The sequence below is a fragment of the Cervus elaphus genome, chromosome 12, assembly GCF_910594005.1.
Source record: "Cervus elaphus chromosome 12, mCerEla1.1, whole genome shotgun sequence".
Taxonomy (NCBI): Eukaryota; Metazoa; Chordata; class Mammalia; order Artiodactyla; family Cervidae; genus Cervus; species Cervus elaphus.
The window spans coordinates 65018729-65131612 of record NC_057826.1 but is presented as its reverse complement, the minus strand read 5'-3'; the positions used below and the strand labels follow the sequence as shown (position 1 = coordinate 65131612).

General features: G+C 40.7%; 2 protein-coding genes and 2 non-coding genes across 5 annotated transcripts; 2 read left to right on the top strand and 2 right to left on the bottom strand.

Annotated features, from left to right (window-relative positions):
• Positions 1-7399: 7399 nt before the first annotated feature.
• On the top strand, positions 7400-108730 carry EIF2AK4 (eukaryotic translation initiation factor 2 alpha kinase 4). 2 transcript variants are annotated; one of them, XM_043919238.1, is made up of 39 exons: positions 7400-7619; positions 21438-21550; positions 24685-24787; positions 32441-32593; positions 34586-34666; positions 36129-36277; positions 41938-42053; positions 45144-45301; positions 46188-46723; positions 51637-51743; positions 52340-52497; positions 56110-56537; positions 57079-57148; positions 59253-59336; positions 61507-61629; positions 63441-63545; positions 65673-65730; positions 66451-66530; positions 70275-70376; positions 71577-71630; positions 74407-74643; positions 76493-76568; positions 77111-77232; positions 80598-80647; positions 81579-81747; positions 83037-83153; positions 84899-84964; positions 88576-88746; positions 89154-89288; positions 92313-92420; positions 92989-93117; positions 94681-94767; positions 100444-100556; positions 103501-103559; positions 104442-104539; positions 105744-105812; positions 106495-106539; positions 107910-108028; positions 108506-108730. In XM_043919238.1, exons 1-39 carry the CDS (start codon positions 7476-7478, stop codon positions 108561-108563), a joined length of 4950 nt encoding a protein of 1649 aa, XP_043775173.1. In that variant the 5' UTR covers positions 7400-7475; the 3' UTR covers positions 108564-108730. The 2 variants fall into 2 exon arrangements, with proteins under 2 accessions (XP_043775173.1, XP_043775174.1); XM_043919239.1 differs by having other exon boundaries at positions 107910-108032.
• LOC122705979 lies at positions 27340-27444 on the bottom strand. The gene has a single exon (XR_006344247.1). It is a non-coding gene; the product is annotated as a U6 spliceosomal RNA (small nuclear RNA).
• LOC122706069 lies at positions 60966-61156 on the top strand. The gene has a single exon (XR_006344319.1). It is a non-coding gene; the product is annotated as a U2 spliceosomal RNA (small nuclear RNA).
• A 140-nt stretch (positions 108731-108870) lies between the features above and the next one.
• On the bottom strand, positions 108871-112250 carry SRP14 (signal recognition particle 14). The gene is made up of 5 exons (XM_043919244.1): positions 112142-112250; positions 111920-111992; positions 111310-111422; positions 110071-110103; positions 108871-109569 (listed from the first exon to the last, which is right to left on the bottom strand). The coding sequence occupies exons 1-5, from the start codon at positions 112163-112165 to the stop codon at positions 109480-109482; spliced, it is 333 nt and encodes a 110-aa protein (XP_043775179.1). The 5' UTR covers positions 112166-112250; the 3' UTR covers positions 108871-109479.
• Positions 112251-112884: the final 634 nt, after the last annotated feature.

The following is a 112884-nucleotide window of genomic DNA, read 5'->3' as shown; positions in this document are numbered from 1 at the left end:
CTATTTTTCTCATCTGCCCCTGGAAATGGGCAAGGTCATGTGACTACAATAACTAATGATATGTAAGCAGAAGTGACAAATCATTTCCTGCCTATGGTAGTGAAAAGCTGGTTGTGATTCTCAAGTCTCTCTGCTGCCTTCCATTGTGATTGTGGAAGGGGATTTGTGTTGAACTGGAAGAGCTGAAATACTGAAGCAGCCTGTGCTTCTGAGTCACCATATTGGGAGGGCGGGTGTTGCAGATGCCCTCAAGATCCACCCAGACATAACATAAAATTTTGTATAAGCAAGAAATAAATACTTATTATACTAAACAACTAAGATTTTTGGAGCTGCTCATTATCAGGGCATAAACCAGGCTATCCTGGCAGATAGAATCCTGAAAACTGGGGCCTGCATATTTAAGGGAGCATAGGCTTTATTTCTGGAGAATAGAAGGCGAGTCAGGGCTTTTAAAAAAAAATCTGTGTATATTGGTGGCAATAAGGATATCCTAGGTGCTTGTAAGATGAAAGTGGTAGCTCATAATAAAGCCCCTGGGCATCTCTGAATTAAATTATTGGATTTTTCATGTCCAAAAACCTACTGGTCTCTGATATATTTGTCATTTAAATAGCTTCTTTGGGGAGTATTTAAGCTTAGCATACTCAGATTGTCTCTTTACACAGGCAAACCTACCAACTCCCTCAAGGTAAAGAGTATATGGGGGAGGGGGCAAGGAGGAGAGACATAATGGTGTCAGTTGGACCTGGGTTTTAATGCCTATTGTCCCATTTCTACCTGTGACACTGGGCAGTTACATGACCTCTCTAAGTTCAGCTTCCTCCTCTATCAAATAGGGATAAAAAAATGCCTATTTTGCAAGGCTGTTTAGAGGACAATAAAATACTAAATTAATGAAAATCTCTTAACAGTACCTTGCACATCATAGGAAATCAATAAAGTATAACTATGTAAGATTGACTCCTGTTTGTTGATGTTTAAAGATGACAAATATCAAAAGAAAAAAAGCATTATCTGTCAACATTTTAAACAATTCTCTCTTTGCAGATATGAATAAAATACTGCTGAACAATTCTTGTATTTTAAAATAATGTAAGAACCACTTACTTTGTTACTAACGAAGGACACAATTGGCTTTCAGAGAAATTTTGTTTGAAGATTTAGAAGTCCAGAATTTAGCTTTTACACTATTGGGTCAAATACATTTACTTTATGGTTTTTAGTCTGGGGTAAGTTAAATTATCATCAAAGCAATTATTTGTTTAAAAGATCCTAAGACAATCCTTTTCGTATTCCAAATTATCAATATGTGGACTAGGAAATGGTTTTCTACTGATATGCATCTATAATTCCTAATGCAATTTCTCAATCTGTAATAGTCATTGTACCTATAGATTGCTATTAAATTCATCCAGAATACCTAGAAAGTGAAGGACTGAATACCTCTTCCCCCAGAAAGCCTCCGTAATTTCACACACACATATACACTTAGTGATTATAAAGCAACCTAATTTTTTAATAGCAAGTATGCCAAAAATAAAATATCCATAAATATTATCTATCACCTTTAAAAAAGTCACCTTGGGAAACTGTTTAACTGTTGAAGAACAGTATGATTTCTCAATACTTTGGGGGACTCTCTTTTATAATTAACTTCAGAAGCTGGACTATTCTTTCACGTATCATAAAAAGAAACATTTTTTCACTGATGGTGACAAATATGCTCTTTAAGAATAAATTTGAAATTTTTTGAAAGAGCCAAAAATTATCAAAGATCGATTCTGGTAAATTAAAAGGAGATATGATTATAAAATAGTATGACTGGGAAGTAGTGGCACAGTTTTGGATTAAAAATATATAGTTAATTTATTCCATAATTTAAAGGACAAGATTCATTTGGGTATATAAATATGTAGCTGCATACAAATACCCACAAAGTGATGCCAAAAAAGGGCAGTTTTTATTTCACACTTTCTTGAGCAGCAGGAGCCACATTGCCTCTCCTACTCCTGCCAGGCCAGAGACAGCTATGAGAACAGGTAAATACTTTTACTTCCTGTAAGGAGAACCTAAAGAGAACAGGGCAGAAAAAGTATTCAAAGAGGTGATTTGAATATGAAGATTTCCCATATTTGGCAAAAATCATAAGCCTACAGATTCAAGAAGCTAAGTGAGCTCTAAGCAGGATAAACTCAAAGAAATCTATACCAAGACACATTATAATCAAACTTCTGGACACAAAAACAAAGAAAAAAATCTTTAAAAGTACCCATAGTGAAATGCCACTTTATCTATAGGGAAAAACAATGTGAATGATAGTAGAGTGGCTGACTTTATTTTTCTGGGCTCCAAAATCACTGCAGATGGTGATTGCAGCCATGAAATTAAAAGACGCTTACTCCTTGGAAGGAAGGTTATAACCAACTTAGACAGCATATTAAAAAGCAGAGACATTACTTTGTCAACAAAGGTCCGTCTAGTCAAGGCTATGGTTTTTCCAGTGGTCATGTATGCATGTGAGAGTTGGACTACAAAGAAAGCTGAGCTCCGAAGAATTGATGCTTTTAAACTGTGGTATTGGAGAAGACTCTTGGGAGTCCCTTGGACCGCAAGGAGATCCAACCAGTCCATCCTAAAGGAGATAAGTCCTGGGTGTTCATTGGAAGGACTGATGTTGAAGCTGAAACTCCAATACTTTGGCCACCTGATGCAAAGAGCTGAATCATAGGAAAAGACCCTGATGCTGGGAAAGATTGAGGGCAGGAGGAGAAGGGGACGACAGAGGATGAGATGGCTGGATGGCATCACCGACTCAATGGACGTGGGTGGACTCTGGGCGTTGGTGATGGACAGGGAGGCCTGGCGTGCTGTGGTTCATGGGGTCACAAAGAGTCGGACACAACTGAGCAACTGAACTGAACTGAATTCAAACTACATAGGCCAGAAAGAAGTGGCATAACACTTTACAGTGCTGAAAGAAAAGAACCACTGACCCCAAATTCTATATATATCCAGTGAAAATATCCTTTAGGAATGAATGAGATTATAATTTTAAAATTTGGGACAATGACCAATAATCTGGGAGTTTTCCCTTGGAAAACTGAGGGTAAACAGCAAGTCCAGGAGATGTATTGATACTTTGGAGAAACAAGGAGGGCACAGGTAAATAGAGACTCTTCCTTGGAGAACTGATCTAAGGATTTAAGGAAGGGCTAGAGAATAAGGAAATCTTGGGGTGTCCTGAAAATTGTATGTGAAGGCCACTCTTAGCAGGCTGAATGCTCCAAGAGTTTAGAGGTTATTTGCTGGAAGCCAGGCAAAGGGGCAGTCTTTACTTTTGAATGATCCAAAGCCTGCTGATATTTCACGCAAGGCAACCAAATACAATGTGTGGACCTTGTTTGGAATCTAATACAAAGCACTGTAAAACAAAACAAAACAGAACAAATCTCTTCAACAGACTATTAGGGTATAACTGACATACAATAGTTTTAGTTGTTCAGTTGTGTCTGACTCTTTGTGATCCCTTGGACTGTACCCCACCAGGTTCCTCTGTCCATGGGAGTCTCCAGGCATGAATACTGGAGTGAGTTGCCATGCCGTCTCCAGGGGATCTTCCCAACCCAGGGATCGAACCCGAGTCTCTTGCATCTCCTGAACTGGGAGGTGGGTTCTTTACCACTAACACTCCTGGGAAGGGTATAACTGACATACAATAAATTGCACATTTTGTACAGTTTGATCAGTTTTGATATATGCAAACACCTGTGAAATTATCATCATAATTAAGATAATGAATATATCCATTACTCCATTCTTCTGGAATCCCTTCCTGTGGCTCATCTCTGTCATCCTAACCCCGGGCAATCGCTTACCTTCTTTCTATCTCTAAGTTTATTTGTTCTTAGAATTTTGTGTAAGTGGGATCATACAGTATGTACTCTTTTGTCTGGATTCTCTCAGCAAAATTATTTTGAGATTCATCCATGTTATTACTATACATAGCATATTTCTTTTTATTGCTGAATAGTGTTCTGTTGATTTTATTGATACATCTCAGTTTGTTTTTACCTCAATTTGTCCATCACTTTTTGTTTTCAGTTTGGTGATTAAGGGCTATGAACATTCAATTACAAGTCTTTATATGGACATGTGCTCTCATTTCTCTTTGATAAATAAATCCCTAGTCATATGGTCGGTATATGTTTAACACTTTAACTAAAACTCATGATAGGCCTAAATGAAAAACCAAGAACAACAAAAGTTCTAGATGAATACATGGAGGAAAATCTTTGTGACTTCAAGTTAGGCAAAAATGTCTTGGATAGGACGATAAAACATGATTCATGAAAGATAAAAACTGACAAACCGAACTCCCTCAAAACTAAGAACTATTCTCTTTGTAAAACATTGTTAAGAAAATAAAAAGGCAAGCCACAGACTGGAAGAAAATCTTTGCAAATTACATATCTGATAATGGACTTACTTCAGAATATATAAAGGATTCTCAAAACTCAATAACAAGAAAACAAACAACCTAATTTGTAAAATGAGCAAAAGGTGTGAACAGGCAAGATATATGAATGACAAATAAGCACATGAAAAGCTGACAAACATTATTTATCATCAGGAAAATGTAAATTAAGGCACAATGAGATATTACCACACACCAATTACAATTTTTTAAATTTAACAATTATTGGCAAAGATGTAGACTAACAAGAATTCTCATAAACTGGTGGGAATGCCCACTTTGGAAAACAGCTTGCCAAGTTTTTTGTTGTTGCTGTTGTTGTGAAATTTTGACTTTGAAATAATTTCAGACTTACATAAAAGATAAGAATTATTTGAAGAATTCTCATATATCCTCCACCTAAATCCCCCAGTGGTTGACAGCTACGCTTGATTTATCATGCCTCTATTTTCTATCACTTGGGAGATAATTGGAAATGTAATAACCCCTTAAGGTTTGAGTGGAAATTTCCTAATAACAAGGACATTTTCTATTTGACCACAGGACAACCATTAAAGTCAGGAAATTAACACTGATATAATACTGCTGTCTAATCCACAAGACCCTCTTCAAATTTTGCTGATTGTTCTGAAAATATGTTTATAGGTCCAGCATCCAGTACAGATTCTAATTTTAGACAGATGGAGAATTTTGAACATAAATTGGATATTAAATTATGCTAAGCAATTTTTATTTTTTAGGGTGTAAGGATAGTATTATGTTATCTTTGTAAAATATCCTTATCTGTTAGAGATATGTACCTAAGTGTTTATAGAAAGAATGATATCTGAAATTTTCTTTGAGATTCATTCCTAGGAAGGTGTGTGTGTGTGTGTGTGTGTGTGTGTGTGTGTTAGGGGCTGAGAAGAGGGGAGAAATTAAATAAGATTGGCAAGATATCGAAATTTGTTGAAACTGGGTGACGAGTACAGGCAGGTGATAATATTTCCTCTGCTTTTAATGTATGTGTGAAAATTTCCGTAATTAAGAGTACTGTAATTTTTTTAAATGGAAGGATTTTAGGGATTGGAGTGATGTGACCATATTTTTTACTTAGAAACATTACTTTGGCTGCAATAGGAAGAATGGCTTAAAGTGGGGCAAGAATGAAAGCACTGACTAGTTTCCCAACTGCTGAAGTCATCCAGAGAAGAGATTATGATGACCGAACCAAGTTAGTGTCATTGGGATAGAGTGAAGTGGATGAATGAAAGAAATGGCAACTCTCTCGATGTCCAGGATTACTCTTACTTGGGTTGGGTTGGGGAGGCGGTGGTGCTCTTTACCTAGACAGGCATCACTGGAAGAAAAACAAACAGGTCCCCCAGGGAGGGAAGATTTGAAGGGGCCTTCGGTCAGACTAGTGCCTTGTATTATCTGGCCCAAATTGAGTATATAGATGACAGCAAGAAAATTAAATAATCATTATTTAGCAAACAGTATATGGAGAAGGAAATGGCAACCCACTCCGGTATCCTTGCTTGGAAAGTCCCATAGACAGAGGAGCCTGGTGGGCTTCAGTCCGTGGGGTTGCAAAGGGTCGGGCACGACAACAACAACAACAGAAACATAGTGGTAAGCCCAGGTAGCGCTACCCTTAAAAAACGCGCCTGCCAATGCAAGAGCCCTAAGAGACGTGGGTTCAATCCCTGGATAGGGAAGATTCCCTGGAGGAGTAAATGGCCACCCACTTCAATATTCTTGCCTGGAGATTCCCATGGACAGAGGAGCCTGGTGGGCTACAGCCCATAGGGTCACAAAGAGTCGGACAGGACTGAAGCGCCTTAATACAACACACATATGGGTAAGCAAGGTAGACAGAAGGAAATGTCACTTAACTCTAACTTGAGGTAATGATATGATTATTCTAAATCAATATGCAGCATTAGTAGCCAACTGAAGATGAAATGCAATGACAAGTCCAGGTAGATAGGTTATTTTATAAACTTGAAAAAATATGATTGGAGACAGGACACAGCAGAGAGACCTCTTAAATTTACATCAAGCAAACTGGGCAAGCAATGGAATTCTCTTCCTGGGAATGTTGCTCATAAGATGTCTGAGTAGAACAACATTTTCAGTTGAAACTGCATGGTGGTACAGGGTGGGCAGACAGGGACAAAGAACATGCACTACGATGTTGAATCTATGATTAAGGGGACGAGTGTGAGGTTATAAAACAGGGACGAAGGAGTATTGGTCACAATTTTTACTCGTGGTCGTCTTCTGGGAAGGCTTAAGGTGAGTCAAAGCGGCTGGAAAATCCATCAAAGTCTGACTGTTGTTTCGTCTCTTACCCTTTCAAGAGTAAAGGAGTTCCAACAGCCACTTGTTAGAGACTTATTTCGTGAAAACCATACCCTTTGGCATTATCATTCCATTCTGATTAATCTGATCTCTCTTGTTTCTGCAAGTTCCTCCGCTCAGGTTCCCCCGGAAAAATGTAGGCCAAACTCCCGCAGGTTCGCTCACACACCACAGCTGTTAGCGCGCTAACAGTACTAGCTTGGAGAAGGAGATGGCAACCCGCTCCAGTATTCTTGTCTGGAACGTCCCACGGACAGAGGAGCCTGATGGGCTACAGTCCATGGGGTCGCAAAGAGTCGGACACGACTGAGCACACAGCCGTTCTAGATTAGTCTTCGTGCCGGAGGGACCCACCTCAAATCCGACCGGGCCCCCGACTCAGCGCCCCGCCAACACGCCCACTGCGGGCGTGGCGCTCCTGCTCGGATCCTTCCCACTAGCGTAGAGCCCCTAACCTCATCCCTGACCCCGCCTCCGGTTCGGAGCCTCGCCCCAGGCCCGCCCCGGATAGAAGGCCCGCCCCGGATAGAAGGCCCGCCCCGGCTAGAAGGCCCGCCCCGGCTAGAAGCCCCGCCCGCGATCCCGCCCCCGGAGTGGAGCCTGGGGCCCACCCGCTACCGCCAGGCCGTTCTGCCTGGCTCAGCGCACTGCTATGGCCGGGGGCCGCGGGGCCCCCGGGCGTGGCCGGGACGAGCCGCCGGAGAGCTACCCGCAACGACAGGACCACGAGCTGCAGGCCCTGGAGGCCATCTATGGCGCCGACTTCCAGGACCTGCGGCCGGACGTGCGCGGACGGGTAGGAACTTGGCGTGTCTGGTCGGGGCTGGCGTGCTGCGGCCCAGCCTCCCTTGGCGCGGTCTACCGCGGCTAGGCCCGCCCGGCCTTGCCGGAAGCGAACACCCGACCCCCACTTCGGATTCTGGAGTTCTTTCATCCCTCGCGACCACCCGCTCTCACTTTTTGTCCTTGCACCCGCAACCGCACGGCGGGTCTCCGGAACCCCTGCCTGGGACAAGTTCTCTTACAGCCTTTCCCCTAAATCGGCTCTCGTCTTACCTGGCCTTGCTTCTTATTCCCCCTGACATTCCATAACATACCTGCCTCCTTACTGTCTTGTCTCTTTGGATTTGATACCACAGCGCATTCATGGGGACCCATTGCAACTTTGGGAACGCTTTGAGGGCTCTTGCACAGATCTTACTGATGTCCTTAATCAGAAGTCTCACCCTCCGGTATGTGTTCAGAACTGTTACCCGTGTAATTACCCTGTACTCCTCAGGCATCCTCACTGTGTTTTGCGGTGTGGAGGAACTTTCCTCTGTGCTTTCCTTCAAGAGTATGGAATATATTCTTCTTAGCTGTAATGAAGAGGGAGTGTGCTGAGTCCAAACCTTTTAAAACGGCATTTGGCTAAAATAGTTTCCTTTTTGTCTGGAAATATGACACATTTTAAGCTGCTGATACAGTTTTTCTCTCATCCTTGAAGCATTATCTACCAAACTATTGTTATCTACAGTATTTTTCAAAAAGTAGTACCTTTCTTCATCTGCCTTTAAGTCTTGGCATTTTACCACATGCAGGATTTGCTGAAGATCTGGGATCTCCTGGAGCTGTCAGGGCCAGATATTCTCCCTCTCACCCAATGTGTTCCTTCCTTAACTATTTATTGTTCTAGGTATTTGGAATATAGGCCAGCACAAACCAAACCAAACCCTCATCCTTCAGGGAGCTTACTTTCCTAGTACTTAATTTCAAGAGTTATTTTAAGACTGAAATAGTAGAAACGCTAATAGTCCCCTTATACATACTTAAAATAATAAGGTAACTTTCTGGTGATCTGGTAATTTCTCAGTTCCCTTGAGAACCAGGAAGTGTAACTAAAATATGTGTCACAAAGTGTACATTGGTACTCAATAAAAGCTCCTAAGACTTCATTCAGAGACAGTGTATTTAGTTTACACAGCTTAATTATCTGGTCCTAAGACTGCAAGAAAACAGAAAAGAACAAGGAACTGCTTGTGGGGATACTGATAATCTCAATTTATGGCTGGTGGCCTTTATAACAAGATAGTATAGTAAATAAAAACCAAGACTGTAAGAGGCAGGTAGAAGAATTCAGATAGCTGTACCCTGAGGTACATGGGCAAATATCCTTAACACTTTGCTAGGCCCCACAAGCAGCTAATTGGTAATCATAAGGATGAATCAGAAGGTAGTCATTCAACATAGAGAACAGACTTGTGGTTGCCAAGAGGGAAGGGATGGGGAAGGGGTAAACTAGGAGTCTGGGGTTAGTAGATGCAAACTATTACATATAGAATGGATAAACAACAAAATCCTCCTGTATAGCACAGGGAACTTTATTCAGTATCCTGGGATAAAACATAATGGAAAAGAATATAAAGAGTGTATATATGTGTATAACTGAGTCACTCGGCTGTGCAGCAGAAATTAACACAACATTGTAAATCAACTATACTTCAATTAAAAAAAAAAGTTAATTTTTCCTCCCAGTTAGGTTGCCCTCCAAGATTCGAAAACTTCCCCCACACCCGCCAGTGAGAGGGTTTCCTGGTGTTTGGAAACTTCCTCTATTAAGACTCCCTTCCCTGGACGGATCTCTGTCCCTAACTCTATTGTCTCTCTTTTTATCTTTTATATTTTGTCCTACCTCTTTTCGAAGACAGTGGGCTGCTTTTCTGGGCGCCTGATGTCCTCTGCTAGCGATCAGAAGTTGTTTTGTGGAGTTTGCTCAGCGTTCATATGATCTTTCGATGAATTTGTGGGGGAAAATGTGGTCTCCCCATCTTATTCCTCCGCCATCTTAGCTCCTCCTCCTTCAAAAAAAAAAAAAATGTAATCATTCAACAGGTACTTTTTACTTGCCAGTCTTTAGAGGAAGATTATTCAAGTCCACAATCCTTTATCCAAACCCTGAGGCTTGATAGGTTTCAGAATTCAGAAGTGTTTGTGTTCTTGGCCATGTGTGCACATTCCATACTTATCTAGTACCTCCCTCAATGGCTTCCCTGGTGGTAAAGATGTTAAAACGTCTGCCTGCAATGCGGAAGACCTGGGTTCGATCCCTGGGTTGGGAAGATCCCCTGGGGAAGGAAATGGCAACCCACTCCAGCACTGTTTCCTGGAAAATTCCATGGACGGAGGAGCGTGGTAGGCTACAGTTCATGGGGTTGCAAAGAGTTGGACACGACTGAGCAACTTCACTTTCTTTCCCTCAATGTCTGGAGCAGCATCCAGAATCAAGCGCAGTGAAACTTGTGAATATTCAAGCGTTCACCCTCAGTGGGATGTGTAAAGACTATTAATAGCCTCATGTCAGTTCAGGCCAAATTTGCTGCCAGTAAATTCAGCTCAGGATTATTGACCTGAGTAAACTTTAATTTCTTAAACATCTGAAGTTTTTTAAACTTCTTTTGGTGAGATGTATTATAATGTAGAGTTTGGTAGCACATATATATATATATACACATATATATATGTATATCATTAATAAATAAACACTTTGGGAATACATGCTAAAAATTGTTTTACATACTAAAGTTTGGACACTGCTAGTTTAAAATAGAATATCCTCTGAAGTTATAAATGTATTGTTAACTTAATTATCTTGGCTAATTTTCTGTCAGCCAAAGGCCTGCTCATTTATAATTTGACAGCTATTACAAACCTCCCTCCTAAAACCTTGCTTCTGTTTCTGGGCCCACTTATACAGTGGTGTATAAGTACTTCTTTACCTACATATTCACCAACATTGTAGGTGTCCGACTTTTTCATCTTTGCCAATAAATAGATGAAACATGTTTACTTCTTTAGTTATAAGTTATTAGGACCACCTTTGTCTGTAAGCCATGGTTTTTTTCTGTGAACTTTTTGATGTTGTTTATTTTTACACTCTGTTGTCTATTTTCTCATTCATTTGTCAGAGCTATTTATATCCTGAGGCATACCATTTATATGTTAAGAAAATTAGCATTTTAGGTTATTATATTGAAAATATTTTTCCCTAACGATTATGCATTTTGATATTTAGGTAATTTATGCAGTTTTTAAAAACTTATAGTCAATATAGTCAAAATGATCTTTTTTTCTTTATTGTTGTTACATGGTCCCTGTGGTGGTTTTTTCCCTGCTCCAATGTTACCAAAAATGAATTCTTCAAGGCTTTCTTTTAAATCTTTCATGACTTTTTAAAAAGCTTCCTTCAACTTTTTTTTTTTTTAATTCTTACCTCTGAGTATGAGTCTTTTCCACTAATGTGAAATGCCACCTTTACATTGCATAAGAGTAGACTGGCTTCAAAAGGATCAGTTCAGTTCAGTTCAGTCACTCAGTCGTGTCTGACTCTGTGACCCCCGTGGACTGCAGCACACCAGGCTTCCCTGTCCATCACCAACTCCTGGAGCCTACTCAAACTCATGTCCATCATGTCGGTGATGCCATCCAGCCATCTCATCCTCTGTCCTCCCCTTCTCCTCCTGCTTTCGGTCTTTGCCAGCATCAGGGTCTTTTCCAATGAGTTGGTTCTTTGCATCAGTTGGCCACAGTATTGGAGTTTCAGCTTCAGCATTAGTCCTTCCAGTGAATATTCAGGACTGATTTCCTTTAGGATGGACTGGTTGGATCTCCTTGCAGTCCAAGGGACTCTCAAGAGTCTTCTCCAACACCATAGTTCAAAAGCATCAATTTTTCGGCACTCAGCTTTCTTTATAGTCCAGCTCTCGCATCCGTACATGACTACTGGAAATACCATAGCTTTGACTAGACCGACCTGGGTTGGCAAAGTAATGTCTTTGCCTTTTAATATGCTGTCTAGTTTGGTCATAGTTTTTCTTCCAAGGAGCAAGCGTCTTTTAATTTCATGGCTGCAGTCATCATCTGCAGTGATTTTGGAGCCCAAGAAAATAAAGTCTCTCACTGTTGGTCACACCTACATGCCTACTGCCTGGTAAACAGCTCTCACTTTTTGTTTGGTTGTTTGCTTGATATGCGCTTCCCTAGTTGCTCAGCTGGTAAAGAGTCTGCCTGCAATGCAGGGGACGCCGCTTCCACTCCCAACTGTATTTGGGTGTATTTCTTGACACTCTATCCCAGAAATCTGTTTAGGTTCTGTGACCATATTACTTTCATTACTGTAGATTTATAACCAACTTTAGTATTTAATGTAGTCATCATTTACAGAATATTCCTGACTAATTTTACTTTGATTTTTCATTATGAACTTTAGAGTCAACTTGCCTGGTTAAAAAATTACACTGGCATTTTTACTGTAATAATGTTGTTATTGTTGTGCAGTCATTAAGTCCTGTCCGACTCTTTGAGACTCCATGAACTGCAGCATGCCAGGCTTCTCTGTCCTTCGCTGTTTCCCTGAGTTTGCTCAAACTCATGTCCGTTGAGTCAGTGATGTCTTCCAACCATCTCGTCCTCTGTCGCCCCCCTTCTCCTCCAGCCTTCATTCTTTCCCAGCATCAGGGTCTTTTCTGGTGAGTCAGTTTTTTGCATCAGGTGGCCAAAGTATTGGAGCTTCAGCTTCAGCATCAGTCCTTTCAATGAATATTCAGGGTTGATTTCCTTAAGGATTGACTGGTTTAATCTCCTTGCGGTTCAAGGGACTCTCAAGAGTCTTCTCCAGCACCACAGTTAGAAAGCAACAATTGTTAGGTGATCAGCCTTTTTTATTGTCTAGCACTCACATCCATACATGACTGCTAGAAAAACCATAGTCTTGACTAGACGGAACTTTGTTGGCAAAGTGATGTCTCTGCTTTTTAATACACTGTCTAGGTTTGTCATAGCTATTCTTCCAAGGAGCCTGCGTCTTTTAATTTCATGGCTGCAGTCACCATCTGCAGTGATTTTGGAGCCCAAGAAAATGAAATCTGACACTGTTTCCACATTTTCCTCATCTATTTGCCATGAAGAGATAGGACCAAATGGCATGATCTTGGTTTTGTGGATGTTGAGTTTTAAGCCAGATTTTTCAGTCTCCTTTTTCACCTTCATCAAGAGGCTCTGTAGTTCCTCTTCACTTTCTGCCATTAAAGGGGTGTCATATGCATATGTGAGGTTGTTGGTATTTCTGCCTCTGCCGGCAGTCTTGATTCCAGCTTGTGCTTCATCCATCCTGGCATTTTGCATGATGTACTCTGCATATAAGTTAAATAAGCAGGGTAACAATATACAGCCTTGATGTTCTTCTTTCCCAATTTTGAACCAGTCTGTTGTTCCACATCCAGTTCTAACTCTTGCTTTTTGTCCTACAGACAGGTTCCTCAGGGATATTCCCATCTCGTTAAGAATATTCCACAGTTTGTTGTGATCCACACAGTCAGAGGCTTTAGCATAGTCAGTGAAGCAGAAGTACATGTTTATTTGGAATTCTCTTGCTTCTTCTATGTCCAGCATATGTTGGTAATTTGACCTCTGGTTCTTCTGCCTTTTCCAAATCCACTTGTATATCTGGAAGTTCCCGGTTCATGTACTGCTGAAGCCTAGCTTGAAGGATTTTTGAGCATGATCTTGCTGGGATGTGAAATGAGTGCAGTTGTACGGTAATTTGAACATTCTTCGGCAGTCTCTTTCTTTGGGATTGGAATGAAAACTGACCTTTTCCGGTCCTGTGGCCACTGCTGAATTTCCCAAGTTTGTTGGCATAATGAGTGCAGCACTTTAACAGCATCATCTTTTAGGATTTGAAATAGCTCAGCTGGAATTCTGTCGCTTCCAGTAGCTTTGTTTGTAGCAATGCTTCCTAAGGCCCACTTGACTTCACACTCCAGGATGTCTGGCCCTAGGTGAGTGAACACACCATCATAGTTATCTGGGTCATGAAGATCTTTTTCGTACAGTTCTTCTGTGTATTCTTGCCACCTTTTCTTAATCTCTTCTGCTTCTGTTACGTTCTTACCATTTTTATCCTTTTTGTGCCTATCTTTGCGTGAAGTGTTCCCTTGGTATCTCCAATTTTCTCAGAGATCTCTAGTCTTTCCCATTCTATTGTTTTCCTCTATTTTTTTGCATTAGTCAGTTAAGAAGGCTTTCGTATCTCTCTCTCTTTGCTGTTCTCTGGAACTCTGCTTCAGTTGGGAATATCTTTCCCTTTCTCCTTTGCCTTTCACTTTCTTCTTTTCTCAGCAACTTGTAAGGCCTTCTCAGACAACCACTTTGCCTTCTTGCATTTCTTTATCTTGGGGATGATTTTGGCCATCATCTCCTATACAACTTTACAAACCTCTGTCTGTAGTTCTTCAGGCACTCTCTCTACCAGATCTAGTCCCTTGAATCTATTCATCACCTCCGCTTATATTACTTGTATTTAATTTGGGGAGAACTCAGATTTGAATATTTTAATGTTTATTTAAAATGGAGTCATAATTATTAAACTTTAAGGAATCTAGCAGTTTGCTGGTTTTTTTTTGTTCTTGGCCATTTGACAAATAGGCGGATGCTTGAGAACAGAAGATGAATGAATGAGCTTGGTGATTTTTATAAGGTCAGTTACAGAAAGTAACTGAGAGCTTTTACTATCATTATTGTTTTGTTTGGGGCATCTTTACAGACTTAAAACTAAAGACTTGCCCAGATTATCTAGCTTTCACATGTTACTTTATTTCTAGATTTGTTGTTTTTTTACACAGACTAATTTCTTTCCCACATTACGGGATATGAGAACAGAAGCAAGTAATAAACATGGGGCCATGCTGAACGGAGTCTTGTCATCAAAATTTAAGGGGGATTTGACTAGCAGAGTCTAGATAACAATTCTAGACCAAACACCTGAAAGTGGTTTGAATTGTGTAGCTTGTTTTATATGCTTGTGGATGAAAATACATAACATAAAATACGCTAACGTAATTTTTAAGTGTATAGTCTAGTGTGTTTACGTGGTTAATTGCAGATTGTGTTAGGTTTTCTTTTTTTAACTATCGTTGGTTTATAATGTTGTGTCAGTCTCTGCTGTGCACCAGAGTGACTCAGTTTTACACGTAGATACATTCTTCTTTCAATATTCTTTGCCATTATGCTTTATCCTAGGAAATTGGATATAGTTCATTGTGCTAGACAGTAGGACCTTGTTGTTTACGTAATAGTTGGTATCTGCTAACCCCAAATTCTCAGTCCATCCTTCTCCCTCTTGTGTTAGTATTTTTAATTAATTTCCCAAACCTTGTCTTCACTCTGCTACTCATCTTGTAAACCAGTGACTTTTAATCACAGGCTGTCATTAACCCTCATGCCTTGGAACCAAAAGTTGTGCTCCTATGTGGAATGGCCGATAAAATTCTTTTTAACAGTCTTATGGCTCAGCAGGTAAAGCATCTACCAGCAATGCAGGAGACCCAGAAGACGAGGGTTTGATCCCTGGGTCAGGAATATCCCTTAGAGGAAGAAATGGCAACTCTCTCCAGTATTCTTGCTTAAAAAATCCCATGGACAGAGGAACCTGGTGGGCTATAGTCCATGGGGTCACCAAGAGTCGGACACAACTGAGCACACACTCATCCTTCATTTCAGTACTTTTAGCAGAAATAGACACATGCTTATACCAGTTTATTTTGGGGTGAGTGTGAGGAGGTACCCAAGAGAAGCGTATTGAGACTGAGAAGCTGGTGTTTCTGCTGGCGCTGGCTCAGCACTCCTCCAGGTGGTGTGTAGTCTGCTGAAAAGAGGGTCCCCCGGTCAGCGTTGCTAGTCCTGTGGGTGTAATAATGTACTTGGGGTTTATTTCTTGAAGAGCTAATGTCTTTTTTTTTTAACTCTGGTGGGAATTAGTCTAGAGTATTACATTTCATATTTTAGGACTGAGTTTGTATTACTCATTCACATTTTGTACCTCGAGGATTTTTTTTTTTTTTTTTTACTGTTTTGTAGTATTAAAGGGCTTCCCATGTGGCCCAGTGGTAAAGAATCTGCCTGCCAGTGCAGGAGATGTGTATTTGATCCCTGGGTCAAGAAGAGCTCCTGGAGAAGGAAATGGCAACCCACTCAAGTATTCTTGCCTGGAAAATTCCATCAACAGAAGAACCTGGTGGACTACAGTACCAGGAGTTGCAAAGAATCAGACACAACTGAGCAACTGAGTACATGTATAGTAGTATACTTCAGACGAGATCGGGCACATTCAGGGTGGTATGGCCGTAGACAGTATTATACTTCAGACGAGTATCCAACTTCATGATCTCATTGAAAAGCGTTTTTCTCATATTTCATTATAGTGTGGCCTTCTTTCCATGACTGCTTCTTGTCACTTATATTTTCAATCTTCAAAACAAATCTTTTTCCTCATGTAGAATTTTGTATATTTTGTAACAATACGTTCTGCATTGCTTTCCTCTCATTACGTGCTCTCAAAAAATTTTGTTTATCCCTTACTATGTATTTTTCAGTCTACAAATATTTTTTCCAGGAATTCATTATCTCCTTGTGCAGGTTAGATCAAAGATTTTATCAATATTAAATTCTAATGACAGTTTATCTTCTAAAGGCATGGAAGATGCCCTACCCAGTCTTAATCTTTAATATATCTTGGTTTTTGAACTTTTTAATGAAATCCTGTTCAGTTCCAGGAATCTCTGAATGTCCTAATATGAGCTAATGCTTGGTATCCTAAACATGTTTTGCATAAGAGCCTCTTTACATGTAGGGGAGCCTCTCAGGTTGCTTGAGAAAAGCTTGCTGAATTTTCTGTTCTTACCTCTGAAAGCACTGTTCCCTGACTGTCATTTTTTTTTTCCCAGTGAGCCTATGCTGGTTAAAATTAAGTTTAGCTATATATGACAGAAAACTTTAAATAACAAAGTCTATTTTTTTATATGTAAAAGTCGAGCTGAGGGCTTTTTCTGAATTATTGTTCTACCAACCTTACTGCCCCCTACATGGTCTGAAATGGCTGTCTAGCTTCCAGTCATCATGTCTGCAATCCAGCCAGCTGGAAGGAGAGAGGGATGAAAAAGCTTCATGCCTTTCTTTTAATAAAGGTCACTTCCTGAAAATTGTATCTTACCGTTCTTTCATATTCAGTTCGTTCAGTCACTCAGGCGTATCCCACTCTTTGTGATCCCATGGACTGCAGCACGCCAGGCCTCCCTGTCCATCACCAACTCCCAGAGTTCACCCAAACTCATGTCCATTGAGTCAGTGATGCCATCCAACCATCTCATCCTCTGTCGTCCCCTTCTCCTCCTGCCTTCAATCCTTCCCAGCATCAGGGTCTTTTCAAATGAGTCTTTCATATTACTTGCTTTAAATTAATCCAGTAGCTACACTGAGCTGCAGACGAGTTGGGGAAATGTATTCAGCTAAAAAAATTGAGGATTATATTACAAAGAAATAAAAGGAGAGTGGATATTGGGAAAACAGTACACCAAAGTCTATGCTTCATGAGGAGGAATATCATTCTGGCCCAGTCAAGCTGTCAGCCAAAGACGAAAGCTTTAGAAGTAGCTAGTCACCTGGTAGCTTCAATGTCCTGCTGTTTGGGTTGGTCTCACTTGGTACTCAGAACCAGACAAGTTGTTAGATTTTTGTCCAACATAAGTCGTTCATCAGCATCCCTGGGTCTGTTCCTTCATCCAAACCACCATAACTGGACTCATACATTTCCTAAAGCTGAAACCTTTAGGCATCCAGGAGTGTCTTCACTTTGTATCCGAACGCTTTCCTCAGAGTTTGCTTTGGCATTATCTGAGCTCACCACTATTATCACCGTGGTCCTGCTAGTGTTGCTGGGTGGTAGAAGTAACTAGAACACTAGACTTGCATTTGTCCTAAGGCTGGGTCAGCCCAGGAATGTTTGCAGGATCCTAACCACTTTTTTTGGAGAAGGAAATGGCAACCCACTCCAGTGTTCTTGCCTGGAGAATCCCAGGGACAGGGGAGCCTGGTGTGCTGCCGTCTATGGGGTCGCACAGAGTTGGACACAACTGAAGCGACTTAGCAGCAGCAACCACTTTTTTAGGCCATTGTTTTATATACTGATGTTCTGCCTGGTGATCCCCTGGTGACTGAGAGAGACCTCCTTCCCTGATGCTTTCCAGTCTTTACCTTGATTCATTGTTCCTTCTTAAGCATCACCTTAAGCATCCCCTTTAGTAAAGAATGGTATGGGCTTCCCTGATAGCTCAGTTGGTAAAGAATCCGCCTGCAATGCAGGAGACCCTGGTTCAATTCCTGGATCCTGAAGATCCCCTAGAAAGAGATAGGCTACCCACTGCCGTATTCTTGGGCTTCCCTTGTGGCCCAGCTGGTAAAGAATCCACCCGCAGTGTGGGAGACCTGGGTTGGGAGGATCCCCTGGAGAAGGGAAAGGCTACCCACTCTAGTATTCTGGCCTGGAGAATCCATATACTGTATGGTCCATGGGATCACAAAGAGTCAGACACGACTGAGCGACTTTGACTTTCACTTTGTAAAGAATATCCTCAAAATGTGTAGTCTCCCAATGGCCTCTCTTTTCTGAAGCTGGCTTCTGTTCTAGTGACTTCAGACATGAAATGGGGGCCTCCCTGTACTGTTTGCTGAGAAGGTCAGTTACTTTCAGGTACACACTGCACTTCCTGCATAAAGAGAAAAGGGAATGCTAAACCAAATTTGTTATCTTATGTGTGCGGAGATAACCCCCTTCCTGTGGCACATGTTGTCTGTTACAAGTTTATCTCTATACCGAGCCCAGGAAAGTCCATCCCTTGGTTGCATTCGTAGTTTCTACTTACACAACTTGCTTATATATTAGTAGTTAGTGACTCTTGCTCCTTTCATTTATAGAAGACTACTGCAATGTTGTTGCTTCAAAACAGAAAATCTGCTATTGCTCCTAGATACTGTGCTTGTGTTTTAACACCTTGGCTTCCACCTCTTTCTCCTTGGGCCTGCAGGGTCTTGGATATTTTACTTCAAGAAGATTATCTCTATGGCATTTCCCATTTTTTTTTTAATTTATTAAAGTATAGTTGATTAGCAACATTGTGTTAATTTCTGCCCTACAGCAACTGACTCAGTTACAGATATGTATATATGTGTGTGTGTGTATATATTCTTACTTTCATATTTATTTTGACTCTTTAAGCTATGTGGGTCAGTATGGACTTACAGCAGTATCCCCATCTGCATTCTAAAATATAGTTTTCGTTGGTCTTCAGCCAAATTAGAAAATGAAAGGCAGAATAATTTATATGTGAAGATATAGTAATATAAGCTAAATTTACTACACTTTATTCTGTTTTTGTACTTTTCTCCTACTTTTGGTACTAAAATATTCTCTATTTGCTAAAGTGATATCTACAGTACAGAGGGAGCAAAAAAGGATTTTCTTGACAAAAGTGTAAGTTGGTGACTGTAGTGTCTCTCTAAAATTTGCAGCCTATGAGATGAGAAATCTCTAAAGATTCGACCTGGTGTAGAAAGCATTGGTGAAATTTTGAGTCTGTCTAATTAGCCTTTCTCTTAGTTTTTACATCTCTAAAATGGAGACATATACCTTTTTCTACTTCATTGGATTGATGTTGGGAAGTGAATAATAATAACACAGGCAAAGACTGGTTGATAGTGTTTACTTCAAAATGACCCAACATGGCACGTGGGGATAGGGCACACATAGATACACAAGATTGGCCGCAATTGGGTCATTATTGAAACTGGCTGGTAAGCACATGGAGTTCATTATATCATTATCAGCTTTGTTTGAAAATTTCCATACTGAAAAGCTTTTCCAGAAGTGAGGCTGTTTAGGAGACTGGTCAAAGTAATTGTTTGTCCTTTCCTTCTTAGCAAGTGAGAATTGGTATTGTTGCTGCTTTTAGCAAATAAATGCTTGCCCTGTTAAATTCTGTCTGAAATGTAAAGCAGATAACAGCCAGCCTGTCTTGATTGAAGAGGAAACAGAAAACTGGGAATCTAACAGGTTCAGTTTCATTCTCACTCCTGTGAAGATCTTCAGAGGAAAGCCGCCTCTACCTGCTTTTTTTTTTCCCCTCACATCTTCCTGTCATTCTAGGAGAGCCCCTCCTCCAGTCAGTCTAGCCTGTTTCTGTTCTGCCCAGGATCCATCAACTTCAGATCCTAATTTGGTCTCCTTCCCACTCTTCCATAATATTTCCATCAACATCCTCATACTCTGTAGTATCTCTCTTCTTTAAAACAGAACAAAATAAAATTATCCCTTGATTTCACCCTGCACCTCCAGTCTATGGCCCCACTTCCTGTCTCCTTTAATTTAACTCAAACCAACACCTCCTTGAAAGAGTTGTCATAGACTTGCTGTGGTCTCATCCTCACCCAACATCCACTCCTCTCATACCAGGGTCTGCTCTTGGCATGGCCACCTGCAGTCCTTGTGTTTCCTCTCAGTGGATGTCCTCTTTCCTCATCCTACTCTGCATCAAGGAGCTAGAGATCTACAAGACACTAGCCTTCTGGTTTCCTCTTTCAGGGCCCAGTCTCTCTGTCAGCTTTATCTCAAATCCACCTTCTTCCCTCTCCTTTGCCACCAACACAGACTGAATTTTTACAGTAGCTTTTTAAAAAAAATCAAGGATTATTATAAATGAAAACCAAGCTTATGTATTTTATATACACAGCTGACTGTATACTTCAGAGTGCCACAAGTAAGGTTCATGTTGTGTCAGAATTTAATGTTTCTCAATACTTTGTCGCTCTTGGAAGAATTTTTATGCTTTCTCTTTTCTGATAAGGCCACATTTCTCTTTTTGCTCTGGCTGCCTGGACATTCCAAGGCAAAGGCAAGCTTCAGCTCCTTTCAGCTCCTTAGTCTAGCAATCCAGCAACTCAGGATTGGTGTTAACAAGGGAGGGCTGATGGGAAAGACACAAGTTTAGTTGTCTTAGTTGGATTTGAAGTCCAGCCTTGCCACTCTGTGTTCGTGGGGGAGAAACTTTGAGCCTGAACCGCCTTGTCTATAAAGTGGAGATGACACCTACCTCACAGAGTTGGTAGGTTTGTATTTATAAATTATCTAAACTGCCTCAAATCCTTTTTGGGAAGAGCATATATAAATAAAGGATAATGGAATATGTAGTTATTTGGGGAAAAACAGTTGGTTGAAAGCATACACAGTTTTAGAAGAGCTATCAGATTTCTGCTTGTCAAGATTTTCACGTGTTGTCTCAGTATTTGAAGTAGCCCCTGTTCAGGAGGCCTTCTCTGACCCACCTGTCTGAGTACCTTCTCCTCCTCCACCAGCCTGCTCCATGACTCAGCTTTGCTTTCTTCACAACACTGGTCACTATTTGAAAATATTTGTATGTCTTCTGCTTTGTGTCAGCTAGTCGGCTCCCTGTCTGTGGAGATTTGCTCCTGCGCTCTCAGTCTCTAGGGCAACACCTGCTTACTTGAATAAATGGAGGCTGCGTGGGACATTTCAGGTCACTCCTTAGAAAACTGAAAAGGAAAATGTACTCTGTCTGGCACAAGTTTTGTTTTTAAACCATGCTTTAGGAAACTGTGACCAAAGCACCTGTGTAAAGTAAAGCTATGTGTAATATTTAAAAAGTAGAACTTTTGAGCTGAAATAATTATTATCTTAATTGTAAATGACTGGCTCTCTAGAGAAAAAAAAGATTTTCTTTTTCTCTTTTAGGTCAAAGAGCCTCCTGAAATCAATTTAGTTCTGTACCCTCGAGGCCTGACTGGTGAAGAAGTGTACGTAAAAGTGGATTTGAGAGTGAAATGCCCACCCACCTATCCAGATGTGTGAGTTCACTTATAAATGTGTGTGTTAGTCTCTCAGTCATGTCCAACTCTTGCAACCCCATGGACTGTAGCCCACCAGGCTCTTCTGTCCGTGGAATTCCCCAGGCAAGAATACTAAAGTGGATAGCCATTCCCTTCTCTAGGGTATCTTCCCAACCCAGGGATCAAACCCAGGTCTCCCGCACTGCAGGCAGATTTTACCGTCTGAGTCACCAGGGAAGTCTGTTTATAAATAGCTTTGATGTGATTTCAGTTCTCGGTTTTGAAAACGTAGAAACAGGTTGAAGTTAATGGTATTTTCTCCTTCTGACCCCCGTTCCATTTAAAATTTTATTTCCTGTCACCTGCAGTTCATCAGAACTACATCAGCAATAGATGTTTTCATGAAGCCTGTCTCCTGTTAGGTTGGCTTCTAGTTAATAGTCTCTATGGGTGGTTATGTTTGCTCCATGAGTAATGTTTGCTTCTTCTGTTGTGTTAACTTCTGTTTGTTTAATTTTTTCACAAACTAGGAAGAGGAACAATTTAGGGGAAAAAAGATAAAGGTGCAGTGACTATAAAAGCCTTGTGTACTTAGTTTTAAAGTACAGTTTACATTAGAACTTAGAGTAGACTTCCGAGCCTAGTGGGACCTTGACTTCCTAAAGTAGAGAAGGATTTACTCGCCCTCTTTCAGGGTCAGGAAGATGAAAGATCATGTAACATCGCTGGCCTCCACCCATTAAATGCCTAAAGAGTTTTCCAGTCAGTGAGACAGCCAAAAACCTCATGTATTTCTAAATACCCCATGAAGGTAACACCCCCTCGGGTTCAGATCCACTAGTAGAACAAAAGCATTAGCTGTCAAGGCTCAAATATTCTTCATTTCAAGTACCGTGCATATTCCATGTAATTTTCCCAGGCATTCCATGCAGAAAAGCAGATTTGGCCTGGATGATGTTTTTTAATTGAGCTTGTTGTGCAGGAAGCCAGTGAAGGAAAGTGACGAGTAAAAGGATGTACTGCCTTACCCAGTGGGTGGTAAATATATGGAATTTGTTACCTTAAGAGGTGATGGAGTTTATGAAAATACAGGTAGGTCAAGATGAGCTCCCTGAAGTTAGTAACTGAATTTTAGCCCAACCTCTGTGCTGAGAGTGGAATATAGTAGACATTCAGAAAGTTAATTTATGCATTAATTGAAAAGTAATTAATTTTATGAAAGAAAAATAAGACAGTGGCTCTCTCGGTCTTATTTTTCCTGACACCAAATAGGTGGTGTCTTTTCTGACACCAACTGGGTGTCTAAACAATTCAGTTCGGTTATGACACTAACTGTCCATAGTTCTTGATAGCTGAGTTGGGGGCTCAGTCCCATGACGAGACGTGGATGCCAGTTGCAAGTCCCAGTACTTCTGATGAACTGGCTATAAATTCGCACGTTCCTATGACACCCCCCCGCCCCCGCCCCAGGTTTGATAATTTGCTAGAACAGTTTACAGAACTCAGGAAAGCACTTCAGTTACTACTACTGGTTTGTTATCAAAGATACAACTCAGGACTGGCCAGATGGAAGAGATGCTTAGGCAAGAAATATGTAGAGGGGGCACAGAGCTTCTTTGCCTTCTTGACATTGACTGATGTCACCTTGGAGGAGGGACATAATTACCCCTGTATGAGAACCACTATGTTAGAGAACTCATCAGGTAAATCTTCATGTGTCCCCTTGATAAAAATATCATTTAAGAAACTGCGTGCAAGTGTTTACAAAAGTTAAAAAGTAAACATTGTAATATCAGCTACATAAACTTATGAATTATGTACCAAGGGCATGAAGAGAACATTGGAAATTTTACAGTGTTTAATTAGTGTTACAGGCAAATTTTTCACTATTCTTAATATTTAATATTGCTTAATAGTTAATATTGCTATATAATAACTGCTTGATTTTTTTTAAAAAAATTGTGTAAGTCTTGACTTGGGAAAACATTCCTATCTTTTGAGATAATATCATGCAGGAAAACTTTCCTTTTCTGCAAAATAGTCCTTTATACCTTTATATGAGTCCTTTATATGAGAAAGAGAATCCTGGATTAAATGGACCTTACATAGACTTTCTCTAAGATTTCCATCTATCCAGGTAGATGATGACTGTAGTAATCTGTCATAATGAAGCATTGAGAGAATGCATAGATAAGTGAATAGTAAAGGCTTCATCAAGGTAAAATGCCATGAATTACTCAGAAATGCTTGGTGGGAAGTGATGAATCATTTTCTTATCTGTAAAATTCAATAAAGCCTACTTAATCTCAAGAGGTTGTTATTGGATGTGTTGTGATTGGAAATAAGAGGAACCCCAAGGGAGAGCTGATGGTATTTTCCTTGGGTAGAAGGTGTTGACTGTTAGTTGTGCCCTATAGAGATGAATTAGAGCATGTGGTAGGCATCCTTGGAATAGCAGAGTTTGCAGAGTGTGCATGACATGAGTGAGTGAGCTCATTTATAGCAGAATGAGTTCCTGGGACACAGCCTGTTGTAGGAGTACTAGATAGAACACTGTGCCTCCATCTCACACATAGTTATTCTTATCCTGCTTTATGCTAGGAGCAGACAGATGATCACAGAGCGCTTAGACCCTTGTGGCTGAGCTGTCAGAGTTCGCTGATGTTAGGGGGCAAGCCAAGATCGAGCATTACCATAAAAGGGAGTGCATGGTGAAGTTACTAGGCTAGAATCACACACAGAGCTGGAGTCATTTGTTAAAAGGCAGTAAATAGTAGTTGATGTTAGAAATTTGAATCATGTTGTAAAGCTGAAACCAGAGACAGAGGAGCTGGAGAGACACCTGATCGAGCCCCACTTAAGTCTGGTCCTCTTGGGGAGCAGGGCACTTGGAAGCCCATCCTGACGCCTGGCCAGCCCCTTTCTGCCCTACAGACTGCCGGCGACTCCATGTTGAGTGCTGTGTCAACAGAGTTGCTGGGGTAAAGTTGAAATCCTTTTGAGATGAAAGGAAATGTTTTTGGGGTACAGAGAAGTCCACAAGTGAGGCCCTTACGGAAACCCCAGGCTCCAAGCTTGAAAATTAGCAAATATTAATGCAAACAATCTGTACTTTTTAGAGTAACTCTTTTTTTTTTTTTTTTCTTTTCCAGAGTCCCTGAAATAGAATTAAAGAATGCCAAAGGTCTGTCAAATGAAAGTGTTAATTTGTTAAAGTCCCGCCTAGAAGAAATGGCCAAAAAACACTGTGGCGAGGTATGATTTGTAAAACTGGGATTATGACAGAATGATAAAAATCTCATCATGTTCACTAGTGTTTGCCTTCCAATCTTTTCTTTGACTTAAAGGCTTTCCCATTGCATCTCAGATCTAACTTTCACCAGAATGTTCTGTTTTTTGTTGGTATCTACAAAGGGGAATATTGCTGTTTGTATTGCTTTAATTAACAGTACTTATGAATTACGAATTGTAGAGTGTATATAGACAGTACTGTTGATACTTAATTCTTCTGGAAACACTCCATATGAAACTGACCAGACTTTTTGCACACTTTGAGCCTGGCATCATGACCTCATCTTGACTTGAACATTTATGTTGGAAAATGTCTACAAACAAGTAATTTCTGACCAAACTATGCCACATCTCCCCTTTTCATATCAGAAGAACTAATTGTTTACTTCTCAATAATTAGGGACTCACTCTGCTCCATCAATGTCCCTTTTATACCTGAGCATTTATACCTAGTTCAGTACTGATGCTTTTTTAATCCTGTGACATTAGGGTTTGCATGAGCTCCTCCTTGGGTAAGAACTCTCTCTGGAAGGCCAGGCTGGGTGACCTCTTAGGGCAAGTATTACAGTCTGTTCCTTAAGCCCACTGAGTATCCTAGGTATAATTGTCTTCTCACTTTTGTGTAAGATTATGCAGTGTTTTTGCTTATGCACATCACTTTTAACTTATCCCATCCTATAAAAACTGAGAAGAGTTAAGTAAGGACTAGCCCTAGGCCTCTATGTCACTAGGAAAGTGACTGGGTAGTTTTTCACTTGCATTCCATTCCACAGTGAGTTACAGTGTGCCCTCTGGAGTGCTTTTTGCCCCTAAAACCTTTGCCCACCTAAGTTGTGTTTCCAAGAACTTCAGTGATTTTTGTGGTAGATAAAGTGATTGTAGAACAGCTTGGACAAAAAAATAGGCCTTGGGAATTACTCCAGAGTTCTTTCTAGTTTTAAGTTCTTTCTAATATAGTCTAATGTCTAATTGAAAAATAATACAGAGTTATATTGAAAATTCAGCTACAGAATCCTCTGGTTTCTTGGATTCATGATTTGTCATTTTTTGTAAAATTCTTTGCTGTGTTTGATTTGATTTTTATAGTGCAGTATTATATAATATAACTGTTACATAATCATCACGAAAACTCCAGGAGATAGTGAAGGACAGGAAAGCCTGGCGTGCTACAGTCTATGGGGTTGTAAAGAGTTGGACATGACTTAGCAACTGAACAACAGCAATGTAATCATCATGCTATACATTAGATCCCCAGAACTTACTTATTTCGTAACTGAAAGTATGTATACTCAGACCTACATATCTCCCTTTTACTGTCACCCACCAGTCCCTTGGTAACCACCATTCTAACCCCTGTTTCAGCTTTTTTAGGTTCTACATGTAAATGATATCATGCAATATTTGTCTTTGATTTATTTCACTTAATATAATGCCTCAAGTTCCATCTGTGTTCCTGCAAGCAGGAGGATGTTCTTTTTCATGGTTGAATATTTCATTGTGTATGTATACTTACATCACATCTTTATTCACTTTTTCATTTACACTTAGCTTGGCTATCGTGAATAATGCTGCAATAACATGGGAGTATAGATATCTTTTCAAGATCCTTTGTTTTCATTCCCTTGAATATATACTCAGAAGTAGGATTGCTAGATCATATGTAGTTCTGTTTTTAATTTTTTGAGGAACCTCCATACTGTTTTCCAGAGTGGCTGGAACAATTTACATTCTCACCAAAAGTGTACTGGGGTTCCCTTTTCTTCACATCCTCACCAACACTTGTTTGCTGTCTTTTTGATGTGTGATGTGATAGCTCATTGTGGTTTTGATTTGTGTTTCCCTCATGATCAGTGATGTTATATATCTTTTCATGTGTCTGTTGGCCATTTGTATGTCTTCTTTGGAAAAATGTCTGTTGTGTTCCTCTGTCCATTTTTTAATTGGATTGTTTGGGGTTTCTTTTTAATTTTTGCTGCTGAGTTGTATTAGTCCTTTATATATTTAAATATTGACCCCTTATCAGATATATGATTTGTAGATATCTTCTCCCATTCTGTAGTTTGACTTTTCATTTTCTTGATGGTTTCCTTTGCTGTGCAGAATCTTTTCTTTTCTTTTTTTTTTTTGCTGTGCAGAAATGTTTGTTTTAGTCCCACTTGTTTATTTCTGCTTTTGTTGTCCCACTCACCCCAGCCCCACCTTTTTTTGACTTTATTTTATTTATTTATTCAAATTTTTATTATGGTATAGTTTATTTGATTTACAATGTTGTACTGATTTCCACTGTATGGCTACTTATATAGTATCCACTATTTGTTGGATTCGTTTTCCCTACAGGTCATTACTGCCTTTTATTTTTTTTATTTTTTTATTTTTTTTACTGCCTTTTAAGAAGAATTCCCTGTGCTGTATGGTCAGTCCTTACTAGTTATCTGCGTTATATGTAATAGTGTGAACCTGTCAATCTCAGCCTCTCTATCCCTCCTTTCCCCCTCTCTTTCTCCCTTAGTAACCAAAAAAACATGGAATGCTTCACAGATTTACATGTCATCCTTGCACAGGGGCCATACTAATCTTCTCTGTATCTCTCCAGTTTTAGCATATGTTCTGCTGAAGAGAGCACATTGGTTTTATTTTAGATTATACTTTTTACAAATGGCCAACAAACACATGAAAAGATGCTCAGCATCACTAATTATTAGTGAAGTGAAAATCAAAACTACAATGAGGTATCACCTCGTACAGGTCAGAAGGGCCATCATCAAAAAATCTATGAACAATAAATTCTGGGAGAAGGTGTAGAGAAAAAGGAACCCTCCTATACTATTGGTGGGAATGTAAATTGGTACAGCCATGATGGAGACCAGTATGGAAGTTCCTTAAAAAACTAAAAATAGAACTACCTATGACACAACAATCCCACTTCTGGGCATATACCTGGAGAAAACCAAAATTCCAAAAGGTACATGCATCCCAGTCCTCATTGTAGAACTGTTTACAATAGCCTTCACATGGAAGCAACCTAAATGTCCATCAGCTGAGGAATGGCTAAAGAAGATATGGTACATATATACAATGGACTATTACTCAGCCATAAAAGGAATAAAGTGTGCCATTTGCAGAGACGTGGATGGACCTAGGGACTGTCATACAGAGTCAAGTAAGTCAGAAAGAGAAAAACAAATAGAGTATATGAATGCATATATATGAAATCTAGAAAAATGTTACAGATGAACTCAGTTGCAAAGCAAAAATAGACACACAAATGCAGAGAATAAACATGGATACCAGGAGGGGAAGGGGAGCGGTGGGATGAATTGTGAGATTGGAGTTGGCATATACACTACTGTGTATAAATGGATAACTAATGAGAACCTACTATATAGCATGGGGAACTCTATTCAATGTTCTCCAGTGACCTAAATGGGAAGGAAGTCCCAAAAAAGAGGGGATACATGTATACATAGAGCTAATTCACTTTGCTGCACAGCAGAAACTTAGCATTGTAAAGAAATGATACTCCAATAAAAATAAATAAATTATACTTCTTTGGTCAGTTCAGTCGCTCAGTCGTGTCCAACTCTTTGCAACCCCATGGACTGCAGCACACCAGGCCTCCCTGTCCATCACCAACTCCCAGAGTTTACTCAAACTCATGTCCTTTGAATCGGAGATGCCATCCAACCATCTCATCCTCTGTTGTCCCCTTCTCCTCCCTTTGCCTCCTTCTCCTAAAACATACTTTTAATATTGAGATAACTGTAGATTCACATGCACTTGTAAGAAATAATACTAAGAGAGGCCATGTACTCTTTACTCAGGTTGCCCCAATGGTAACATTTTGCAAAACTGTATTATAATATCATAAACAGGATATTGACATTGATACAGTCAAGATACAGGATAGTTTCATCACCACAAGATCCCTTTTGTTGCCACCTCCTTTTATCCCCACTTCCCTGATAGCTAAGTTGGTAAAGAATCTGCCTGCAATGCAGGAGACTCCAGTTTGATTCCTGGGTTGGGAAGATCTGCTGGAGAAGGGAAAGGCTACCCACTCCAGTATTCTTGGGCTTCCCTTGTGCCTCATCTGGTAAAGAATCTGCCTGCAATGTGGAAGACCTCAGTTCTTTCCCTGGGTTGGGAAGATCCCCTGGAGAAGGGAAAGGCTACCCACTCCAGTATTCTGGCCTGGAGAATTCCATGGACTATATAGTCTGTGGGCGCAAAGAGTCAGACACAACTGAGTGACTTTCACTTTCTTTCCTTGTATCCCCACGCCCTCCTTGATACCTGGCAACCATTAATCTGGTCTCCATTTCTATAACTTTCTCACTTCAAGAATGTTATATAAGTAGCATCTTAGTATGTAACCTTTGGGATTGGCTCCCTGCTTTCATCATCATTCTCTGGAAGCTCATCCAGATTGTCACATGTGTCAATAGTTGTTACTTTTTATTGCTGAGTAGTATTCCATCTTATGTCTATATAAGATGTTTGTTTTGCAGTGAAAGACATCTGAATTGTTTCCAGTTTGGGTGTGTTAAAAATAAAGCTGCTCTAAACATTTCTGTCAGATTTTTGTGTGAACATGTTTTCATTTCTCTGGAATAAATGCTCAGGTGTGCAGTTGTAGGTGTATGGTACTCTGTGTTCAGTTTTTTAAGAAACCGCTGAGATTTTCCAGATTGACTGACCATTTTCCATTTCTACCAGCAATATATAGGTGATTCAGTTTCTCCACATTCTTGCCAGCATTTAATGTTGTGACTTTTTTATTTTAGCTCTTTTAATAGAAGTTGTGATGGTTAATTTTATGTGTCAGTTGGCTAGGCCATGGTACCCAGATATTTGACCAAACATTCTGTATGTTTCTGTGAAGGTATTTTTTAGATGAAATTAACATTTAAATCAGCAGACTTTTAGTTAAGCAGTTTACATAATGTGGGTGGGCCTCACCCAATCAGTTGAGGGCTTTAAAAGAAAAATACTGGCCTCCTTGGAAGAAGAGGGCATTGCCAGGAGATGGCCTTTGGACTTGAATTGCAACATCAACTCAGCCCTGGGTCACCAGCCTGTTGGCCTACCCTGCAGAATTTGGACTTAGCAGCTTCAATAATCTTGTGAACCAATTCCTTAAAATTAATCTCAATCGATTTTTCCTTCTCCCTTCTCCCTCTCCTCTTCTTCTCTCCTTTTCTCTTCTCTTTTTTTCTCTACAACATGTAATTGGCTCCCTGTATCTGTGGGTGCTCCATCAGCACCCATCAGCAGTTGGATTCAGGCAACCACAGATGGAAAATATTCATGAAAAAAAAAATCCAGGAAGTTCTAAAAAGCAAAACTTGAGTTTGCTGCATGCCAACAACTATTTACATAGCATTTGCATAGTATTTTCATTCTAGAAGGTGTTGTAAGTAGTGTAGAGATGATTTAAAGTATATGGGAGGATGGGTGTAGGGGATATGCAAATGCTGCATCATTTTGTATAAGGGACTTGAGCACCTGTGGATACCAAGGGACGACTTTGTGTGTGCATATACACATACACACACAACACTCACACACACACACATGCACCCCTTATATTTGGTTATGTTTCTCTGGAGAGCCCTGACTAATAGAGATGTGTACTATGCCATGAAGCAGAGTAGCTGCTGTAGATAAGGAGGTCGGGGGCGCCCCTGATAAGGTGACATTTGAGCAGAGGCCTGAGAGAAGCAAGCCAGTGAACTGTGTAGATGTGGGGAAGAGGAGGACAAGAGTCAGTATGGTGAGTAGCTCATATTTACATCCAGTCTTATATGATTTGTCAGATTTGTATAGAAAATGCTAGTGAATTATAAAGATTAGCAAAAGTCCTCCAGTACCTGGCTCCTGGCTTCTTTCTGGTGTAGAAATGGTTTTGTACTAGAGACTGCCTTCTTTCACCAGCTTTCTGTAAGAGAGCTTGTCATACAATAGTTTGCCTCTTAGATTCCAGCCTGGTGTTTCTCAACTGTAAACAGAAATATATCCAATGAAAGCCACAGCTTCTAGTACAATGAAAAAATACAACTTCCTCCAATCATTGCTGTACATATGTGCTGCCAACAATCTCTGTGATTTCTCTCAAAAAGAGAAAGGTGAACAGCAGGAGAACTGTATATTTTTGTGTACAGTGACATCTATTACTTTCGACCACCCTTAAGTCCTTTTAGAAACAAGAACTTTCCATCTGCTTCATTGTCATTGAAGAAAAAGAAATTTCAGAGTGGCAGTCTTCATCTGCAGAAGGCGCTTGGCAGTCTTGACCTCTTTGGGGTTGGGATAGTTGTTCAGTGTGGGTCCAGAAACATGTGTTCTGTTGATTTACCAACCAAGCTACAATTTATGACTCCACGGGGCTGGGGAGAGTGGCTTCCTACATTCACATCTGATGTCTGAGAGGGGAGGCTTTTTCCTTTGATACTGTGAATGCTTCCCTAAGTGGAAATGAAATGCTTCCCAAGTATTGATCCGCCTTCTGCTGACCCATTGCTAGCAGGTAGAGAGTGAGGCCGTTAAATATTCGCATGTGTACTTCACTAGAATGTTTTCAGTAGGCTTCATGAATAGGTGTAAGCACTCATGTTAGCAATGATTATTCTCTTCTCAACTGTCCTTATATAGGCAGGTTTTCCAGTCAGGGAAACCTTTTAAGGAAAACCTTAAGAAGTAAAAACTTTTTACTTTTATGCAATCTTAAAAATCTTAAGTATATTATCAGATTTATTTATATAGAAAATGCCAATAAATTGAACAAGACTACAAAAGAAAAGTGATGCTTTTTATTTATGTAGTGATTTGTCTTGATAGCAACACAATGAGATGAGTGCTGAAACGCTTTTGCCTGCCGTGATTACCTCCTATAACTAATTTAGAATGTGTCGCATCAAAAAGAATATGAGGTTCTTTGGTATCCTTTTGTAGAAGGTGCTTCAGTACAAAGTATTAATACAACCTAACCTGGAGGAAATTGCTAAAATGATTCACATTATGTGGTACCAGTTCATTTGGGACCACTTCAGTGGCTTGCTAAAAGACATTTAATTTCTTTGTTTCGTTTCTGCACCTCACTATTGAGTTTTGGAAATACGTTTCTGTGAAGGATTTCTTAGATTGAACTGACAACTCGAAAAGAGTCTTCCCAGCGCTCCCACTTCTTCCTGGATGTAGCTGTAGTATTCTTCCCCAGTACTATTAGGTACCTATATACAGGAAGTAGTGATTCAGGTTAATGTTTCATATTAAAGAATGTATTTGTAAAATGTAACAAGAGCAGTAGTTAACTTTTTCTAAGCTCTGAAAAAAAAAATAAAGATTATGTGTTAGACTTAAAATTTCGGTGAAATCTGTCTTAATACTACTTTTGTGGCTAACAAAGGTTGTGCATTTATGTAAAAATACTTATCCAGAATGCCCTCAATAAACAATATTAAAGATAGGTTTCGCTTTCAAGTTTTAAAAAAAAAAAAAAAAGAATATCATCATTGTGAATGGTCTCGGATGGTCTGCATGTTTTTCTGTAGTCTCGCCGTTGGACCCTGTCTTCGCATCACTTGATCATTTATGGTTGATTTCCATCCACGTGTTTAGGTGATGATATTTGAACTGGCTTACCATGTGCAGTCATTTCTCTGCGAGCACAACAAGCCCCCTCCCAAGTCTTTTCATGAAGAAATGCTGGAAAGGCGAGCTCAGGAGGAGCAGCGGAGGCAGTTAGAGGCCAAGCGGAAAGAGGAAGAGGAGGTGAGACCCATGTCACCACGGGGCCAGCCAGAGGACTGAGAGCCCCTATAGGTTTTTAATCTCTGTCTCTGCCTACATACTTATCCATATTTATTAAGTTTTGCTTAGCATTTGATTCAAGAACCATGAATTCATGTGAAAGGAGGCCCTAGGAGTAACCAAGAAATAAATACTATGAGTGAGTCCCTCCGAACAAGTATCAGTGCTACCCCTAGAACCCTTAGTTCTGGTCTTTAAATGAAAGAAAAAAGTCAGTTTAAGCAAACTTCTTTGTGTGCTTGTAAAGCTGTGCAGAGTTCAGAGGCTATTACCTTCTTCCCTCTGTGGGACAAGCATCTCATGCCCAAACGAGTCGCCAAAGCCAGAGACTGAACGTTTCTTTTTTTGTTCACTCACCATTTGTATTTTTTCTTTAGTCTGCATAAGGACGTACATTCCTGTGTTATTTTAAAAATCCTTTCATCAAACATAATACATGTATCTAAATTTCCTTCTTGATTTTTGTTCTTTTTCTTCTATTTAGTCTTTTAATAAACTTACATATCTAGAACTTATTTTGGTGTAGGTTGTGAAAATGAGGGTCTGAGTGCCCCCCCAGACATTTTCCTAACACATTTATTGAATAATCATTCTTAGGTGATTTGTAATACTTCCTTTAAAGGGTATTTTACCTACTTATTTGTACTAAGTTCTATTTGTGAATTATCTCTTTCGTTCAATTCAACTGTTTTTTCTCAGGTCTATACCACAATCTTTGAATTATTGTATCTTTTGTAACATTAGACTATCTGAGGAGTCAGGACCCCTGTCCCTTCATCTTTCATTGTTCTTTTTTTTCTCTCAGCTATCCTCACACATTTATTCCTACAGAGAAATTATAGGATTGCTTTCTCAAGATCAAAACAATGCCTCTGGAATTTTCAGTAAAATTGTACTTATATATCCATTTGGTCAGAATTTACATCATGGCAATGATCAGACATCTGATCCAGGAATAGTTTTTCCATATATTTTTATCTCTCAGTGAGGCTTTTTAGTTTTCTCCCCTTAGATGTTACAGTTCACTTCTAGGATTTTGTTATTCCTACTTTTCTTATGTTATATTCCTTGCTCTTTTTTTCCTACTTCATTTTGTTCGTCCTTGGCTTATGTTAGCACTGTCTTTGTGAGTTCCATTCATTTTGTTACTGTTTATCTCCTATTTAATTGCATAGCCTAGTTATCATTTAAAGTTTAAAGTTCTTACCTCTTAGGCAGAGACATTTTAATTAGAAGATAAAGATATTTAATTAACAGTCTTGTTTCAGTGTGCTGCTGGAGCTACCTGTAAGTTTTGGGTATGTTTTTACATTTTATATTATTGCTGTAATTTTTTTTGGTTAGTCTCTCAGTGGTTTTGATATTTATCACCTAGAACTTTAGGAGGCTCATAAAAACACTACTTTATATAAATTCAGAATCATTTGAGTAATAGATACATGGGTCAAATGAATAGATCAAAATGCCACTTTTTATGAGAAAGCTGGTTGGGGAGTGCAGCTGAAGGTCTGTGACTTATGGGTGTGGTGCCGGCTCAATCCACCTCCACCTGGGCAAAGAGTAGGTGCAAGTGCATGTTTTCTGCAGGCAGGCAGATACCAAAAGGGAGGGGTTCAGTCAAGAGTGGAGTGAAGTGAGAGGCCAGTGGTGTTGCCACAGTGAAAATCCCTCCACTTTGGGAATCTCCTGGTGGTCCAGTCGTTAGGACTCTGAACTTCCACAAGTCCCTCCACATAAAAGTGGGGAGGAAGTGTCCCTCTCCACACAGTCTTAACACCCATTTAAGTGGGAAGCCTACTGCATAAGAACTCTGAAAACTGCTGAAACTCTAGTATGTACTAAGCTTTTACATACTCTTAGGACTGAAATTCAAAAGACTTTTTGTGATTTCAGAATTTGTGTGTTGTGTGGGTTTCAGAGATCAGCATTTGATGGCAGTATGATTTATTTCAGCAACGTGAAATCCTTCATGAGATTCAGAAAAGGAAAGAAGAGATAAAAGAGGAGAAAAAAAGGAAAGAAATGGCTAAGCAGGTACTCTAGAATTTCTACCATAGTCAAATAGTTTATATTTTGCTAAATATACAGTGTTTTTCTTTCCATTGATGGTATTCAAATTACTGTATCTTCATAATGTTTGAATATCTCAGAAGTCAGGACCTCTGTCCTTCATTCTTCTTTATTCCTTTTTCCCTCCTTTGTTGCTATCAGTAGTAAAGTTTAAAATGAGGCACTTAAAAGTCTACCAGATATCATTCATTGTGTATTTTATATTCTCCAGATAGTTACCAAACTTTGAGTTGTATATTATCTGTAGAAGACTTAGGCTTATGTAACTAGAGTAGTTTATCAACAGAGTTGAAGGAGAGGGGAGATTGAAGCTTTGATAATCAACCCAGACTGGAATTATTACTTGGAAAACAAAACTATTTGTTCATACTGAAGAGTGAATGGAAACCAGATGGATCTGCCTGAGATTTCATTGAGTGATGGAAAACAGATTTAAAAAGCAGTGGTGGAAAAAGGATATAGTCCTTTGTCCTGTATTTTTCCTGAGTCCAGCTCAATCAGAAAACCAGTTACACATGTTTGCAGAAATCCAGAGAGAATTTTGCTCATTCTCCTTTAAAGAAATGGCATTTCCCCTAAGGGAAACAGTGAGGTGCAGTGGGAGGAGGTACTGATGTACGAGTAAAGAGAACCTGGCTGAAAGCTTTGGCTTTTTACTGCCTTGGCTTGGTGACCTTGACAGGTGACACTCTGAACTTGTTTTCTTCCCCCCTTAATGTGGCACAGATAGTGCTTTCCTGTCTGTCTTATGTAACCATTCCTTCAGAAAAATGTACCACCCTTTGTGAATGTACAAAGCTATATACAAATTTAAGGTGATATGACTGTTCACCTGTCTTACATCTAATCTGCCTTCCTGACAGCCACTCTGCTCTCTGTTTTTTCTTTTTTTTTTTTAAATGGTGTTCAAAATAGTTTAATATTGGAATCAAGATAGATAATAAAACAATACTAGTTCTATCAATAGAAGAGATAATCTAAGCATAGACCCCCACCCCATATATTTATATATAACTGATTTTTTGAGCAAGGTACAAAGATAATTCTGGAGAAAGGATAGCCCTTTTTGCAAATGGTACTAGAACATTTCTTTTCTTTTCCATTATGGTTTATTACAGGATATTGAGTATGCTCTGTTTGAATGCCTCCTTCTGTTCATCTCTTGCTCTTCTCCCTAACTTTTCATGCATATTCCACAATTCTAAGTATTTATAAAATTCACATTCTCTTAAAACTGTAACCTTGACCTTCAGTTCTTGAAACAGTATATATTTGGACACTAATTTTAAAAAGTTGAGTTCAACTTTATTACACTTGAAAATCTTCAGCTTAAATGAAATTTGCATGCTCTACATATTTATGATTACCATGATTGTCTTCCGTTATGACTTAGGTCTAAAGTAGGTTTTACTTTTCTTTTTTTAAGGAACGTTTAGAAATAGCTAGTTTGTCAAACCAAGATCATACCTCTAGAAAAGACCCAGGAGGACTCAGAACAGCTGCCATTCTACATGGAGGCTCTCCTGACTTTGTAGGAAATGGTAAACATCGGACCAACTCCTCTGGAAGGTCTAGGTAAGTCCCTGAGATTTCCAGTCCCTTAAAACAACTTCTAGTGAAATTTGGTTGAGTTGTCACATGACAATTTTAATAACTTTTTCAAAGCCTGTGTATCTTAATATATTAGCAATATAAAATTTTTCATTTGCTTTAATACTTTCCACGTATCTTTCACGAAGCCAGTTTTATTTCCCTTTATATAACAGTTATTAACCTTAACAGTCTTGCCTCCAGTGCAGTTTGATCTGACTTTTGATGATCTAAATATTCAATGTTAGTTGGTCAGTTGTGTCCAACCCTTTGTGACCCCATGAACTGTAGGCCACCAGGCTTCTTTGTCCATGGAATCCTGCAGGCAAGGATACTAGAGTGGGTTGCCATTTCCTTCTCCAGGGGATCTTCCCAACCCAGGGATTGAACCTGGGTCTCCAGCATTGCAGGCAGATTTTTTACCGTCTGAGGCATCAGGGAAGCCCAATTATTCAGTAAGTGATTTAAAAGCTTTTCTTCCATCAGAATCATCATCCAGTCAGATTCACACTGTTTTCAGTCTGTAACGCCTTAGGTCTCACCACAGGTGTGGGGAGAGCGCCACCGTGGGCACAGGTGTAGGAGATCCTTTACGCGAGGACGGGAGCCCCAGTTTGCTGCCAGGGCCCCCCTCCCCTTGCTGCTGAGGACACTGGGCTTCCCCGTCTCGACAGGTGGGCTCCTGGGTTGTCCCTGTCACCAAAGGTCACATGAAAGATACTGTCTCTTCCTCCACATCCTTTTCCACTAAAGAATTGAGGCTTCCCTGTGAAGTAAGTCCCCTACATACAAACATTCAAGTTTCAGACTTTGAAAGACGCAGACGTGCACTCCGGCAGTGTCAGGCATGAGCGAAATTGCAGCTTGCCCTCCCTCTCCTGGCGCTGACGATCCTTAGCTGTCCCGTCTCCCGTCTCTACTCCTTCCTCCAGTCGGTAACTCTTCTCGACTGTTCACTCAGTGCCAGCCCCTGTACCAGCTGTTGTATTGTACTTGCTTTTCAAGGTACTGTACTGTAAGATTAAAAATGTTTTTTTATTTTTTTTTTATATATTACTTGTGCAAAAGGTATTATAAATCTACTATAGTATAGCACTGTATAGCCAGTTTTGTTAGTTGGATACCCAGGCTAATTTTGTAGGACTTATGAACAAATTGGACTTAGGAACACTCTATCAGAATGGAACTTGTTTGTATGAAGGGGACTTTCTATGTTTGCTGTGACTCTCACAGTAGACCAGAAAGGAATTTTAGTACAGAATTCCTTTCTGTGATTAGGTGGGTGATTAAATAGAGCAGGTATTATCATTCAGCTTCTATATGTATTTAAACTATCTCTTGTGATAATCTAAGCACCACTTAAAACCAACATTTTAGGTACCAAACTAAAAGCTTATATAATCTTTTGGGTTATAGGTTGTTTATAAGGAGGAGTCATTTCAGTTCTTTCCCTAATTATCTACTTTGAAAAAAAAATCAGCTCAGAAATCATGTTTTGATATTAACATTTAACCACTTACTGTTAAGGTGAATGAAATGTTTTCTTGAATGCAGTTTCTGGTAATGATTTCTTTTTAAGATTATAACTCCTTATACCAATTTAGATTATTTTTTGCAACTGGGCTTCCATTAGGCAACATAGTTTGAAGCTGTCAGAGTATTCCACTAGGAACTATCTAACAAATTCCTACTGTGTTAGAAATGGTGGAAATAAATCAATGCCGTGAATAAGGCTGTATAAAAGGCAATTTTTTTTAGTCTAATTATTTCCATTTTTGTGGCTAACTGTAAACAGTGGGTCCAAGATTAGATTTGCTTTTGAGATCAGTAATTATTAGCAAGTTTATTGAAGGAAGGGTGGGAAATTCTCTGTTTCCTTGACACAGGTAGAACAGATTTTATGTAGCACTTAAAAGGGACATTAATATGTCTTGGATAGAATGACACTTCCACGAGAATCCAAGAAGTCATTTTCATGTATCGTTCACCAAGATTGTTGTACAAACCTGTATGGAACTCTGGCACTGTGTCACCTACAGACTAGAAAAGAATGAATCTTTCTTATAGTTTACTTTGCTTCTTTGGTTAAGAAATAAAAATTCCTTGATATACTGAAGTATCTCATACATACTCTTTATTCTTTTTCTTCCTTGCTATTCACTAGTCTTTAAGTTGGAAAGCCAAAGGAAATGAGCAGTGTTCCATTTTATTCTTTCAACTAGAAGATACTTTCAGTAGAGTTAGTAGACATGACCTTGTCGTGAACATTGTCAGCAGTCAGTATTTGAATTGGCTGTGACTCAAAGCAATACAATCTATAATGAGATACTTGATGAGAACTTATTTGCTAAAGGCCAGACACTGTTCTGAGTCCTAGGGATTCAGTAAATAAGATCAAGATAGACTCTGGTTTTATGGAGCTTGTATTGTAGTTGGAAGAGACTGTCCACAAGCAAACCAGAAGTTGTCAGATAATGACTAGTGCTCTGCAGAGAATTTAATTGGCTGTCTTGAAGAAAGACTGAATTGTTACTTTAGATTGGGTGTTTGGAGGAAAGAGTCCAAGAACTGGATCCTGAGTGACTAAAGGACAGTGGCTTTAAACTGAGGGGCACATATACTGGATCTGGATGAAGGGAAGGAGCCAGCTACTCAGCTGAAAAGAACAGCCGGTATAGAAGACCCCAGGCTGGCCTAGGCTGGTCCTGCCCAGAGCTCATCAACCAGGGCAGCATGGCTAGAATGACCAGTTATGGAGACAGTGGTTCAAGGGGGCAGCAGGAGCAGATCACAAGTGAGGTCCTTGTTGGTTGAATCAGGAGTTCAGGTGTACTGAAAAGCCGTTTGAGGTTTTAAAAAGGAATACGGTATCACCTGATCCATGCTGAGTGAAGTTCTTCCTGGCTGCTAGTGGAGAACGGGGAGCGGGGCGAACAGTAGAGGAACGGCTCATGCGTCTCGTGTCATACCACTCCCTCTCCCTCACCCTCTGCACGGTGGCCACACTCATCACCCAGTCCTTCACACACACCGAGCTCCTTCCCATCTCATGGCCTCTGCCAGTTTCTCTACCTGCGATGCTCTCCTTCAGTTTACTTTGCGTGGCCGACTCCTCATCACTCAGTTCTCCCCTCACACGTGATCTCCGATGCCTTCCCTGAGCACCCCACACTTTAGCTACTTGTTCTCCAATTTCCTGCTTTATTAAATTTCTCCATAGCAGTTACTGCTAGCTGAACTTCATATTCATTTGTTTGCTTTTTAATTGTCTTCTCCTTTTGTGAAAGTATGGGGTTCTTGCCTCTGTGTTTTCTTCAGGGCCTGGCACAGTGCCTGGCAGGGACAGGGTAGGTGCTCAGTAAACATCTGATGAAGGGAGGGAGGGAGGCAGGAAGGATGATAGAAAGGGACAGATTGTCTTTTTGGCCCTGGTAGGGTCTGCAGTCTCTTTAACCAGGGCAGCTCTGCTCTTCTTTTTTGTGTGGGATACATCAAAAACCAGTAAGTCTTTATGTAATGAAAAGTCTCCACTGTGTAAAACAAGAGAAAGAGAGCAGAAAACCCCTGACTATTCTAGTGGAAAGAGCTTAAAGGCTTGATTCTCAAGTACCTGGCCCCTTGGCCCAGCTTTTCACTGATGCACTTTTGCCTTTGTTGGGCAACTTCACTTTCTATGTCCTTAATCATTCCCTGGCCTTAAGAATTTGTGGACACACATGTAGTACAAGAGACTCAAATCATAATAGGTTTTCTCAGCAGTGTGGGAGGGTTTTAGGGGAGGGAATTGAAAGTGGCAAGGCTAGTTAATAATGGGGAGAAATTTGGTGATAACCTGAACAAGGCAGGGAAATTGGAGAAGAAAGGCTCATACTTAGGAATCAGTTAGTTGCAGGAGATTTAGGAGCTCAGGGAGACGTGCACATTTTGACTAGTGAGGCAGAATGGATGACTATGCCACCAACCAAAAAAAGAGCCCAGGAGAAAAATCCAGTTGAGAGTGAGTAGGGGTACGTGGCAGTTTCATTGACTTTGCAGTAGCATGAAGAGTGAATGGAAGGGACAGTCATGGAGACAGCAAGTGTAGAAGTTAGAAAATGAAAAACAAGATGGTGCAGGAGATTGAGGGAGAGGAGGATGGACATGGGAGAGATTTATGGGCTGAAGATAAGGAGCCAATGGAGAGGGACAGATTGAACATAAAGAAGAGAGGACTAACTGATGGATCAGGGTCCCAGAGGAGACTTCAGGGGTGGAACTGAGGACAGGGTAGCTGTCCTTCCTCTGAGTCTGAGAAAAAGAAAAAATGGCTCAGGTGCCAAGTAACTTTCTAGGTGGACCCGCAGAAAGTGTGGGTTTCACTGCTCATTGCTTCATGGTCTCAGTGAACGTGGAGGTCAGAATCACACTCACAATGAGAGGACTGCTTCCTAGAGATTTGTGCCTCATCATAGCATTTCTAACAGGTGTCCTATCCTGACCATCAAGGGCATTCTTCCTTGCCTCGTCCCTGCAGAGCTCTCCCAATTTAGTTGTAATTTTTGCATTGTAATCTGGCTTTCCACTCAGAAAAAAAGGGAAAGAGAAAAAGAAGGGTTAGACTTTGAGTGTGGGGGTTGGGCATTCTGTAGTATGGGGCCCAGTTCGAGTGACTAGGAATCTGTAGTGCTCTTAAGCCCCGATTTTGCAGCTTTCTCCAGATGTGCGTGTACACAGGATGTGGGGTCAACATGGACTTGTGTTAAATCACTTCCGTAGAACTTCTGTGATGATGGAAATGTTCTCGATCAGTGCTGCCCGCTGTGGTAGCCACTAGTCACTTGGGGCTGTTGAGTACCGACATACCTCAGAGATGTTGGAGGAGCAGACCACCACAATGAAATGAGTATCACTGTGTAGTGAGTCACTTGAATGTTTGGATTCCCAGTGCATGTAAAAGTCATGCTTATACTGTGCTGGAGTCTGTTAAGTTTGTGATAGCACTGTATCTTTAAAAAAAAAAAAAAAAAACAGTTCACATACCTTAATTTAAAAGTGTTACTAAAAAAATGCTAAACATCTGAGCCTTCAGTGAGTCATGGTAGTAACTGAGCACAGATCACCGCAACAAATACATAATAATAATGAAAAAGTTTTAACTATTGCAAGAGTTTCAAAAGTGTGACACAGACACATGAAGTGAGCAAATGCTATTGGAAAAATGGTGCTGATAGACTTGCTTATTAATACAAGGTTGACACAAACCTTCAATTTGTTTAAAAAAAAAAAAAAGCAGCCATAGTATCTGTGAAGTTCATTAAAGTGGAGCACAATATCACAATACAATGAGGAATCCCTGCACTTAAATGTGCCTACTCAAGTTGAAGAACTGAATTTTTAATTTAATTTAGTTGTGATTGAATTTAAGTAGCCACATGTGGCTACCATACAGGGCAGCACCCATCTAGAACGGGGTTTGTAGAGTTCACGTGGGGAAGACTCCGTGGCGAGTGGGGGCTTGGACAGCTTTCCCATTAGCACCTCCAGCTCAATTCCCAGCAGAGACTGCTATTGTACAGTGAATTGACTAGTAAGCAGGAGAAAATGGAGGGGCACAAATTTCCTGTGTTAATCTTAAAAAAAAATCATTGTCCAAATTTATTTTGAAGGCGAGAACGTCAGTATTCTATGTGTAGTAGTGAAGATTCTCCTGGCTCTTGTGAAATCCTGTATTTCTCTCTGGGTAGTCCTGATCAGCTCATGGTGCACAAAGGGAAATGCATTGGTGAGTAAACTAGCTAAACTCGTTTGAATTATTCTAATTACGCAAGTTAGTCATGAAGGAACAGGGGAGAATAGACACTACGTCGTCTAGACCAGCGTGGTTGCAGAAAAACTCTGTAAGCTGACAATCATTCTAACTCCTGTTACTGATGACCAAAAGTAGAAGTCACTCAGCTTTCCATTTCTGTAAGATAGAAATAAAACCCCAGGATGTTGGAAATATTGTTAGCAGAAAGACAAAATTTGTCATCATTAGAATTAGCCAAACTTTTCAAAACCAAGTTGGTTGAAATATTATGAATCTGTAATTTTGCATCATGTACATCTGTTACTGAAGAAATATGTCTAGAAAAATGAGTTCTAATGGCTGTGATCTTTGAGGGTTAAGTCTCATTTTCTTAATTTGCTATCCACCTGCTTAGCATTTTCTTGCTTGGCATCCTGTACCAGACCAGGAAATTCACTTTATTTTCTATTTGTTTTATTTATCAGTTTAGCCATCTTATTTAGCAGATGGCTATTTGTAGTGAGTCTTGTTCAAAAATTTATTTGAATTGTTTATATTAAAATCAAGTTTTCCGTGTCTACTTCCTTTGCTCTAAATGTACATCATCTTTTATCAGTCATACAGATACAGCCACTAATTGGTGTAGGGACCACTTGCATATGGTGAATTTGACAGTTAAGTTTCATTTTCAATCCCATGAGTATTCTCACCAGAGCTAATAGGCAGCTAAATTGCCTAAATCAAGTTTGCTTTCTTTTAAAGGTATCTTTTTTTCCTTCCTCTTTGAGGAGATGTACACAGAAAGGGAAGTTGCCAGGGAGAGGGCAGCAGGTAGAGAGAAAAGAAACCAAGCATCTGAAGAGTCTGTGATCTGACCACGTAACCTGGGCTGATGGAGGCGGCGTGGACTGTGCAGGATTCTGCACATAGGCAGAGCCTGTCCTCCTCAGACACAGCCACCGTTTGGGAAGGTTTAAGACCTTGCTAGAGATGATTTGCTTTGGTCTTGAGGCTGTCCTTGACTCTAAGGCATTTCTGACACATGAATTGGCAACATAAAACTCACTACTTTTAATGGTCTGGGGAAATCAGGAAGGCAAATCAATCCAACTGTGTATTACCTTACCTTGGCCTCCTAGTCTCCTTGGTACTCATTAGACGGATTCACCTTTGTTAATACCCTCATTAGGAGACACATTTGCAATCTGAACTTTTTTTAATGTAAAACCACCAAGTAAATTATTTATTTTGTTTTCTCACAATGGGTTTAGTTTCTAAAATGGGTCCTAATTTTTTAAGAAATGGTTTTGTGAAAGATCAACTAATTAACATTTGCTTTTCAATTTAAAGCTGTTGGACCTAGAGGGAATCAAGAATTTCCCCAGATATTATTCCCTGTATATTAATATTAAAGCACTGGAAAGACTTCTATATAAATGATCACACAGTGGAGTATCAGTCTGAGCTCTTATGGTAGCATTTTCCTTCAGACTTGTTTCAGTGTGTTCTTTTGTCCTTTTTATTATCCCCACAACACAGAAGTGGCAAAAGGTGGGTGGCAATAATAGAATTATAATACAAAAAAAAATGCAGCCAGCAATTACAAAATACCCACTTAGTCCCAGCTGGGGATATATATATTGCAAGACATTGTGCCATATAATTCACAAATTTAATTAGGCTTTCTGTACATCACATCACATTCCATCCCGTTAATATTTACTATCCTGTATCTCCAACATGTGCTGCATAGATCCTGCATTCCACAGGTTGCTTACTTTGGTTGACAGATTTTCAGACACTAGGGGTTTTTATTTTTATTTTCCCTTAGCTAAGAATGTCCAGAATTATTTATAACTAGTGTAACAGATCATTTCAATTAAAATTAAAAATCTCTTAAATTGTCCCCATATTTATGAAGGATCACTGCCTCTCTCGGTGAGTTAGTTCAGCCACATTTCTCTAGACTATTTTTGCAAAAACTACTTTGTCTTGTGAATACAGGTTACTTTACTTTTCATTATGAAGATAATGTAGCATCATGGAAAACTATTATTTACATGGTAAGAGAAAAAGAATAGATCAGTAGTTTTCATTTGGGGTGCTTTTGTTCCCTAGGGGACGTTAGTTGATATTTGGATATTTTGATGATTAACACTAGGGTGGAGGTGCTACTGGCATCTCATGGATAGAGGAGAGGGCTGCTGCTAAACGTCTTACAGTACACACAACAGCCCCCTTCAACAAAGGGTTTTCTGGTTCCAAATGTCAGTAGTGTCGAGGGTGAGAAACCCTGTTATATGTGCTACAATTTGGTAAATTAGGGGAAAAAAGGTAGAAGGTTCTAGAAGAAAAAGACAAACTGGTGATATTGTGGGTGATATTTTTCTCCACTTCCAATTTTTTGGTGATTTTTCTATTACAGTCTTTAATAAAAATTTAGATTTTTATAAAAAATTTTGGGGCATTACAAAAATTTAGCTCTCCCAGGCATAGGTGGACACCATATGCCTATCACGAAATAAATGTGTCTCTCTCAAGCACTTCAAATTTAAACTCTCATGACTTGTTCCTTCCCTCAAAGCCAACTTCGTATTTACTGAGCATATTCAGATTTTGTGTTTAGAAGATCATTGATGTATTCAAATTTCTTGAGTTACTAAAAGCTGTTTTCACTATGCATGCTAATCTTCATTGATGGAGCATTCCTGGTTCCAAACTCCTTCTGTCAATGTTAGTTGGTATTTAGCTATATGAAGATTACACTACCACACCAGCAGGCACAGTTGTCAGAGGTGGTTATGAAAATAACATTATGAATACCAGCTAGTGGAAGAAAACATTGATCTGATACTAAGATCTCATTGTCAAATATTGTCCCTTTATAAAATTTAATATTTTAAAGTTCAGAGTATATTGTTAAAACACCAAAAATTGGTTACAAAAGAGCATGTATTACATGAAATCACATTTTTCTTAGTACATAGTATCCATTGTTGAACAAATGACTATTCCCTTTTTTTTTTTTTATGTCCACAGAAAATATACCAATGATACTTAATTATATTTTCTTTCAATGTGCAGGCAGTGATGAGCAGCTTGGAAAATTAGTTTACAATGCTTTGGAAACAGCTACTGGCAACTTTGTCTTGTTGTATGAGTGGGTCCTTCAATGGCACAAAAAAATGGGTCCATTCCTTACCAGTCAAGAAAAAGAGAAGATTGATAAGTGCAAAAAGCAGGTAGGCATCCAGGATGGCTCACTAAACAAAAGGACTAACCTGGAGTTTAAGGCAGCGACAAGACCCAGTAACTCAGCATTTGACTGGCCAGCGAAGAAGACCCAGAATGCGATGAGATCTGTTCAACCAGAGGGGATGGTGGAGGATCATAGGTGTTCCCAGACCCTGCTGCCTCTTTCAGAACTTTCAGAGCATGGTCCAGACTCCTGCAGCTGCTTCTCAACCTCCTTTCTTAGCTCTTATTATTCCATTAATAGCTCTCTGTCTCCAGCAGGGACTAAAGAGCACTTCACAGCTGTGCTATTTGCAATCATTTGCATTTTCTCAGTCTCTTGAAATATTCACAACTGCATTTTAGGGGACTGGAGAATTGTATAATTCATTCATAATACTTAGCTAAAGGAGAACATTTAATATTGCATTGCTACATAATAAATAAAGAGGTTATAAAACAATAGGTGAAGCATCATGTTTGGAAATGTATGTGTATTTATTACAAAAAGAAAAACTGAAAGTAAATACACCAAAATCATAACAGTTGTCTTTGAGTGGTGACCATAAAGATAAATTGTGGGATTTTTCTTTTGTATTAGTACCTATTAAAATTTTGACAGTGAATATTTATAATCAGGAAAACTTATTTTAAAATTAATGTTTCTTTTTTCTGGTGGCCATATTGCAAAAGAAACTGCTTTTGAAACTTGTCCATCTTTAAGAACTATTAAGTTGACCATGTGGTTTAGGGGAGGACTCAGTTCAGGGCATATTCCTTCTCCTTGCTGTCGGAAAGTACATATTCTATTCAGATATTTCACTTTTGTGGTGAAACACTAGTTAATGCTGACCAACCCAGCTATCATCATCTTACTGTTTTTATCCATTCCAGATTCAAGGGGCAGAAACGGAATTCAGCTCCCTGGTGAAACTGAGCCATCCAAACATAGTACGCTACTTTGCGATGAACCTCAAAGAGCAAGACGATTGCATCATGGTGGATATTTTAGTGGAGCACACGAACGGGATCTCCCTCGCAGCCCACCTGGGCCACTCAGGCCCCATCCCGGTACATCAGCTTCGCAAGTATGCAGCTCAGCTCTTGTCAGGCCTCGATTACTTGCATAGTAATTCCGTTGTGCACAAGGTTCTGAGCGCATCGAATGTCCTGGTAGATGCGGAGGGCACCGTCAAGATTACGGACTACAGCATTTCTAAGCGCCTGGCAGACATTTGCAAGGAGGACGTGTTTGAGCAGACCCGGGTTCGTTTCAGTGACAGTGCCCTGCCTTATAAAACCGGGAAGAAAGGGGATATTTGGCGACTCGGCCTTCTTCTGCTCTCCCTCAGCCAAGGACAAGAGTGTGAAGAGTATCCTGTGACCATCCCTAGTGACTTACCAGCTGATTTTCAAGATTTTCTAAAGAAGTGAGTGTCATTTAGATTTTTCTCTTAACTGCATTTTACTCCTTTCCTTTTGATTGTGCTTGAATGTGCTTAACATCTAAGTCATGTGTATAATCTGAAAAGTGAAGAACGGGTTTCAACTTACGTCTTTGTTCTCCCAGTCCTTTCCCAGCCACATATGTTCTATTTTCTCACTTAGGTTTATTGTTCTCATAACTCCTATGTTCTTTTAAATTCAGTTGGACTTAAGAATAGACTTTCAAACTACTTTTTGGGGACTGCCTGGTATACGCTAAGAAGTCAGTAGGGACTGCTGCTAGGGGGAGAAATGCCCCAGGTATTCCAAATGGTAAAGGCCACCTTTACTGCTGGCTCCTAAGGGGTCAAAGACAACACCTCCCATTTATGAAACAGCTTTAGGAGTACGATTCTGCCCCTAGTTTTTCTTAACCATTCTCCTTCATTAGCAGTGTCCCATTCAGCCAAGTTGTAGAAAGCAAATGACTTCCTTGCCCTAGTCAGAGGAGTCTCAACATCCATAAATTACAGGTACAGATTTAATTACAGAGCCAAGTGTTTTTGTTTTTTTTAATTAAGATATAGCTGATTTACAGTGTGTTAGTTTCAGGTATGGTGAGTGAAAGTCGCTCAGTCATGTCTGACTCTCTGTGACCCCACGGACTACACAGTCCACAGAATTCTCCAGGCCAGAATACTGGAGTGGGTAGCCTTTCCCTTCTCCAAGGGATCTTCCACACCCAGGGATCAAACCCAGGTCTCCCGTATGCAGGTAGATTCTTTTCCAGCTGAGCCACCAGGGAAGCTCAACAATACTGGAGTGGGTAGTCTATCCCTTCTCTAGTGGATCTTCCCGACCCAGGAATCGAATCCAGATCTCCTACATTGAGGTGGATTCTTTACCAGCTGAGCCACAAGGGAAGCCCAGTTTCAGGTCTACAGCAGAGTAATTCAAGATGTTTGCAGATTATACTCCATGGTAGGTTATTACAAGAAAATGGCTATAATTCCCTGTGGTACATAGTACGACCTTGTTGCTTATCTGTTTTGTTTATCTGTTGCAAATCTGTTGCTTATCTGTTTTATATATAGTAGTTTGTATCTTTAAAACCATACCTCTAATTTGTCTGTTCTATCTACTTTGAGATAGTCCTTACTGAGGTTTTCCTTTGGCCAAAAGTCTTTGTCCTGGTCCTTCGATTTAGTGATTCCTTATTTTGCCCTGTCTCTGTCTAAGCTACACCTTGGTTCTCTCAGTTTCTCTGTAAAATAAGATCCCTTAGTCTGGGTTTTTCTAGACATTCCCCTGGTCCTGCAGAAGTGAACCTGGACTGGTTTCTTCCCTTTCTGACACTATCATATTTTCCACCTTTTTTTCTCCCCCAACCATTCACTTTTACTCACTTCATCATTCCCTATATTTCTTTTACCCTTTACATTTCTTCTCTTCTCATCTATTCCAGCTGCCATTTGGCCTGATCTATAATATTATTATTTCCTGTCACTCAGTTGTTCTTACCCATTACAGAAGTGAAAGTAGCTGCACTTATATTTAGATAGATAGTTTGTGTGTACCATTAAATAGAAGTAGACGTGCCTCACAGACATAGAGATCAGACTGTGATAGCCAGGGTCAGGGATGGAGTGGGAGTTTGGGGTTGGTAGATGCAAACTATTATGTATAGAGTGGATAAAACCAAGGTCCTACTGTATAGCACAGGGAACAATATCTAATCTCTGAGGATAAACCATAGTGGAAAAGAATATTTTTAAAAAAGATGTATATGTATGCAAAACTGAATTACTTTGCTATATAGCAGAGATTGGCACAACATTGTAAATCACCTGTAATTTAATTAAGAAATAAATAAATAGAAGAGACACAATACACAAAGTTGTAGAAAGTGGCTAACGATTCTTGATGCTGTATTCTCTCAATGTATATAAACATCTAAAATTTCTAAAGAAATCTTTTATGATTTCTCTTTAATGCAGTAGAACTTTTAAACTATTTATAAAAGCACCCTGAGATGAAGTTGACTAAAAGGACATCAGAGGGAAAATGGGGATAGAACCACTCATGGAAAGATTCATTTTTTCCTTCAGAATGTCACCTTTAGCTTTCTGCCCTTCCTCCTTGGTCAAGAATAATTGAGTAAAGGTTAGTAATATAAACAAACACTGGGAAGTTTAAGTAGAACATATCTTTCATATTTAATAGTAAAATGAAGGACTTTATTTTAGAAACTAGGAAAGTAGCCAAAACTTTCCTAGTTCTCCTCTTAGAGAACAGCTCTATGCTCTGTCAGTTTTGAACTTGAGATCAGCACCATTTCTTATTCTATTAATAATATGGTTGTCCTTTAGATTGAGTCATATATTTCTCTGTCTTCCTAAAGTGGTTTGATAGACTGCTTATTTAAGAAGCAGATGTATAGTATTGTTTTACTACCTTTGCTGTCTAACCCCAGTTAACAACAACAAAAAATCATTCCCAGACAAGTGTAGTAGTATTTCATTTGTAGTTACATTTTTACTTATTGGTGAACATCTTTTGAAGAAAGGTTTTGTTTCACATCAGTCTCTGTGATAGGATAGAGTCCAGAGTCGAAGCCAGACAGCTCAGTTCATATTCTACCTTTATCCCTCACTGGTTGAGTGACTTAAACTCCCTACTCTGAGTCTTTTCCTCCAAAAGACAGGGATAATAGCAAATAACATAACAAGACACCTAAGGATGGAAAGCACCTAAGGATGGGGACTGGTTGCCAGGAGAACCAACCATTTGATTTAGGGTTTGAAAGTTTCAGTCCTACCCCCACCCTCCATGGAGAGGGAAGGGACTAGAGGTTGAATGGATCACCAATGGCCAGTGATTTAATTGTTCACACCTATGTAGTGATGCCTTTGTTAAAAACCAAAAAGACAGGATTCAGAGAGCTTCCAGGTTGGTGAACACATGGAGGTGATGGGTGGGTGGTGGCCCAGAGAGGGCAGGGAAGTTCCAAGCCCCTTCCCATGTACCTTGCTCTCTGCATCTCTTCCAGCTGACTGGTCCTGAGTTATATAGCCTTTTACATTAAGCTATTAAACTAGTAAGTAAAATGTTTCTGAGTTCTGTGAGCTGCTCTAGCAAGTTAATTGAACCCAAGGAGGAGGTCATTGGAATCTCCATTCCATCGGTAGCCCATTGGTCAGAAGCACAGGTGACAACATGGACTTGTTATCGGTGTCTCTAGTCAGGGTAGGGAGGGAAGTCTCATTGGACTGAGCCCCTAACCTCTGGGATCTGATGCTGTCTCCAGGTAGATAGTGTCAGAATTGAGTTGAGCTGTATGACACTCAACTGGTATTGGGAAATTGCTTCTTGGTGTGGGGATACATCCTCGCCTCAGTAAAATTGGGTGCAGAACATTTTATGTAGTCAAATGAAGAAAGCAGTTGATGAAAAATATGTACAGGATGATGTCTTTTTTAACTCTTTGTTCACAAATTAAAACTATATCTTTTGCTTGAGTGGTTGTCCAAGACTTTATCCTTATCAGTAATGTTTTAATATTTGCAAGGAGAAAGTATTCACATGTTAGTGATGTAATTAAAAGTTAATTTTTAATTTAGGGGACAATACAATATCTTTTACAAATGCTTTTATTGCAATCTTTTCTTTCCTCTCAAGGTATGAAATTAGGAGTGCTTTACTTTTCAGTACTGTGCCATGAGAAAATTAAATATTACCTTTTATGGTAGTTGCTGTCACCACTTCATAGGTGTAGATTTAAGTCCATAATTCACAATGATGATTGATTGTTTTAAATACCTTTTTATAATTAGGGCCACGTGCTACCAAGCGGTGCTACTTGGGTCATTGTTATGAAAGCCAAGCAGCTTATTGGATTAGTTAGAACAGTGATTCTCAGACTTTCTCTTGGATTGAATCCAACTGGAGAGCTTGTTAAAGTGCAGATTACAGCCCAACCCCCCATAGTTGCTGATTTACTAGGACTAGGGTAGAAAATGGGTAGTTCTAACAAATTTCCCAGGTGATACTGATGCTGCTGCTCAAGGGCCCCCACTTTGAAAAACACTAGCTTAAAGGTATGGCTTGTTTTCATTATTAAACAAATTGTTTGTTAGAACATTAAACATTAAACAGAAAGGCTCAAGGAATGATAATTAAAAGAAACTGGGTGGTAATATGGGCTTCCCAGGCGGCTCAGTAGGTAAAGAATCTGCCTGCAATGTAGGAGACACAGTGTAGGGAAGATCCCCTGGAGGAGGGCAGCTCACTCCAGCACTCTTGCCTGGAGAATCCCATGGACAGGGGAGCCTGGCGGGCTGTAGTCAGTAGGGTCGAAAAGAGTCAGACACAACTGAAGTGACTGAACACATACGCAGGTGATAAAATGTGGGACTTTTGAGAAGTTGTTCTTAATTGTTACCAGCATACTTCAAACTATGATGAACAGGCTGCATCTAAAGTTTGTCACCTTGGGCCCCAGCCCTGCATCAGCTAGCTGTCTGATTTGCTTTTCCTTTGGAAACTCTTACGACTGGTCCCCAGAAAGGCTTAGGGTAGCATGGCAGGTCATTAAGCTATTAGTGGAAGTGAAAATTCATGACCTACTTGTGCTATCTTATCCTAGGCTTTTAAAAATATTAAAAAATGAGTCAGTCTTCTGGCCTCTGGAAACTATACTTTTTTTATTCTCCCACTTATGCAGCCTGGTGCTTGGCATATAAATCCTGCAAGAATGTTTATTAAATTAAATTCACTTAGGGGCACATTTTGGTCCGCAAGTAACTTGATTTCTCTAATGTGTATCTTCGAAAGATAAACCCATAATTAAAAGCCTTGGATTACTTTATTTAGCATTTATTTTGTGCATTGCTGAGATTCTTTTTTCCCTCTCACTGAGGTGTGTCTGCTTAGATGACAAGGAAAGATGGAGTCCTCAGCAGTTGTTAAAACACAGCTTTATAAATCCTCAGCCTAAAATACCTTTACTGGAACAAAGTCCGGAAGGTGAGTCTGTTACCATTCTTTTCTGATAGCCTATTTAACATAAATTATTTTGAAAGTCTACATAAACCTAAGACTGCAAAGGACTGCATGGATCATTTATTTTATCTATCTTATGCTGAGCTATACATAAATCCATTCATTGATTGTGTCTTGTGTACATGGAGGTGTTTGGCCATCCTGGTTTTTCATAGCTCCTCTGATGGAATGTCTGGCGGTGCAGCCTCTTCACGTGGATTCACCCTTATCATGTCACCCTCACTGCCTTGGAACTAGTTTTCCCTGCTGTTACTCAAGTAGCAGATGAAGGAGCCTCAGTAGAGACTGGGATGATCAAGAGACCTGGATCTGGCTCCTGGCTCTGTTGCTCAGTCATTTCTTTACCCTCAGTTACCCTCCCTGTAGACTTGGGCTAATTAAATATTTCTACCTACTTTAAGGCATACCAGGTGAGGAAAGTATTAAAGGGTCAGCCAGGTAAGAGGTACTTTTTAAAGCTCCTCGGCTGGGGCCCCTTTCTCCCATGCCTGTATCGTGGTTGGATGTTGCAGCTCTTCTCTATTTTCAATTACTCAGTTGCCTCTCTTGTTTTATCTCAGATTCTGGAGGACAAGATTACGTGGAGACTGTCATTCCTAGCAACCAGCTACCCAGTGCTGCGTTCTTCAGTGAGACCCAGAGACAGTTTTCCCGCTATTTCATTGAGTTTGAAGAATTACAGCTTCTCGGCAAAGGAGCTTTTGGAGCCGTCATCAAGGTGTGATATAGAGTTGTCCCTAGCCCCTTTTAGAGCTCCTTCCCTGTTCCATCTCTGTAAAGGTAGGGATTTATATTTTGAGGGTAGGGAGGAAAGTGAATACAACTATTTGAGACAATGATCATCTTCCCCTTAATGTAGTTAAAGGCTTTATTTAAAGTTACACTAGACACATAAAGAATGCATCGTTCCTCTTCCCTTGCTTGATGCAGTGCATTAACATGATAACCACATGATTATAACAGTCCCTCAAGTGGAGTCAAGACCTCTGCATGAAGAATGTTTTTGTGTGCTTTGCTTCAGAAAGAAGATTGTTCTCTTTTTCTCCCATTTGCTTTTAGAGTCGCTGTAGCTAAGAGAGTTACAAGGTTAGAACTGAGATGGAATTCAAACTGGGAAATGGCCCAGATGGTCTTAATGGCTTTTATTTTCCAGCTCTTACCGAGATGGAAAACTAGTGATACGTTATTAAGGTATGCTGCTGTTAGGTCTTGCCTTCCTCATTCCAGGCTATTTGGGCAACTTTTATTATCATCTTCCCCTTGAGAGAGAGAGTTCAGTTCTTTTTTGTGTAATTTAACTATTTTGTTAGAATTTAACAGGCCCAGATTACCGTTATCAAATCCATATGAGAAATATGTCATCTTACCCATAAGAAGGTAGCCCACCATCAATAGAGCAAATGTCTATTTAGGATTCTGAGAGTATTATTAAAAAGCTTTGCCTGTCTCACTGTGGAAGGCCTTTTACACTGAAAAAAGAAGCAAATGAGTTTTTCTGTAGTAGGGACAGAAAGACAAACTTCAGCAAGTTTTCCAAAAAACAAAGTCATAATATCATGGAAAATTTTCAACTTTTTTGAAAGTGTAGACATTAGATGACTAAATAAATCTGCTTTGGGCAGACATATTCTGATCAGGTAATCACAGTTATCTTTAAAAGGAGTAGATGATTGAAATATATATTACCCCTTTAACTCACATCATAATTTTGATCTACTTCTTTAACTTCTTTATGTTTAGATTCTTCAATGCAAAACACGATCAAACTTCATTTCCTTATAAGTACTTAAAAATGATGATTATTGTTGTTGTTCAATTGGTAAATTTGTGTCCGACTTTTTGCAACCCCATGGACTGTAGCATGCCAGGCTTTCCTGTCCTTCACTGCCTTCTGGAGTGATTAGTAAACTCATATAACAAAAACATCTTAGTAATTTAAGCCCCCGTGTTTTTCCTGTGGTTTCTCACTTTGAGAACTTCGCAGCCCTCACACCCCATCTCTATTTTCATATTAAGGTAGGGCTTTCTGCTCAGAGGTCTGGCATTTCATTAGCAATTGGAACTGTTACTGTTCATGCACCTTTGCATTTTAATAAATGAATTCCTAAGAGTTCCAGTATACCAGGCCCCACACCACAGCCAGTGACTCACAGTTGTTTCCAGACCAAACTTGGGTCAGCTTACCCACTTTCAGTAGAGCCAATCTACTGACACCAGGATTTAGTGAGGGAAAGTGCAGGCGCCAAGCAAAGAGTAAGGGTAGCTAATGCCCAAGAGACCCAAACTCCCCAATCAATTCCAGGGAAGCAGTTTTCTAATGGCAAGGTGAAAGAACCGCAGGGTGAGTGATCAGTTCATGAACAGTTCTCTGATTGGTTGATGACATGGTAACAGGGTAGTGTCACAGGACTTAACATCTTAAGTCCTTGGACTCCACCTGGTCTGGGGGGCTACATGCTTGTGCTCATCATGCAGTTAGTTTCTTCCATCTGGTGGGGGTTTTAGTATCTGTAAAACAATTCAAGAATGTGCTTCAGACACTGTTATCTGTGTCCTTCAGGAAAGAACTAAAGAGTCTGTGACTGCTCTATGGCTGATTCACTTTTTAAATCATCCCAGTTCTCCTGGCCCAACTACTAATTTTTGGTCACTCTGTGTTCACATTCTTTATTGAGCAGCCTTTTGTGACTCAAGCGTTTCTACAAACAAGAGGCAGGCTGGGGACTTCATGGCTGATTTATCCTGGGAAGGCCCTATGGAGCCCTGCTTGGTTATATATGTGATATGTGTGATATATACGGAGACGTAAGGTTGAAAAACAGTGCCAAAACTTCCCACCATCCTCCACTCTATTAACATGGCAGTAAAAGGGCTGTCATTTTTGGAGTGCACATGCCCTATTTGAGGCTTGTGCTAGGTGGCTCACAAACCTTGTCTTTTAATCTTGTGATATTCTTATAGAATAGGTATTATCCCATTTTCCAGATGAGGGAACTGAGGCTCAGAGAAGTTATTTGCCTGAGGTTGCATGCATCACTAAGAAATATCAACAAGCATTCAGACTGACCTGTTTTACTCAAAAACATCTTTTGTACCACTGTTTTTATACCCCCAAAAAAGATAATCTGAAACTCATTTTTATAGTATTCCTTTCTCATTCCTAAAAGTAGTTTTGGTATAGAAATTGAAGCCCATGAGCCAAGCAAGAGAATGATGCTATCTTTTGTAACCAACTGGTTTCTCCCTCTGCTTTGGGCAAGTTGTTAGTTTTTATCACTTCAGTTGACCTGCATGGTTGGGATTGGAATGTTCAGAAAACAAAGTTTTAAATAAAATTCTTCAGTCAATTCAATTGTGTAGTGAAACTGCCCAGGGTAAGGATGCCTCTATGTAATATACGGAGATTTGCCTTTGAAATGTTTTCTTGTATTTTTCTTTTATTCTTAATTGTATTGTTCTAGTTTCCTTACATAACATCAATTGTAAATATTCAATCTTAGTAATAAAAATCAATGGGCAGTAAATGTGTTATTGCCAGTTACTTTTATTAATATTTACTGAGCACTTTTCTCTGTGAGGCCTTGATACAGGTGCTTCACTCACATCACTTCATTTAATCTTCAGTCACCTTTGAGGTAAGGACAGTGGTATAAGTTCCATTTTATAGTTTAAAAAAATGAGTTTCAAGGCAATTGTCATTTGCCCAAGTTCTTTATAAGCTGATGTTTAGAATTTGCATGCAGGTCTGTTAAAACTATTGGAGTTCAGTTTGTGTTTAGTGACTTTAAGTGTAAAAAAAATATTGGAAAGAAACTAAAATCACGTTCTAAAACTTTATACTGAGTTTATAAATAATTTTTTAAAAACAAAGTTGGAAAAGCAACAAGGCTTACTTGGAAATTTAGATAGCAGATGTGATATTGGAAAGGCAGGGATATAATTGTGAGTAAATTAAAATGGAGCTTATGAATCCATGCCTCTGCTGCAGGGGGTTTGTGTTCCATCCCCAGTGCCATGAATCCTGCCTGCCATGGTGTGTGCCACCTCCTCTCCAAAAGGCTTATACAGTAAAATGGATATTATGTTTTTCCTCAGAGTCTCCTAGCAAGCTAAATGTATCTAGCTTGGGGTGAGATGTTTTCTAAGTTTTTGGCAGTCACAACTTTGTTCAGCCTAAGAGCTTCAGATGTGTGGTCCTCGACTGTAGCTGTGGATTCTGGCTAAGGGGTTCCCCTGGGAGGGGCGGGCTGGCGCAGTAGGAATGCCAATCCTTGTGCAGTTCCGAGTGGCTGACCCGCTGGACCCCTCTTCCTTCCCTTTCGCGCGGCAGGTGCAGAACAAGCTGGACGGCTGCTGCTACGCGGTGAAGCGCATCCCCATCAACCCGGCCAGCAGGCACTTCCGCAGGATCAAGGGCGAGGTGACGCTGCTGTCGCGCCTCCACCATGAGAACATCGTGCGTTACTACAATGCCTGGATCGAGAGACATGAGCGGCCGGCGGGCCCGGCGACCCCGCCCCCGAACTCGGGGCCCCAGGCCCAGGACGGGCAAGCCTTAACCCAGCCAGCGGGCGACAGCGACCCGGACGGCCCGGGCAGCGTGGAGGCGGCTGCGCCGCCGCCCATCCTCAGCAGCTCGGTGGAGTGGAGCACGTCCGGGGAGCGCTCGGCCAGCACCCGCTTCCCCGCCGCAGGCCCAGACTCCAGCAGCGACGAGGACGATGACGAGGAGCAGGGCGTCTTCTCACAGTCCTTCCTGTAAGAGCCCCGGGCGCATCCTGCCTCCCTGCCAGGCCCGGGCAGGCGAAGGGGACTAGGTTAGAAATCCAGTCCTGTAGACCGAGTGGGAATACCTGTACATGGAACTTATTTTAGAGAGGAACCAAATTCAGTCCAAAGATTTTTTTTTTACCTCCTGCTATCTTCAAGAGATCTCCAAAATCCAAGTCCTGGAGGAAGGAAAAGTAGAAACTTCTTCCAATTCTTCCTGTTAATACATTTAATAGGATTTTTTAAAGAGTATTCTTTTTAGATAAGAGCTTCTAACTCTGGAAATAAAGGAACTAATTTGAAGTCTTGACATGGGGCCTACTGCAGTTCTAAAAAGGGTTACAGAACCAATAATTAATGGTCCTAAAATAAAGTTTAATTCATCTCAGAATCCATCCTAGTTATTTACATTCATGGTTTTATTTCATTGTATCTGATTGGATGCAGTTTATTATGACCCCTAGCTATTGATTTATATATATAACAGGGAATTTGGTTTCTTTAGTCTTTCACTAATTCTTTTTTTAAGACCTGCTTCAGATTCTGACAGTGATATCATCTTTGACAATGAAGATGAGAACAGTAAAAGCCAGAATCAGGTAAATATATAAATGGAAATGATACCATTTTATTCTTCATGGGATGGGGACATAGCAAATGTTTGAAGTTATACACCTCAGGTAAAATAGTAAAGCCTTAATCTGATATGCAAATATAGAAACTGTCAATTTAAAAAGCATGATTATTTAAAATACACTACCCAGGTGATTACTTATATGTCTTAATTTATCCACAAAATAAAACATGCCTGCTTTTAGAAGAAAGGAATAAATTGACATGCTGGGTTTTTTGTTTTGCTTTGCTTTTAGTGAAAACCATTTCCTAGAGGACTTGGGGAAACATGTGGTTGGGAATGAAGGTTGAATGCAAATTATTTGGGGAGATAAACAGCCTAATTGTGGAGTTAATGTGGGTCTCTCTCACATCAGTTATAATCTTGATGACTTACTCTCATAAACCATCCTCTAGAACAGTGTTTTAACACTGTAGGTCATGATCCTGTAACAGGTTATAAAATCAGTTTCAAGGGTTACAACCAGCTTCATTTTATTTTCAGTGCTATAGAGAGGAGTATAGAATGCAAAATGCCTAACACTACTAAAGGTAAACTGCTCACAGGACTTGTCTCTTATGAGTATGGTATTGTAAAATATAACATGGTCTGAAAGATTTGAAAGCACCGCTTTAAGCCTTGGACCCCACTCAGTTCTGTATCTTCCTTCACCCAGGCCAGCAGAGCCCCTCAGTGCTGATGACCTGGAGTTCAGGGTGAGGCTTTGTGATCTCTAGGGCTGTCGGTAGTTGCTAGAGAAAGCTTCTGTAGCTGGGGACTGGATACATGACTTTATTACCAAAAATAGAGTTACAAGCAGGGTGCATTCACAGTAGATAAAGCTAAGTCTACACATAGACTGTCTTAGATAAGCAGTTAAATTGGTTTGAATGAGGTTTGAATGCATTAGCCAGCATTTTTTGTAAGTACTTCTCTTTTCTATTAAAATCTCCCTTAAACCCCTGAGGAAGTTTAAGGAATAATAGCATAAGTAATCTAAGCTAACTGCTTTGGTTTTAGCATTAGTTATGCATTTAATTATTAAGGGGCACCAAATTTACAATTCTGGCTTTGCTCAAGTAAGTGAGATATCCTATGGGGCACTCTCATTGATGGGTAGAAGCCTCTAAGAGATTAACAATTTTCTACAGATAATCCCTAGAATGAATAAATAATTCAAGAGTAGAATTTGGAGAATTCCCTGGTGATTCAGTGGTTAGGACTCTGAGCTTTCACTGCTGAGGGCCCAGTGTTCGATCACTGGTCAGGAAACTAAGATCCACCTCTACCCACTCCCCCCCCACACACAAAAAAAGTAGAACCTGATTGTTTCCATAATGAGTTATTTTTCCTTTAATAAATAAAACATTGAAAAATGTTTCCACACAAAAAAATGCAAATCAGAAACAGTCAAATACTACCTAATATTTTTTCATACTTGTGGGTAGGAAAGAGTAATGTGTCTTTTAGAAGAAGAAAGAATTTTTTTGAAGGGACATGAGTTAGAAAAATAGCTATAGGGGACAGCCGTGTGGAAAAGTGGTGTGGGGGATTGGTCACTCTAAGTGGCAACTGGGTGATGGTTCTTTAGTGCTGTAGCCAAGGGCAATGTGCCATTTGGTAACATGATCATGTTTAAATTGTTTTAGTTAAAGATGGATTTCTCATCTTCTGTTTCCAAAGGAAGCCCACCATCAAAGGTGACATTCCAGTAAAACTGCAGCCTTAAAATATAAACCTGTATACATTCTAACCCTTCTTACCCGTAGGAAGATATCAGTGGTAAGAAGGAATTGACTTCGAATCTTTCTGTGGATCGTGCACCTTTAATACCTATTTCCTGTTGTCCCTTTCATTGTTCTATACAGTAATAGACCTATAAACTATGCGTTAGATTCTGGTATTGGCAAAGTTGCCTTTTAAGTGCAGTGAGCGTCAAAAAGGACTGGTTGTTCTGCTCACAGACCTACCCTCCAAGGCAGCATGATGGCTGTGTATGCGGTAGGGCGGGCATAAATGACTTGGTGACGGTAATGACCTTGTTTCATTTCAGCCTCATTTTGAGCTCTCTTGTGTTCCTCTTGGGTTAGGATGAAGATTGCAATGGAAAGAACAGTTGTCATGAAAGTGAGCCACCAGCCACCACCGAGGCTGTGCACTACCTGTACATCCAGGTGAGGCCCTAGCACACAGCTCAGTGACTCAGCAACTCCCAGGAGTCGCTGCCGAGTAGGTTTTGAGAGATGAGAGCGAGCAGAAGAGGGCTCAGCAGCACTGCCAGGGATGAATTGGCCAGAGAGGATTGCAGAATGGAGGCCCTTTCCCTCAGCCTTGAACCCGAGCTCCCTGGTACCAGAGCAACAGACAGCATAAGGCAGTGGTTTCCAGTTCTAAGCTCACCTGGATTGTGGAAGTTCACTTCCTGGATCCACCAGTCACAGCTATGTGAGCTCAGGCAAAGTTCTTCAGCATCCTGTGTGCCAGGGTTCTGGGACATTTAATCACCTGTAATTTAATTTAATCACCTGTAAATTAAACAATAGCAGGTACCAAGATCCTCTGGAGAAGGCAATGGCAACCCGCTCCAGTATTCTTGCCTAGAAAATCCAGTGGATGGAGGAGCCTGGTAGGCTACAGTCCATGGGGTCCCAAAGAGTCGGACACGACTGAGCGACTAAACTTTCACTTTCTAAACTTTAATGACTTGTGAGGAATAAACACAGTAATGTGTGTAAAGTAATTAGAACCATACCCGAGGCCACAGGCGCTAGAATGTACATGTACAGAAATTCTGTTTTGTCTAACAAGTTAAATCTGGGCAAGTAAGTTACAAGGCATATAGCATCCTCATGTGCACAGAAGACACACCAGCCTGGCTTTAGGAAAGTGGCTTGTCCTGGAACCCCTGAGGGAGAGGAGAAGCAGCTCCAATGAGGCATTGCTAAAGGGAAGCCTTTGTCCTGCTCCCTCTCCCAAGGGGCACATTCTGGACAGTTGGGAGCCTGTCAGCAGAGGGACAGCCGCAAACCAAAGAGGAAAACGTGCCTCTTGCCCAAGAACACAGGACTATGGGTCATTATTAGTGTTTTCAATCACATCTGCAAGGAGGCAGATCTTTAAATGTGGGATTCAGTACTATGCCAAAGAAGGAACCCTCAGACAAGTGTAATGTTTCAAAAGAGGTTAGTTAGGTGGCTACCTTACAGAAGCTGCAGCTGGTTTTAGGTTTTTCCTGACATAAACCACTCACACTCATGGTAAAGTGTTTGTCCCCCAAACTGCTAACTGTTGAGTAGCTTCTCCATTCCAGGACTCTGAACAGTTACAGTGAGGCGGAAGTACGTAAGGGAGGTGTGTGAAGTGCGGGTACCAGCATGGTGTAGGAGGCAGAGGCCCTCTGGAAGACAAGTCAGAATTTGTAGATGTCATTCTGAGTCTGAGAGGGTATTTCTCTCTTTTAAAATGACATGTTCCTCTCTTTAAAAGCAATAACAAAAAAATCCTCCATGAGAAATCTCAACTTTGATGCTAGTTTGAAACATACAGTCTGGTTTCATAAATCAAATGCTATATGTTGACCTAAGACTTAAATGACATTGCATTGTTTTCTGATAGGTTAATACAGTCAAACAGGATGAGATAGAGCCCTTTCTTGAATATTTTGATATTTACAGCGTTTCACTCTAGACTTGAAGGCCATTGTCATTAATTTAACGTACAGATGAGAGAAGCTAGTGACATCATGTAATTACTAATTAGCCCTTCTTGAAAATGTGGGCTTGGAAATGATCTTATAAAACTAAATCGCTTCTCGGCCTTTTGGCTAAGATCAAGTGTAGTATCTGTTCTTATCAGTTTAATGTCTGATACGTCCTCTATCCGAGGACAATATATTGGATGGATTTTTGGAGCTGGGAGTTGGAATAGGAGCTTGCTCCGTCCACTCCACGCATCGACCTGGTATTGCAGTACTTCCAGGAACGGTGCACCAAAAAACAAAAAAAATAAAAAGAAAAAAGAAAAAAAAAAAACTAAATAAAATTTTATTTAATTCTAACTGTTTTTGTATTACTTGTGACAAGGCTTTTAAAGTCTTATTTTTTAATGAACAATAATAAGAAAAATAAGAATGATTTTGTTGGAGTGCTAAGATTATGCTTCTTCCCCCCAGTTTTTTTTTTTTATACTATTGTTTTCTTTTTTAATTAAAAAAAGATAAGCCTTTCCTGTAAGTACTTAAAATCTGTGGTACATGTTTTAAAATACAGGATTACAGTAATTGCCATTGTTCTCCTTGACTGAAACTCTGTCATCAAATCCTGCCTGGTTTGTTCTTCTCTATAGATGGAGTACTGTGAGAAGAGCACTTTACGAGACACCATTGACCAGGGACTGTATCGAGACACTGTCAGGCTCTGGAGGCTTTTCCGAGAGATTCTGGATGGATTGGCTTATATCCATGAGAAAGTAAGCTTGGCAACATTTCACATCTGAGATATTTCACATAAAATTTGTAACAAAAGTAAATGTGAGACTTGAGAAAAACTGAAATAGAGGGGGAAATTATGGGTATTATGAAATAATCTATTTTTACAGGAAATAGAACATATCAAAAGATAAGAAAATAGCATAAAACCTCACAGTTCAAAGAAAACGTTGAAGGATAGGACAGGGGTCAGCAAACTATGGCATCCACAGGATCCCTACCCACTTCTGTTCAGCCTGTGAGCTAAGGCTGGCTTTTACATTTTTAAGTGGTTGTAAAAAAAATTGAAAGAAGGGTAATATTTCATGACACCTGAAAATTCTGTGAAATTCAAGTGCATGTCCATCAGTCATGTTGTCCTGACAGTTGGTGTGTGGCCCGTGGCTATGCTTGTGCTGCTGCTGTATAGTTAAGTAGTTGTGACAGAGCCTGTGTGGCCCATAAAACCTCAAAGATTTACTATCTGACCCTTTACAGAAAAGGTCTGCCAGCCTGTGGGTTAGGTGGAATAATTGAAGAAGTATGGAAGGTGAGGATGATTCCCTGAGTGGTTTAGATAAAGTGAGAGTATAATTGATTCACGCCAAGGTATGTGATTCTGACTCAGTGCTGCCCTTCCTAGGAACATGGAAAACCAGAAAGTCATCTAGCAAGAGCAGAGATGAGACTGAGTAACATAGCTTGCCATGTGTATCAAATGTCACTTTAAAACTAGAAATTGTCATCATGGTGTAAATGCTGATGGACCTAGCTTCGGGATAAGACGCAGCTTACATTTTAAACATGAGCTTGTCTAATGCATTAGCATAAATATGTTTTTTTTTCCCTGTGCCTCAAGTTTCTTTAACCTTAAAATGTTTATACTGTACTATATTTATACTAAAAGACCAGGACTATAATTCACAGATGTCTAGTTTAGAAAGTTGTGACCAACCTAGATAGCATATTAAAAATCAGAGACATTGCTTTGCCAGCAAAGGTCCGTCTGGTCAAGGCTATAGTTTTTCCAGTGGTCATGTATGGATGTGAGAATTGGACTGTGAAGAAAGCTGAGTGCCGAAAAATTGATGCTTTTGAACTGTGATGTTGGAGGAGACTCTTGAGAGTCCCTTGGATTGCAAGGAGATCCAACCAGTCCATCCTAAAGGAGATCAGTCCTGGGTGTTCATTGGAAGGACTGATGCTGAAGCTGAAACTCCAATACTTTGGCCACCTCATGCAAAGACTTGACTCATTAGAAAAGACCCTTATGCTGGGAGGGATTGGGGGCAGGAGGAGAAGGGGACGACAGAGGATGAGATGGCTGGATGGCATCATCAACTCAATGGACATGAGTTTGCGTAGATTCCGGGAGTTGGTGATGGACAGGGATGCCTGGCATTCTGCGATTCATGGGGTCGCAAAGAGTCGGACACGACTGAGTGACTGAACTGAACTGAACTGAACTGAGTTTATATATAGAGGAAGAAATGAAAATGGTGTTTGTCTCCCTGACCAGAACAGGGAGATATGATGCAGTAGAGAGAAAGATCATTGAAAGTCTGATAGAAGGATGCCAAAGGGAACCGTTTGGATCAGACCTGATCAGGACCACCAGCAGGTCGACTGGGAGAGGGTGGCAAAGGCGGTCAGGAGACATTACAGAGGCCAGACAGCCTAGACTAGCATGGTCTGCAGGATATGGCCTCATCCAATGTTTATCACTAGGTTGTCCTTTTAAACGAGGAAACAGGAATAATATAAGCTGTTCTTAGGAAAAAATATTGTTGGTTTCTTTGCTCTCTTCCATCAGGGAATGATTCACCGAGATTTGAAGCCTGTCAACATTTTTTTGGATTCTGATGACCACGTCAAAATAGGTGATTTTGGTTTGGCGACCGACCATCTAGCCTTTGCTGTGAGTATTTTTTTTATTCAAGTGTGCCTAAAAACGGACACATGTACCTTGATTATCCTGTCTTCTAACATTCTCATGAGTTCCCTGAACTCTGCTGTGTGATCCCCAGGAAGCTGACAAGTGTGAAGGGGTGGCTGCAAATTATCTTGCAGACTTTGAGATTGTGAATATGTTTTAGTGAGTGCATTCCACTTGAGAGACATACAATTATTAGTTTGTGGGTGATGTTTAGGGCAAAGGCATATAATACTTTATGAAATGATTTGGTATTTTTGTCTACCATGCCAGACACTGGGCAAGATGTTTTACACTCTAGGGACTTTTAACTTAAGGAAATAAGATTCAAAAACCATGAAACATCAGGAGAATGAGTTCTAGACAGCATAAGTCAGAAAGTATTAATGTTATTCACAACCTTGTAGTTTAATAAACAAAGCTAAAATAATGTGAGAGAAATAGTCATATAAGATTAAAAGAGTGAAGATTTACATATGGTTATGAGGATAAAGAAAGACTGTATAGAGAAAAGAGCATTTCAGATGGGCCTGAAAGTACAGGTGGGAGTCCAGTAGGCTGGGACCGAGGGCAGGGCCTGGTGACACCGGAGTCAGGGGTTCCAACAGAAATAATAAGCAAAGGCCCTGGGGTAAGCAGACGTGACTGTTGAAGGCCAGCCTGTTGTCTGGTTGGTTGAAACTATGAGTGTGTAGGGGAACCATGAAAGAAGATGGCTTAAGGTTAGGGATTCTTGGAGGTGATTAAATACTAGGGGGAGAATTTTACTTAACATCATGAGCCAGAGCTTAAGGCACCAAAGTCTGTGGTAAACACAGTTAATTCTAAGGGTGGTCAGAGGAAGAAATTAATGGTGAGAAGCACCAAAGGAGCTAAATTAGAAGGTGACATTAGAAGGAACGGAGAGGGAGGGAGTGAAAGGGGGACAGTAAGGACGTGATCCTGACCAGAATGGCGGGGAATTCAGAGTGCTAAGACCAAACGAACAAATTTAATTTGATGTCTTGGCTTTAGTCTATAGCCAGTGTCTGTCAGCTTTAGTCTTTAGTCTATAGACAGTCTATGTCTGTTGGCTTTAGTCTATAAACAGACATTCAGTCTATGTCTGTCGGCCTTTAGTCTATAGGGGCCTCCCCCTATAAGGGGGACTTCCCAGGTGGCACAGTGGTAAAGAATCTGCCTGCCAGTGCAGAAAACGCGGGAGACGCAAGTTCAATCCCTGGGTCGGAAAGATCCCCTGGAGAAGGAGATGGCAACTCACTCCAGTATCTTGCCTGGGAAATTCCATGGGCAAAGGAGCCTGCCAGGCTACAGTTCATGGGGTTGCAAAGAGTCAAACACAGCTGAGCGACTGATCACATGCGCATGAAGTAGATAAGAGCTCAAGTTCTGGATGCCCACTGCCCTGGGTCAGAAACCTTGGGTAAGTTATTTAACTTCGTAGTCTCTTTTCTAAAACATATGACTAATATAAGTACCGAATTCAGAGTTGTCACCACAATAAAATAAGAATTTAGGTGAGCCCTGGAACAGTGCCCAGCTCTGAGAATGTTACAGCTGTTGTTATCTGTGGCAGTGCTTATAACAGGAATCCATGGAGTGATGTCAGAAAAATAGTGATTCGGGTTAATGCAAGACAGCACTGTCACAGATGTGTGGAGGAGGCAAGGCTCCCCAAGAGGTATTAGCAGCTCTGTAGGGATACATTTGGTGACCAGCCTCTGGGAGAGAAGAGTGAAAATTGATCCAGATAAAGTAATAGCAGTGGGAAAGTTAAAAAGTGAGTTTGTTGTTATTAGTCTTCTTTTACTCTTTCCAGTAAATAGATTCTGATTTGAAATATGAAAATAAATTAGTTTTGGTAAACTTTAAGGGGTTGCTGCCATGAAGGAGGTCTGTGGTGAATTGTCCCTCTCCTTGACTTCATTGGGTTTCCAGTGAACCCTACGTTAGTAGGCTAACTGAACTAAAAAAATTTATAGCTCAGAAAAGCATTATTGTAGTTGTCCTGGATTCTTTGTAGTATTTTTTATTCAGTCTTCATTTGGAAGTGATAATCCATTCCTGTGGAATAATATTTTAATTTGATATTTGGCTTACTTACATTTTTAGGCTGACGGCAAACAAGATGATACATCAGGAGATCACTTGATTAAATCAGACCCTTCAGGTAAATCCAGAAGACTGTGTATTTAATTCGTGTGTTAATAAGCAGTCCACAAAATTTCCTTTTTTCTCTTTTATCTTTTTTTTTAAACATACAAAAAGCTGTACGTATGTAATGTATGCAACTTGAGGCCTTTCGAGGTACATACACACTTAAGAAAACATCACCATAATCATATCCATCACCTCCAAGTTTCTCCCTGCCCTCTTACTTAAGAACAGGACAATTTTAAATATGCAATACAGTATAAAATTTCTCAATTTGAAACCTGTTTTTCATTTGTAAAGATTTTATTCTAAAGCAAATTATAATTATTCATTAAGTTAACAAAATTATGAATATTCTTTTAATTTTTTTCCCCTTTTCATTATATTGATTGTTCTTGAGGACTCTTAATAAATTAGATCTTCAATTAGAATAATTTGGTTCTGTGGGCAGGCAGTTATGCTGTGACCCCAGGTGGTAATGGGAGATCGCTTCATGACCTGGCCTGTCTGAGCTCTCCCTGCCTGAGATCTGCTCTTGCCACAGCAGAGCCAAGGTATGTGGCCAGCCAGCCATGATTTAGGGTTGACAGCTTGGTGAAATGTATGCTGCTTCTTCCTGTGAATAGTGTCAACAGACTGTGTCTCACTCTTAAGAAACTTTTTTTTTTTTAATAAAAATTTGCCTTATCTCTAAGTCCTGTTATTAGACACCTTTTCCCTGCCTTCTTCCATGCAGGTCATTTGACTGGGATGGTTGGCACTGCTTTATATGTAAGCCCTGAGGTCCAAGGAAGCACCAAATCTGCATACAACCAGGTAAAAAAGAAGCTGTGGGAGGGGAAGGAAAGATCTCGAGAGATGAAGATCACAGCACTTGGGATTCAGTTACCAGCTGAGATAGCGGGAAACATTCGTTTATGCAGTCTGTCAGTTCAGTTCAGTCACTCAGTCGTGTCCGACTCTTTGCGACCCCATGGACTGCAGCACGCCAGCCTTCCCTGTCCATCACCAACTCCCAGAGCTTGCTCAAACTCATGTCCATTGAGTCCGTGATGCCATCCAACCATCTCATCCTCTGTTGTCCCCTTCTTCTCCTGCCTTCAATCTTTCCCAGCATCAGGGTCTTTTCCAGTGAGTCAGATCTTCGTATCAGGTGGCCAAAGTATTGGAGTTTCAGCTTCAGCATCAGTCCTTCCAGTGAATATCCGGGACTGATTTCCTTTAGGATGGACTCATTTCATCTCCTTGAAGTCCAAGTCTGTATCATGTGTGTATTGAGTGACTGTTCCAGGTAGGACGCATGATGCCCAAAGACAGTGACTGAAGCTGGCACTCTTGCTGCCGAGGAGCTTACAGTCCTTCTGTCCATCTAAAGAAGATTTGAACTAATGGCCCTGGGACCACAGGGAACAAGGCAATCAATTAATAAGACATCTTATTCTAGCCTTCAGGGGGCTTGTCCACTGATGGATGAACCAAACAAGTAAAAATTCTTAAATCACAAACTGTGTAAGAACTAAGAAGAAAAGAAGTGGGATCCAGTGACCAGAGGACAATAAGGAGCATCATCTTTAGGTTGACTGACTATAGAAAGCCTCCCCGAGAGGACGGCTGTCCTGATAAAAGAGGAAAAGAGGGAGAAGTCACAAGAGTTGGGGCCTGGAGCTTGGCTGGGAGGGGAGAGGGGTAAGCAGAGGAAATAGCACCTCAGAGAGAACTGTGTTAGCATGGGTTTAAGCTGGCGTGGCGTGGTGCACTTAGGACAGTCACAAAGGTCAGACTGGCTACAGTGAGGTAAGCCATGGGGGCACGAGGCGCGGAGCAAAACTGGGAGGAATGCCAGGGTCAGTGATGCAGGGCCAGCGTGGCCGTGATGAGGAGTGAGCACCGGCAGCCCCTGAAGGATCTCGAGAGAGAGTTCATTCCACCTGCTGCCGGACGCCTTGGAGAAATCCAAATGGCACAGCTGAGCTGGGACTGGAGTGGTGGCAATAGAGACCGGGTTTGTTTAGTCACTCAGTCGTGTCTGACTTTTTGGGACCCCATGGACTGCAGCACGCCAGGCTTCGCTGTCCTTCACTATCTCTGGAGCTTGCTCAAACTCATGTCAATTGAGTCAATGATGCCATCCAACCCTCTCATCCTCTGTCACCCACTTTTCCTCCTGCCCTCAGTCTTTCTCAGCATCAGTATCTTTTCCAGTGAATAAGCTCTTTGCATCAGGTGGCCAAAGTATTAGAACTTCAGCTTCAGCATCAGTCATTCCAATGAATATTCAGGGTTGATTCCCCTTAGGATTGACTGGTTTGATGTTCTTGCTGTCCAAGGGACTCTCAAGAGTCTATTCGAGCACCACAGTTGGAAAGCATCAATTCTTTGGCACTCAGCCTTCTTTCCGGTCCAACTCTCACATCTGTACCTGACTATAGGAAAAACCATAACTTTGACTATCTGGACCTTTGTCGCCAAGTGATATCTCTGAAGTGTGCAGATATGAGATACACGTTGGAGGGGAAGTGACAAGTTTTCCTAATGGAGTGGGTGTTGGGTGAGGAAAAGGAAGGGAAACGGGATAGTACTCAGCTTTCTGCCTGGAGCGGCTAGGGGAAGGGTGGTTGACTGAGCCAAGGAACCCTGAAGAAAGACCTGGGAGGTGGAGGAGAGGATGGCAAAGAAAACCCTGTCTGGGACATGTTAAGAAGGATATGCCACCTCCAGCTAATAAAAAAAAAAAAAAAGAAGGATATGCCAGATGAGAAATCTGACTGGAGAGGTCCAGTCTGCTGCTAAAGACTCAAGTTCAGAAGAAAGGTCAAAGTCAGAGGTATAAATTTGAGAGTCACCAGCACACAGATGGTGATTTAAAAGCTTGAGCCCAGATGAGATAGATCACTTAGAGCAAGACCCATAGGGGTAGATTTTTAAAATACATGAGACAGGCAGTCTGCATCAAAGCATATTTTCAAGCTTGTGGTGGCAACTCTAGTGTGGGTTTTGATTCTGACAGGGGAGCACCAAGCAGTGACAGAATTGAAGGAGACCCCCAAACACCAGGCGAGGACGCGGTGTAGAGATGGGCATGCCCACCCTGAGGGAGGGGAGGCACCTTTACTGTCACCGTTCCAGTTTAGCTTGCCAGAGGGCAATGGAGTTTCCACCTTTTGAAATGTATCCTAAGGAAACAACCTGGGACATCCAAAAAGGTTGGTGTGAAAGGGGTCTGTCATAGCATTGTTTATAACAGTGCGGAATAATAAGTGTTTAAAAGTAGGGAACTGGTTAAATTATGGGGCTTCCATGTAATTGAATATGTCATTAAAATCACGTTTTAGAAAAATGACATTATAGTATTAAAATATTCTTTTGTGTTAGGAGAGTAAAAGTTACAGATGACACTGTGGTTCTAGTTTTAGTGTGTGTGTGTGTGTAGGTATTTTTTTAAAAGGCACAAAATGGGCATATCTTAGCCATCAGTAGTAAATATCTTTAGGCAGTGGGGTTATGGATGGTTGCTATTTTATTCTTGGTGCTTTTCTCTATATTCCACATTTTTATACAGCTAAGGGGTAGGAAATGACATGATGAATGTTTGTTTTTAAGACTTTGGCGGTCACTAGTTAGAGAGGCTCTCCTACTAATGCTTGAGTCCAAATACATTCAAGTTTTCCTTGCAAACGGCTTCTGTGCCTGTGTGCAGTGTACTATGAGCAGTCTTACCCTTGGCCTGGTTGTGCTCGGCTGCCACAGGCACAGGACCTTCTGAACATCCTCTTCCCCTTGGCAGCTCGCTACCTGAGACTCTGCACTGACTTGCCTTTTACCCTCTTTACTTGTATTTCCATATTTTGTGAGGATTTGTCACACAATCTTTCTGTTGTGCTATGCTTCTGTGCTCATCAGTATGGCTTTGCAATCAGTAGCTGATATTTGCTATCAGATGCAGATTGTGCTGTGTTTCCCTTTTGAGATGATCAGTAAAAATGCAATTTTGTTGTTGTGTTGTTTAGTTGCTCAGTTGTAACTCTTTGTGTCCCCATAGATTGTAGCCCACCAGGCTTCTCTGTCCATGGGATTTTACAGGCAAGAATACTGGAGTGGGTTGCCATTTCCTACTCCAGGGAATCTTCCCGACCCAGGGATCGCATCTGTGTCTCCATATCTGCAGCATTGCAGGTGGATTCTTTATCACTGAACCACTCTGGAAGCCCTGTAAAGATACAAAGCTAACTCTTTTAAAGATCTCAGTTGTCCTTGCTCTGTAATAATTATTCTCAAGTGTATGGCCAAGGGTTATCTATGTCTGTGGGTAGGGCTGAACCAGTTACAATCAATTTTTAAGAAAAATGTTGAAGTCATGCCAAATATTTTATCATCTAAATATAAAAACCTCATCTTTCTTTTATACTTACAGGGTTTTTTTTAGGACAGTGAATCTTTTCTCATGTGGCTTATTTTTCACTTAGGTGAACATTATCCCATCTAACAGTGCTCATCCTCTAATTTCCTTTTGGATTATGCTTTCATATCCAGGCTCTAAATGTAATTCTTTTTCCTCCTCAGAAAGTGGATCTCTTCAGCCTGGGGATTATCTTCTTTGAGATGTCCTATCACCCCATGGTCACAGCCTCAGAAAGAATCTTTGTTCTCAACCAACTCAGAGATGTATGTATCAGATGTTTTAGTGCCTCCATTTCCAATAACCTGAATCTTAGTATGGACATTAGAATTCAGTGCCAGGTATTTATCTGTTATTTATAATGTAGAAAGAGGTGGTCCTGCTGTAATTTTCTATGTTTTCTAGTAAATGGAAATTCATCTCAGCTTATGCACTTACTGTGATAAGAAACTTACCCCAAATTGATTAATTTTTGGAGATACTGCTAGATTATCCTTTTTTAAAATATTTTGAGATTTCCTCTTGATTATAAAACAAAGGAATTTTAAAATTTTGCATAATATCAATACAGTTATAGCAGTGGGAAGGGGTTATAAGGATAGCAAATATTTAGATCTAGAAATTAAAAGGTTCCAGCTGAATGCACCGGATATAGTAATGCCTAAAGAATACCACTATGACCAGAAGGTAAATGGAGTCTGAGGTAAAAATCAGCCACTTGAATTTTTTTCACAATGAAATCTCCTTCAGTCTTCTTGGGTTTGATCCCTGCCTCTTCCCAAACTAAAAAGGACTAGTGTTGGAGTGTGTGAGGTCAAGGGTGCCCATGGGCATCAGCATTAAGATGAGGGGAGAATAAGGTTAGCGTGAGAAAGATTTAGATTCACATATTACTGTGTAAGAGAGATGGAGAATCTTCCTCCTCCTTCCTAGAGCAGAACAAAGTATGCATGTCTGTTGGTGTTAATCACACACAGTGTGACTAAGAATACCCCGTGAGGTATCTCAGGAAGGAGTGTGATAGTTTAACTGCCAGGTTAATGTTATGATTGAGGTCTTATTTACCAGAAAGGTGAGAAATTCGAGGGGGTGGGTAGAGATTTTCATGTTGGTTTTCTCTTACTCTGTGTTGACCATTTTGTGTTTTTACCCTTGTTTGTTTAATAAAGCTACTCTTGTCTTTCTCTGAAGCCATTAGATGTTAAAATACTTGGTTCTCAAACGAGGTGCTTTCTGTCACCTAGGTTGTTATTTGGGTGAAGTTAGTGTTAAAATAATACGTATGTCCTTGAAAGGATGGACATTGGGTTTTAAGATGAGTTTCTTGTCCATCTCCCCTTGTTAGCAAATTTTCATTTCTCTATTTGGTTTTCTTACCTCTGGTGAATAAAATGCTTTCACATTTTATTGTGAAAATGTGGCAGTCTGCCAAGTGCTTGCTGACTTGAATATAATATTTTTTTTAGCCCACTTCGCCTAAGTTTCCAGAAGACTTCGATGATGGAGAGCATGCAAAGCAGGTAATTTTCTGATACTTTAATTACTGTGTTCTCACTCTGGAGTTTTAATTACTATTTTTCTTCTTCAATTAGTAATCTTCTGCCACTCATTCTCTTGTGTCGTGGGAACAACGTGGGGGGAAAATATCAAAAGATGGAGTACTTTAAATGTATTTAGACTTGAAATACACTGTAAAAATGCCAAGGGCTGGCATAGAAAATTAACAAACTACAGGGTTCTTTTTTGTGATTCATCAAGCTTTTGAAGTACTGTTTGGACCTTTGGCTTAGCTATTGAAGAAAGAGAACACTCTTACAGCTCGTTGTTTGAGATAGAGCTTGAAACTTTAAGAAAAAGAAAATACATTTTGAAACTGTAATTTTGTCCTCTCTTATGTTGGTTAAAGTAGCTCATATTGTAAAGGGGAAGACTAGATAGTCAGATGGTACAGTAATTTAAACAAAATAATTTTTTCTCCATACTATAAATACGTGTGTGTGTGTGTGTGTGTGTGTGTGTGTGTGTGTGTGTGTGTACACGTGCATGCCTGCTAAGTTGGCTTCAGCTGTATCTGACTCTTTGCTATGTTATAGACTGTAGCCCGCCAGGCTTCTCTGTGGGTTTTCCAGGCAAGAACACTGGAGTGGATTGCCATGCCCTCCTCCAAGGAATCTTCCCGACCCAGAGATCAAACCTATATCTCTTAGATGTCTTGCATTGGCATTCGGGTTATTTACCACTAGCACAACCTGGGAAACCCCTGTAGTATATGTATGTCATAGTAAATTATTAGCATCTGGCTAATATGAAGGAGTGAATTTATTACAGTGCTTCTGATGTGCCTTTCTTCTTAGTGCTGGCTGTTTGCCTTAGAGGAACCTTCCATGGTTAATACTCTTGACATGCAGAAATTTATTCCTTAAACTGATTTCTTAACAATTATAATCAAGGCAGAATCCCTTATTTAAATTTTAATGTTGAGAAGAGAAACCTAGCTAGAATATTGCATTAACTTGCTATTTTTTGATTATTAGTTTTGTATCTGGATAGACAAGTCACTTAACTTTTTTAGACTCATTTTCCTCCCCTGTAAAATAGAGATATTAAATATCCTTTATTTTATATTAGCACTAATATCCTATAATTTGGTAGCATTTAACATATGACATTTATTTATGGTTCGAGGGACCCATTCTGCCTCAAATGTTGAATTAGTGAAGAACCATTAGAAAGTGGCTTCCCAGGTGGCTCAGTGGTAAAGAAACTGCCTGCCAATGTAGAAGACACAAGTTTTGATTCCTGCATCAAGAAGATCGCCTAGAGTAGGAAGCAGCCACCCACTCCAGTTTTCTTGCCTGGTAAATCAGGACAGAGGAGCCTAGTAGGCTACAGTCCATGGGGTTGCAAAGAGTTGGATATGACTGAGCGACTGAGCATACATTAAAAAATACATTGAGTCGTGTTTCTCCTTCTTTTACTAGCTATTATCATTGATCTGAACTGAGCTGTTCCCTGTGTTTTTTAGGGTGTCATAAGTAAATACTCAAATCACAGCATTTCCCTGTAATGAGGTCAGTCTTATTCAGCATTCCCACATGGTGGCTCCTGTGTGGTGTTGTAGTTAAACTGCAGACACAGCTCAGCTATACAGACCATTTCTCAAGACAGTGATTATCCTCCTAGCACAAGGGCTTACTGGGCACCCCGGAGCATTTGCACTGGGGCTGGATAAACTTAACCATATATAACCATGTATAAACCATGTATAAACTTAACCTTATATAAACTGTATGAACTTAACCACTGCAGCCACTGCCACTGCTGCCTCCCATGTCACATTGTTGCTTTTTATCTGCAAGAAGGCAGCATAGAAAATGCTTATTGACTGAGTATAACAGTTATTGCCACATACAGAAATTAAGTATTACTATTGATTTTGCTGAATAGGATATTATTTTTACCAGTTTAACATATATATTCATAAAGTTATATCATGTCAGTTCCTTTCTTTATTTGAAAAATAATTAATTACCTGTGTTTTTAATTCTAGCCTCAACCAGGATTAAGGATTGTGGGGGAGGTTATTTTAAAGATATGTAATTAAAGGTGCTTAATGAGATTCATCTATATTGAGGTTTTCTGATCTCAACTATTCCTCTAACTCCTTATAAACAAGAGAATTACAGAATCATTCTGGGGCCTTTCAAAGATTTAAGCAGGGAACTATAGTATCTTTAAATAGTTCCCTGCTTAATCAGGTAGTAGCTATGAAGGTTTAATAAATGAGTAACAGAAGAGAATTCAAGGGGATGGTATTGATACAGATAACATAAAAACAAGATGTTTTCTACTGATTTAGGGATTCCAGCAGCTCTTAAGCATTATATTTTCTACTAAAATTAGGCACCTAAAAATAGCTTGTTTTATGTTCTTGTATCTTGTCTGGTTTAAGAACTGTACCAAAAAAGCTGTATTTTAGATACAGTGTTTAGAAAGCCTAACTTTTGCTTCTATGCCGTTGTTGAAGGTTTTTTTGGCCCTTTGTAACAGTGAAGTACAAAATGGGCCTCTACCTTTTATGAAAGATATTATATTAATATTACCTTGTTGCACAGTCCTATGACCATAATGAACTATTGCGGGGAAATGACAAATTCAGAAATTTCAGAAATACCAACTAAAATGCACCATCTACGGGGAAGAAGTGTGTCCTTTGGGACCTGAACCAACCACCAGCTTGCTGGGAGAATTCCTGAGCACCGTCCATCGCATCCCATTCCCAGTATTGTGTTGTAGAAATCTGTCATCTCCTGGCTGTTGAACCACGATCCGGCGAAGCGGCCCACGGCCACGGAACTGCTCAAGAGCGAGCTGCTGCCCCCGCCCCAGATGGAGGAGTCGGAACTACACGAGGTGCTGCACCACACCCTGGCCAACGTGGACGGGAAGGCCTACCGCACCATGATGGGCCAGATCTTCGCCCAGCGCATCTCCCCGGCCATCGACTACACCTACGACAGTGACATACTGAAGGTGGGGTAAGCCGTGGCTTGACAAAAGGATCGAGTCTCATTCCTGAATTTTCCTGGGTTCCTTTAATGCCTCCAACATAAATTCTCTTTTTTTTTTTTGATTGAAGCATAGTTTGATTTACAGTATTGTAATCGTTTCAGGTATACAACAAAGTGATTCAGTTATATATATCTATTCTTTTTCAGATTCTTTTTTATTATAGGTTATTATAGGTTTTATTATAGGTTTTTTCCTAAAGGAAATCAACCCTGAATATTCACTGGAAGGACTGTTGCTGAAGCTGAAGTTCCAGTTCTTTGGCCACCTGATATGCACAGCCAACTTATTGGAAAAGACCCTGATGCTGGGAAAAGATTGAAAGTAAAAGGAGAAGGGGATGGCAGAGGATGAGATAGTTAAATAGCATCACCGACTTAATGGACATGAATTTGAGTAAACTCCAGGAGATGGCACAGGACAAAGGAGCCTGGTGTGCTACAGTCCATGGGATCACAAAGAGTCAGACAGGACTTAGCCACCGATCAACAATAATTACAAGATATTGACTATAGTTCCCTGTGCTATACCATAGGTCCTGGTCCTACATAAGCTCTTAGTTTGAGATCTGTATATGCAAAATGTGTGCATGTGCATTATTCTAGGAAGAGTCACACTTTTAATCACTTACTTGTAGGAGTTCCTGATCCACCCCCTAACCAAAGAGAGTAAGAAGGGGTGCTTTTAGAGACCAAGCCCTGGCCCAGCTGCCCAGTGCTGAAAAAAATCAGTTCAGATCCAGGTCAAATAGCCAGTAGCTCCCAATACTGGCTGCACATTAAAGTCACCTGTGAGGCCCTTTGACAACGCAGAGGCTCAGGCCCTACATCCAATATAGAGACTTGGAGTATAAGTGTGAGGCACTTTAAGAATCTCTTCAGGGACTTCCTTGGTGGTCAGTGTTTAAGACTCCATGCTCCCAGTGCAGGGGCTCCAGGTTCAGTCCCTGGTCAGGGAACTAAGATCCCGAGTGCTGCAACTAAGACCCACTGCAGCCAAATAAATAAATAAACAAAAAGAATCTCAGTTTAAAAGCTCTTCAGGTAGTTTCTGAAGCACAAGCAGGTTTGGGAGACTTCAACGTTTTCTTTCTTAAAAGCAAAAACAGTCTGAAACAGTATAGCAAAATGTTAAAATTTTAGAAAGTTGGGTGAGTTAATAATAGATATTTGTTATATTCTCTATACATTTCCATATGCTTAAAATAGAATTTGAAGAGTAGCAGAGAAAGTCCTGGTAAGGTTTGTGGAAGATCAGTATAGATTTCAGGGGCTAAGTGGTTTTTCTTTACTGGTATATTATATCTACAGGATTGTGGTTGACTTTTTAATTGTTGGTTTTTTGCTTTTCTATTGTCTTTAATAAATTTTCTGTAGTGAAATAGTGCTACTTGTATTACAAGAAAAAATGAAAAAGAAAGTTATTTACAAAATATGTAAATGCCATGTAGCTTTCAAGAGGCCCACTATGAAATATTGTAGTCTGTGGGAGGGGGTTTGATGCTGTTAGATGTTTGACTGCCACAGTATCTCTGAAAGTCCTTTTGGAGAGTTGTGTGTAGGACTAGCTGTCTCTGAAAGGCACACATCACTGTTGCTGAGAGCTTGGACTTTGAACTGAGGAAGCCTTCCCAAAATAGGACATGTTGCAAGACATGTAGTTTTCTCCTTTCCTGAATATGTTCAAAAGAGGTTGAGATCTCTTTTGTGATCTTGGGAATAAGCAATATAATGCATACGACCACCCACAGAAAGATATTTTGGGCAATCCCTTTGATCAGGCTTTAATGACAGTTGAATTGGTCATGTTTTAGGGCAGCTTCTCCATCCGCACAGCCAAGATACAGCAGCACGTGTGTGAAACCATCATCCGCATCTTCAAAAGACACGGTATGTTCTCTTTTAAAAACATGGGCCTTCTCAAAAGACATTTTGTTTCCTCTTCAGAAAGTCATGTTAATGGACTTGGGTGCAGCCATGCTTTACTTTTAAATTCAGTTACACTCACTTGACACCCATGACATTTAAGCTTATTTTCATAATTCAGCTTGTGGAGGGGAGACAGATTTGAGTATTATAACCTTGTTGCTAAAATACAGTTGGTTTGTGGAGTCAGAAATATGACTAGGGAATTTCCTGGCAGTCCAGCGATTAGGACCTAGTACCTTCACTGCCATGGGCCTGGGTTCGATCCCTGGTCAGGGAACTAAGATTCCTCAAGCTGTGTGGTGCAGCCAAAAAAAAGGAAATGTGACTAAATTAACAAACTTAACCTTAGATGAGCTTTCCATTAGTAAACTTAGAGAATTGAAGATAAAGTGATTTCAGCAGTCCCAGTGGCAGATTCTTAACTGTCACATTTGTGTTTGTTTTAATTTGTGTCTGGAAAGCATGAGAAACAGTGACTAGTTATTTTTTCTCATTTGGTGTAGGAGCTGTCCAGTTGTGTACCCCACTGCTGCTTCCCCGAAACAGACAAATATATGAGCACAACGAAGCTGCTTTATTCATGGACCACAGCGGGATGCTGGTGATGCTGCCTTTTGACCTGCGGGTGAGGCTGGGAGGCTTTGCTGACAGTGTGGGTGCCATGCCTGGTCCCAGGGCTGGTATCATATTAAAGGAATACCCCCACCAATCGTTCTTCCCCCAGGCTTATTTTCTTAATGTCACCTCTAGGAAACATAATGTTAAGAGAGTTATCAGGGTGAGAGCATCATGGTAAACCTTTGACCACGTGTGCATCCACCTTAGTGCTTATGTAGAAGCCTGACCCCTGCATTGCAGGTGCCATGTCTGCACATCAGTGTTGAGCTCCGCCAGGTGATCATAGCAGGCCAACTTGGCCAACCCAGACATTTCCCATACGTTAATGTCTAGAACAGTTGAATTCTTGTAACAGCAAGTGTCACTGCTAAGTGTGTGTGCTGAAGTCTGCTCATGCTTGCTTTCTTATCCCCAGGGTTCCCTTTGATGGCAGCAGGCTTACTGGCTGATCACTCACATGGTGCTGGCTGCTAACAAGCCCATCTGTACTGTGCGTGCATGTGACAGACAAGAGGTTAATGTTCCTCTTGTACAGAAAGCACTTACGAGTAGAGAGGAGAGTAAAGGCTGTAACCAGGCAGTTCTCTGGAGAGAAGGTGCATAGGGCTAATAATCTTCTCACGGACACTCAACCTCACTAATAAGGAAACACAAAGCAAAGGTATCCGAACTTCACCTCTCAGACTGCCAAAAAGCTTTAATGCCCACAGATGACTAGGGTTTAGGAAAATAGTACTTTAATATATTGCTGATGACAATGTAAGTTGCTGAACCTTTTGAAAAGTAATCTGAACGTATTTAATAAAGTAAATGCATATACTACACCCTTTGAGCTAGCAATCCCACTTTGAGGGATTTATTTAAAGAAATAACACATTGGTATACAAATATTAAAAAGACATCCATTGCCAATTTATCATGGTGGTCAAAAACTGAAAACTGCATATTCATCAGTAGCAAAATGGTTGAATAAATATTCCATTTATTATGGAATATTAAAGAGGTAAAATATCAAAATGCATATATATTTATATAGATCCATATCTATATTTCATCTGTAGGAATATCCATGGTATGCTATTAGCTGGAAAAAAATGTATGTTTCAAAGGAACTCTAATATGATTCTTTCAGGGGAGGTTGTGATTTCCTCAGTTCTGTCTCACTGCAGCAAAAATTTGAAGTGATGGACAGATCAGTGTTACAGCTCAGTGTTACAACTCAGTTTTATTTGGCAAGGAAAGGAAAATACACCCTCAAGGCATGAGGGCAGGCTGACCCAAAAGACACAAAGAGAAGAGAAGCCAAAGGCTCAATTTTGGCTCCTTTTTTTATATGTTTTTTCTCCTCCCCCTGAGCCTGCCCTATGTAAACTGGGCTAGCCAGGAGGGCTGTTTGTTTCACCTGAGATTCTCACTCCAGTCCTCAGACCTTCCTTTGTTCTATTTTCATGGGCTTTTCCCTTTGTATTTTAGCCACTTCGTTCTGGACTCCTTTTTCCTAATCTAACTACCTAACAATTCCTTATGGCAGAAAGTCAAGAAGAACTAAAGAGCCTCTTGATGAAAGTGAAAGAGGAGAGTGAAAAAGTTGGCTTAAAGCTCACCATTCAGAAAACTAAGATCATGGTATCTGAGCCCATCACTTCATGGCAAATAGATGGGGAGACAGTGGCTGACTTTATTTTTCTGAGCTCCAAAATCACTGCAGGTGGTGATTGCAGTCATGAAATTAGAAGACACTTACTCTTTGGAAGGAAAGTTATGACCAACTTAGGCAGCATATTAAAAAGCAGAGACACTACTTTGTCAACAAAGGTCCGTCTAGTCAAGGCTATGGTTTTTCCAGTGGTCATGTATGAATGTGAGAGTTGGACTGTAAAGAAAGCTGAATGCTGAAGAATTTATGCTTTTGAACTGTGGTGTTGGAGAAGACTCTTGAGAGTCCCTTGGACTGCAAGGAGATCCAACCAGTCCCTCCTAAAAGAGATCAGTCCTTGGTGTTCATTGGAAGGACTGATGCTGAAGCTGAAACTCCAATACTTTTGCCTCCTGATGCAAAGAGCTGACTCATTAGAAAAGACCCTGATGCTGGGAGAGATTGAGGGCAGGAGGAGAAGGGTACAACAGAGGATGAGATGGCTGGATGGCATCACCGACTCGATGGGCATGGGTTTGGGTAGACTCCAGGAGTTGGTGATGGACAGGGAGGCCTGGCGTGCTGCGGTTCATGGGGTTGCAAAGAGTTGGACACGACTGAGTGACTGAACTGAACTGAACAATTCCATTTTTATTATACAGAGAAAGAGAAAAGTTTTAAAAAAGAGCTGAGCATGTGCACAAAAATGTGTGTTTGAATGCACCTGGTATGTTTGAGATATATATAGTGCTCCCACATGCGTGTGAATAATGACACATATCAGCTTGTTTGTATCCCCAGACTGAAGTGTCAAAAACTTGAACTTTTGACTGTATTTTTCTGGAGGGAGGTCTGGAATCAGGATATTGTCTTTTTTTCTTATCTATGTTTTGCAGCATATTGCAAGAACATGTTTTGCTTTTATGGTTTAAGAGGAAATTCCTTCTATGCCCCTGGATTTAGTTTTTCTTTTGCAGTAAGACAGGTGGTTTGGGATTATTTTGAGAGGTGAGTAGGTAGCATATCAGATTTGGGCTCTGTTAGAGAACGTACAGAAGGGCAAACATTTACATAGCTATACTTAAAACTGGCTCCTTATTGTCTAGACATTAGGACACTAAAATGCAGATTGTTAAACATTAGCTTTCTTTCTGTGAGCAAATATATTAAATCCCCCCAAATAAAAAATAATTGCCCTTTGAGAATTTGACCTATTAGTTAGTGATACCATGTCAGATCTCTTGAGGCAATCTGGTAATGGTTTTATAAGCTGTGGTGATTATTAGTGGGTGGTTATTAAGAATTTCTTCTGTAAGATCTATGGGAAAGTCGGGAAATTCGTAAGAGGTAATACCCATTTTGACTGCAGTATTATGTGACACTTAAAAAAAAATTCACAGGTCATCATATAACTTGCACAGAATAAAATTTGGCAGAGTATATTTCACTAAAAGTGATTTTTTTTTTCAAACTTAAAAACCTAAGAAATGCCACAGCAAATAAGGTTGGTGTTACATCCAGTAGTGAGATCGGCTGCTAACTGACCAACTCAGAAACATTCCAAGGAGTGTGAGTGGTGAGCAGTGCACAGCTTTGTGAACATTCTCAAAACCACTGAATTGTAAACTTTAAAAGGTGAACTCTGTGGTGTGTGACTTACAACTCAAAGGTTAAAAAAACAAAAGGAGTAGTGGTTGGCACGGCTCGATACTGACCTTTGAAACTTTATTTTTCAGGTTCCTTTTGCAAGATATGTGGCGAGAAATAATATATTGAATTTAAAGCGGTAAGGAAAAATGGGGGTTCATTTGGTACACGTGAGAAAGAAACCCAAAAAGAGCATTTCATCTACTGTGATCGTTACACAGTCAGGTATTTGGAGTTTAAAGTACTGAGCTTGGAAAATGGTCACAAAGCCCAGCCCCAGTACCCCTTTCTATGATTAAGACTGGCATCCTCCTATTTGTAGGAATGTTGCATTTGGATAGCAACCTGAAACTCCCAGTCTTTTCTGTGCCTTCTAAATGTCCCCAAGCCACTTGACTAATTACTTTCACAAATGGTTGCTTGGAAAAACATCTGGCTGTTCTTGATCACAGATGGCCCCTTTTAAAATTTAATTGAAAGGACAAGTGGCCAGTAGTCTCTGTGTGAAAACTGCCTGCACAGGTAACTGAATAAAAACAGCTTGTGGAGAAGTGGAGGAAACCCAGCAGAAGTGCTGAACACCAGGGACTTCCAGGCACTTACCGCTGGGGAAAGGCTTTCATTCAAATACCACAGGGTCAAACACCAAGATCTTCATAAATTGGAGCAATGTCGTTGTCAGCAAGGCACCTGACTTTTCAGCTCCTCTCCTAAACAAAGTCAAAGCTCTTTACATGCCTTTATTCTCAATTCCAAGTAAATAATTCCTAAGCATAAAGTGTGGATATCACTGTGTAGAAAGCAAGCACTTATGATAAAATTATATTTCTGTGTTATTTCATGTCTATTTCAGACTTTAAAAAACAAATAAACCTCATTGCTTAATAGTGGCAACACTGGGAATTGATACCTAGATACAAGTCATGACTATTCTGGGCAAATCTATCTTTACATTCTCTTAATCATACTACTGATTGATTTTTCCATATTATTTCTTTTATTCAACAATCTCTTATACATATGTAATTCCAGCAAGCAATGACCTTAGAAATTCGGGCTTCTCTCCACAGATACTGCATAGAACGTGTGTTTAGACCTCGAAAATTGGACCGATTTCATCCCAAAGAACTTCTGGAGTGTGCATTTGATATTGTCACCTCTACTACCAACAGCTCCCTGCCCACCGCTGAAGTCATCTACACCATCTACGAAATCATCCAGGAGTTTCCAGCACTTCAGGTTCCTTCCCACACCCTAACATCCCAAGGTTATCCCGCTAGACAGAGTCCTTCAGCAGATTCCGTGGGACCACAGAACTGCTCCTCAGATGGTGCTGGCCGTGAATCACGTTGTTACTCAAGTCCCTGGGAAAGTCTGATGTCGCCTTTGAGACGGTCTCATGCTCTTGCCTCTGCCTAGAGAGGAATGAATTTTGTTTTTGTTTCTTTGGTTGGGGGGAAGCTGTAGTTTCTCCATTCATTCTTCCAAAATTTGAGGGATTCAGCTAAGAATCCTAGTATACTTTGAGCATGTTGGGAACCCTTAGCTACCTCCTACACCCAGGTTCTTTTTTAAAAAATATGTACTAATTATTTTATTGCTTTAGATTACATGGAATGCATTTTCTTTTTTTTAATCGAAGTTTAGTTGATTTGCAACAGTTTTTAATTAAAAAAAATTTTAGCCACACTGCATGGCATATGGGATCTTAGTTCCCCAACCAGGGATCAAACCCATGTCTCCACCATTAGAAGCCCAGAGTCTTAACCACTGGACTGCCAGGGAAGTCCCCACCCAGGCTCTTAACGACTGGCCTCAGGTTGTGTGATCTCTGTGGACCCCCCTGCAGCTAGTGGAGGCTCCTGTGCGCACACTGGTTGCTCTCCTCGGCCTTCCCTCCCCATCCCCGCTACACGCCCCTCTTACCTCACCACAGTGACCTCCCATCAGTCACCGTGCGCCCCTGTCCAGACAGACCTCTACCCAGCTGCAGTGGGGGCCCGGGAGCCTGCCTGCAGCCTCCCTGATTGGCCAGCCAGCTTTCCTTCTCAGCTCTCACAGCATGTGAGATGAGAACCCACATGCTAATGGCCAGCTGTTTCCTCCAGGCAGAGCATGCTCTTTCAGGGCACACTGTCTGCAGCCCACTGCGCTTGGCTCAGCGCACAGCTCCACCCTGTGAGTGCTCCTCGATTGTGTGCTTAGACTCCACCAGCTGGGCTTATGGGTCAGGCAGTATCGAACCAGGTCTTCTCCCTCTTCAAAATCTGTGTCACCTTGCTCAGGCTTTTGAACGTAGCTGGAGGTGAAAGTATTTCTGATGTGTATGATAAAGATGAAATTATTAATATATTATACTCTGACCACAACAGTGTAAGAAGAATGTATATGAAAAAGTAAACTAGAAGGCAATGTGCTAAAATTCATTTCTTCCATTGTGTCAGGTTGGTAAACTGGGGATAAGATTCTAGATTTCATCAGGTGCCTGTGTTGCTTTTATAATGAAAATAATAATTTCTCTATCCTAGGAAAGAAATTACAGTATTTACTTGAACCATACCATGTTACTGAAAGCAATACTCTTACACTGTGGGATCCCAGAAGATAAACTCAGCCAAGTCTATGTTATTTTGTATGATGCTGTGGTAAGCCTTTAATTTCTTTGAGTTGATATTGAAGGTTAATAATAATAGCTGATGAGAATTTTCTTAGTGATGTAACCATAAAACTGAATTGGGAATTTTTTTTTTTTTTTTTTTGAATTGGGAATTTTATCTCCTTCCCCTCATTGCTCTAAGGTAAAAGAACTAGTTGGCTTTGATTCTGCCAGCAGTTTTGGTTTTGTTTTTCTATCCATAGTTGACAAGTATCGGTTGAGCTTTTATTCTGTACTAAGCCTTGTGCTGCTAGTGACCTCCATGGTGTGTTTGCAAGGGTAACTTCTGAAGATTGAATTATCTTATTTAATTTATAAGATAATAAACTTCTTCACTCACTTGCTTCTTAAGGCAAAAAAGTCACTAAGTAGTTGGTCCTGATACTTGCCTGTAATAAGTTTAAAAATAGTCAGCCTTTACTGAGCATGCACTGTGCTCAGAAATATGTGCCGAGCATTGTTCTAAACCCTTTATGGAGAGTAACTTGCCTAAGTTAATCTCACAAGCACTGTTATTGTCCTTTAGAGAGGCCAAGAAAGGGAGTATTAGTTTTGATAGTAAAAGACTTATGTCCTGCCCTTAATTCTTCCAGCCTGTCTGAGCTTATCAGTGAAGTCATTTATAGACTGGGAGAGACTGGTTTAGACTTCTCTTGGGGCCTCATTTATCACCTCATTATGTGAGACTGGGGCAGCATCACCTCCCATTGCCCTTCTGAATTTAGCCACATCGTTGTATTTATTACTCTCTGGTATTTGTGCAAAGCCTGAAGGGGGGACAGTGAAGATCTTAAATATTACGGTGCTGGGGTGGAGGTGAATCTTTCCTTATCTTTTCTAATTTCTTTTCATGTTAAATATTATTTTTATAATAAATAAGAACATCAAGAAGATACAGTCACTAGCTGTGCCAGACAGCCTGTGATTAAGACAGGATAAGCTGGGGAAGTTCGTAATGGTTGACTGTTTTTTGTACACTAAAAAGCTCAACTAGCTTTTATTTCATCTGCCAGGGACACATCAAGGGTCCTAACTTTAGTGTTTGCTTCTTCATGTTTCTTTTCTCCTCCCAAAGTGCTGCTGCTGTTTGGCAGGGACAGATAGAACAGAGTGTCAGTGAGAGGCTGGCAGAAAGCCCAGGGATGGTGCAGAGAGCTTCCCATCACTTTTGTTCATATCCTGTCGGCTGCCTGGCAGCATGGGGTGGCACTCGGAGCCTGTCCACAGGTGGCTTTCATTAGGGGATATGGTCAGTTGACTCTAGCATAAGCACCCCTGGGTAAGCCTCTCTGCCTTGGGTCACCTCACCATTCAGCAAGTACAGCTCTCCCCTTGTTAATTCTTTCATGTCAGGAATTGTTGTTCAGTCGCTCAGTCGTGTCCAACTCTTTGCAACCCCATGGACTACACCACACCAGGCTTCCCTGTCCTTCACTATCTCCCAGAGTTTGCTCAAACTCATGTCCATTGAGTCAGTGATGCCATCCAACTATCTCATCCTCTTTGCCCCCTTCTCTTGCCTTCAATCTTTCTCACATTTTAAAACCATGTTAGTTATAGCTTATGTGAATTGTGGAGGGAAAAAAAAGTCTTTTAATCAGTTAATCCATCTTTCATGATGAGAAGCAGTTTGTCCAAAATGAAGGATACGCCCGTCAGAATTAGCCTGGAAACTGTATCTTGTCCACAGCCAAATGTGGTGACTCTCATTGTTACCTTCTTCTTCTCCATTAGACAGAAAAGCTGACGAGGAGAGAAGTGGAAGCTAAATTTTGTAATCTATCCTTGTCGTCAAATAGTGTAAGTATCTTTCAATGGTGTGATTACGGCTCTCTCTGTAATGCTGTAATTCCAGAAAACGCCAAATTCTCACTGCAGTCAGGCAGCGGCGCTTCGCGCCACCTCAGACAGTTTTTCCCTCAAGTGTTAATAGGTGCCATGGCAACGTCTGGAATTAGCGGAAGAGAAATCAGGGCCATGATCAAAGAATGCGTCTCCATGCTATTTTCCTGACACCATATCCTTCTCTTCACACTCCTTGCCAAGGCTGTGCTCGGTGGAGCCTCCTGCCTAGCATACCTCACGCTGCTTGGCCTCTGCTGAAGTAGATTCTGCAGGATCATTTGCGGCCCAGAGCTCCACCTCATGGGCCTCCCCCACCTCCTGGTCTTCCAGCACCTCAGAGCTGCATTATAGCTCTGGCTTTTCTGGGACATTACCTACTCCTAAAATCTCACTGGCAGTGAGGAAATCTCACAGTAAATAGGTTTGTCAGTTCTCTCTTTGAGCATCAGGTTGGGCCCAGATCTTTACCAGTCCACCCACACTTAACTGAGTCCCTGAAAAGCAAAAGACAACAGGGATTTCTTACATTTTCCTGAATATTTATTCAAGAGAAGTTTAAGAGAAGATTTTTTTTTTTTGAACTTTCCCAGAGCCCTTCTAGACCTGGTCTGACACTCAGTTACATAATCCTCTTGTCATTTAGCCACTAAGTCTCCTGCAATCCCATGGACTGTGTCCCACCAGGCTCCTCTGTCCATGGGATTTCCCAGGCAAGAATACTGAAGTGGGTTGCCATTTCCTCTTCCAGGGGATCGTCCCACCCAGGGATAGAACCCGTGTCTCCTGCTTGGCAGGCAGATTCTTTACCACTGAGCCAACCTGGGAACCCTATGGTGATGAGCAAAATTCACCTATGGGATAAAATAAAATATGATCGTACGCTGGCCAGGCGGAGTTACTCAGATTCTAGGACACCTACCGTGTGTCAGGCACGGCATTCAGGATGTAAAGAGATGTCAGTGGGAGAGTCCACAGCGTGCTTTCAACTTCTTCTTTCATACTGGCCGTTAAAAGCCATGAGGGGATCCGTCCAGTACGTGTCTACCCTCAGCTCACAACTTTCACTGGGCGTCACAGTTTAAAGAACTCACTCAAATATTAATAGTTTGCAGGTTGGGAAAGTAAACCAGATACATAGCGCTAGGAACTCTGGAAATTAAATCAGACTACATTTTAAATGTTAACTATTGTAGGAGATATTAATAAAATAAAGTGACTCAATGGAATAATATTCTAGTACAAAGGACAGTGTTTTTATGAAATACCCTAGATATGTACACAGCACATAGCCATGTGAAGAAGTAGTCCCGTGTATTAAAGACACAAAGAATCTGTCCAAGAAACCGCCCAGTTCAGTGACTCCTTAAACTGGTTCAAGCCCAAAAGGTTCTCTGAACTAATACATTTCAAAATACTTCACGCTTGCAGAAGATAGCCACATTGGTTGCTAAAATGTCAGCTTCTTTGCTTTTTGCTAAATTTCTATCCATTAGTCATTTGATGTGTGTATATGCTCAGTTGCTTCAGAAGTGTCTGACTCCACAACCCCATGGACCCTAGCCCACCAGGCTCCTCTGTCCATGGGATTTTCCAGGCAAGAGTACTGGAGTGGGTTGCCATGCCCTCCTCCAGGGGATATTCCCGACCCAGGGATCGAACCTGCATCTCTTACGTCCCTTCATTGGCAGGCAAATTCTTTACTGCTGGCACCACCTGGGAAGCCCAGTCATTTGATATTAAGCATTAATTCAAAGTTGTGTGTTTGATTAGTTCAAAATGGAAAAATTAGTATCTAATATAGGCATTGGTGGGCTTTCCAGGTGGCTCAGTAGTAAAGAACCCACCTGCCAACACAGGAGACATAAGAGATGTGGGTTCAGTCCCTAGGTCGGGAAGATCCCCTGGAGGAGGGCATGGTCACCCACTCCAGTATTCTTACCTAAAGAATTCTCATGGACAGAGGAGCCTGATGGGCTATAGGGTTTCAAAAAGTCGGACACAACTGACTTAGCACACATAGGCATTTAGTACTCTCATTATTTTAAAAGGGAACCCTAAGAGTATTAGAAGAGGGAGTAGAAATGCTGCAGGAAAATTTCAAATATCTGGCCCAGTGTTCATATTTTACAGATGAGGCACCTAAAGCCCAAAGAGATGCATGACTTACCCCAGGTTACATGGAGTTAGTTGGGGATAGGTTGAGGACCAGAATCTGGGGGTGTAAACTCTGATGCTTCTGGCAGTTTATTAATGGGGTGGTGGTGGTGGTTTAGTCACTAAGTCGTGTCCGACTCGTGTGACCCCATGGACTGGGGCCTGCCAGGCTCCTCTGTCCATGGGATTCTCCAGGCAAGAACACTGGAGTGGGTTGCCATTTCCTTCTCCAGTTAATGGGGTAGTATAATGTTTAAAGACTCATTGGAAAAGACCCTGATGCTGGGAGGGATTGGGGGCAGGAGGAGAAGGGGATGACAGAGGATGAGATGGCTGGATGGCATCTCCGACTCAATGGGCATGAGTTTGAGTAAACTCCGGGAGTTGGTGATGGACAGGGAGGCCTGGTGTGCTGCGATTCATGGGGTCGCAAAGAGTCGGACACGACTGAGCGACTGAGCTGAACTGATAATGTTTAAAAGATTTTTTTATTAAGAAAATAAAATCAAAGACATAAAATTTTAAAATGTTATCTTTAAGATACTAAAGAAATTAGTAACACTTTGAGATTTTTTAAAAATACAAGTGATTTATGATTATGAAACTACCTTAAGCTTCATTCATAAGTCTTCATTCAGCTCTTCAATTCCATATGCCTGTTTATAGATGAACCAGGTTGTATCTGCCTATAGTCTCAAAGTAGCTATAGTTCTGTTTCTTAGTTTCCACTCTGGCCCCTGGAGTCTTTTTTCCTGGTTTTATGATCATAGTTATTTCCTCTTCAAGGCGCACTGGGCCAGGGCCTGTGCCGGGTTCACAGATAGATCACTGTTAGCTGCTGCCCCCTCCTGGCGGAGACAGCGAGTACAGCTGCTGAGAGCTGGGATCTGGCACAAGGTCTGAGCCAGAAGAGAAGGCAGCGGGGGCTGCCTGTAGGAGGTGGTATCCAAAATGCATCTCAAGGCTACAAGTAGGAATTATTCAAGGGAGGACAGGGAACTCCTGTCCTGTCTAACTCAGTGTAGTGTTAGAACAAGTCAGACTTTGCCTTCCTGTCCCTCATTGACGTGCCTGTGGTCATGGAAATTCACGAGCATAAGGAAGGCAAAGAGGAACAATACTGGCCGGAAAATATATATAATGGAGGTGCTGCCAGCGTCAGGGTCTGCTCTGCTGTGTGTGGGACTAAAAATGAACTGTGAGTAGGAACCTGGAGCACTTCTGCAAGGTGCCTTAGAGTTGTTGGAAAACAATAATCCTTAGTGGGGACTAAAATTAGCCTTGACCACAAACTCCACCCTCTTGGAGGTGCAAAAGCTCTGCCACTTCCCCCTGTGTATAGGAAACATGCAGCAAAGTAAGTCTTTGCTGCCATGGATTTTGGAAGCTAACTGTGCCTCCTTGCTTTCCAGCTGTGTCGACTCTACAAATTTATTGAGCAGAAGGGAGAGCTACAAGATCTAACCCCAACCATAAATTCATTAATAAAACAGAAAACAGGTGTTGCCCAGTTGGTGAAGTACGGCTTAAAAGATCTGGAGGAGGTCGTTGGACTGTTGAAGAAACTTGGCATAAAGTTACAGGTTTGGCAATTGTTTGATTCTGGCAGCACCAGTTTGTAGCATTAATAATAGCACAAGGAGGAAATGGGTTTTATTTTTCCAGAAGAATGCTGCTTTCTACATTTTGGAACATTTGATACCTAGTAATAATTTTGGCTTGTATCAGAATTTCTTTGCGAGCATCATAATTCCTATTGTGCGATAATTCTTACTATGTCGACCTCAAGAGAGGTGGTTATTCTTGAAGAGAACAGAGCTCCTCTTTCTTGGTGGGCTGTAGTCCAACAGACCATGTACCAAATCTTATTGAATATTTTGTTTATACTAAATAGATTGTTCTCATGCTCATGATGGAAAATGGGGTCTTTAGCATTGCACACTCTACATTTCAAGCCCTTGACACACCCGTGTGGCATTTCCCTTGACAGGTCCTGATCAATTTGGGCTTGGTTTACAAGGTGCAGCAGCACAGCGGAATCATCTTCCAGTTTGTGGCGTTCATCAGACGGAGGCAAAGGGCTATATCTGAAATCCTTGCAGCTGGTGGTAGATATGACCTGCTGGTGAGGGCATTTCTTCCTCAGCTTGTTACTTTAATATTTACTTATTTGGCTGCACCAGGTCTTAGCTGCCACACGCAGGAGCTTTGATCTTCGTTGTGGCATGCAAACTCTTAGCTGTGGCATATGGACTCTAGTTCCCAAACCAGGGATCGAACTCAGACCCTGTACCTTGGGAGCTTTGCATCTCAGCCACTGGACCACCAGGGAAGAAATCGTTTGAAACTACAGAAAAATTGAATCACTGGTATTATTGAGCACCTATATATATTTCAACTAGGAATAGATAATGTCTTATGAAATGCATTTGTACTATTTTTAACTTTTGTGTAAATAGCTAATAGGTTGACAGGCTATTGCCCAGATAGTACAGAGAGGTCTTGTGTACTTTTTACCCAGTTTCTTTCAGTGGTTGAAGCTGGTATTAACTGTAATAGAACACCAAACCCAGGACACGGACCTCCACATACTTTGTGTGTCTGACTCTGGGCCGTTTTTATCATGTGTAGGCTCCTGTAATTGCCACCACAGTTGAGATGCAGTGGGATGTATTAATAGAGCCTTAACTCCTCATGTCCTCTGCCCCATCCCCTGTGTGTGATTGTCGTAAACATTTCCTCAGCGCACACTGAGGCCACGTCAGACGGAGTTGTGCTCTTTGAGTCCAGTGTCGAACTCTGAAAAACTCAAGAAAAGAAGGAAGTTTACTGTATTTACCGAAAACTTCTGGATTCTGATGAGAAATCTGGGTTATTTGAATTATTTTTCCCCTATAGGAAAGATGACTGTCGATGCTTTTAAGATTTTTTGTTTGTTTATTTTTAGTTTGAAGTTCAGTTATGTATCTTGGCAGGACTTTCTTTGCATTTGTCCCGTTATTTGATTTTTCCCAGCTTCTTGAATCTGTAGGTTTGTCTTTTGCTAATGAGCCTCCTACCAGGCACCAGCAGGCCTCGGAGCGGGTTCAGTGGGGAGCCAGGGCTTCCATATCTGCCTCAGGGTAGTGCGCCCCACACCCTCAGAGTCAGTGGAGGCCAGGATCCCTGACTTCCACCCTCACCCAAGCAGGAACAAGGCCCTCCTCCCCTCTGGGGTGTTCCGGAGGAGGCTGAATGGGAAGCCTTGACCACTATCCAGCATAGTATGAGGCATTATTTTTTCCACAATTTTTTCAGCTTTACTTTCTTTTTTCTCTCTTTCTAGAACTCTGATAACACAATGTTACATCTTTTGTTATGCTTCTGTGGTCCTGGGACATCTTTCTTTACAGTCTCGTTTCTCTGTGGTTTACGGTGATTTCATCTTCAGTTTCTCTGATTGTTTATCCTGTCATCTCCATTCGTGCTGTTGGGCCCGTCCAGTGAGTTTTTTGTCTCCCACTTCTTTGCTGAGACTTTACCTTTTTTTATTTGTTTGAAGCCCATTTATGATTCCTGTTGTAGCATTTTTGTTGGTGTCTGTCGATTTGCCTTTTCTCATTCACTTTGAGATCCTGGCTCTTGTTATGATGCCTGATTTTCAGTTGTATCCTGGACATTTTGCGTCTTACGTGACTAGACTCTAGAACTTACCTAGACCTTCCGGTTTAGGCCTCCTCTGATACTGCATAGTGGAGGTGGGGTGGAGCAGGCAGGGGGTACCACTTTCCTGCTGTCAGTTGGGGGTGAAGATCAGGTTCCTTACTCGGCCTCCTTCTACATCCCCAGGGTGGGAGGGGTGCCTTGTTACTGCTTCCCACAGGCCTCCACTGGTAGTATAGTGGAGGGGTGGGGGGCTGGGGAGTTGGCAGGTGGCCTTGTTACTGCCAGAAAGTAGTGAAAGTTCCAGCTTCCATTCAGCGTCCTCTGGCACCCCCCAGGAGGGGAGGGGCACCTTGTTACCACTTGGGTGGGGTGGAAGTTGGGGCTCCTGGTCTCCACGGACACCACTGGGGGAAGCATTACTCCCAGACAGATAGAAAGTCCCGGCTCCCCCCAGTGTTCTCAAATACCACACTCCTGGGGCTTGGTGGGGCCTCTCTGGGTGAGGGGGAATGTCTTGACCCCACTCAGCCATCATGAGTGGGAGTGTCTATGCTGCTTCTGAGACGTTTGGTCGACCAGGGCTAGTATTGTCTACAGATTTTCTGTCTTGCTGGGTTGCCACTTTTTGATTTTTTTTGACCAGCGAGATCAGATTTTCCTTGGGGCGTTTTTGTTTGTTCTCCTTGGCATTTCTGGGATGACAGTTTCTGCAGCACTCAGTCCTGGGTATAAGAGGGAAAAACCAAACCCAGGGAACTCACCACATGTGGTTCCTCGGACCCCATGGTCCATGCCATCTTCTCTCCACTCTCAGGGTCGTCTTATGTTTGTTTTACCCTTAGTGTCCAGGGGTTTTAGCTATACTTAGAGGAACAGGGAGAAGTGTATCTACCCATCTTGGTCCACAACCTATGTATGCCACTTTAAATTATCTAGTAACATAAAGTAAGTAAAAAGAAAAAGGTGGCATTAATTTTAATAATGTATTTTATTTAACCCAATATATCTAAAATAATATGTAAGCATGTAATCAATTTTTTTTAATTATTAAGGAGCTATTTACATTTTTTCTAAGTCTTTACAGTTAGCATTTGTTTAACCCAGTATACCCAAATAGTATTTCAACATGTAATTGAATATCTAAAAGTTATTAAGGAGCTATTTTACATTCTTTTCCATTCTGAGTCTTTGCAGCCAGTGTGTTTTACATATACAGCAAACATCAGTCTGGATTAGACATTTCACGTGCTCAAGCCCCGTGTGGCTAGTGGCTGCCAAATTGAACAGTGCAGGGCTCGGTGCAGCATTCATTAACATACCTGAATTTGCAGGTATGCTTGCTTCTCTCTCTTGCTACACACACACACACACACACTCTTACACACTTTATTTTGTTGAACCCTTTGATAAGTTGCTATTAGAGTGCATGCCCCCAAATCATCGCTTTTCCTATCATCACACTTTCTTCTCCATTTCATAACCAGAGCTGTGTGTCTCTCCACAGATTCCCCAGTTTAGAGGACCACAGGCTCTGGGGCCAGTTCCTACTGCCATCGGGGTCAGCATAGCCATAGACAAGATAACCACAGCTGTCCTCAACATGGAAGAGCCTGTAAGTACTAGCTCTGCTTTCCAGCATGCTCTGAGATGGCTCTCCTTTTGCAGTCATTCACATGGAGCCCCAGATGTGGTAGCTGTAGACTGAGGTTTAGGGAGACTGTCTTTGCTATGAGGGACAAGCCTAAATCTTGGTGTCGATACTTAGCCTCTGCTTTCTAGCTAGGGGACCTTAGTCTAGTAGCCTGACTCTTCTTATCTGTAATATGCTATGTAAATGTGAGAGATTACACTTGTTAACAGACTCATATCAAAGCCCTCTGGTCATAATTCTACAAAGAAATGGTTTTTTCCTCTGTGTTTCAGGCAAGATTAGTTTTCCCAGAGAAAAAGAATATCTTCCTAATGACTTAGAAATAATTTCAAGTCTTTTATCTTAAAAGACTAATATAAAAATTTCCTGTGTCATTTTTTTTACATGTCATTTTGAAGCAAAGACTTGTGCATTTATGTTGCCATATGTGATTTTAAGATGCCTGTTTTCATATGAGTGCTGCCTCCATGGTCTCACATACATGCCTGGAATCTCCCTCCTCTAAATGTAATCAATGTTTCTGATCCAGGTTACAGTAAGCTCTTGTGACCTCCTGGTTGTAAGTGTTGGTCAGATGTCCATGTCCAGGGCCATCAACCTAACCCAGAAACTCTGGTCAGCTGGAATCACAGCAGAAATCATGTATGACTGGTCACAGGTAAGGAGACAAAAAGCACCTGTGAGTGGAGGGCGCCTAGTCATGGCTTCAACAGCAAATCAGCGTCTATGGCTTTAGTTTCTGCCAAACTGTCTCTATGATTTCATTTGCTTCCTGTAGGAGTTTCTCATTGTTGGAGTAACAAATTACCAAACTAAATGGTTTAAAACAACACTTATTTACTGTCTTACACTTCTGGAATTCAGAAGCCTGAAATCAGTTTCACTGGGCTGAAATCATGGTGTCTGGTAAGGCTGGTTCCTTCTGAAGGCTTTAGGAGGAGAATCCACTTCCTTGCCTTTTCCAGCACCTAGAAGCCTCCTGCATGCCTGCTTGTGGCTGTTTCCTCTGTCTTCAGACTCAGTAGGGTAGCATCATCTTTCCTCTGCACTACGTTTCTGTCCTTCCATCTCTAATTGACCCTCCTGTCCCTTTTTACCAGGACCGTTGTGATTATACTGGGCCCATCCTGATAACCCAGGATAATCTCCCCATCTCAAGATCTTTAATCAATCTGCAAAATCCCTTTTACCATATAAGATACCATAGTCATAGGTTCCCAGGGGTGAGGATGTGAACATCTTTGCAGGGCCACTATCCAGCCCAGCACACTTCCCAGAGGCATTCTGTGTCTCGTGTTTTTAGCTCTGTATCCTCGGGCCTCTCACAGCTGGCCTAACACCTGCTCTGGGTGTGGAGATGAGAAGAATGGCACCACTGAGCACCCGGCCTCCCCTTTAGATGGGGGGCCTTCAGATGACTGACTTCTCTACAAGCAGATCAGAAGGGGCTGCAATCCCAGCCGGTCCTCCAAGGTATACACACATTCACCCTCACTCAGGGGGCCCCAGAGCATGAAGAGACGCCCAGGGAAACAGAACCCGACCCTCTCACCTGTTTATGCCACATCACCTGCCAGGAGCTGCTGCCGTCCATTTCTGTGTGTATTATATAAAAATTCATGTCAGAAGTATGCTGAGCAATGAATTATAATCCTTTAACAGAGCAGTATCCTCTTCCATTTACTTGTTTCATAAATTGTTAGAGCAGTGTTCTGTCTTAAAGTAAAATTATAAGCTCAGTTAATGGTGACTTCAGCCCCCACAGGGGTGTCCCCTGCAGGCTTCTCTGGTCTGATACTTCTTTGCTTTATGCTTCAGTTCTGCTTTCCACCTTCTACTGTTTCTTTTGTTGCCTTTGTTTTCCCCGAAGGCCTTTTCCCTGTGTCTGTGTGTGTGTGTGTGTGCGTGTGTGTGTGTGTGTCTGTGTGTGTGTGTGTGTGAATATTTAGCAACAATCAAGATGTGAAGTTTTTGGAAACCTCTTAATATGTCCTGACCACACTGAGTGATATGACCCCTTAGAACAATAGTGAAAACACAGAAAACAGAAGAAATCCTATTCCTCCTTTGAATTCTATACTCGTCTTGCTTAATATTTATTTATATAAACCATTAGATCAACATGTTCAGTTACTCACTTTGAGAACACACTGAACATGGTGTTTTCATTCTCCTTAACTACTTGAAGCTTTTCCAAGTGCTTTGTGTTTATTTGTTTCAGTCCCAAGAGGAATTACAAGAGTACTGCAGACATCATGAAATCACCTATGTGGCCCTGGTCTCGGATAAAGAAGGAAGCCATGTCAAGGTAAAGACCAGAGGAAATCTTTCACAATTCAACAATTAGATTTCCCAAACTGTATTAACCATGGAATGCCCAACCTTCCCACTGAGGTCCTAGCCCTGGGCCTGGGAAACCCATTATTTCATTCTCCTTTTGAATTGCTAGGTCTGTGTTTTGGAGAAAGTGTATGAAATAAAAAAGAGAGAATCTGAATCCGAACACTTTTCTTTGAACTTAGAAAAAAAATTAAAAAGCTATGACTAGGTTTTTTCTCTACTTTTTTCCCCCTTGTTCCCTTTCGCCATCTAAGGAAATAAAAATAATAACTATAGTTAATATCTCCTGGCAGACATATCTCTGGTTAACTTCTTAACCAATTTTACTATGTTGTATTTAACCAAAAAAGTTCATAAATAGATTACCTCATAACCTTTATTTCTGTTTTTAAAGGGAAAAAAATCAATATATTTTCCCTTTGTTTTTTCCTTTTAATATCTTTGTCTGGTTTTGATAGCAGAGTGATTTCATCTTCATAAATGAGTTGGATCCTCTGTTCTCTGGATAATGTTGTAGAATTGGTATTATTTCATTCTTAAATATTTGCTAAAATTCACCAGTAAAAACACTGGGACCTTTACTATCTGTAATGATATTCCCTTTCATTCCTGATATGGTAATTTATATCTCCCCCCTCCCCTTTTTTTTTCCTGATCACCCTAGCTAGAGGTTTATCAGTTTTGTCTATAGAAAACCAGCTTTTTATGTCATTGATTTTTCTCTATTTTTTGTTCAATTGTGTTCTGTTTTATTGATTTCCTTTTTTTTTCTTCATTCTACTAAATTTGGATTTAGAGACAGTCACTAAGTTGAGGTTTGCTTTTCTTATCCATTCTTTGACAGTCCCTGCCTTTTATTGAAATGGTTAAATAATTGATATGTTATGCAGTTATTGAAATGGTTGGGCTTACATCTACCATTTTATTATTTGTTTTGTTTGTTCCATCTGTTCTTTTTTCTCCCATTTTTTTTTTCTCTTTTCATGCTTTGTTTTTAGATCAAATAGTTTTTATTCCATTTATCTCTATCACTGGTTTACTGACTATAACTCTTATTTTTACTGGTATATTTTAGTGACTTCTCTAGGGTCTGTAGTATACAACTTCCACATTCTGCCTTCAAAAACTACTATATGCCTTCACATGTAGTATAACAACCTTACAACAAATACTTGCATTTCCCCCACCATCCTTTGTGCTATTGCTGCCAATTTGTTTTCTAAATATGTTACTAACTTCATAATACATTGTATTTTGGTTTTAATTAATCAATCACCTTTTACAGAGGTTTCTGAAATAAAGAGGGAATGTCCTTTATAGGGCTTCCTCTATAGCTAAGCAGTAAAAAAAAATTCACCTGCAATGCAGGAGATGTGGGTTCAATCCCTGGGTCAGGAAGATTCCCTGGAGGAGGAAATAGCAGCCTACCCTAGTACTGTTGCCTGGAAAATTCATGGACCAAGGAGCCTGGCAGGCTACAGTTCATAGGTCACAAAGAGTCAGACACGACTGAGTATGCGTGCACATCCTTTATGTTTACCCATATATTTACCATTCCTGGAACTGTTTATTCCTTTGTGTTCAGCCAGATAGCATTCTGATTTTATTTTCCTTCTACCTGAAGAATTTCTTATTATTTCTGATTAGTGCAGGTCTGCAAGTGATGAATTCTCTCAACTGTTACTAGTGTGTGAAAGTCTTCACTTCACCTTTGTTTTTGAGAGATATTTTTGCTGGCTATATGATTCGTGATTTATGTTTTTCCTTTTGCACTTTGAACATTGTCTTGTTTTATTGTCTTCTGATCTGATAGTTTCTGTTTAAAAGTCTGCTTTGATCCTCTGTAATTTACCTTTTTATCTTCTGGCACCTTTTTAAGATTTTCTTCTGTCACTAGTTTTCTGCAACTTGAATATGACGTGCCTTGGTGTCGTGCTGTATGTTCTAATGGTTGGTATTCATAGAGCTTCTTTGAACTGTAGACTTACAGTTTTCATAAAATTGGAAATTATTCAGATATTATTTCCTCAAATATCTTTCTGTCCCTTTTCCTTCTGGGACTCTGATTACAGAAGGTTAATCATTTGATACTGTCCCACAGCAATGGCAACCCACTCCAGTACTCTTGCCTGGAAAATCCCATGGACGGAGGAGCCTGACAGGCTGCAGTCCATGGGGTCGCTAAGAGTTGGACACAACCGAGCGACTTCACTTTCACTTTTCACTTTCATGCATTGGAGAAGGAAATGGCAACCCACTCCACTGTTCTTGCCTGGAGAATCCCAGGGACGGGGGAGCCTGGTGGGCTGCCGTCTATGGGGCTGCACAGAGCCGGACACGACTGACGTGACTTGGCGGCAGCAGCAGCACAGCTCATTGAGGCTGTTCTTTTGTGGGTTTTGTTTGCTTTTTCTCTCTGTATGTGCTTTATTCTGGATCATTCACTGATCTTCTCTGCAATATCTTATCTGCTATTAATCCCATCCAGTGCATTTCCTATTTCAGGTACTGAAGTTTTTTCATCTGTATAAGTTACATTTGTGTCTTTTTTAAAAAATGTCTTCCATTTCTTCCCTCATCATAGTTCTTGTTTCCTTTATATTCTTTATAATAGTCATTTTTAATTCCATCATCTTGACATTTTTGGTCTGAATTTTCCCTGGTTACGAATCATATTTTCCTTCCTCTTTTTAGGCCTGTTAACTTGTGAGTAGTTATTAGACATTGTGAAGTTTACATTTTTTTGTACTGTGTTTTATTATGTCCCCATTTTTTTGGCTGTACTGCACAGCTTTCAGGATCTTAGTTCCTGAATGGGGATTGAACCCTGGGCCACGGCAGTGAAAGCTCCCAGTCCTAACCACTAGACAGCCAGGGAATTACCCTTCTGTTCCTTTACATACTGCTGGACTTTGTTCTGGGATGTAGTTAATTTCCTTGACTTTAGGTTCATCCTTTCCAGCCTTTAAGTTTTGTTAGGGCAGCCTTTAGTCTAGATCTAATTTAGCCCCACTCCTAAGGCAATGCCCTTTGGAGGATTCTGCCTTAGGTTCCATGTATTATGAGGTCTCTCCACTCTGTAAGAACAAGAACTATTCCCATCCCTGTGGATTTCAGGAATTATTATGCCCACTCATTTCTGCTGGTTGTCTCCCCAGCCTTGGATAGTTCCCTCTCTCCCATGCACAGATCAGTTCTCTGCCAAAGATGTGAGTGGACTTCTCTGCAGAGCTTTAGAGATCTTTCTTTCTCTGGGTGTAACTGTCTTCTTTTCGGTCCTCTGCCACAGTTTCTAGCTCTCCTGGCCTACCTAAGCTCTAGTCTGTCTCCCCAGCTCAGCAAGACTCCTGGCCTCTGATTAGGCTCCTTCTCCCTGCACTGCAGTCTGCAGACTTCCTCACCACAGTTACCTAGGGCACTCGAAGGCTCACTTCATTCCCCTCCTCTCAGGATAACAGTCCTCCACTGCTTGTTGTCCATTGTCTGAAAAACAGTATTTATATATTTTGTCTGGCTTTCTAGTCGTTTAAGGCAGGAAGGTAGTTCTTACAGAAGTTAATTCTTTATGGGAATGTTTGTAAGTCTCCACTGCTAGCCTGCTTGATAAGTCACAAAATCATAAATGACCCTAGTCCTATTGATCACACCTCTTCCAGAGCGGTGACTGCTCCTGTAATATTACCAAGAGATGACCGTCTAGCCTCTGCTGGATAATTACAGCATCATAACCCACTGCTATAATGATCAGCAAATTTTAAAATCTTGAATAAAAATCTGCTTCCCCAAATTTACATTCATTGGTCCTAGTTCTGCCTCTAGAATGGTCAAAATACCAAGTCTAATTCTTCCTCTTTCTCTTAACTACCTTCGCGTGAATTTTAGGATACCACTGCCATGCAGTGGACCACTTTAAGTGTCCTCTTTTCTGGTTTAATCATTCCAGTCACTTAAGCCATTCCTCATAAAGTGATTTTCCAAATCCTTCTCCCTCCTAGTTAACCTCCTCTAGACACATTTAACTTTGTCAGTGTCTGTCCTTAAATGAGATACTGGAATTCTACAAGTGCTCTAAGCATATTCTGACTAAACAAGAAGGGTCTGTAAACTCCCTCAATCCAGATAACATATTTCTTCTAATATAGCCTACAAGTAAACTAACTTTATCTACCACGTAGTTCTTTTGGTCCTCCTGAATTCATCATCAGCTGAAACCCATTGGCCTTCCCACAGCTGTCACCACATCTGACCAGTCTTCTGCAGTGAGGGCTTGACGACAGGACCTCGTATTTGTCTCTGTTAAATGTGATCTTGTTCACTTCAGTACATTGTTCCAGCTCATCCAGCTCTTTTGACTCTTTTGCCTCTGTTAGTGGCAGCATATATATATATATATGTATATTTATAAATATAAAATAGCATCATCTTTATATTTGAAGGGCAAGACATCACTATGTTCACCCATTCAGCAAGTGCATATTAAGCATTCACAGTGTGGAAGGGATTGAATTTAGGGCCATGAGAGATGCAGGGACATATAAGCCACAGGTCCTGCTGTCAAGGATCCTATAATCTGGTGGGGAACAGAAGACATTCATGCATGATTATGAGCTAGAAAATGCTCAATGCCATGAGAGTCCTATAAGAAAATTCTTTGAGGATTCCTCAACCTGAGATTACTACAGAGGTAGCAGGGAAGTCTTCAGAGTGGAGGTGCAGTTAATGCCGGACCCCCATGGATGGGCAGGATACTAAAAAGGCTTTTTAAGCAAAGGAATAACAACGGTAATGGCAGTTCTTTCAGTAGGTGGTCCCAAAGATAGAGAGGCAGGCCAGCAGAAAACTATTCCGGTATTACCCCAATTAGTCCATTTGGAGTGAAGCAGAATTGTGCAGAGGGGTACTTGAGCAGGAGAGAATGGTTTTAGCTGGATCATACAGAGCCAAAATGCCCAACTAGGGAATTCAAACTTGATTTAGCAGCTAGTGGGGAGCCGGTGGATGTTTTTGGACAGTAGGGAACATCAGAGTATATAAGAAAAATTAACCTGCAGGGAGATGTCACAGAGTGAGGGATAACTGAAGCTGGGGATGGCTGAAGGCAGAGTATCAGACTATCCCAAGCCAAGGCAGGGCACTGGCCATGGGAGTGAAGATGAACAGACGGGCACCGTAAAAGTGAGATGACAGGACTAGGGTTTGGAAAGGAGGGGGAGGAGTTGTAGAAATCTTGGTGACTGACCCGAGGATGTTTAAAGGGGAAAACATGTGAAAGAATCAAATGAAATAGGAGCTGGTTTGTCTTGGCCTTTTTTTTGTTTTTAAATTCTGTTGTCTATAATAAGCTGTTCAAATCTAGACAGGGTTTCTCAGCAGCCACGTTTTGACATTGTTGGCCAGATGCTCCCTTGTGGGGCTGTTGTAGGATGTTGAGCTGCATCCCTAGCGTCCACCCACCAGATGCCAGTGTCACCCCCCACAGCTGTCACAACCACAGATGTCTCTAATCATTGCCGGATGCCCTGTGGGGAGCAAAATCACCCCCGGGTAAGAGCCACCAACCTGAACTGTTGACTGAGGAGTCTTACTATGGTACCCTTCAGCCTGTTGCCTTCAGAAATGATGGATCTGTTTCATTCTTTTTAAGGTTAAGTCTTTTGAGAAGGACAGGCAAACAGAGAAACGTGTGCTGGAGTCTGATCTCGTGGACCACGTTGTACAGAAACTGAGGACTAAAGTCAGTGATGAGAGGACTACCAGGTAACTTAGTAAACAAAGGACCAGAAAGCCAGCTTCAACTGCCTACATAGAATTTTCATACATTTATTTTAAATGTCAATTTGATCCTTTGGGGAGATAAAGACCAGTCAGGATAACTTTTTTTTTTCCAGGGTAACTTTTAATGAACCATAGTACAGCTTCTGAATAACTCAGTAGTTTAATTATATGACTCCATGTAAAACTAGTCATAACTTACTCTCAGCGTTTGTCCTTCATAACACGTCAAAGATTATTTTATCATTTTGAAAAGCCTGAGGAACCACAGTCTAGCTGCCGTTATCTCATTTGGTCTGTTAATCAGTGACCTGCAGTAGTGTTTTGTCACTGGTTTTGAAAGATCTAATATTCTGGGAAATAATAATGTTCTGGGAAAAGTTCTCACTCATCATAGCACTGCAAATTGGTTCAACTGTCTGCATAGGAATTTAACAGTTAAAAGCCTTAAAACTAAAAAAGAAAAAAAAAAAGACCCAGCAATTCCACTTCAGGAATTTACAGTAAAATTATTCCATAGGGATAGTACAAAGATGTCTATCAACACACATTATTTCTAACAGCAGTTCTCAAAAATTTTGGTCTCAGAACCGCTTCATACCCTTAAAAATTATTTGAGGACCCCCTAAGAGCTTTGTTTATGTGGTTTATATCTATCAATATTTCTATGTTAGAAACTAAAATGTAAACATTTTAAAAATGCTTATTCTAAAATAACAATAATAAACTCATGACATGCAAACCTAAATAACATTTTTAATGGAAATAACTATTTTCCAAAACAAAATAAATTTAGTAGGAAAGGTAGCATTGTTTTAAATTTTTGCAGATATTGTTGTTTTAATTTTTGTAATCTCTAATCATAAGTAGAAGAAACTATATTGTTTTATTACTATTACTGTCTTATGTTGTCTGTTTCTGCATTCAGTCTCTTATGATATACATCATGTAGTCTCTGGAAAATTCCATTACACATTAATGAAAGGATACAAATAAAAGGATAATTAACATGTTAGGATTATTGTGAAAATACTCTTGACCTTGCAAATACCCTGTGAAAGGATCTCAGGGACCTCCAGGGTCCCTGGGAACCTCACTTATTTTTTTCTTTTTTTTTGGGGAACCTCACTTATAATATTCACAGTAATTCAATGATAGAAGATTGCTCAAATTATAGTAAATACAGTGAAATACTGTGCAGCCTTTAAAAATTATTTTTCTAATAAAGCTGAGTTTATTATAAGGAAGGATGTCCACAAATAAGATATGATCCCATTTTTGCTGCAACCAAAATATATAGCTCATACACAGAAAAATGTCTGGAATGATGAACCAAATTTTTCATTACAGTTATTTCTGATTAGTGGGATTACAAAGGATCATTTCCCTTGCTTTTCTATATTTTTGTAAGTCTTTTATTTATGCTTAGAAAAAAAGTACTCTACTGGGGGACTTCCCTGGTGGTCCAGTGGTTGAGAATCCTCCTTGCAGTGCAGGGGACACTGGTTCAATCCCTGGTCAGGGAACTAAGAGCCTACATGCCACAGGGCAACTAAGTCCATCTGCCACAACTACAGAGCCCACGTGCTCTAGAGCCTGCAACTAAGATCTAAAGCCATAAATAAATAAATTTTTTTTTTTTAATATTTTTTTTTACTTACATCAGTAAATTCTCAGTCAGCAATTTTTCCCTTCAGGGGACATTTGGCAATATTTGCAGACATTTTTGGTTGTTATCTACTACTGTTATCTAGTAAGCACGAGGCTGGTGGTGGTTTAGTCACTAAGTCATGTCTGACTTGTGTGACCCCATGGACTGTAGCCAGGCTCCTCTGTCCATGGGATTTGCCAGGCAAGAATATTGGAGTGAGTTGCCATTTTCTTCTCCAGGCGATCTCTTCCCAATGCAGGGATTGAACCCCGTCTCCTGCATTGCAGGTGGATTCTTTACCACCTGAGCCACCGGGGAAGCCCAGTAAACACCAGGGCTGCTGTTAAACATCCTATAATTAAGAGGACTGACTCCCCACCTCCACCCCAACAAAGAATCATCTGGCCCAAATGTCAGGCTGAGAAATCCTGACTTATATAAAATCAATGTTCTTGCTTGCATGGCCTTCCCTGGCCCCACCCCCGTCCCCACCCATCTCCACCTAGCTTGAATAAATTCACTGTTAGGCTTTTTCTAAGAGTATATATGTGTGTGTGTATATATATATATAATGTTCTTGAAGTCTCTAGATATTAGGATTAAGAATCCAAATCAAAGGCAGAGCTTTAGAAGAGAAAGCAAAAAATAGTTAACTAATTAATAGCAACTATTAGTAATAGTACAGGCAAACATTATTAAGACACTTAACAGGCCAGATGGGATTTAGTTTAAGCAGGGAAGGGCTTAAAATCTTTCTTCCATGTGAATGATTATTTCCCTGTTTTCCCAAGATAGAGTGCTATTATGTCTCTCAAAGGCTATAAATTAATTCAGTGTTTGAAAGAACATCCATTCACAGCTTCTGAAAGAATCTCATTTACTAAATGTTCTCTTGTGGGTGATCACCAAGGTTGCATCCATAATGAAAGTGGGGCATTGCTAATGTTTCCTTGTATTGTGAGGAGAGCAGAAAGAACACCCATTGTATTTCATTGAAATTAGCTTCTTATGTTGAGCCAGTAATCCAAACCCAGCTGAATAAATCAGAATGTTGTCTCTAAGACTGTTAATTTGAAGTGACATCCTTTATAATTTTTATTTGCTCTTAATCAAAAGCATAATTAAGGGCAAATTTTGTTTTCCTCCGCTAATCAATATTTATTAAATATCAGTATTTTATATTTAATAGAAGCCTCTAAGTGTAGCTCACTATAAATTATGTGTTGCTTTTGTCTTAGTGACTGTTTATTCTAACTGTTTTTGTTTGCTTGTTTTTAGAGACGCTTCCGATAATCTTACAGTACAAAATCTGAAAGGATCATTTTCTAATGCTTCAGGTATAATTACTAATTGTAATTTAAACATAATAATGCTTGTGTGTGTGTGTGTACATGTTTGCTTTAAATACTTAGAACTGTGGCTAACTCACTGCATCAGTAATATCCTCTTAAAGTAACATACGTACAATTAGTTATACCAAAAAGAATTAATCCCTATGAAACTTACATTCTAGAAAAGGATAAAACCACTGGGAGTTTGGTGACTCTTCTGGTCCTGATATGTCTGTCTGATTTTTACAAGTGGTTTAATCTTCCTTTGATTCAGTTTATTATGTAGATCAAATGTGGATAAATTTTTCCCATATAGAAGATTGAAGAAAAGTATTTTTTAGTGCCCTGGAGACATTATGTACATTTGTTTTCATGAAAGCCAAGAGGAAACAGTGGTGATAGTTACACCTTTAGTTTTACTACATTTGTCAACCCAAGTGAAAAAGAAATGTCCCAGTGAAGTCCACGAGAACACATTACTTGACTTTTAACAGAATTAAGCTTTTTGGGTTCATTTCTGTCTGCCACCATCAGATTTCAAATACTTAGAGGAATTTAAAGAATTATAGTTTGGGAAATGTTAAGCTTGCCTTTTTTTCCCTTAGGTTCATGAGGTTTGACTCATATTGCCTTCCTGTGCCTTTGTCACCTCCCACTGAAGGAGGGAAGGCTGGTGATCCTGACAGAAGTGTCAGAACTACTAGGGGAGAAGTGGGGTCCTGGGTTTCTGGTCAAGTGCAGACAGTTGCAGAGACAGAAAACAAGGCTTAGACATAATCCAGTCCACAGAATCACCCCCAAGTGGATCCTAATCATCTCTGCCAACTCTGTGGTATGTGATAGAAAGTGGGACCAGATAAGGCCATAACTGCTAAAACTCTGTTTCAGGTTTGTTTGAAATCCATGGAGCAACGGTTGTTCCCATTGTGAGTGTGGTTGCCCCCGAAAAGCTGTCAGCTAGCACCAGAAGGCGGTATGAGACTCAGGTACATGGTCAGAGTGTTCTCGGCTTTCTAACATGAGCCACAAAGGAGGAAGAAAACAAGAAAGGGAACGAAGGAACAGTTTCCTGGAAATGTTCTTCTTCCCAATTCCTGAACTTGGTGACTTCTGAAAACCTCACCAACACAAAGCATCACAGGTGCCAAGATTCTGCCCCGTTTGTCCTCCAAAGAGGCCTCCGTGTACACTGTGGGCACCCAGAAGCAGCGCTGTCAGAATTACTGAGTCCAAGCAAAAAGTTTCTGATCCCATTTGGTCTTGTTGTACATAACAAAGCAGAAGAGATCTACCACAAGACGTGTAGCAGGTTTCTCACTGCATACATGTTTCTGGTATTCTTATTTGCCTGATTCTGTGCTAAGTGCCAGGTAAAATGGAAAACACGTGACATGGCCCCGTCCTCAAAGACTTTATAACCTTAGAAGCATATATATAGTTGGAGAATAGAAGAAAATCAGTAATAGGATGCTGAATTAAGTATACTGAATAAGGGTTAGAGTATGCTACAGACATGGGGGAGAGAGAAAGATCAGTGTTTGTATGGATGATCAAGATAGGCCTCGTGGAGGTGATCCCTGAAGGATTTCAGTAGGCAGAGAGGGAAGATGAGGGTGTTCCAAATGGAAGGGACAGAGGGAAGGACAGTGTAAACAAAGCTAATGAGCAGAGTTAGGACACAGGCCTCATTTGGGAATAGGGTATGAGAGGGTAGCCATTATTAGGAGTGTAATTAGACTGAAACACAAAAGATCAAGTTACCTCATTTTGTTAGCTTTCCTGACTGTTTCTCAGTGTGTTGGGTGGAAACTCACTTTTCATATCTACGATATTTCAGTTCCATGTTCTCAATGCTGTCACTGTCCCCTTCTTAAATTTAGCTTAATACTAAAATCTCCCTGCTTCCGCATGCACTGTTTTACAGTACTGAGCTTTTATTACATGTCAGTTCAAAATTATAAAGAAATAAGCAGATTAGTAAACAAATGATCAAGGTAGGCTATAAAATCTCATTTTCCCTGAGGTTGTAATACACTAGACACTCATCTTACTGAGGTGGATGAAGAGCAAGTTCTTATATAATATTTGGTTTGTCACCTGTGATTGTTTCCTAGAATAAGAACTGAAATGGCAAGAAAGATGGCTTGATGGGACAGATTCTGAACTCTAACACACTTTCCTTCTTGTTAGGTACAAACCCGACTTCAGGCCTCCCTTGCTAACTTACATCAGAAAAGCAGCGAAATTGAAATTTTGGCTGTAAGTCACTTTCTTTAACTTTCTGAGGATGGCTTTTGTCCACACTGTCAAATTTTTGCTCATTGTCAACAGAATTGGGATACTGGCTTGTTTCTCCTAGTTTCTTCCTCTGAAAGATTGGGAGGAGGGGGACTGAAAATGAAAATCATTTTTCTAAATGTTTCAGGCTTCCCTGATAGTTCAGTTGGTAAAGACTTTGCCTGCAATGGAGACCCTGGTTCGATTCCTGGGTTGGGAAGATCCACTGAAGAAGGGATAGGCTACCCACTCCAGTATTCTTGGGGTTCCCTCATGGCTCAGCTGGTAAAGAACTCACCTGCAATGTGGGAGACCTGAGTTTGATCCTTGGGTTGGGAAGATCCCCTGGAGAAGGGAATGGCTACCCACTCCAGTATTCTGGCCCGGGGAATTCCATGGACTGTATAGTCCATGGGGTTGCAAAGAGTCGGATACGACTGAGCAACTTTCACTCTTCACTTTGCAGGCCTTTGCAGGTAGTGCTGCCAAAGCTTTGCGGTGTGATGTGTTAGTTCTGAGTGCTGAGATCACATCACTGCCAAATTCAATAAGCAGCACGGAAGCATCCCATTCATGCTGCTCCATCCAAAGTGACACCACAGTCACAAGTCAGTGTGTGCTGCTTAGGATCCCTGACATGATGTACATTTTTGTGTATCAACAGGTGGATCTACCCAAAGAAACAATCTTACAGTTTCTGTCATTAGAGGTAAGCAAGATGAACTCTTCTGCACTATTAGTCTTTAAAATCCCAAAGTTTGCTATTGATTTGCTAAAAGAAAGTTGAAAGTGGCATTATTTTCTTTGATATGAGGTATTTTTCTAGCAGTCCCAGGAATTTAGGAGCATTGTTTCTTTAGGAGCATTTAGTAATACATGTGACATGTATTACTAAATCAGATTTTGAGGGAATCACACTTTTCTAGTGTTCTGGGTTTTTTTTTAACGTTTCAGAGATGTTTTTAACAAACATCTAGGGTTTTTAACAAACATCTAGGGTTTTTTCTGTGTGTTGAGCTTTAGCAGGCTTTGTTCTAAGCACTTTAGGAATGTTAACTTGTTTAATCATAACAACCCCAAGGGATACATACTGTTACCTTTTTACAGATCCTTATTTTACATTTTATGGAGAATGGAAGCAGAGAGGTTAAACATCTTACTCAAAGTCACCCAACTAGGGAGTTGCAGAGCCAGGATTTGAACCTAGGCAAACTAGTGGAATCTACACTCTCACCCACCATACTGTGCTGCTTCAAACCTTCATTCCAACCAGGAAAGCTCATCTGCAGAACTAAAACTATATGGAAGCTCTTTCTGTAAAAACTGAATGTAGGTCCTTTTTTATATGCTTTTTTTTTAGTAGATAACATACCTTTATTATCAAATAGCCTAACTGAACTTTTAAAAAAATTTAATATTTACCTTTGCTATAAGAATATTTAACTGTAAGAATAACTACATGTGATTTTTGCAGCATATCTAACCAAAGAATACTTTTGTCTATCCAGAGTGTTTAGTCAGATTAAGTTAGATGAAAAATGAACTCTGCCCCAGAACTGCCATTTCATGCTATATTTTAAGGTTACTCTCCATTTATATAAAATATTGGTTATATTCCTTGTGCTGTACAATATATCTTGTAGCTTCTCTTATAAGCTGACTTCCCCCCCCCGCCCCCGGTCCTCCGTCCCCCACTGGTATTCTCCCATCTGGTAAATAAGCATATAGCATGATACTGGTAATTTACTGCTTCATGAGCCACTCAAACGGGTGCACATCAGAAGTGGCATCTCCACCTCACCTAAAGTCAACAGTTGGCAGAAATAACTGGTGTAGTCACATTAACACACTGGGGCTGCATCATTCTTAGGCAGGATCTAGTAAGCTGGTTTTATAAAGAAATTCAGTTCTTCAGGAAGAACCCTGGCAGTCTCCCCACTAGTTTTCTCCCCCCTGTAACTGATTTCTTCAGTGTACATAGAGGGGGCATGGCGTTGACACCTCATTAGTGACCCAGGAAAAGCCAATTAATAAACCTTAGTACCTGCTGTGTTAAGTTTTATCTATATTTTTTCCTAGTGGGATGCTGATGAACAGGCATTTAACACAACTGTGAAGCAGCTGCTGTCACGCCTGCCAAAGCAGAGATACCTCAAATTAGTCTGTGATGAGATTTATAACATCAAAGTAGAAAAAAAGTAAGTTATCACTTAGGCATTGCAGGTTTCAATATAGGTTAAAACTCAAGCTGGGGTCGGAGGGGTGTTGTTTGTTTTTAGGAGTTTTTCCCCAAGAAGGGGTTTTGGAGTGACAAATATGTTATTGTCTTGTTGAGGTTAGATGACTAAGAAGTTGCTATGTTAGAACTGCAGTTGGTGACCAGTAAATACATGTCAGGACTGTGAATCACAGTCATGATCTTATCAATAACAACACAGTGATCTCAGTAGCAGCTATCCCAGTTATCATTTTAATCACCCAGCTAACTCCTATGTTTTATGTCCCCTTGTCAGAATGCGTTGTTCATGTTTTCAAACACTAAAATGTTTTTAGTGACCAGCCTTCCATCTTGTTTTTGATTACACAGAACTCCTACAGTTAAGTGTTCTAAAAATAAATTATCAGCCCCATTCTCTACCCGTTACACTGATCCTGTCTTCTCCCTCCTCTTGCAGGGTGTCTGTGCTCTTCCTGTACAGCTACAGAGATGACTACTACAGAATCTTATTTTAATCCTAAAGAACTATCAAACAGACAGGAGCTTATATTACAAAATACTGTACATTCATTGTAATTTTAAATTAGCTTTACATTCTAAGCTGTCCTACAAAGCTGAGCTTTGTAGGTTTTTCATGTGTAATATATTATAAATTTATCTTTTGAATAAATGTTTTCATATATTTGTTGCTTTTTAATTGCAAATCTATTAACACTGCAGGGTTTATGGAGCTAGAACACAAGAAAACAGCTTTGTTCTTCTCTTAGACCTATATACCAAGCATATGAAAATGTCCAAAGTAAAGGGCATAAAGAAATCAAGTATCATCATTAACTTGGAATCTTTATTCTTGATGATTCTCTAATAAGCTTATCCTTAGTCTGGTTAAGCAAACTCTTATTTGGCTATGAAACTCATTCAAATTTGCTAAAGGCACTAAGATGATAAAATTATACAGCCAGCTGGGAAATCCATGAAATAACACAACTTTTAATAAAAGTGTCAGGTTTCAGTTCTAGTAAACCAAAAGACAGGGCCTCAAGCCTATTCATAGTCACATCATTCCAGAACGAGGAGCTGTGGCCAGAAACTTTTTATGGGGCAGGAAAAAGAATAAAAGTTGGTCAGTGCTGATAAATACAGGTTAAATAATACACTGCTCTTTACAGATGGCTACAGAGTCTGTAAACTATTATCCAGGAACATACAACCGTCCAATACAAACCACTTAGCCAGATCTAAGATAAACTGGCTTCTTGTAACTACCCTGTAAACACTGCAGCCCTTCTTCCATCCAAAAATGACCCTAATCTCACATGAAAACAGTCATTATAAGGGAGTCAGAAACTCAGCTTTGTGGCCAAAAATAAAAACCAAAGGAAAAATAGCAATTCAGTGGTTAGTTGGTGAAAGCGGGAAAGCTGGTGCCCTTCACTGTGCTGCTTTGCTCTTCTTACTCTTGCTCTTTTTGTCCCTCTTCTTCAGCCCATCCATGTTAGCTCGCAATAGGTTTGAATAAGCCTAGAAGACACAGAGCGTGACCTTAGTGGGAAAAGTTGCAAATTGGTGCAGCATCTGCCGTACTTCCATAATGGATTTAGGGTTGCCAAAATCAGAAAGCCTAACTCATAAAGTGTAGAATACTATGGGACACTTGTGTTCTAAGCAACATGGTGTAAGGGAAACACCCTCACATTATAGCACCTTCTGCAACACCCACTAGTGAGTTGCACATTTTTTACTTTTCTTTTAAGCAAAAATGGAAGACTGCAGGCAACTTACATAACTGTACTGTAAGTATGGCATATATGAAGCCTAAGACAACAAAATTTAGCTGAAAAGACAATGTCAGTGTTGAAGTAAAATTTGTGGCTTGGCAGCTTTTACTTGTAAACGATTGGTTAAAATACAGTATTACAGGAGAGCAGTGAACTTAAATCACAATCTTAACCCAACCCAGTGTTAAACATTAGGCTGACTCTTGCCTCAAGAAATGGGACACAGAGAACACCAGAAACTCACCATCTGAAACTTATTCACTTCTTTGGAGCTCACCTGGAAAATAAGGGGGAAAAGATCACCCCTGTTACCACAAAAAAATCATCTGCCTCACCCAGTAAAACTCAAAAGCCTCATGAAGACATCCTAATCTTTAAAAATATTTCTTCCCCACTGCAGGAATGGGAAAGCTATTTTTCTACTCCACTTTCCTCTGCCTGAGGAACAAGTAAAGTAGCGCTGCACTTTTAGAATTGTACCAAGATGGGAAAGATGGGCTGCTTAAGAAGCTATGCTTCTCGCCTCTGTTGAAATCTCTTAAACACATCGCACTGATTTTTTCTAAGGAGTCTAAGAGATGTCAAAGAACTTAACCTTTTGTGCAAGATACATTTAAATTACACCCTCCCCATCTTATTTTAAACCTACCTTCCATTAATTCAGGCCCATTTAAGCAAACTGCAAGCTACCACAAGAGAAATTTTATGTCTGAAGATTCCTTAGTTTTCCGTATTTCATGACACCCAACTTTATTTTTTTTTTAAGCCACATAAATGCTTGCTTTATTGTAAAAATCTTCTCAAGATACCTAGTAATGGAACATTAATCAACTAATTATGGCCCACATTTTTGTGGATATCCTATACTGATTAGAGGGCAGTCTGGTTCTGTCCCAATAGAATAAAGAAGTATTCATTTGATCCAAGGAGTCTCTTGCTTTGCCATATTCAACTTCCACTTTGAAAGGGAGCTCTTATTCAATGTAGCATATGCTCAGCAGTGTCTGACTCTTTGCAACCCCATGGCCTGTAGCATGCCAGGCTACATACTCAAATTCAAAACCTGATACGATACATGTTTGGTACCTAAACCACAACCATAAAAGAATAATCAGCTTAAAAGCATCTGGTACCAAGAAACTGTTCACTGAAGCCCCAGCACAGTCAGAGAATAAGGAATCAACTGCCAGCTGCTCCTTACAGTGCTACTGTGAGTAAGGACCGATATGCTAATATTTTTTTCTAACAAGTGTTTGACTTCTACCTTCTTCATTTTAATTTTGCTCTTGGCCTTTCTATTACCAAGGTAATAAAAGAAGATCTTGATTTCAAAACAGCTGGGGAACTACACACTAGGCTTTATTCAGTAACTTACAAAAAAAAACCCCAAAAAACCCCACAAAACCGGGTACAAATATAACCCATCCTCAGTTAAGTTCAAGTCTTTAAACTCCAAAACAGATGTATTAGGAATCCAACTTACCACAGTGCTGATCTTCTTTTTCCCATCAGTAGCTCTTAACAGACATTTGTTGTCTGAGGGCTCAAAGCCCTCCACAGAACCCTTCCTTGGAATGGGTTTAGTTCGGCCATCATCTGCATGAAAAACACATCCTGGTGAACACAGTCACAGACTTAACAGGTAGACAAAAAGTTAATAAGTCGGGAAGGCATACAAAGAGGATACCTAATCCACCTCCACTGATCTAGTTCTGTTAACCACATTATCTGCTATCATAGATGGCTTGATCACACCTTGGGAAACCTACCTGCGACTCCCACGATGGGCACATTGTAATATCAAAGCACATTAAATCTCACTAATCATGGCGCGGCTTGGAATCCTTGACAAGGACAGCCCTGACATGACTGGGGCCCACTGGAACCGGAACTGACTTAGGTGGCTAAGTGCTGGGGGCCGCACCAGCCCCAATCCCTAGTACTCTCTGGCCCCTCAGCTCTGAATGGGCCCAGTAGAAGGTAGAGGAAGGCAGGGGAAGCAGAGGATGGGCAGCAGAAAGATTCTGCCTGAGGCTCCCAGTCACTGGGCCTCCCAGCCCCCTTCCGGCCTTGCCGCGTCCACAGCTGCTTACACTTCTTCAGGGTGATGAACACGCTGCCCGACAACCGGCACTTCTGGAAGAGCCTAGTCAGCTCCGTCAGGAACTGGAACACAAGAAGCCCGGCCCCGTTAGGCAACCACAAACCCCCTTCCCGCCTCGTCAAAGTCCCTGTCCCTCCCGAAGAACGAGACAGAGGTCCCGAGCTAAGCCCCAAACAGCATCGGTCCCTCAGCCGGCCAGCTCTGGCTATACCTGTTCACTCTCCAGCAGCACCATCCTGGCGCTGCTGGCTCCGCTCGGTCAGCACAAGCCCCAAGCCGTTGGAGCCGGAAGTTTCACCCAGCCTGGGCGGGACTTCCGCCATTAGGTTTCTTATCTCTTTCACCCAATCCCTGCTTCCACCGTTTCCCCGCCCCACCCACCTCGCGCCCGCGCTCAGGGACGCCCCCTTCTGTTCCGGGAGAGCAACGACCCCGAGGGCCTTTGGAGTGTGCGAGATTTCACATAGAAGCAATCCCCTCATCCAAGCAGCGGAAGGGAGTAAGAGCGCGGAAGGATTTGATGGAAACCTATAGTTGTGGCTCAGCTGGTAGAGAATCCGCCCGCAATGCGTCAGACCTGGGTTCGATCCCTGGGTTGGGAAGATCCCCTGGAGAAGGGAAAAGCTACCCACTCCAGTATTCTGGCCTGGAGAATTCCATGGGCAAGTCCATGGGGTCACGAAGAGTCAGACACGATAGAGCAACTTTCCCTTTATAGCTGTGTACATTGAGCTGTGTGTTGGGCAAGTTACCTAGCAGTTCGGTGCTTCAGTTTCCTCAACCTATAATAATAGTTTCCACTTCACAGTGTGGCTTTGAAGAGTAAATGAGCTAATATTAAACACAATAGTGCACAGCTCATAGAGCCTGCTCAATAAACGTTAGCTCTTGTCGTTCTTATCATTGCCATTGTATTCAGTTCAGTTCAGTTCAGTCGCTCAGTCGTGTCCGACT

What these genes read in the sequence shown, in the direction of transcription:
- EIF2AK4 (XM_043919238.1), top strand. Translation starts at nt 7,476, where the DNA reads ATGGCCGGGGGCCGCGGGGCCCCCGGGCGTGGCCGGGACGAGCCGCCG. An exon ending in AGTGATGAGAGGACTACCAG is followed by an intron (nt 100,557 to 103,500) that starts GTAACTTAGTAA and finishes GCTTGTTTTTAG; the next exon opens with AGACGCTTCCGATAATCTTA. An exon ending in GAAGGCGGTATGAGACTCAG is followed by an intron (nt 104,540 to 105,743) that starts GTACATGGTCAG and finishes CCTTCTTGTTAG; the next exon opens with GTACAAACCCGACTTCAGGC.
- SRP14 (XM_043919244.1), bottom strand. Translation starts at nt 112,165, where the DNA reads ATGGTGCTGCTGGAGAGTGAACAG. An exon ending in AAAAGAAGATCAGCACTGTG is followed by an intron (nt 110,104 to 111,309) that starts GTAAGTTGGATT and finishes CTTATTTTCCAG; the next exon opens with GTGAGCTCCAAAGAAGTGAA. An exon ending in AAGTGAATAAGTTTCAGATG is followed by an intron (nt 109,570 to 110,070) that starts GTGAGTTTCTGG and finishes TGTGTCTTCTAG; the next exon opens with GCTTATTCAAACCTATTGCG.